Here is a 139,172-nt window from a genome sequence, read left to right as displayed (position 1 = left end):
CTGGGGAGGTCCTGTTGTCTGTTGCCAGGGGCAGTCATCCTTCCCTCACCGAGCATCATCTCTTGGCGTGTGTGGGCGGCACATTTCGGTCTGTGTCGCTCGTCAGCCACCCTGCGTTGGAGGCAGAGGCATCTCCTCACAGCCAGCGAGAAGCCCGAGGGAGCTGAAGCGAGGACTAACAGGCGGAGAAGTGCGTGAGTCAGGCGCCTGAGATACACCTGGGATGCATTTATTGAGCGTGATTTTGTAACGTGTCATCAACAGATCTCATCATCATCATCATCATCATGAGGAAGATCACCGGCAAACACTTGTTGTTCTTCCTTCTGCTTGTCTTCCCGCTGTCCTGGGCAGAGGACGCGAAGAAAGACGTGAGGAAGAGTGAGAATCGCACAGGTGAGGATTCAGCCTTTTTAAGTGATGCTGATGGACGCATTCACGGTGACGTTATTTGCTGTTTGTTGTGCCTCTAAAAAGACGTTTAAAGGCTACGTCGTGAGCGACAATTGTCCTGTTTATAAAGGAACGAAAAGACTACATGTAAGATATGGCTTAGCATAGACTGATGTGGCTTCTCCATATTACATCGTGCACTTAGAAAGATGTATTTAGTCTGTGATAAACCAGAGTATCAATGAGCTTGTTTTACAAAGTAGTAAATAAATATCTATATATTTAAAAGGAGGACAGATAATTTCTTTTAGGCAAACCTGCATGGCTTATTTCCATCAATATGTATTTAAAATGACTTTTATTAAAAAAAACAGGCAAATCATAAAATAAAACCCCTCATTCATTGTTAATCTGTCCACAGGAGGTTTTTACAATTCACCCGCTAATGCAAACATCTATGAATCAGCTCAAACTCAATTTAACACCTATGATCTTAAATTGCATGAATATGTTGAAATGTATTTGGTTTCCAGCTTCTAGTCTATATCATTATAAGGGTTTGATTGCAGCAGGAGTTAACAGAGCCTTACTGTAATAAAGAGCATTTATTCATAGCAAACGTTTCAAAATGTCCCTAATTTAAAATATTATCTTTAACCACCCTTCATTGTATTAAACCACTGCTCGTACATCTGGTGTGATTTTGCGGTTTGTGAAGCAAAAAAGATTTGAAGTAAATCATTGGGCAGTTGACAGACCATCGCAGTGTTCTGATTTATGACGGGTGTAACAAATTTGTCAGCAAACTGTTGCCACACATCCAGTAGACACAGAGCAAGATTAGCTTGGACTTGTGTGTCTGACCACGTGGCTATGATAAGTTTCATATTCACACTCCTTCTAGATCTGTTTTCAATCTCCACCAACTCCCGAGAGAAGTATAACTGTTAGATGCTCCACTACAGGAGTGAGTCTGAACCAAAAGTGCAGCTGCAAAAACTAAAACAACGAGCTGAAAGAAACTAAAACGCTCCATAGAGCCGGATAATGCAACTGAACTGCAGAGTCTGATGGTGACAAGCCCGGAGGCACGAGGTTTCTGGGCGTAACATCATGTTCGTCATTTTACATACTGTGTGCAGTTTCAGGCACAAATAAAGGAATTATTACAGCTCTACTTATTGAACGTTTGAGGCTGTGTGATTTAACTTGTGTAGCTAGTGTTTAATTTCACTTTGTTGAGAGGGTGGTTCCCCAGGAAATCTGTATTTGAAGTCAAGTAGAAATACCTAAAAGGCAAAGTTCAAAGTATGAATGAGGGCCCCAGCATAAGCAGGAGGAGAGATATGAAACACCACCAAGCTAAACAGAGGTATAGGCAACATAACTAATGTCTTAACATCTGGCCAAAGACTTTTGCAAAGGTGTTGATCTGGATTTGAAGGGAAGGTGTAGCAGCCATCACTCATGAGGCAGAGGGAAAGAAGTCAGAGCCAAGAAGGAGAATTTTTGAGAAGTTTCCTGTGTACAATGGTGAGGGTGCAGAAGGTGCCAGTGTCTGAAGCCTGGAGGGTGGAGGTGTGGAGCCAAATCACTGCCATTGGAACACCTACAATCGTAGTAGCTGTTTCAATCTGTAAACAATATAAAACCACTGAAACACCTTGAACATTGATCAAGTACTGATCCGAGTACCGAGTTAATGGGAACACGCTTCAAGGCAAACATTCTAACAAATTCGGTCCATCTACACAGATGATTGAATTTAAATTGGTGAAATCGTTGAGAGAGACAAAGAAACACTCCCCACTTACTGGATTGCACATACGGTTCTCAGTGCTGTTTGGCACAGTTAGATGTACAAAACCAAACCATTTATTTACATTGATTTCAAATGTATGCAGTGGTCCTCAGTTCAAGCTGCAGACCCATGACACTGTGAAGGCTCCAGAAAAAGCTAGTAAGTGGGCCTTGAGTCAAGTTTTTTGTTTTGTCAAAGGACAAAAGTCAAGGTCAAGAACTGTCATCCTTAATCCTCCTTTGAGTTGCTGGAAAACTGAGGATGCTGTAGCATGTCCCCCTCCATCTCCTGCTACACCACCTTAGGATCACCGTGAAGCTTTGTCAGAATCCTCTTCATCGGCTTCAGTTCTGGATTCAACACAATCCAGCGTCATCACATGATAAAGAAGCTTGAGAACATCAACATCACCCCACCTCTCACCCACTTCCTCAGTGACAGACTGTAAGGGTTGGCTCGGCAACATCTCCAACCATCACCACCAACAGTGGAGCCCTCAGGCCCTTTCTCACCACCGTACACAGGAATGACTGTACTAGCTCGTCTCCCATCGCCACATACTTTATGTACTTTGACGACAATGCCATACTAACACTTCTTAATGACAATGACTCTGTGACTTATCAACACTCCATCACTCATTTCATTCAGTGGCGTAACAGTAACTATCTCCAGCTGTTAGTAAGACAAAGGAACTGGTTCAGCACTCACTGCACTTCCCTGAACCCCATTTTCACCAATGGTGAGAAAGTGGAGCACGTTGGCAGTTTTAAATACATTGGGATCACAGTGGACAATGAACCCACTTTTGACCCACACACCACTGATGTCAAATGCTGCCAGCAAGGGCTCTCTGCCATCTGCAGACTCAAAGCACTCTTTGTTGACCCCCACCTTCTGTCACCGCTTCACAAAAGCATAATCCAGTCCATAATACTCTGCTGCTCCCCATTTTCTCATTGTGCTGTCTGTCTCCAACAAGAACAAATTGCTTCCAAAATCATTGGAAGCTCCCAACCTCTAACCTCTCTCATCTCAATAACACATCCATCCCCCACACATAGACCCTAACATGGCCTCAATTCATTTTATATTCTACTGTCACATGGTCGCAGATACTAGACAAGATGGAAAAAGGCACATTTTAGGAGATGTTTTGTTCCCTTTGTCATAGTGATGCTAAATTATATAGCTAAGATGACACCACGTGTTCCGTATAAAATAATTAATGTTGTATGTAAATGTAAAAAAGAATCAAACTAGACTAACAGTGCGCAGCCACGCCATCAGCTCCGTGAGGCTGTACACAAAGGTGCTTTGAGCAAAATACGGCCATCAGCATGTCGACATGCTCACAGTTAGAATGCTAACATGCTGATGTTTAGCAGGTATAATTACTTTAGTGTGTTAACATGCCAACAGAATGCACAGCTGAGGCTGCTGGGAATGTTGCTGCATTTGCAGGTCAAGTCACAAAAGAAACAAAATACATTTTGACCTGATGATGAGCCAGAGGATCACCAAAATCACTGAATGCCTGTACAAACTTTTATTTCAGTCTGGACCAAAGTGGTCAGTCGGCAGACTGACTGACTGACTGACTGATGTTACCATCCATAGAGCCACTTGTTATATCAGTACAAAGTTGTACAGATAGACTTGACCAGCATCACAAATCATCCTACGAAAAAAAAACGGAAACAGACAATGGAATTTTAACCCTTTAAACATACCGAAAAACCTATTTCTAACCTATGTAATGACCCCTTTAAATGACCCAAAACTTTTGAGATTTAAGAAAACACAGACTGTTACTGACTCTGTTTCCAGGTGTCATCTACAAGAATGAGACGGAGGAGGTTTACGCTTCCAGTTGCACAGTAATAAATCCTCCTGCCGACAGGCTGGCAAATAGTGCAGAAAAGGAGTGCTCACAAAGAAGCCAGTAAACACATTTTCTACACATTTTCTACGCTACTAATATTTGATGGTGTTGATAACTCTTCCCAGCAGTCACACAAGGATGGAGATAACCAAAACATTTGCAAACATCTTTTTCACAGAAGCAAAGAAAGTGCAACTCAGATTACTCAAATGAGGCCTCACAAAGGTCAGCCCACCTCCTGACGGAGCAACTGATCTCTCTGAAGATTCCTCTACCTGGAGGGAAACATGTCAGGTCACCAAGGCTGTGCTTTACTTGCCCTGTTTATCTATGCATTCCTCTTACCAAAACCCATCCCTTGTAAAGGGGGTCAGCAAGTTCTTCACCATCAACCACTAATGAGCTTGTAATGGACCACAGCTTTACCCCCGTCCTTGTGGGTGGTGAGCCCATATAGCGATGACTCCACATTGGGCTTAACTCAACCTGGTGGATGCTCTCTCAGACACTGTCTCCAGCAGTGGTTAGTTCATAGGGATTCTAGGAGCTGCTGCACCTGGGAACATAGCCTTCAGGGTCACGAAAACCTGCTCGCCACAGTGAGGTGCAGATTCCCTGAGGAAGGAGTGAGCAGAAGCTTCAGTTCACATGTCCAAATCCCTGTTCCTCCACATTGAAAGTAGCCAGATGATGTTGAGGTGTGTTGAGGTGTTCCAGGCACATCTGACTGGAAGACAAGCCAGGAGCAGACCCTTCTGAGGTAAATCCTGCATCCAGTCAAGTGTTGACCTGACAGGACAAAGAGGGTAAAATAAACAATAGGCAGCCGTGTTGTTGCTAAGTCAAGGACATAATAGGTCTCACAAGAATGTGGTGAGGTTTTTGCTTTTCTTGGCCAGGGAAGCTGAACTGACATCCAATAAAGAAAAGCACAGAGATCATTATAATAGCAATATTTATTGAGTGTCTTTATAAACAGTGATTCTTCCATTATGTCCAATCCTAGTTTGGAGCCAAGTGAAGACCAGACGACTGTTTGCGAGGCGAAAGATCTCCCCATCACAGGAAGTCACAAGTCACATTTCTGTAAGCTTTTCTTTCTTTCTCCTTTTCAGCACAGCATGCTTATGATTGCCTGAAATTAGAAGTTCTCGATTAAATGATTTATTTAAATGAACAATATGTGTATGAATGGGTCTGAATTGGTGAGTTTTAATCCAAATGTTCCTCTTAGATTTCCTTAAAGGGAGCGTCAAAGTTAGAAAAACACATGCATTTAACTTCAGTACATTCTGTGCACTCTTGTTCCTGCATTTCATTGAAACTTCAGCACAAAACTGTATGCTGAGTGAAACATTTAAACTTCCACACTGAAAAAATTGTAAATAGCAGGTCTTTGAATTTACAAAAATGAAGTTAATAAATGCAACACGATTCATTTATATTCCTTTGGTGAACATAGTTTAATCACATAGACTTCACTTGTTTATAGAAAATGTTGAATATACATGTTTCTCTCGTGTTGATTGAAAGTGATTTAATTGAAAATTTTGAATTAATGCAATTGATTTTTGTCATCGCCGGAAATGGAATATATTCAAAAGGCGCCAGGAAGTGTCATTGGGCGATCCGGAGCAGAAGGTGCGGAAATGAGCCAATAAGCTGAATGCCAACCGTCGCGATACAATAAGAAGAAGTGTTGACCGCGGTAATTTTGGAAGATTCTCCGGCCATTTGATTCCTCCAACAGCGACCTAATTACTGGACACGTAAGTTAATACGTTAATTAAAAGTTAATTAGTAAGTTCCTGTTCAAGTAGGCGACATTTTCACTTGATTGCTGTTTTCGTAACGTTACACAAAGTATGAATTCCAACAGTCTGTCGACTTGTTTGTATATATATATATTTGCTTTTTAGCTAGCTAGCTAAAAACCAACAGTATCAATCGCTAGTCCCGTTAGTAATGGCGCTGCTTCAATGTACAGCCAGTCGAGCGCAGTCAGCCGACCTTTTGAGGGGATTTCCCCGAGCTTCGCCCCTCCGCTCCAGACAGTGTGACTGTGGCGGGTGCGGGCGGAGCAGTTGGCGAATACAGCGGGGGACCGGGGGTTGCATAAATTAATAAGAGGTTTAGAACGGCGCGTGTCTGTGACAGAGAGCTTTTGTGTGCAGGCAAACGTGAGCGATTGATTCTCAATTGATTATATGCGTGTGTTTGTCATGTCAGGTTCCTTATACACTCTCTCCTCACGTACATCGACTAAGTGTTCAAATGAATGAAGCAACGTTCTTAAAGTTGGACTCAAAGTGGATTTAAAACTATTTTCATCTTGCCACTGTGTCATTGCGCCATATTACAGAAAATACTTAAAAGTTGATGACTGTCGGATCTTTGCACTGTGCTTTTATTATATTTTTTTGTGGTCTTTTAGTAATTGAGGCAATCCACTGAGTTCACCTCACTGATTCTAAATATTTTCTTTCATAGGTCCATTATCCTATTTGCACAGCATACACACTCAAAGGCTTTATAGTGGTAAGTGCTGTCATACTTCTTTTATTTTGTGTTGCTGTTTAAACCCAAAATCTGCATTTTTGAGACTTTCTGAGGTACATTTCCAAAAATAATCGAAGAGTTTGAGGTATAGATGGAAAATGGCAATTAATTTTGTTTATTTTTCAATTGAGTATAATTAAAAATATAGATTTGCTCTACTCACGGCAAACATTGCCATTCTGAGCAACATCAGAAAACACTGAAAACACATTTGCTTGTTGTTTAGTGTTAGTTCTTGTCTTTAAAGATCTATCAATTCATTTGGATGTGATGGCAGATTTCCAAATGTTTTCAATTTTGGTAGTGCAGCGGACCTTTTAGTTTATATTTGAATTGCAGATTGAAGCTCTTATTGTGTGACTTATGATGATCTTGATGTATGTTGCAGGCTTAGGTGGTGCAAATGTGGAGTTGTAAGGGGTGCACAGAAACTGTGTCAAGTAGGTCCAAGCTTTTGCATCACTACAAATTAAAGCATCCACATTTTGGACGTAGTTCTCGCTTTCCATGTACATACCTGCACTGTCCATGCACATTTAAGACTTGGAATGCCCTTATTGTCCACCAAAGTAAAATCCACTCCACAGGGGTCATTCGCAAAGAGGAAGCAATATTCAGTTGCCACTTTTGTGCTTGTAGTGATTTAACCTCAGAGAGGGATTATTTTGCTCATATAAATGCACATCTCAAAAGAAATGAGACGGTCATTTGTATGTTTTTAGGCTGTGACTTTAAAACAAACATTTATTGTACATTTAAATCTCACAAAAACCGAAAACACTGCCATCACAGATTGGTTGATTTTAAACCTGGAGTGGTTATAACTAGGATACCATCTGTGAATGAATTGGAGGCAAATAGTCAGGAGTGTGTAGAGGAGTCCGATACAGCCATTCCTTCAAGTAGTCATTCTCATACTGAGGACTTGCAAAAGGTCATAGAGCAAAGATTTGCAGCTGCGTTGTTGAAGTTGGAGCATTTGGTCCATGTGCCTAGCACAGCTGTTGATGTGTTTTTAGGGGAACTCCATCATTTGATTTGTTCTGCACCTGTTCCGTTATCTTGTGATATTGTGAGTGACATCTTTCATCAGAGAAACCTCCCTGTTGATGAACTTATAATTAGAGAAACTGTTAATGCAATTTGTTCTGGTAATCCTGTGCAAAGGTCCATACAAAAAGGTGGCCCTCTAAGTACTGCATATCTGCGTAAGCAGTATTACAAGGAGAACTTCAGTGTTATAGAGCCAGTTGAATACATTCTTGATAGTAAAAACAAACGCAGTTTCCAGTATGTCCCAGTATTGAAGTCCTTACATCAGCTGTTAAGTAGAAGGGACATCGTTGATAAAGTTGTTGAGGGCCATCAAAGACAGGAGGAAACACATTCTGGAGTGTCATATCAGTACAGGTCCTTAAGAGATGGTTCCTTATTTAAGGAAAATCGTTTCCTTGCTGGAGATAAGCCAAGGCTCATCCTAAATTTTTATGTAGATGACTTTGAAACCTGTAACCCCCTTGGCACCTCGCGAAAGAAACACAAGCTTTGTGCTGTTTATTGGGTGTTAGCAAACTTGCCTCCAGGCTCTCATTCCTCGTTGTCATCTATCTACTTGTCAGTTTTGTGCAAAACCGATGATGTTAAAACTTATGGTTATGATAAAATCTTTGAACCTCTTCTACAAGATCTGAAAACTTTGGAGGAATTGGGTGTTTATGTCCCGCTGTTAGGTGAGTCAGTTAAGGGTACAGTACTCAGTGTAGTGGCCGACAACCTGGGAGCACACAGCATCGCAGGATTTCTGCAGAGTTTTTCGGTGGAATACTATTGCAGGTTTTGCACAGGAAAGAGCAGTGATATTCAGCTGCATTCTGTTGCATCTGGTGCTTTCAGTCTGAGAACCAAGGAGCTTTATCAGGCCCATGTCAAACAAGCCCAAGATACAGGTACAGGTTGTTACGGATTGAAAAAGGAATGCGTCTTCACAAAAAATCTGTCTCATTTTCATGTCATCTTTGGCTATCCACCGGATCTTGCCCATGATGTTTTTGAGGGTATAATCCCAGTAGAGCTAGCTCATTGCTTAACAGTACTTATATCCAGAAAGCTTTTCACATTAGATGACCTGAACAATGCTATTCTGAAGTTTCCCTACAAATGGGCTGACAGGACAAATAAACCTCATGTAGTGTCACAAACTTTCTCCAGCAGAAAAACTGTGGGGGGAAACGCTCATGAAAACTGGAGCTTGCTCCGGTTCTTGCCTTTTTTGGTTGGATCATATGTACCTGAAGATGAGGCTGCGTGGCTTGTTCTCATGGATCTGAAGGACATAACAGAGCTTGTTGTTGCCCCTGTGCATAGTGATGACTCGCTGGCTTTTTTAGAAAGTAAAATCGTAGAGCACAGGCAGAGATACAAAGAGCTGTTCCCTGACATCAAGCTGCTACCAAAACACCATTATTTGGAACACTATCCCCAGATGATTAGGCTGTTTGGTCCAGTTGTTGGGCTGTGGACAATGCGCTTTGAGGCTAAGCATAGCTTTTTTAAGCAGGTTATCAGACACACAAGCTGCTTCAAGAATGTGCCCCTCTCATTAGCCTCAAAGCATCAGATGATGATTGCTTACCATCTGAGCTCTCCATGTCTGAGCAAATCTGACCTAGAGGTCTCGGCTGTATCCACTCTACCAGTAGACTTGCTCAAAGAGGAGATAGCACAAGTCATCAGGCAACAGTTCTCTGACACACATGAGGTTCACCTTGCACAGTGTGTGACAACCAAGGGCATAACCTATAGGAAGGGAATGATACTGGCCCACAGAGCAGCAGGTGGATTGCCTGAATTTAGTGAAATTGACCAAATCTGTATTTTACATGAGAGTATATTCTACATTGTCAAAGAGCTCTGTGGCTGGTACAGAGAGCATTATAGAGCCTTTGAACTCAGCCCAGCACCCACAAGAACATTCACGCTCATTGCACTCAGTGAACTCCTTGATGCTTATCCACTAGTTGACTACAGGATTGGGTCAGCCCGCATGGTGACTTTGAAAAGGCATATTGAAATAAAAGGTGCGCTAGCAACTTGGGGGGTTGTTTATGACAATGTGCTTTTGTCTACTTTATTAAATATGGTTACAGGAAGGTGCAGCACCACCTTCATCTCCCTGCATCTATCACTTATTTGGTATTTTTGTTTATATTTGTTAAATTTTATAGTATTAGGCCTTTAAAATTCATTAAAAATGCTTAAATATGAATTCATGAGGTATTCATTTCAACAAACTTTTTTAAAGTTTATTTTTGTCCACATCTGACATGGACCAGATATACAATACTGACCTGCAGTGATGGTTTGAATTGGAAAAAGGTGATTTGGCCAAATATCAGCCTAAAATGTAGTTAAAATTTGTCTTTTAAAAGGTATCTAAGTAAGTATAATTAAGTATAAAATTTAACTCCTTTTCTTCTCCTATCCTACTCTATTTTAAATATTTAAGAAATTTGCATACCAGTTGAACTCTAATTGAAAAGTAGGTTTTTACCACTGAATTTGAAATCTAAAATGTAAACATGTCTGACATCTAATCATTTTTGTGTGTGTGTCTGTGCAGAGTAAACAGCTTTGAAGATGGGGACTCCTGTGATCCTGAAGATCGTCTTGACTGATGGCAGCTCTCAGAGGTTGACTCTCTCCCATGGACTCCCTGCATCCGTTGATGACCTCATCATTGAAGTGAAGAAACAGTGTGGCCTTCAGGGCAACTTTAAACTTCAATTTATGGATTCTTTGTTTGGAAATGAGTTCCTTAACCTTACCTCAATTTCAGAAGTTGAAGATAAAGGTACTCTTAAAGTCATTGATATGTCAAGGCCCTCTACTATGCAGCATGATGAAGAAAGGTCTTCTGTTTTCATTCCAGTCTTAAGACCCCAAGCATTCACTTCTTCCCCTGTAAATGACTCTTCGTCCCTGTCAGGTGGCTCTGTGGATACAGATATACTCTCATCGAGTGAGTCTACAAGCTCACGGTCCTCTTGGCCTCCTGTTTTTCATGTGCCTAAGTTTTCCTACGATGCTGAATTAAAACTTCAGCAGGCAAGTTTGGCCTATATTCAAAATGGCACTGTACTTATTCCAGATCCCAAGTTGAAGTCATCCATCCTTGATGGTTTAGTGCAGGAAATTGTGCAGCATAAAGTCTATGCCAGTGATAAGGAGATGGAACAGGTAGCCCAGAGTCTTATTAAGACACATCCATGTTTAACTGAGAAAGGGTCCTGTACTGGATATGGTGGATGGAAGACCAGTTTAAAGTACAAACTGTCTAACTACCGCACACACCTGAGAAAACTGGGCTGCCCAGAGGTGACAGTGAACTCTTTAAAAAACAAACCCGCAGGACAGCGCAGCGCAGCCTTTGGTGTCAAAAAGGCAAAGAGGGCAGAGGTGAACTTTTGCCCGACATACCCATCATCAGAAACTGAGGAGAGTCTGGAGGCCATGCAGAAAGCTCTACTCTTAGATGTAAAGAAGAGGAATAACAGAGAGGTTGTGAAACTCAAGATGGAAAAGACTTTCGCACACAGAAGACATGAAGTCGTTCGTGATGTTCCAATGGTGGAGGATTTCATGGCAAGGTGGCCTGCCCTGTTTGAAGTTAGTGAGGTAAGGCTCGGAATTTCTTAGGTACACTTGCAAACTGGCACACTGGCAAACTGCTAATATGTCTTACCTTTTTCTGTTTCCTTCGTGCTTTTTACCTGTTTTCAGATCAATGCTGAATTCAAGAGAATCACCACTATCCCACTTCAGTCCAAGTTCCTGTCTCAGCTGGACCTCTACTCTGACAACCTGACAAGGCTGTTCCAAAAGAGAGGAGGACAGCTCGGAGCAAGGCTCAAAACAATCATTGCACAAATTGCTGATGTAAGTTATACAGGAGTCCCACAGTCATGAAAAACCCACAAATGTTAACAATTTTGACATTTTTTAGAAATTCTTTTTTTTGAATTGTGGAAAGGTAATGTAAAATTGAACAATGTTTTAGTTGCCACATAATTTATTGGCAAGAAGGGCATACAGATTGTACAGAGAGCCAGGGAGACCATGAGTGCATTCATTTGTATCTTTTTCCTTCCACTATTTGTGCATCTTTTTGACTGTTTTAACTTTTCCTCTATTTACTTATTTATCATTATAATGATCTGGAGCTTACATCAAAGCTTGTACCATTGTAGGAACCCTGGTGTTATATTCTCAGAAATATGTACCCATATGACAGTTTGCACCAGTAGTTGACTTTAAATTAAAGCACATGGGCTGAATTAAGACACTAATCAAGAAAATCTCCTTTCAGTGTAATGATGTAGACACTGGACGAGAGTGTATCATCAAGGGAGTCTGTATCTACATGGGTGAAGATCCAGAAAACCTTGTGCGGGAATATGTGGTATGTACACGAATCTGTGCTTACTTTTTCCCCTTATCTTCCATCCTTCCCTTGTTCTCGTACTTGATCACTTGGTCTGAAATAATTCATTGATTAATATAAAATGTACGGATTATAATTTTGCTAATCTGTTTCGTACCATTGTAAAATCAATACAATGTTTCTTGGTTGTTAGTTAAACTAACATAGCAAATTTGAGACTTGGTGGTGGGTGTTTTTCATTATTTTCAATATTTTTTTTAAACTAAATCATTGATTATTTAAAAGGAAAACAATCTGATGATTGATCAGTTTAAATTAATCATAGTTTCAATAGCTGTTCTGTCACCATTCTTTTTGTCTCTGTCTTGGCCATTGCTGTTCTATTACAATCCAACATTTTTTAAACTACTCACCTGATCTTATCTTTTATTTTATTCTTTAATGTGTCATTCTTTCATGTTTCATCCTTTTCATTTTGTTAAACAGCTACACAGTTCTCTGACATGAGTAAAGCAATTGAAAGATAATAAAACAAAAGTCAGTTGCCAATATGATAATGAAAATTTGACTGGCGGTATGGTGGCCACAACAGGGTTCATGTGATTTAAACATCAGCTGAAATTTGTTTTAATGTTCAACTGTAGTTACTTGTTCTTTTATTTAAATTTACCCTCATTCTCACTTTTACCTTACCTTGTCTATATCCTGTCACTATGCCTAGCCAATTTCATATTTATTTATTCTTTTATTGATAGGGGCTTGGTTAAATAGCTTTTATTTACCTTCCTTTATTTGCCCACTTTTGTCTGTTTTGTACAGGGCATGGATGAAAACGCCATCAACGAGGCCATTGAGGACACCACTGTTGGGATTTATGTTCTTAAAGAACATGCTTCAAGTGATGAACCTAAGGATATTGGAATTGTCCTTGAAGGCATCAAGGTGTTGCAAGATCTAGACAATGTAGCATTAGCTGTTGCTATGCTGTTCGGACTCATGTATGCGCTGAACCTCAGCTACCCTGCTGACCTCCGCTTTACCTTTGAGGTAGTCCAGAAGATTTTCATGGAACTGGATGGAGATAAACTTTCTAACAAAGCACTCACTCTAAAAAACAGGCTCTTTCAGTGTTAGGGGTCAGAGACACTGTGTTCCCAGCGATAAACAAACAAAAAAAGGACATTTGAATTGTCCTCAACAGCATCTTTGGTATTGCTGTTCTATTTTGATTGCTTTTTCATTTTCTTTTGTAAATCCACTGTTGTAAGTTGCCACTATTTTCTATTATAAAACCATTATGAAAACAGTTTAAAGAGGGTTTGTAGCCATTTTAGTTTGCTGCTCTGAGTCAACTAACCAAATAAAGCAGCTGTTTTTAATTTGTTACTTTGAATCCTCTGACAATGGCTTGTACAAGGTTTACATATCTGTGTTTATTCCTCAAGGAAAACAGGGTTGATATTTGTTCTTTCAATTGTAAATCCACTTTGAAAATACTGTTGTCCATACTGTGAAAATAGTGAGTGCAGGGATAACCTTGGGAGTACACTTATTAACAAAGCACTAGCTGTAATTTGCCTTCTTCACTTTCTGACATGTTTAGTTTACTTCAGTGAGATAGTGTTATTCAGTTTTGCATTTGCTCCTGAAAATGTAGTGTTGGTCATAACAGTTGACAGTATTTTGTTTTTGCACTTTTAAATATACTGTGACAACAGTTTACGCAGGGTTTATAACTCTTTGCTTTTCTTAATCCACTCTGAAGATATGTTTGTATTTGCTTCTATCGATATAATGTGAAAACAGTTAATGCAAGGTCATGTTATATGTTTTGTGTATCCATTGCACATCATGCAAAATTTGCATTTCTTTCTGTTGTAAATCCACTGTTCTGTGGAACTACAAACAGTTGTGTGGCTTGTATTGTTGTGTACTTGTGTTTGAATCAACTGCTGTTGATGCAGGGCTCAATACATCAAATTTGGGTACAGAACTGACTGTCTTTTTTTTTGTCAATGCATATCAGCTTTTTTACATTTATGATTTTGTATTTGCACACATTTAACTAGTACATGGAACCAATGTCTACAATATGTTTGGATAGAGTTAACTTGAACAAATCAAGTTAGATTTACAGACCTAACTCAGGTAGCAGGAACATAATGGAATTGTTTAAAAGTTATGCAATACCTTTGAATAATATTAGCATTAAGAAATCAAGTAGGAGTTACAGTTGAAATTCAGGTATCATGGACATGATAAAATTGCTTTAACATTACACAATAAATTGGTATTACAGTAACTGAAAAATAATGTGTTGAATCAACACGATTCTTTCAAACAGGCTAACGTGAATGCAATATTTTGGTTTGACGAGCAATAATTAATTGAGAAAAAGAGAAAAACTATTGTCAGTTGGCCACATTCTGATCATGTGGGACCGATGTACACATTTAAATCAAGTAAATTCAAAGGACTTTTTTTTTCAGTGCACTTTTGATGGGCAATGGATTGTTTTGTGTAAATCATTTGAGCAGATTTTTCCTGTAATTCATTTGTGGATCATCAGAGGCCTGAGATGGTGAGCCATATTTAAAGCCACTATGTGAAGAAATAAAAACATTTCAGCTCTGGCAGTAGCAGTATAATGACAGACGGCAGTGTACATCCTACAGGTCTGCCACACACAGACTGCACTAGTTTCCTCTGGCTCTGTCTTATGTCTCCAAAATTAATAAAGAAATGAATACAGCAAAGGTAATCATGTATTCCAGCAACATTAGCAGTCATTTGAATTTGTGTTTCTGACCCCAGTGGATGTAATTTCAATACTCACATTCCTTTGACTTCTTTCTTGGTCCCCACTCCTCTTAGCATAGTCACTGAAAACAGCTGCCTGCTGTCTAAACATGGAACTAGTGAGAGTGAATAAAAACAGACCGCAAAAAAAGCTGAGGGGAACTGGAGAGCTGGGTGTAAATTGTCTGTGAGTTCGACACTACGAAAAAGTGTAATTCTCTGTGTTTAAAGTATAGTTTTCCACACAACACAAGTCGTGAGGCAAAGGATCAATGTGGATTTTAACTATTGTGCTCTTTAAGTAAATTTTCTCTCTGCTGGTGCTGTTTCAGAGACACAAGTTAAATTTGATGACCCCAGCACGTCGCTGCAGCCGCCTGATGGAGAACTGCTCCTCCTATGTGCCATGCTGTGACCCCTGCGCCTCCTGCCGCTGTCGACTTTTCAACACTATCTGTCACTGCTGGAGAATGAACCCCCTGTGCTTAAAGAAGACGTAGATGAGGCAGAAACACACACATGCGCCTGCACAGACACTGTCCGGCACCTGGCCATATATAGTAAAAAGACATGTTTAAAGAGAGAAATGCATACACCGGCACTGCTTTCTGATCTGTGGGTTTTTGTATTTTACAGCACAGGTGCAGTTCAAAGAATATTATTCCTCTTCAGCATAAAGTAGAAACATTTGGAAAATCCTGAAGGAGACTGAGGTCAAAGGTGAAAGTGCTTTCTGCTGTCTGTGTCTTTAACACTTCAGTGATGGAAAGAAAGATGGGAGGGAAAGAGTGAAGCCTGTATTTATCTAAGGCTATATAAGAAAATACTTATAGAAATGTTTACAGAATATATCCAACATAGAGTATGTAGATGTAATGGAGATTGAATAATGCGCTTGTTCATATACAGTATGTAGACATTCACGTAGAAATGTGTGTTGTGCCTTTGGTATTTCGTGCACTGCAGCTGCTTTTCTGTCTTTATCATTTATGCTCTCTTGCTATAAACATATAAACACGTGGGCATCCATAATAGCCTAACTTCCATCAGAACATACATTTCTTAATTATAAACTCACCCCCCTACAGACTAAATATAGAGAGAATAAAACAAAATCATGTGCTTTGAGTCATGAGAGTCTTAAGAACCGATTTTTCCATTCCAGTGTCAAATCATAGCTAAGGGAACAGATATTGCCATTACGTGTGGATTTACAAGTAAAAATTTGTTATATTTTTGCTATTCAATAAATGCATTGTTAAGCCTATTTTGTCTTTGTGTTTTTGTTCTTTCCCTCATTTTTTTTTTTTTTTTGTGGAAATGTCCTGAAATGCTTAAATCTGTAACAGTAACTTACTGTGACTGTTTGTGGATTTAATGCCAGTTGCAATTGAACTTAATGAGCTTTATTGGCATGAAAAGACAGTGTTTATATTGCCAAAGCAAACAGGGGTTAACAGTAATTTTAGAGATTTATGGGATTCGAGGTTTTGTGGGAGGAAACAACGCCTTTTTTAGGAAAGATCAAAACAAAGCAACAAAAGTAGTTATGTTGCAAATGTTTGCCGGCAGCTGTCTTGTGGGACGCTTAGTATTCTTCCACGAGATGATTAAATGGAGAGCAGAAAGATCAAGAACATTAACCCTACCTGTAGGAGGCCAAGTGTGGATCCAGGAAGTGCGTGCCTGAACACATTCCAGTCAGTGTAAATTCCAAGGTAAAGCAGTTTTGCGTCTATTAAATTCTACCCAGGGAAACTGTTTTTCACACGCTGTATTAACTCGTCTTGTACTCTGTGTGCTCCTCTTGTGATGGAAAGTGAACAAACTGATATGTTCATAATAATCTATGTCTTGCAGGTCATCATAGGTTCAGTATATCCTCAAAAGCCATGAACATAAGAGAATTGAAGACAGTGAAGAAGAAGCCTAAAGTACATTTCATTAATAATGGAGCATCTAATTTAAGTCAGGCTAAGTTCTCAAAGGAAAAACAGATGATTATTTGCAACATAGATTTGACTTCAAGGAACATTATAAATGTAAAACATGTTATCTGCTTACGTCATAAACCATAATAATTTAGCACAGATTCATTCTCATAAATGTAAAAAACTTATAAGGTAACACTGATGTAATGTTTTCCCCTGCATGATGTCCAGCCAACAAGCACCATTTGATTTATATACTTACACTGATATATTGCATTCTCTGGGTACAGAATACACCAAAAAATAGAGAATAAAAATGAGCAGTTAATCTGTATAGACAGAGCAGGAACTGAGACAGCAAGCATGTTCAGGGCAGCTATGGAATTTCTTTGTGTCAAAGAGGAAGGGAAAATAAATGCATGGATGTTAGTCAGAGAGGGAAAAATGCAGAAGTTGCTGCAAAAGAAACAAAGAGAGACAGAGAGAGACATCACTTTAACGGCAGTCTGGCTTGTTGAGAGCTCATTTGGTATCATGGCAGAGCTCACCTTCAATGTGGATCATGGCTATCTGGAGGGTCTGGTTAGAGGAATGAAGGCCGGGATTCTGACTCGCACTGACTATCACAATCTGGCCCAGTGCGACACACTTGAGGGTAAGAATACTGGATCAAATTACCACTTTTGGACCGTATCATACCTGCAGCTACACCCTTTGGTTTTTTAATTCTTGTGTGTGTAGGTGTCTCAAAGGTAGCTGCAGTGGAGTGCTGACAGGGGTTATTTTATCTGTTTCTTCACCTGGACCCCACTTTTCAAGGAGATCAACTTAATTCTCTTTCCAAGAACAAGGCATTCCTCTCTGAGAGTCAGGAAGTCAGTGAGGATGAAGACCAGTGAGGTTTAGAAATAGACATGTGTGAGTTATGTACTGCATTATGATTAACCTCTTCCTGGATTCCTGTAACAGCAACCTAACAGGAAGTGGCTGTGGAAAAAACTGAGACACCTGTGATGTACTGGAGTTAGGATGAAACAAAAAGAGGAACTGAGCATAAAACCTTTAGATAATGTCTTTCCTGTCCTTAGACATGAAGCTGCACCTGCAGAGTACAGATTATGGTAAGATGCTGTCCTCTGCTGAAGAGGACCTGACTGTGTCGCTGGTGGACAGCAAGCTGAGGGAGAACCTGGTGACTGAATTCAGCTGCCTTCGCTCCAACGCCCTGCCTCCACTATCTACCTTCCTTGACTATATAACGTACGATGAATTATAAATTACACAAAGGTCACAGGATGATAATGTATTTGTTTCTGGTAGTTTTCTATCCACATTTTGTCTTGGCTATCTTTGACAGAAGCTGTAGTGCTCTTTCTCACATCATTCTGTGTGGGATGGGAATCGTCTCTTTGTGACCAGCTACAAAGGCTCAAATGACACCACGTCTGTCAGTGGCAGGCAGGTGGAACTCTGCTCGGCCCCTCAAATTGCCATAGATGATCAAACTCTCCCATATCATTCTCGCTTTGTCCCCATAAAGAAACTATACTAAGTCCCTGTTTACACCTGTCATTAACATGTGTGCCACTAACCAATCTGTAGCTGGTGACGTGGTGTGATTGGACCTCCCATAGTTGGTCATGCAGAGGTAGTTCCCATAGTGACACTCACTCTGTTATCAAAGAACCAGGGAATGTATTAAATAAAGCGTTTCTAGACATAAAGGCATATTTGCCATATGTTATGCCATATCAGCTCAATGCCATCAGATTCACAAAGCTCCTCATTTCAAATATTTAACAGGATGCTTTCATAAATCACTAGTTGCTAGTGAGCCAGAAGGACAGAGGGATGCTCACTTCAGATGGTACTAGTCCACCATCTTACAAAGCAAACTATGTCTACATTTCAGATGCAATTAAGTGTGTATGACTAACTGCAGTTTGAAAAAGGGATTGATGCCCTAGTAACCACTTCAGCACCACATTATTAAGGTGTAGCCTATATGTCCTCCTGCATTTACGAACAACTGAGTGTGGGTTTGAGGTATGATCTATTTGACTCGTAATAGAAAATGATCATAACTACAAAAAAAAAAAAAAAACAGGAATAAAATTTTACATAAAATAAAATAAACAAATATTTTTGGGCACAGCCCTGAAACCCATCCAGTTTGAATAAGCATGATATCTCTGTTTACCGGGATGTAACATAAAATGCCATCAGTACAAATCTATGCACATCTATTTACCCTGTTCTGTGTCGCCATAGCTACAGCTACATGATCGACAATGTGGTGATGCTGATCACCGGGGCCCTGAAACAGAGAGACGTGGCGGAGCTTCTCCCGCGGTGTCACCCGCTGGGAGCCTTCGACCAAATGGCAGCAGTGGGCATCGCTCGCACCCCCACGGAGCTCTACTCAGCCATCCTTGTGGACACACCACTGGGTAGATCCACAAAATAATATCTGTGTTTAATCCCCAAAAATGATAAGATTACAGTCACAGAGTTGTTGCAAGTCACCAGAGGTAATTAACCATCACCAGTTTACAGAGGAAGTGGGTGGAAGGATTTTAAATGGTGAGGACGAAACGTTAATGAAAAGTCTGAAGCATTGAGGCCCACCTCTGCTTGGAAAGACGGATGAAAATAAAAAATACTCAGTGTCAACTTATTAATCAACATTTTTGACTTATTATCTTAGAGTTTTACTTTTATGTCAAAATTTTGAAGCTCACCGGCATGTTTTTTTTAAATTATGAAATATGAGGTTCTTGAAGCTTGGTGATGACTTGAACAGCTAATTTGTAAGCTATCAAAAAAATAGGTGACTTGCTAACCGCTAAACACGCTAGCCAGTTGGTTTAGCACTAACTGGTCACAGTAGCTCTCCTGGCTGCTTTCTACTTTCTTTACTCCCCTCCTCACGTTTAGTTTCCAGGTTGTACCCCATGTCAGTCTGTACAGGTACTCAGAAGGCAAAACACTGTTGCTAATTGATAACAACACAGCTAATGAGCTATGATAGCTACAATAGTCCCCAGCTCTCCATTACCTCAAGACTTTTTCTGTTGGTCCACAGTGCAAATTTGTGGGTCAAAGTTCACCAAAGTTGAACTGTCAGTCCGCCGGTCGCAGCTATTCCCTCAGGATACTTAGATTTTGTGGGGAAATCTTTTATGAGCTGGTGTGACTTCAGTAAGTCAGAATTTCGATTCATCGTACATGTTTTTACTTTGGAAATTTCAGCCTCCATGTTTATCTCTATCATCCATATTGAAGATGAAAGCGTCAATCAAACTGTTGCCCATTGTGTCATAGCTCAGTTTTTCCAGGATGCTGTGTCTGAGTCCAACCTGGACGAGATGGAGGCTGAGGTCCTCCGGAACAAACTCTACAAGGTGACTACAGGGTGACACTAGACTTGCATGACTGCGGTAATTTACCTTGATGCCTGTGTGTGTGTGTATGTGTGTGCGTGTTCATGTTCATTGCATCCAAGATTATGCAGGCCTAAAAGTTATGCTATGGTGATCTTAAATCTGATGTTTGCACTCATGTCAAAGTCAGCAGGCACTTCTGATCTTTATGGTTTTGCTTTTTCAGGCATATTTAGAGTCTTTCCATTCTTTCTGCAAGAACATTGGTGGCTCCACAAAAGATATAATGTGTCCTGTCCTGGAGGTATGTGACTTTTTCCACTGCATGGGCTGGATATGATGATATACAGTATGTTAGATGTTTTGCTGAAAATGCCATCTGTGTGTGTGTGTGTGTGTGCTGCAGTTTGAGGCAGACAGGCGGGCCTTCATCATCACGGTGAACTCCTTTGGAACAGATCTCAGCGGTGCAGACAGGAGTGAGCTGTATGCATCTTGTGGCAAACTTTACCCCGAAGGGCTGCGACTGCTGGCCAAGGCTGAGGACCACGAGCAGGTCAAAGCTGTGGCCGACTGTTATCCAGTGAGTCTGATCTCATCTCCAGTGAGAGCTGCTGTGTTGTTGCTGCAGTTAATTTAAAATCAGATGCATGGTTAACTTTAACCTAAACCTCCCTGCAGGAGTATAAACTCATTTTTGAAGACCCTGAGCCAGGATCAGATTTTAAGACTCTGGAGGACAGATTCTTTGAACAAGAGGTAACACCTTTAATGTTCCTCAGTAAGAGTGGACTGACCCATGCAGCTCCCATAGAGATTTTTTTTACATTTCTGCAGAGCTGAAACAGCAAACAGTAAATGTATCTATGCACATGTAAACTGCCTTTCTTTCTCTCTGTGTGGCATCTGCCCCCGTCCTTAATCTTTTCACAGGTGAAGCTGAACACACTTGCTTTCCTGCAGCAGTTCCACTTTGGAGTATTTTACTCCTACATCAAACTGAAGGAGCAGGAGAGTCGCAACATCGTCTGGATCTCTGAGTGTGTCACACAGAGACAGAAGTCCAAGATACACAACTACATACCCATCTTCCCGGGAACAAATTAACCGAGCAATAACAAGAAAGACATACATATATTTAACATACAGTTGTAAGATAGCATACAACAAGGTAATAAATGCACTATATGAAAAAGTATTTGTTGAACTCTTTATGATTTAATTTTGGTTGTGAGGGTTAGTTACTGTGGTTGCACTAAAGTCAGTCACAGACATATTCAGTGTTTGTACTACACACACAAAAATAAGGCGACTACCTGCTGCAGTATGTTCACATTCACATTACCGGCACAATATCTGCATGTCTAAACAGGACAAAAGTGTACATTACAGGAGGTATAATATTGTGTACAATGGAATACAAAATTTCGTACAAAATAAAAGTATAATAGTAATGTAGCACAAACAGTGGTATAAAAGTGTAAATTTAGTTTTAGCAGCTAACAGAGGTCATAATATCATCCATCTTTGCTTTTCTTGCGTTCGTCCTTCCTTCATACTTTAACTGAAACAAAAAGACAAAAGCAGAAGGCAGAATGTAAAATCTAGTTTTTGCATGGATACATTTGAAACACACTAAGATCGGATTGAAGCACGTCTTGGTTGTGCAGTCTAACTTACAGCACTGGGCAGGGACCTCCAGAGGTATGTAGCTCTGCTGGCAGAGAAGAACAAAAGCAGATGCTAGTCTGCAGGGGGCCCTGGAGGAGCTCAGCTCACACACTGACAAGAACTGACCGGGACCCACCTTACGACAGAAAATATGTAAAAACAAAGCAAGAAGCAAACATTTCGATTCTCGTGCCGATGTCAAGCCCTGAGTTCAGTTTCTTCCATCTCACTTAAAGCTGGAGCTGGTAACTTTTTAGAAAAATAGGCAAGATTAAAAATCCCATAACCTCCCTTTAGGCCTCCATCCAAAGCCACGCCCCCCAAACACATGAAGGCACGAGAGAGAGCGCGAGGGGAATGGAGAAGTGTGAAGACCTGCACTTTCAATAAATACAGAAACAACTCCCTTAAATGCCACAGTCATATAAACTCTATTCTACTCACCACCCTGAAGCAGGAACTCAGCGGTGAATCCGGAGAGGAGAACAGGAAGTCGCAGCTCACGGGGCTTTTGGCCGCTTTAGGAAAGTGCTGTATCATGCGTGGAGGTTTAATACAGTCTGGTTTCATCTAGAGACACACAGAATCAAACTCCAGGTGAGAACTGTTGCTGTCAGCAAAGCTCCACCTGCATGTCATTATAGACACAAGGATGTAAGATGTGCTTCTCCCTTGTCCCACCTGCCAACTGTAGAAAAAGCTGTCCAGGTTTTCAGCTTGAGACCCATCAGGTAAAGGAGAGTCGTTGCCTGCCTCATTGTCGTTGGTCCCTAACAGACCAGTGGACGTGCCTGTGCGGAGGAAAACAGGCTCAAATATCTGTACAGCTGCCAATTTGTTAACCCTAAGTCTGCAATACTGTATGTTTAGTTTTCCTACCATGCAACCATCCATCCAGAGTGAAGCTGCACACCTCAAGCAACAGGTCACATGACACTGACGCTCCGTTCCGATTAGACACGTGCACGACATTCGACCCACTTCTAACAGCCACTCCGCTGCCACTGTGAAATGTTTGCGTTACAGCGTTGCTGCAGTTGGCCTTCACCTGTGAGACAAACATTCCCTTTTATTTTTACAGACGTGGTGAAGGAAGCTGCACTGTTCATCCTGTTTACCGACCAGGAAATCTCCACACTCCACCATCTTTATTCATGTTTCTGTTTTTTTGTCACAGGTGTTAACACTTGCCTGTCCATTGCGCTGAATGTGGATGGTGTTGTTATTCATTCTTATGAGGAGGAGGTTATGTGTGTCTGGATTGAGCAGCAGTGTGAATGAAGGGTCGACGCTGACATCTTGGGCCAGGAGCAGCGGACAGGAGCCCGGGAGCTCATACAGGTGACCGTCAAATGTCACTACAAACTGATCTGCCACCAACAGAGCTTGGTCTTATGGAGAGAGACAGAATAAGACAGATGTCATACGATTTGATTAAATCCTTCATTAGAATAATACAACTGAAAAATGTCAAGCTAGTCTTACGTCTAAATGGGCTGTCCATGATCTTCCTTTTGAGGCGGTATAGTTCAGCTATGGGTCTGACAGAGGCGAGTGTCTGCAGGGGCATCAGGAGCCACTCCTCCAGAAGGATCTCCACCAGCCCAGCTTCGGCCACCCTGGACCAGGGGAGCGGTGGCAGCGGCACTGACATAACCACTGAACACTCGCTGGAGAGACCAAGCACACTGTATTCAAAATCTCTCACTCAGACCATTTGCTCACATCTGTTGTGGTCTAGATTGGCAGAGCAAGTCAATGACTAGATGCTTTAGGGTAATCAATCGTTCGCAACTGGACCTCGTCAGTTTGTCTTGGAAGACGTTTTGCTTCTCATTTTCAGAGGCTAAATCTTTGAATCTCTTTGAGAGAGATGAAAGGACAGCATTGCATGTGGGAGATAGGTGGTGTCTCGGACCTCCCCCTCTGTTCAGAGACGGTTTTTCAACCTTGACATAGATGGCTTCTCTCACTCCTCTTTCAAACCATCTGTCTTCTCTCTCCAGAATATGCACATTTTTATCCTCAAAGGAGTGTGCTTCCTCCTTGAGGTTTGAGGTGCAGGTAAACAGCTGAGTCTAGACCTGAAGAGTTAGCCCTTCTGTGTTGTGCCATGCGTCTACTCAGTGGCTCTTTGGTTTCCCCAATATACAAGTCTGTGCTTCACAGGGTAGTTCTGTTGTGCAAAGTGTTGTCTTGTAACAACTTGCCACAGCATCCTGAGTTGGAATGCATGTGAACAATGATGTGACATTGAAGGAAACCATTGTTTCTGATGGGTCTAGTTTCAAGTCCTGAACCTTATTTACAAAGTCCATTGAGTTCTGGATGTGGTGTGGCATTTTGCCAACCAGTGGTGCTAAGATGTTGGCCACAAACTTAGCAATGTTGTATGTCACAGAGTTGATGCTGCTGACAATAGGTCTGAGAGGCGCTCCTTCTTTGTGTATTTTCGGGAGACCATAGATGCCCGGGATGGACTCTTGTTGGTATAACTGGTGATATTGCAAACGGTCAATGGCTCCTTCTTTCTGCAAACTTTGCAGATATTCTGTGATTGTTCTCTTGTACCCGCTGGTTGGGTCTCTTTTCAGGCATTCATATGTGTTACTGTTATTGAGTAGTGAAAGAATCTTGTCATGGTAATCGTTAGTGTTTAGGATTACCGTGCATCTCCCTTTGTCTGCTGGCAAGATTGTGATGTTTTCGTCCTTGCTCACTGTTGTCAACAGCTTTTCTTTCCTAATTGGTGAGGTTAGAAGGGGGAGGTTTAGCATCGGAGAGAGCTGCCGACACTTTCAACCTGAGCTGTTCGCCTTCTGTTTCCGTTAGGTTGTTTTTCTTTATAGCTGATTCTGTTGCCGTGATCAGATCAACTATTGGGACTTGTTTTGGTGTCATGGCAAAATTCAATCCTTGAGCTAAAACCTCCTTCTCCGGCTGGGTAAGTACTCTGTCAGACAAATTCTTAACCCATCTATTCTGTAACTCATTTTGTGTTTAGTCTCCAATTTTTTGCCTCTAGGGGAGACATTGCATCTTGGAAGTGGTATGTCTTGACTGCAAGTTCTAAAATTACTTTGTTTGGTTATCCCAGCTTTTGTGAAAAGTTCAGCTGTTTCCAGAAAGAACAGGGTGACAGAGGAAGAAAAGAGGGACAGACGACATAACATCGTCATTCCATATGTGTCTGGTGTATCAGAGAAGCTCAGGCGAATCAAATGCAACATCCCTGTTTTCGTTGGGAAATCTTGGTCCTCCGAGCCACACTGATTATGTCTTTATTTTTTGTTTCAGACTGGAGCAGGAGAGGGGCGAAGCTGATCACCTGGCAGAGAGTGCTGAGATGCAGATGCAGATCTTCTGGTGATACTTTGCCCCCCGTGGCCACTTTTAGTTGTACTTTACCTTCTGGACTGAAAAGTTGCTACTTGTTTTTTTGTCTATTTTGGCTTCAAATAAATTTCTTTCTCGTCTCTGTATCTGGGTCCTGGCCTCACTCCTTGTGAACACAACAATCCCGGTACATTTCAAACCTGGGAACACTCTCAGACAAAGGCTGGTGCACCCCAAAGACACCTCAAACAGAACAATCTGGTGTATGCAGTCCAGTGCATTGAGGAATGCACAGACTTGTATATTGGGGAAACCAAACAGCCACTGAGCAGACACATGGCACAACACAGAAGGGCTAACTCTTCAGGTCTAGACTCAGCTGTTTACCTGCACCTCAAACCTCAAGGAGGAAGCACACTCCTTTGAGGATAAAAATGTGCATATTCTGGAGAGAGAAGACAGATGGTTTGAAAGAGGAGTACGAGAAAGCCATCTATGTCAAGGTTGAAAAACCGTCTCTGAACAGAGGGGGAGGTCTGAGACACCACTTATCTCCCACATGCAAAGCTGTCCTTTCATCTCTCTCAAAGAGATTCAAAGATTTAGCCTCTGAAAATTAACAACAAAGCCATTCACACATGGCTCAAGGACACCCAAGGGTTACACCCTGCCCCGCCTTAATGGGGGATCGTTTGCCTCACAATAGAGTGATACCATCTTTGGTTTTGGGGGTTGGCCTCACTCAGAGGATACTTGAACCTAACACCATTTCATTGGACTAGAGCTGTCCTATCTAGTCTGGTGCGCATGAACTGATAAAGCGAGAGGCGAAACATCTTCCAAGACAAACTGACGAGGTCCAGTTGCGAACATTTGATTGCCCTAAAGCTTACAATGACCTGGATGAATGAGAATATGTCAATGACTAGATCTCAACCAAATTTAGTCCAGTTTTTACCTGGACATCTTCTGAACTTAGTTCTTACTGGGTGGGGTGTGCATCCTATCACATAAGGAACAATATGTCCCTTGTCTGAGCTCTTAAAATCATTTCATGAAAAGAAGGCATGGAGAGTTTTTCTTCATGTAGGTCTCAGACATGAGCAGTACCTGGGGGAGAATTTGTAGACAGAGGCCAGTCGTTTCCGGACTCCAGACAGAGCCATTGCCAACCTGGTCTCCACCCAGTGGTAAGTATGCTGACCTGCCTAATATACACACAACATCAACCATTAACACACATTAATGAGTGCATTTACATGCATTTTGGTATGCTGTCTGAAAATTTGATAATGTCCCTCCCTGCATACATAATTCTATAACCCTGATTCCAAATTCCATTGGGACGCTGTGTAAAACATGAATCAAACAGAATGTGATGACTTGCTCGTCCATTTTGACATATAGTCAAAGACAATGATCCGTGTCATGATCCGTGCTTGCCACATCTGTTTTATGTTGAAGGTTTTCTTTTGTTCTGTCATGATCCGTGGTTGTCACACCTGTTTTATGTTGAAGATTCTTCCCTTGTGTTATCAGTCTGTTTTTGTCAAGTCCTGTTTTATTTGAAGGTTCATGTTATGTTTCTTCTTTTGCTTTACTTCCTGTGTTTTCCCGCCTTTGTGATTGTCTGATCTGTGTATTTAAGATCCCTTGTGTATTTAAGTCTGTGTTTTCCCCTCAGTCTTTGTCAGGTCGTTGTCTGCTTTATCCTCCATTGCCTGAGAACCCTTGCCTTTGCCCGCCCATGCCATTAGTAAGTAAGTAAGTGTTTATCTTTAATGTTGTTTGTGCCAAGTTCCCTGTCAGTGTTTGTCCACCATGCTCTTGTGTTTCCTAGCCTTGCCACAGTCCATTTAAGTGTGTCTTTGTCTTTAGCCATGCCACAGCCTAAGTGTGTTTCTAGTATTGTCTTTGTCTGTAGCCACACCACGTTCTTTGTCAGTGTTATGTGTTGCCTTTCTTCTTTGTCTTATGCCCCTCTACCCCTGTAAGTGTTTCTCTTAATTCCCTTAGTTTTTGGATTTGGTTTCCTTTTTACTTTGGACTCTAGTTTGATTCAAAACCTGCCTGCCTTTTCATTTTTCTTTGATTAAATAAATGTGATTATTTGAACCAGCTTCCCATAGTGTTTGCATCTGGGTTCAACCATAGTTCTCCTGAAACCCCACATTCCTGACACAATATATTTAATGTTTCACCTCATCAACTTTTTTTTTCTTTTTTGCAAAGATCTGCTTATTCTGAATTTGGGACAGGAGCAAGAAAAGACTGGGGAAAGTTGTGGAACGCTCCAAAAACACCTGTTTGAAACATTCCACAGGTTAACAGGTGGAACACGTGATTGTACAAAGGATGTTCCTACATGGACTCAGGAAGACTTCAGACTCTCCATTTACTCTGGATTCCCAGAGTCAGACTTTCACTTTTGTCCCAGCATGTAGATCAGTCATATTTTACAAGTTTATCATTATATTATGTTTTACAGAATAATTACTACCTAGCTTGAGTTGAGGATGCATCTGCACAATGAGCTGGAAAAGGTATTTACATACCTCAGTATCATATCCAGGTTTATCAAAACCAGAGTAAGTGCTCATCTACGTTTTTGAAACCAGGATATTTATGGTACATGCACAAAACATAACCAGGTTAATCCAAAAACCCAATTATAACTGGAAACCAGTCTGCATGTAAACACACTCACTACTCACTACACATACTAAAAATACTGTATCTACAGAATGCTCCAAAGTAATATTAATATGTTCTAGTGCAAAACTAGAAAAGGTACCAGTGTGCAGATTTCTCACCACATCCAGGGTGATGCTGAGCATGGCGACACTGGCCTGAGCCAGCGGCCTCAGCTGAGGGTTCCCCAGCAAAGCCGGTAGGACCTCCACCAGCCCGTCAGTCCACAAGGAAACAGCCTCCCTCCACAACGCCTCCGGCCTCTGGCCCTTTACATCCTGGTATACACCTGCCAGAGTGGCCAGAGGCCCTGAGGACGGAGCACATCACAGTGTCAGGGTTTGCCTTTTCACACTTCATCACACTTCATCACACTTCATGCATTAAGGTGGCTCTTTTATAGCGCAGCAGCAGATAAGCTTCATTTCTCAGATTGCAGCAAAGAGAATTTTGGGGGGCTGACTGAGTATCCTGACAACAGAAACTATGATCCTATGAGTCAGGATCTTTCTCATACTTCAGATAAGGATGTGTTCATGATTTAGAGATTAGGTGAGGCAGGGATGGACGGCACCATCTTGTCTCAAGAACCAAAGGGCATGTCTATATTTATAGCAACCACACTGACTGTGTTAACATAACCACAGGATGACATCCTGCCATAATAGATCATGTTCCTGAATCTCATCTGGAGACAATTACAATTCAAGCAAAAGTAACACAACACTTTTCACTAAATGAGAAGTGGAGGTGTTGGCTGGTTTCAGTGACATTTCAAGGTTTTTGATCGCTTTGCCAGTCAGGGCAGCGACTGACAGGACTGGTTCGTATCATCTCTCTGAACTCACTCCTCAGCTCCTGCTGTCCCAGCAGAGAGGCGTGCTGCAGCAGGCCGAGGAAGCGGGGCAGGCTGTCGGTCACGATGCGACGCAGGAGGCCATTCTGCCACAGAGCCAACAAACCTCCGTCCCTGTGCGCCAGCAGAGCCTCGGCCCGCTGGGACACATGAAGGGGCACGGCGCTCAGCTCCTGGAGCAACATGCTGCCTCTGGACTGCAGAGAAAGTTGTGAGGAGAAGCAGTCACCACATTAAAACCGCACCTGTAAGCCTGAGTGTTGCTGGAGCATTTGTTTACGTTAAGTATCCTGAAGCAGTTTGTGGTTACCTGGCGCCTGAATTCCACGAGGAGATTCTGTAAAGTCTTTATTCTCTCCAGCAACTTATTCTGGATCTGAGAGCTCAAATGTTGAATCCGTGCCTGTGAACACAACAACATGCAGTATTTCAAAGTGTCACACTGCGTACAGTAAAGATGTGGCTACTTTTATGCACTTGGCGATACCTCCACTGCGGTCAGACTTCCCAAGCAGCCGCTTGCTCTCAGCATCAGCCTGTGATTGGCTGATCCCACAGACATGCTGCCCAGAGTCTCAGGTTTGCTGCTGCCACCGTCTCCTTTCTGCACATCCAGCATCAGACTGCCATTTGTTCCCACACATGCCATCACAGTGACGTCCTCATCCAGCCCTGGACGGGGACATTACCAGATTCTTCATAATCATAGTTGCAATGTTTTTGTCATTTTTGCAAATATTGCACAGATAAGATATTTTTTAATAGAAACTCTAAAGAACAATTACAATTACAGTCAATAGCAGTGCATATATATAGCAACTACTGTTGTACTTGAACTAATAGTGTAACACCATGTCAAGCAAAGTGACATAACGATGCAAGAAGTAGCAGAAAGTCAGAAAAGCACAGTGGCATGTATGATACCACCAGACATAACAGTGTGCACCAGAATATTATGTAGTATGATTATGTAATTATTCTTGTAGTAGTGTACTACTACTTGTACTTCAGCAATATACCACAGAGGATGAAGTATAGTATGAGTGTAGTTTACAATTGTGCAACTAGATTTTACAACATAGTATAATATAATATGAAACACAATTTGTCATGTAACATATAATAATGATAATATGCACTATATGTCATAATATATAGTAACAAACAATAGATACTACATGAAGTTCTGGCTGGTCAGTGTGAGTTACCGTTCATATAGCCTGCTGTGGTCTGAAGACATCTGCCCTCAATCGTCCCGTTCAGCCAGACCTTCTCGCTGCTATCTAATCTGGCCTGCACCTGGAGGCCAGACCCCCAAGGCCAAGACAGGGCACTGCCCCCCACCTCCAAACTCCAATTACCCAACCTAGACTGTGAAGTGCACACACACACACATACAGTGCCTATCATAAGTATTCACCCCCTTTGATGTTTTACCCTTTTATTGCTTTCATAAATCAATCATGGTCAATAAAATTTAGCTTTTTCAACACAAAAATTTATTGGAAAAAACTCTTTAACGTCAAAGTGAAAACAGATTTCTATAAAGTAATGTTAATAAAAGAAAATTATAGAAATGAAAATAATAGTTTGCATAATTATTCACCCCCCTTAAGTCAGTATTTAGTAGATGCACCTTTGGCTGAAATCACAGCAGTGAGTCTGTGGATAGGTTTCAATCAATCTTGCACATCTGCCCACTGCAATTTTGCTCCATTCTTCTTTGCAAAACTGCTCAAGCTCTGTCAGGTTGCGTGGGTATCGGGCATGAACAGCCCTTTTCAAGTCCAGCCACAAATTCTCTATAGGATTGAGGTCTGGGCTTTGACTCGGCCACTCCAGAACATTTACCTGGTTCTTTTTTAACCATTCCTGTGTAGCTTTTGCAGTATGTTTTGGATCATTGTCTTGCTGGAAAATAAATCTTCTCCCAAGTCGTAGTTCTCTTGCAGACTGAAAAAGATTGTCCCCTAGGATTTCAGTGTATTTTGCAGCATTCATTCTGCCCTCTATCTTTACAAGCCTTCCAGGTCCGGCTGCTGAGAAACATCCCCACAGCATGATGCTGCCACCACCATGCTTCACAGTGGGGATGGTGTGTTTTTGGTGATGTGCAGTGTTTGGTTTCCGCCAAATATGACGTCTTGTCTGATGGCCAAAAAGCTCAATTTTGGTCCCATCAGACCAAAGAATCTTCTTCCACTTGACCATGGAGTCCTGCACGTGCTTTTTGGCAAACTCTAGTCGAGAAGTGAGTGGGCATAAGTGAGCTTTAGATGGATGTTTCCTCTGGAGACAGCCAGGCTAGCTGTCTCCCCCTGTTTCCAGACTCTTTGATAAGATAACTGGCTGCACCTAATACATCCTAGTAAACATGAGAGCGATATCAACCCAATAAACATAACCCAAATCCTTATCCTTTGAAGAAAGGAGGAGCTACTGAAATGTCTTTACTTTACAAAAAAGTCCTCACTTTCCAGGTGTGAAACTTAAATTTTTCTCACAAAGACAGAAGTAGAAAAGCACACACACAGAGTAGTAGCCACTGTGTAGATTCTGCTATTTAACCCAATCCTGATAATGCAATATCACAATAAAGTCCCAGCAGCAGAGAAATAAAGCTTTTGCACCAAATAGTAAAAAATTAGTTGCCCTCTTCATAGTTACGATTCTTAACTGCAACACGTTATTATTAATCAGTCACCAGAGGGTTGTTGTAGCTGTTTACCTCAGAGAACAGAGACATGTTGGAGCCCTGAGCAGTAGAGGAGTTGGTCAGGGTGAAGGTGAGGCTGCACTGGTGGGGCTGTCCTGTCACCGATAAGCGAGAGTGAGTGTAAAACAGCTCCTCTCCTGAGTTCACCCTGTGGGATCCGGACCACGACAAAGTCTGAGAGACACAGAGAGGGAAAACACAGCAGCTGAAGAAAAGGTAAATGGATAAGAACATTTAAGTTACAAGAGAAATGTACATGGTGTAAAATACGCCTTTAAAAAGGAATCATCAAGTCATCAAATATAAGGAACAGATGAAGTTCAGAGACTGTGTACGCTAATCACAGCTCAACCACTGACAGGCAAGCCATTACTCACTCACCAACAGAGCATCTACAATCTCTCCACTTCATCAAAATGTCTTCAGATGTAGGAGAAATTCAAAACAGTCATCAGTGCATGAGAAGGAAAGCGGTAAGAAATGCAGATGTGCGGACTCACAGGCTGTGGGGGGCAGAGGCCCAGCAGCACTGTGTGCTCCAGGCGATCCCTGAGGTTGGTCTGCACCTTAGTCAGGAGCGTGTGTGAAGGACAAGGTGCAGGAGACACTCTGTCAAGGCCGACATTAACCTGAAGGCTGTGCATTCCCCGTGGACCCTTCTAGACACAATGCAGACACACAAACTGACATTTTTTCGAAACACCAGCCATCTGCAAGCGCATGAAGAGAGATTGAGTAGACATAAGGAGTGTTTTCTGTCAGTGTGGAGCAGAGTACCTGGTACTTCATGCCTTGCTTGATGCTCCTGTTGTCCCATCTAAGCTCTGCATTTTGGGAAAATGAGTTTCCTTCCTGAGCCACTGACACACAGCCTTTAACAGAAGACACTACCATCTACACAGACACACACACACACAAACACACACACACACGCACACACACATCAAGTAACTGGACACTAATCAAAGACTTATCATACACAAGTAGATGTCCATGAGTAGTTTTAAACTATAAGAGGGTCCACTAACCTGTTGAGTTGAGAACACAGCACACGCCTGCCCCCTGCTGGAGTTATTCTGCCACTGTTTGTTCAGGTTCAGGGAGATGTTGACAGGGACTGTGCTGTCCCACGACAGATGAGTCTGCATGCACAATGAAAAATAAAATAAAATAGTAATGAGATATAATAATAAAACTCCATACAAAACACCCTGCCCAAATATATAAGTTAAATTTAAGAGATACTTTAAGTGAGATTGTGCTTAAATGCCACATTGCAGTATGTGTAATTATCACAATGATTAATAATGGAGATTAGTCTAAGTAAACTACCATTATGCAGACAGTAGTTACATGTGTAATACATGTTAAAAGTTGAAGATTTATGCATGAAAAGGTTTTAATGTTAGAATCAGATGAAACACAGACCTGCTCTAATCTAGCAAACAACAGACTCAGAGTTATAATTGGTGAAGAATATAGTTTCAAATGTTTTGAACATGGTAAGACTCGTGTCATATATTCTGTAAAAGGAACAGGTAAAAGTGTGGCGGCCTACTTCCAGGCTGCTGCGTCGCTCCCTCTGCGAGCTGTGTGACAGCGTGTGAAGCGACATCTGGCTGAGAGTGGAGGAGAACGGCTGCCTCAGCTCCAGCTTGGTCTCATTCATCTCCTCCGATCGGCTCCACCAGCTAAGAGCTCTGACCTTCAGAGGAAGAAACCACAGTTTGTGACCACAGGAAACAGAGCAGAGATCCAAGCAGATGCTCTCATGACTCATTATGTATTTGCCATGTCACATTCAAAGAGACATAAAAAAGGAGACAAAAAGATTTGAATGACGGCCTTTATATTTTCAGGGTCATGGCACACTTTGTACAGTCTGACCTGCTCCGCTCGGCCATGCCTCATCCAGCCCAGGGAAACACTGTCTAGTCGGCCCTGTAAAGAACGCTCCAATGTTGCCTCCAAACGAGTCCAACGGGGAACACAACTGATCTGAACTGAAGTCAAGGACAAGAGAAGAATCTGTAGCCAGCCAAAATCTTAGATGGTCACTCATCACTCATGTTTTCTTTATTCGTAGTCCTGATGCAGGCAGCCTGTAAGATGTGAAATGGACACACATCGTCACTGTGACGGCTGTAATGCTCTGCAGAGTCGGCCTGCGGTGGTTTACCCTTCAGTGTCTGGTTCCCCATCTCTAGTGCTGGAGGTGCAGAGTAGAGACCAGACAAGCTGAACTCTTGACTGCCCCACACAGCTCCATGTTGAACTTGGTAGCTCCAGTTCCTGGCCTCATACACCGTCCTCACTGCCACAGTCCTGGGGAGTGGCTTCAACTACAGGAAAAAAACAATCGCTCAGCAATTCGGATGTGGGCGTTGGAAGACAAAAATGTCTCTTTTAGATTGATCAAGATGTTTTTACTCGGGCATACCTGTGGGTACGAGTGTTTGAGCTCTGCAGCCTGCCTGTATCCGCTCTCTATAGCTGCCAGTTCCCCAACAGCCCACAGCCGCCTCCTGCCTGATGACACCTCCACCAAACCTGCCACACTGGACTGAGACTGGTTCAGCTGGAGAGAGGGAAGAGAGATGGAGACACGCATGGTGACCAGTACAAATGCATATAAAAGAAAAACTCTACAACAGCATAACAAGTGTCGAGGTTCTGCAGAGTATGTCGCTTCCTTCTCGTTTAAATAAGATTTCTAAAGAGTGGCTTTGAAAAACGCACCTGAGAGCGGACATTGAGCTGAGAGGGCAGGTAAACCAACATCCTGGGAATATTCTGAACCACCTTCACCATCAGGTCCTTGCTGGACAAAAGACCATCTGTCACGTTACACGTGTGAGTTTTTGACTTTTAGATTTTCTGCACGTGAAGCCAGTGTTTTGATTCTACGCTATGAGGCAGTGTGGCTGACGTGGTTTCTGTACGTCTGTGTTTACTGTACCTATGAAGCAAATGGTGTCCCTGGAGGATGAGTGCCAGTGAGGAACTGAGTTCAGGGTTTACAGCTATGGAGCACCTCAGCTGTGACTCAGTAAGTCTTCCCCAGGCCTCCACCTACATCAACAATCACAGACACAGTTAACACAGAAGAGCAGCATTGTGGGAATTTTGAGTGTTTGTGATTCTCACCTGTAAGGCAGGACTAGTATGTCCCTGTACGGTGTGTTTTAGTGTGACTCTGGCTTCCTTGGACCCTGCACCTGCCCCCCAGCCTCCTACGTCCCCTACCGCTTGGACTCTCCAGCCGTGACAGTGAAGGTCTACTGAGGCGCTCCGCAGAGGACCTGCAGAGAGTCCAGAATAATCCATTCTGAGGATAAACATTGTCGAAAACATGACTTTTGTTTTTTGCAAGACAAAACATAGAACTGTCTGCAAGATGAAAATCAAATGTTCTTGACTTTTATTATATGATAAGGAAAGTAACGTTGACTACTCTTTATAAAGTCAATGGTGACATCTGCTGGTCAGTCTTTGATACTGCAGCTGAAAATATAAATCTAAAGTCGCATGTGGCATGAAGGTTTCATACCTGAATGAAAAAGTAAAAACAGACCTGAAATAAAATTATGTGAAGAGAAAAAAGACATCCTCCTTCACCTTCAAAGGTAGTGGGAAACAACAAATATTTAGAAATTTCAAACTTCAGGAAACAACAATAAAACGGAGCAGCACAAATAAAACCTAAAACCCAAATATTAAACCTAGCTGTTAAAACAATCTGACCTTTAAACTGAGCCGTCAGGGTAGTGCCCAGGCTGGGCCGTGTCCCTGTTTGATTAGAAGCTGGTGGAGAGTAGGAGAGCAGCAGGGCCAGACGTCCATCAGCCACACTGACATTCAAGCCGGAGGCGAGCAGCTTGTGTCCGTCCACAGTGAGCTGAGCCCTGGACTGAAGCTGAGATAAGACTCCCTGGATGGAACACAGGGCCTTGGAGAAGAATGCCATAGGAGGGGTGTTAGTTTAGTTTAATCCACCAGATCAATAAACCAATATCATGTGAGGATCAAAAGCCTACGTTACCTCCATATTACGTGGAAGTCCTCTGTGCTGTAGCCAAGACCAGCTGTGCCACAAGTTTCCTCTTATCTCTTTGGTCATTGGGAGACATTTCATCTTAAGCACCACTCCCGCCTGCTGACCTCCAAACTGGGACTGCAGAGTCATGGTCTTCCCCTCAGCAGAACCAAGGTCGACCTACACACACAGCCCACGGTGATATTAATCCTCTGAGAGACTGTAAACCTTCATTTCGTCAGTCCTGATTGGTTAAATCCAAGTTTCTAACCTGGATGCTGTTGTTTGCATGTACTCCCAGTTTCTTCAGCGAGTTCACTGTGTGCCTGAAATTACTCCTCACTCTGACTGTTTCAGACACCTTTGTCACTGTCATCTCTTGACTTATCTGCGAGACATTCGGAACATCAGCTGCAGCAGCTGTGATATGAAAGCCATGAACGTAAACGTGCACACGTTATGAACCCTCTGCCATCTGAGGCAGCACAGCACCACACAGACAGACACAGATTTCTTCTTTGTGCATCTGTTTGAGTGTCAGCTGGGTTATAGTTCTAAGTGCATGTGCAGTATACACTCCTTCATAGAGTGCTACTGCTGCCTCTTACCTTTTGATTTCCTGCGCTGCAGTGTAACAGGTAGTAGCACGAGCCATCGCCATGACTCCCAGAATTCACTGTTAGTGCGGCATCAGCAGGGAGACCCAGCTTCTTCAGCAGGGGCACAGAGTGGTTTAGATTGAGCAACGCTTCAGTTTTATCCTGTAAAAACAACAGCACTGAATTATGAAACACGTTGCCTCATACTCAGTCTCTGAAAACAGATCAATTAAGGCTAAACTTTTTCTATGTTGACAAGTTTACAAGTGAAATGTGAACCATTGAAGGCAAATAGTTGACAATTGATAACAACTGATAATTGAAATGCAACCAATGTAAAATCACAAATGTTTTTATGTTTTTCCACACCTTAGTTTTCTTAAGAGCCACTGATGCCTGTAGCTCTGTATCATCTACCGTAATGGAGACCTGAGACTCAGCAAGAGTTGAGGAGACAGACAGCAACCCAGAGGACTGTATCCTGTCCGGACTGCCCCACTCCTACAAGCAAGATAATGAAGTTGTCAGTGAGTCGTTTCATTGATGATGAAATAAATCATTCAGAATCAGTGGTGTATTTCCTCTACCTGAACGACTGTACAGTTGTTGTGATACACCAGCGACCCCTGCAGGCTGCTCTGTGACATCACCACTCCACTGGCTCTGACTGCACACTCCTCCACCTGAATGAGGGCTTCAGTTTCATATCGTTGCTTTCTGGCCCTGCTGGTTACTCTCAGTCTGCTCTGCTGTGGCACATTTTTGAGAACAGCAAGGTTGTGACTGAGCTCGCCCTCCACGCTCAGCTCAGGCCAGGGCCTTGTCCTCAGCCTCAGGAAACCCCTTTTGCCACCCAGATCGGCGTCCAGCGTGGCTGTACAGATACCCTGAGGGTTCTTCCACACTGAGCCATTCAAATGAGCCTAGAATGGACAGCGTCATTGTGACTGTTAGCAAATTAAACAAAACTTCCACAAACAGTGAGCGGCTCAAACTCCCTCTCTGAAACGTCTTCTGTTTACGTTTGTTTGCTCAGCTTTTGTCCTTGTTCTTAGCTGGATGTCTTTTCCTGTGTACTTTGAAAGCAATGAAAACCGGAGTTAAATTCTTTACATGTAGACACATATTCGGCCTCCTGAATTGAGCAGAGATGAATTTTTAGCTTTAACAGCCTCACAAATGGTGGACTCCTATGAGTACATTTTAATTGCTTTTTTTTTGGGTTGTTTATCAAAACAATCTCAGATATCAAATAAAGCCAATGGCAAATAATGCAAACACTTTTGGCACCATTTAGTATCTGACTAATGATGTATTATCCCATCATCTAAATGGTCTCTTTAAGGCTCTGTTTTGACCTATAGAGCGTGGGTCGCTTAGGTTTAGGTGTGGGTTTGATGAGGTTCAGGTCAGGATTAATGATCTAATAGAACGATAATCCATTTGGACTTCATCATTGCAGGTAAATCACGGGTGTAACTTTTGTTATTAATTACATATGTGCTTTTCCTGACATGTCTACATGTCTGCAGGTCAGACAAAGGTCAATCGGCAAAACCTTAATAAGGTTTGTGAGTGTTTTGAGCTACAAAATCTCCAAATTATTGACGTGATGGCCATATGGACAGATTAAAGGTTTAATACAACTTTCAACTGTGTCAAAGCTTTAGTAATCATCCACAAAACATACAGTACCTGGAACACTGGGCACTTTGACTCCAGAGCCCAGAGCCACTCAGTCCCTCCTTTGGCTTCTATGAACCTACTGGCTCTGATGGAACATGTCCCAGCTTTAATGATCAGGGCTCCAGCCTGCTCAGAGCCTCCAGGAGCAGTGGCCTCGACGGTGATCATCTGTGGTACACCCTGGCTCCTCAGCCCATGGAAGGAGTGTGTGAGGATCCCGGAGAGATGGGGAGGCCTGCAGGACTGACTCAGCTCCAGGGACAGGTCCTGGTTGTCTGCCCTCAGAGAGGAGGTCATGGTAAGCTGGCAGGGGACGACTGACAGGAGGGCCTGCAGAGCCAAGGACACTGGGAGGACGGTCCCCTAAGGCACAGACATGAAATTGCCTATTTGTAATTTACTAGCTACATTTATTTTTCCCCAGGTGTTTGGTCTGTTAACACATTCATACATACATTCATTCTATATGGAGAACCTCATTCCAACTCCATGTGTTTTTTTTTTCTGGGGTTAAAACTAGAGTTAGAAACTCTTTCTTTATTTTGGAAATTGCTGACTTGTTTAATGACGTCACACCTTACTTTTCAAAATGTTTATGCTCACAATTGGTGGAAGGAGAAACCGTGTCTCTCTCCATGGTGGCAGCAAATAGGGGTGATAGTAATCTGGCCTAGCAGCGGCATCATCTTTTGTGTCGCTACGCTCTGCTGCTATGATAAATGAGGCGTAGCTTGACCTATACTGGGCTGAAAAGTGCAATGCAAAGGAGGCTGTGCTAACATGGACAGGGGTGAATCATGAAGGAGATCCAGTGATGAAAGAAATGGCAATGTGTTGCCACAGCTAGTGGCAACGGTAATATTTACAACTCAAGCATACTTGGTTTCTACACACAATACTACACAGTACTAATTTTCTTACCTGTAGAGCAGGACAATGGTTGGTCACATTCACAGTGTAAGAAGACTGCTCCTCCTCTGTGTGTGAAGCCTTGGTTTTCCCCAAATTACCCCTGAAATAACAACGTCCCAGCTCCAGGCCAACCTCCACACCAGGCAGATGTGCAGTTGAAACATTCAGGATTAATGCTCCGTGGACAGGAAGTCCCAGCACATGTATCGCCTCTAGAGAGTGCTGTACAGATGCTTTCAGACTAAGGTGGGGGTGACAAGTTAAATGCAGACTAAGGCTGCCTTTCTGTTCCCCCTCAGCCTGCATAACCGCACTGAGATTTGTGGAGCAGCCAGAACGGGTGATGGAGACGTTGGCTGAAGTCTGTGACGGCAGGAGAGACTACATAGGAAAAATGAAAAAAGAAAGATTAATACCATTTCTACATTTCTCTGTTGCTACAGGTATATCACTATCAGTACATCTATTGGATAGAAGTATACTGACATACACAAACAAGACCATCGCTGAAAGGATTAACAGTCTCATTACACTACATTTTACATTAAACGCAAAAAGGTTTCATATTGTTGATTGGATTCTAACTAAATCAGAGAAAAAAATCTGTTTGGTTGCTTTATTGAATCAAGATAATTTACTCTACGGCACAACACATGAACAGTAAAGGTTCTCAGGGTTTAAGGCATTGCCACATGGAAGAAGGGAAAGGTTGGTGGAAGCAACAAAATGTCATGGTAATGTCTTTGGTCATAAACAAATGTACTGGACAAATGAAAATGTTGATGGTGCTACATAAAAAGTTAAGGGATCAAAGTCATTACAATTCATCCCGAGGGGAGCGTGAATGGTGGTGCCGAAATTCATTCGATAGTTGTTGGAATGTTTTAGTCTGTGCCAAAGTGGTGGACATACCAACGGACAGCCCAGCAATACCAGCCATAAGCTAAAATCATTTATGTTCTTTTCAACCATGGTCTTGATGATACTTTTCCAATGCAGCATTGCTGTCATTGCACCTTGGACTGTAATAGAAAGACAAGAGTCATCTTCATGGTGAAGATGCTTCTTTTGCTTTCCTTCTGTGGGAAACAAGTTTCCTGGTGCTTTTTCTTGTTTCCTCTCTAACCTTCAATAAGGTACACCGCTGATGGACAAAAAACTTCCAGCTGGTCCTCCTGTCCTCTCCTCTCCTGTGTTGATTTGCCAGGAGAAGCATGGAGCACACGTCGCTTTCCACCTCCAACTCAGCTTGACGAGATGTGGTCGACATGCTAACAGTTAGCTCTTGCGGTACAGCAGCGGTGGCCAGGTTTTGCTGAAGCTCGACCCTCAGGGAGGTGGAGGGCTCCCACACAGCAGTAATGTTGATCTGAGCAGAGTGGGTGTTGAAAGAGACTATAGCACTTCCAGAGAGGGAGGTATCACTGAGCTGACCTGACCCCTGGAGGTCTGCTCTGTTTGGAATGATGGAGGCAAGAGAGGCCCAGTGATGCTGGAGGGTCCAGCCAAATTCAGCCTTTTGGTCCTTAAGCAGTACAGACAAGAGGCACTGAAAGGAATCATGCTCACTTTGTAAATCCAAAGAACCTCTGAGTCCGTCTTTCCCTGCTTGACCATGTATGGTTAAAGAGGTTTTATGTGGTACTCCCCCTTCAACTCTCCCAACCTGCACCCATACCAGCCTCCCCACCCCGTTACACCTCGCAGACACCAACAGACTTGAAGTGATGGAGTCCCATCCTACACTGACATCTGCCCAGATGTGACACCAGCTCTCCGTCCTCATCCGACCGGTCATCTCTGCCTTGTGTGTAACACTGTGGGTCCCAAACTCCAGCAGCCCGTGCCAGCCATATAGCCCAGGCCCCTCCAACCTCAGCCCCACATTCAAGTCCATTCTCCAAGAGCCAACAAACAACCCGATCCCTAGGGCCCACCGCTGAGGCCCTGGCCGGAGCAGCAGCCTGAGGCTAGATTTAGTGGGCACACCCAGATACGTCATCAGGAGCACAGAAGAATGAGTGAGGTTGGCTCTTAGCTCCTTCTGGCCATTGGAACTGTAACAGCCTTTAGCTTGAGCACTGAGGCTAAAATGAGTGAGCAACAGGCCATAACAGAGCCTGTTGTGTGGTCTATAGGAGCGGAAGACTCGTACCTCCACTGGGCGACCTGCCACATTTCCATAGCACTGGGCTGAGAGTCTGTCTGCGGTGGCGTCCCCTGTGCAGTTCATCTGTGAAAACAAAACCCCCTGTTGGCAAAGTTTGTTTTTCAAAGACAAAACTGAAGGATGAGACAGAAGAATTTCCCAGGAATTACCGAACTTTAGACCAGGCACATAAAATTCTGTGGTACACCAACATGCTAAACTGAGCCCTTATTATGAAACAACACGTTTAATGTTCAAACTGTATTTCTGTTTTACTCTTAGTGCTTCAACTGATACTACTGACCATGATGTGATGTTGGACATGCTGGAATTGTGGGTCAATTGCTTTAAAGAATGTTTTGACATTTTGGGAAATGAGCTTAATCTCTTTCTTGCTGCGCGTTACATGACAAGATTGATACCACTCTCATGTCTGTATGGTGGATATGAAGCTACAGCCAACAGCCAGCCATCTTGGCTTACCATAAAGACTGGAAATGAAATACGTTGTATAAAAAGTGAAAAATAAAAAATACAGGGGCAGGGGCAGTAGATCAGATCTGTTTTATGGTCTGAGGATAAAAAACTGTTCCTCAGCCCAGAGGTCCTGCATTTCACACTTCTGTCTGAACATAACAGCAAAAGTGTGAAAAACCTGTGTTAGAAATGGGTCTTTGATGATGCTGGTGATGCTCCAGTGGTGGATTGTAGGGGTGACAATCGTCTCAGCAGTCTCCACCACTTGCTGCAGGCTTTGCAGTCCATGACGGTGCTATCCTCATACCACGCAGTAATGTAGCTGGTTGAGATGCTCTCTACGATGCAACTGTGGAAGCTGCTGAGAATCCTCTGTGACAGATTTAAAGCTCACTAATTAGTGGTATTTCCCAAAATGCAGAACTATTCCTTTACTGGTATAAGGCCTTCATGTCGGGATGGAACAGTGGTGATCTTAAGTGTGGTGTCCCTCAGGGATCAATCCTTGGGCTCTCTTTATCTAAAATGTATATTCCTTCATTTGGATTTTATTTCAGAAAGTGATTGTTATCATAGCTATACTGGTGCCACATGGCTTTGCAGATTTTCTCAGCAGTGATGTAGGTCCTATGGATTAACTGATAACTACAAAAGTCTGAAAAGCGATGTTGCACAACTTTGCACAGATCAGGTTAAAGTAGAATAAAGACACAGTCAGTGTTCTTATTTACAGTCAAAGGCAGAAATCAGCATATGAATGGAAACTATGTAAAATGTACCTGCAAACAGGTGGGTATGAGTCCCTGGAACAGCTTCATCTGTTGCCATAGAGACACTACCAATATAGCTGTGCTGTTTTTTGATCCTACAGTAAAAAGCGTGTCAATCATTCTCTCGTCTTCCATGTGAAGGATGAAGCCTGTGTTCAGTCCCTCTGTTTCTAACTAAAGTGGAAAGAAAAACAGAAATACACAGGAAAGACATCTGCATATATTCTGAGAATGAAAACACGTTGATGCATTTGAGGTTGTTAATAAAATATGAACTTGCGAGAGATAGAAAACTAGATGATAGTGCTGTACCTGGTAGTGTGCTTTGGCTTGAATGGAGCTCAATATGCCTCTTTTCAGCAGGGCTTTGACCTGATGCTGCAGTCTGGAGAAGCACTCCCAACGTGGGATAGCTTGGTCTGTCTTGCCTACATTAAACTCAGCTTTTAGCTGTTCAGGTCCAGCCTGCAGGTCAGCCAGGACTGAGAGTCGACCGCCATCCTGGACCCACCTCACCTGGGCACTACTGTTGGCAGGCATACCTGCATCCAGAAGACAATGAGACCGAGTGACCAGGAGAGATTACAGTGTATAAAATATAACATATGTATAAAGTAATCATTACCTGTGAGGTTTAGCAGGTGGAAGGAGTGAGATAGTCTGGTGTGGACCTCACCAGTCCCCAAATCTCCCAGTCGGCGGCTCACATTCATACACAAATTCTCCGCCCCCAACCAAACACACAGCCAATCACAAGCCAAATGGAATTTCTCTCCCATCATGCCCTCTTCATCTTCTCTGTCTGAGGAATCTTCAGGATCCTCGTGATGTCTCAACTCCACACTGTACAAGGTCTTCATCACTCTCACTCTCACCTGTCCTACAATTACATCAAGAAAAAATGACTCCCACAACTCAGGATGTTTTTCAGGGAAAGATGACCTAATGTCCAAACATGTCAATCGTGTAATATTAAATTACTATAATTTGTATATTCAAGTGAACCTCTACCTTCAGTGAGTGTGTCAGACTGTCCCAGCACCCCATCCAACCCCAGGACTGGAGGCAAAATAGCGAGGTTGGCCATGGAGTGCCTCAGGTCCCCGGACACGGCCAGCTGGAGACTCTGGGCATTTTTTAGAGATCCTTTGACCTGGGCCAGCAGAGTCTCATGCCCCTGTTTATAGGAGCAATGTAGAGACACACTAGAGGAAACAGAATGAACACTGTAATACAATGGTTGAGACAGTCATCATTGTTTATTGGAAATGTAATGGTCACTGTATATCTGATAAACTCAAAATGATAAACTTACACCTCTTAGCCGGTGTTGGATGTACACACCTGTCTGAGGACATGTTGGCGGCCATGTTTGCATGCAGGTCAGCGACAGAAGGCAGCAGGCTCTGGGATATATTCACCGTCAGTCCCATGGCCCTGTCTCCCCTCTGGAGGGAGTGGGACACCTGGGCGTCCAGCTTCACCCTGTCCTTCCCATCAGCCCTCACATGTACTGAGCTACTTCCTGTACCAGCCACTGGAGAAATGTCTGCAGTGGCCTTTACCTTAGCATGACAAAAACAGCAGATCGACACTGTGAGACAGCTCAGATGCTAAAAGACAGTGAGCTTTATTATTTGCACCAAGTTTGAACCACTGAATGAAATAACTTGGCAAACACAGAAGTGGCCCACCTCTAAAGTTTTGGGGATCTTTGATTTGAAGGGATGACTGAGAGAGGAATAAAGACCGACTCTGCCTGCGGTTCCATTGAGCTGCACAGAAAGCTAAAAAGAAAAAAAGATTCATCAGAAATGCTGCCGATTAAACAAGCAATAATTAAAATGCTGAGCTGGCGTCACTCACTTGGCACACCTGTCGCTCCACTCTCAGTTTCCCTCTGGCCTCATAATCAAAGTCACTGTTGTTTTTGGGGTTCCAACATACATTTCCCTCCACCACAGCGGAGGAGGGGAGCTGCAGCTGTAACAGTAACAACAGTTAACTGGTCACAAGTTTGGCCTTTTCTACTGTAAACTATACTGTACACTGCTGGAGGTGGACTTACATTACTTCCTACACTGCTGACTGCATCAAACAAATCAACACTTTGTACCACAGAAGTGTGGAAATATTCAACCATTTGGCTGTTGTTGGAAAAACTAATAATAAATAATAAAATGTTGTTTTCCTGAGTGGAGAGGTCTGTTTACCTCGAGCTGATGGCTGAAGTTGGCTCTGACTTTTATTGCTTGGTGACTTGAGTGCAAAGAGTTCAACTGAACTTGTCCGAAGAAAGTCAGTCTCTCCTTGCTCCCGACACGTAACCTCCCTTGGATGTCTTTCTGGGTCTGAAAAGTATAAAAAAAGTGTAAAATATGAACACAAATGTTCCCAATATTTCTCAAGATTATTCACCTTCAGTATATAAATTAGAATATGCATTTTCCACATATTTTGACATCAACATCAAGTATTTCAGTGATGCTAAGTGACACCTGCACTGAATTAATCCAGCATCATTTTATAGATGATTCATTTATGTTTGATCTATGTAGAAACACAGGGCCATGGGACAGAATTTAATAAAAAAATAAGTTTGGAAAGTGTTTGTTTGTGCAACATGAGTTTGCAATGATGGACCCACTCAGATGTGTGGAGTTAAAGGTGTTGAATTCAATTCGGTTTTCACTAACTCTTTGAAATTAACTGCCTCTTTTAAGTCAGCGTTTTGAGCTTTGAAGGATGGCAGTTTACCTGGTTGCTGGTTACGGTCACACAGATTTCTGAGTCTGATGGAACAGCGTCAGAGCTGAAAGGATGGATCAGCGCAGAACAAACCTGAACATGATGTGAGTCACAAAAATTAAAAACACATGAATGCAGTAATTAAATCCTCTCTCACTTTCTGTTTAAATTAACTTGAGCACTGAACTTACAAAAGGGCTTGGCGGTTGGTAGCCAAGGGTGAGGGTGTGGATGACCTCTCTGTTGCCATGGAAACCAGCTTTTGACTCCAGGATGTAGAGGCCCCTGAGGAGGTCGATGGTGAAAGTCTCCCGCAGGAGGAGAGTCTGGGGAAAGGTCTGGAAGGGCTGTCTGTGCGATATGGTGTCGCTGTTAAAGTCAGCATTGTTCCCACTGCCATTGTGTTTTTTGTTATAAAATCAGAACCGTAATAAAAATAAGATGCATCAACAGACTGCTGACAAGTCAGACTGAGTCACAGACCTGAGCTGGAGCATTGCTGTTTTCTGATACATCTTCTTGTCCCTCCTCAGCTCCTCTATGACTCCCTCGAGCTCCAGCTCTGTAGACGGGCTCCTCCCCTCCGAGATGGTCATCTTCAGCATCGCTTGCCTCTTTTTCAAACTCTTGAAGAAGTGAGCAGACAGTCATTCTATGATGTGTTGAATGCATTGAACTGAACATGCCCATCCCACAGACGCGCCCCACCCACCTTCTCCGCAGTGTTCAGGGCAGCAGAGAGGCTGACGTTGTGCTTGCCGTAGGTGGAGGCCATCTGGAGGGTGTGGCTGAATTTAGAGGCCTCCAGAGAGATGCCTCCCCTCAAGGGTGGAGTCCACAGCGAGCCCAAGGAGGCGGAGGCCTTCACACTTCGCTTGCCCACAACCCCCCACCCTTCTGCCTGGGAAGGGATGGAGGAGTTGAGGGGCAGGGGGCACAAATCAAAACGTTGTAGAACAATTTTCATTTTTCAAAATATCATAAATTATGATATTATCTTGATGATTAACAAACTTCAAGGAACTTTTAACTGCAACAGCCTCAATTTAATACTTGATGTCTCAATCGGACCTACTTAAGCAAACAACATCGTCATTGAGAAGCTTATTTCTATTAAGTTTTCCTTCATGCTTGTCACTGGGTCCGATTCCAAGTAGAATAAAACAAAAACGATTTATGGGACGCAAAGCGGAAGAGTATGCTTACATGTTCCCAGGCAAAGTTTCACAGTGTGTAACATGTTTGACTAGTTAAGAGGAAGCAGCATGAGGAGGAGGATTTTTTTTTCTGACGTTATATTTTGTGGTTATGGTTGACACTTGGGCAGGATCAGCAAAAAGAAAAAGAGAAGAATTGACAGAACAAAAAAAAACCCTGAAGATCTTTATGACACGAGGAGGTGGAAACACTCCAGCTTTTGTCCACAAGAGCCAATGAACACAACAGTTCCTTGCATTTGCTTTAATTATAACATGGAATCTAGCCTTTCAATGATTTTGCCGATCAGATATTAAAAACCAGTACTGTGTATGTTCAGATGGAGCAGTCTCTCTGCTTACCTGGACGTAGGTGACAGATGGTGTGTAGAGCTTTAGCCGGGCCTCCTTCTCCCTGCCCCTGTCCCTGTAGAGACCCTCCAGGAGGAGGTTGCGGATGGTCAACCACTTGCTGGCCGTCAGCTCGGAGGTGAGCTGGAGTGTGTGGCGCTGGTGCTGGCTCAGTTTGTGCGCAGTGTAGAGGTAGAGCCATGGTGTGTCCATGTTAAATGTGCCTGGAGGACAATAGGAGAGACATGATGCTGACCACTACCTCACTGCAGGTACAGACTCCAGTAACACCGGAAAAACTTGCTATGAGTAATGCAAACAGAGATTACTGGGCATTAAAACTCATTTTACCTTCCCATTTTTTCTGCAGGGTGTCTTTGGGAGGGCTTTTCCAGTGTAATCCAGCCACCAGTGGCATCAGGTTGTTGTAGTGGATTTTGAGGTGAGTGCTACTCTCAGACCCGGGCTGTCTCAGGTGAGAGTGCAGAAGCTGAGTCCTGTAGTTCAAATTCTTCTCTGGCACCTGGAGACTGAACTGCAATAACATGAGTGGAAATATTTTATTTTAGTTTGGACAAAGACAAGATGCATTTAATACTTAGAAAATGTAAATACGAGGATTATGCCACAGCAGGCAGTTTGTAAGTGCCTGTGTGTCAGTTTGGAATAAAAAGCTTCTTTTTTTCTAAAAAGAATAACAGATGTAAGCGAGGAAAGACCACCCGTTTACCTCCAGGGTGTAGCTGGTGTGATTTTGTGTGGATTGGTTTTTGAAGGACTGGCTCAGAAGAAGTGTGCGTTTGTTGTTGATCTCATCCCAGTGTTTGCCGTAGCTCATGTCCATGGCTGATTTAATGTGGCTGGGACTTTCCTCGTGTCTGAGGTGGATCTGCAGAAACACAGAGAAACAACAGAGCTCTTAGAACACAAGAAGAACCTCTAGAACCTCCAGCCTCAAAAATTGGAACTCAGCAACATAAGCATGCATGGAAGATAGAACCAAATAGCTGAATCTAATAAGTATTAAATTTACATTCCTATTAAAGGACCAATGTGTGGGATTTAGTGGCATCTAGAGGTGAGGTTGCATATTACAGCTGAACACCCCTTGCCTCACCCTGCCTTCGGTGGCCACAAAAAACACAAAAAAGCAAAGGAAAAAGTGCTTGGTTTGTCTGTTCTGGGCCACTGTAGAAACATGGCAGTGCAACATGGCGGACTCCTTGGAACAGGACCCGCTCCCTCAGTAGATATAAAGAGCTCATTCTAAGAAAAGGAAAACACAATCATTCTCAATTTCAGGTGATTATACACCAATGAAAACACAATTCTGAATATTATACTCCATTTCTGCCAATAGATCGCCCTGAATCCAACACACCGGACCTTAAACAGCTTGTGTGACACAACATAAATTTGTGAGTCATCCTGGGGGCTCAGGTCACCTTGTGGTTGATTGGAGCTGTGTTGGAGCAGTAGAATTCATGATCCGCTCTCATGACGTATGTGAGGTTTGAGTCCCTCTCGCTCCTTAGTCTCTGAGACGTGTAGCACTCCTGACGCAGGTGTCGGGCATCGCCTGTGTGAGGGACAAAGGTCAGGAGAGAGTGATGTCGGGGAAATATTTGTGAACTGCATGTTCTCCCAGACATTAAAACAGAAACATAAACAGGAGACCTTTTAAAACATACTGAAATCCATGAAATGTGACGTCAGCAGCACTACCAGTCAGAGTAGTGTGTTTGTGTTTTTGGGTGAACTGCTCTTTTATTTATGTTTTTCAGTCACTCACCTCCTAGACCATATTTGAGCCTGAGCACGGAGCTCCACAGTGAGCCCTTCTGCTCCATCAGTCCCAGCATCCTGGTGCCGACTACACCGGGCAACAGGAGCTCCGCCTCCACAGAGTACTGCCTGCTGCTGCCATCCCGCCTGCGCTCCAGGACCACTGATGTGGGAAAGTTGAAACGCTGAATATAAAACAAGTGCTTCTAGAGAAAATGAGTGCATGTTATTTGGTTGTGTCTGTTTAATACCTGACAGTGACGCAGTTTCTCTGAACACGTTCTTCACAGTGGCAGAGAAGCTGGTCTTCCTGCCCAGTCCGCGAGAAACGTTAGCAGAGAAGATCATGGGATGTCCGTCGGCGGCCAATTTGGCTTCAAGGTGATAGCGCGTCCTCTGCTCGGACAGGAGGGTCTGAGTGTCGACCAAGCCCTGCAGACGACAAACTGATTAATGTCTTTTATGAGTGGAAATTCATTTTCAGATTCAACCTGTTCTACAGAAAAATCACAGTAAAGATCTTCTCAATACTTACCAGAATATAATAATGAACGCCATCAATCAACAGCTCCAGCTTTCCTGATTTTATATTCCTCTCATGTTCGAGTTGCCCTGAGAAAACAGCACATTTTCAGCATTAAACCCTGACAGAAGCTGGGGGTTCGTGATATAGTGTTCCTCTGTGACCAACCTTGTATGTGGATGGTTTTCAGAGGATGGGTGATCCTCAGCAGCAGTCTGCGGGGATTGAAGCTCAGGTCCAGGGACATGTCCCTGGGAATGGATGACTGAGGTGTGGCCAGGAGGAGGTGGATGGAGGCCTCTCTGGGGAGCCAGAAGCCTCTCTGAAACACAGCTTTGGCTGTTAGCCAGTGTGAGGCTACATGAAAAGACCACACACAGATGTTTACTGTTCTACTAAAGCCTTTGCAATCATTTATACTATATCCTACAACATGTTGTTTGCACCTGAGCGAGAAGTGAGTAGGCGGCCTCCAGCAGGTAGTAATGAAGGCCTCTGTCCAGCTTCAGCAGCCTCAGGGAGAGGTGGGCTGGACCTGGAGGGGGAAGTAAAATACCTGCAGCAGGAAGTGGGTAAGAAGCATTGGAGCACAGCTGCCAGCCGACCATCTTGGACCCTGCGAGGAAGCAGAGATCAGTGTGATCAGTAAAGCATCTAACTGTTATAATGTGACCGCCACAGAAAGTCAGCCAATCAATCAAACAATTACAGCTGACTTTGACTTTTAGAGATAAATGTTTCAATGTGTATGTACGTGATTTTATGACAAATCAGGGAATAAAACCTGACTTTTACACTCACACAAAAACCAAACAGTGGCCAATAGTGGGCTGGAAATACTGGCTGCCAGCATCAGCTCATCATAACAACACAGCAAAATATTGTTCAAAACAAAGTATAAAGAAACATGAACTATACAAAAACACGGGTACATTGTGGTGTTGTAATGGGGTCTCACATGTCTTTGGTGTGCAGGTGGTCTTCTGGACTCGACTCTTTGGTCCCTTTATCTCCTCTCTGTGGTCTCCACTGAGCTGAAACACCCTGGAACTGAACACAAATGACACTCTCACTCTGTAGGAAACCATTATTCCAAACTGCAACAAACATACGTTTCGGATATATAAATATATATATATATATATTTTTCATTTAATTCAACTTTATTGTCACTGTACTTGTCTACAGTACAGCTACAGGATAATTGAAATGTACACTGTGAACAGGCAAAATAATTAAAGTGTACATACTGTGAGCATATGTACATACTTTTTGAATGGTGTTGCATTTGATGAGCTTATGTTATCCAACAAAGTTTTTCTCCCACATAACACATTTAAACCCTCACTAAACTGAAAATAATTTCTAAACACAAACATTCACCAATACAGACGACTTATTTAGGGATGTTCTCTGATGATGTAATTAACTGCTTACCTGACAGAGATGATGTCCATGACGTCCTCCGGTGTGTTCAGGGTGACCCTGAGATCTCGGCCCTCCTGCAGCTCAACGCTGCCATCCAGACTGGTGGAGCTCCTCAGCTCGGACACCCAGTCCACTGCGGCCTGACCCAGAGCGCCGTCAACCCCCATCCTGGCAGACAGTCCAACATGGACACTGAGAAGAAAGACACCGGTTACACTCTGCTGGGCACAGTTTGTACGCAGATGTTTAAGATGTGGCCCCTGTTGCTAGTAATGTGGATGTACTTGGGTTTGATGTATCCAGTCAGGGAGAAGTGGGACGCATCCCTGTAGTTGACGTTGCCCTTCAGGCGCAGCGACAGGAGGGAGGTCATGTTGATGCCCAGTTTGACGGGCAAACCAGACAGAGAGGGCAAAACCAGCTCCTCTGTCATCAGCACGGCCCTGTGGTTCAGCTGAACCTCGTGGCCCTGGAGAACAAAGAGGAAGGAAGGCAGGCTGAACACATGAGCGTGCATGAAGATGTGGGGGGTGGGGGGCGTGAGATGACAGCCAGACAAAGCTTGTGACTGTGAGAACCATCTACCGTGTACCTTGAGCAGTTTGACAGCCAGCCCTGCCGCGCTCAGCGACAGCTGGTCGATCTGATTGTAGAGATCTTCACACGTAAACACGCTCAGCTCGTTGCCGAACACCTTCACACCAACCCAACACCTGAGCCTGTTCTCCTCAGTTCTCCTGCTCCCAAACAGCTGGACAAGACAGAGCACAAACATGTGAGGATCACTGCATGAACAGAAATCTGAAGATCTAAAACTGCCTCTGTTAGCATATGATACTGTACGTTCTCCCACATTAACTCTTCCAGAACATTTCCAGGATATTAAGAGTTTTAAAATTCTTTTAATCTTCTCTAAATTTGAATGGACAGTAATTCTTGTATTTTATCAGCCACTGTATTTCTTTTTTCTTCATTTACTCTTTGTTGCTTCAAATATTGGTTATCAGTTATTAGACCTTGAATGATTAGTTCATTAATTGATTCGTTGATGAGCAGAAAATCAAACTATTTTGATTTTGATTAATTGTTTAAGCCATTTTTCAAGCAAAAACACCAACCATTTGAGGATTCCAGTTCGTCAGATGTGAGAATTTGCTGCTTTTCTATGTCTTTCAATTGTTTTAAAATGAACATTTTTGGGTTTTAGACTGCCAGACATCAAAAAAGAAAAAAAAAAGACATTTGAAGTTCAGTTTGGGCTCTGACACTTTGCGATGGGCATTCTTTTTTTGCTTCTTAATGAGCTTTTTGTTCAATTAATCAATTAATTGAGAAACTAATCAATAAAAAAAAGCTGCAGCCCTAATCTGAACACTTAATTTGACTGTGTCAGTAATTTACAAATGCATTGATGGTAAGTTCATCAAAACAACAGCATGGACCAAAAGTCTAAAATTCTCAAATGCAATGCACAGCGGCTACTAGTCCACCTTTTACACAACAGTGCTGGTCTTTGTCTGGTCTTACCCCACATGACCAGGCTTACATGTTGAATCCTCTACCCTGACTATTCCCCCATGACACCCGCCCAGTGGAGATGACTGTCCTCACCATGGCCCGGGCCTGGTCCAGATAACTGCTGGTGCTGGATAAACACATCTCTTTGTCTCCTCTGTGGCCATCATCTGTTTTTCTTCTCGTCCTCCTGGCATCTTTGGACTGCACATGTTTTTGACTGTGAGCGACAGACTCTTCATCAGACTTGTGGGTCTGGTGCCCGAAATAGCTCTTCAAAAGCATGTCAGCGTTTTCAATGTGAAGGTCCACCTTAGTCGGAAAAAACGCATGAATGCAACATAATCCTGTAAGACAATTATTATGCTTTAAGGAATAAAAAATGAAATGATATCAAACTCACTTCCAGAAGGTTGTGGGCTCTACCATGAAAATATACTGTCAGGTTGGTGGTGACAGATCTCGGTAGAAATGATTTGGGAGCGAAAACCAGAGATGTTTCCACATTTGTAAATCCCATGCCTGAAACAAACAAAAAAACAGAAACATAGACAGAGCTGTGTACACACACTGCACCTTTAAATGCAAGATGAAGTGAACCCATCTTTACCTGATGAAATAGTGTAGTCTGAATAGGAGGAGTATTTCAGAAACTCAGCTTCAAAGTCCCTGCTGATAATATCGTCAGGCAGTGACTCAATTAGGGCCTGCTTCATGGGGTCCTCGCTCCTCAGGACATTAGTCAGGTGACTCCACACAAACGAGCCCACTAGAGAGGCAGAAGAGTGAAAACTTAGACTGTCAAACAGACCTCTTACATAACTCAGTCATTATTACCAACACTGCCACATACAGTAGGTGAGTCATAGCAGGCTTAATACCAGTTAGCACATGTCAGATAGTAACCAAGAATATGGTACTTACAATATATATGGGGCAGAGATATATTGTAAATTTAAGTTTGCAACCTAAATAACCTGGGACTTTGTAACCTCATGAAGTGTTTTCTTTTTTTGTCTGCCAACTGGAGTATCAATTTGTTGTCAGTCCTTCCTTGAACTGCATCTTATATTTAAAAGTACATATGTGGAGAATGTTAATATCATTTATTGTAAGAAGTTGAGTTGATTTTTGAGTGGGCAGCAATCCTGACAACACAGTTTTGAAGATTTTGTGAAGAGCTGTGATAAATGTATTTGTCCAGACTAGGACAGATTAAAGCATAATAATAACTTACTAATTATACTTACTAATGGATAAAACTATAAACCAGCACAAAAATGACAACCACCATCATAAACCACCATATTCTGAACAGACACATACAAACTAATTAAAGAAAAAAAAACATAAAACAGCAAACCACTCTGTTCAGCGCTAGGCATGATGGGAAATTAGAGCTCTTGGTACATAGTGTAATAATGCAGCGCAATGTATGCATGTATGTCCTGGAGATGCTGACCGTCTTTCTCCATCCCTGCTGTCTCCTTCGGGAACTTGCTCCTGTTGTTGTCAGCTGTGTTTAAATCCCCCCAGTGCTAACACCAAGGTAGCAGCAGAGCTGGTAGCCAAATATCTGTTACTATTCCAGAGCTCCAGTGTGCAAATTGGTGGATTATAATAGTTGCAGACTGAACCATCTCCTGCTTTCATTTCAACAGTTTGTGGACATTCCCAACACAATGGAAAAGATCTTGGATTTGTGCTACGGTAACATTACTAACACATTTCGTGCCCATTCACACCCACAGCTCTGACTCATTGGCATGCTCTGACTCATTGGCATGCTACAAGTGCAACATTTTCAAAGGAGACCTGAATAATAGGGTCGCTGTCATTATGGACTAGATCAATGACAGTATAATTAAACAACAATAATAAGAAATAATTTGCTGTTAATAAGAAAGATCAGAACTTAATTTTGGCCAATACCCAAGATCAGGTATCAGTAGAAGTAACAGGACTGAAAAAGTCGGATCAGTGCATTCCTACTTTTTGCCCCTGAAAAATAGTGGAATTAGATTTTGCAATATTTAGAGTGTGTTTGCTTTGAACTATTCTGCATGAACAGATAAGCCAGAGTTAGCTTCTTCAATTCATTAATGAAAATTAGAGTGAAAAAGAACCAATGTTGTGTTACCTTCATACACTATCAATGTTGGACATATTTGACAAATTATTTGTAGAAATGAGGAATAATAGTGGTCCAAGAATGGACCCCTGGGGCACACCACAGGTCTGTTCTGAGAACAGCAACCCAACATCGTAACAAACTCTTCTCTAAAACAAATATAGTTTTTCAGCCATGTAATAGCTGTGTCAAAAAAGCATATTTCGGCAGTTTATGTAATATTTGTTTTTAATAGATCCAGAAATGTGGTATGAATAAATGCATTAGTATAGTGCTGCTGAGATTTTTTTTCTGAGAGATAAAGCAAAGCCACGTAAGCATCGCGGTCCTTATGAAAGCCGTACTGATGCCTATAAAGAACAGAGTCAGACTTTCAGTGAATGAGAATCATTTGAAGCACTTTGGAGAAAAAAGCTAGAAATTAAACTGGTCTATAATTATAGATAACAAACAAACTATTTATAAATGACTCTAGCTAATTTGAAGTCTTCTTACGTAGTTCATCAGTGATGTCAATTGTTAAACATTTCCACTATGAGAAGCTGCTATGAGCCCCCCTTTATAAACCACAATCAGATCAATTTCAATCAGACCTTGGCTGGAGGTCTCGCTCCTCAGTGTCGTCTTCACCACTTCAAACACGTCCTGATTGGGGCAGCGCATGAGCTGCTGGTATGCAGCAATTCTGACCTCGGGATCCTCCTGGGAGGAGCGGTACAGCTGCAACAGCACAGATCTCTAAAGGAAGGAAACTGCTGTCAGTAACTGATGTTAGACTGCCGCTAACCTCTTCACCTCCACCTCAACTCATCATGAACCAATTACACTGTCATTTTGAAAGTTAGGTTCTGCTGTATGGAGGCTGTTGGCTTCAGTGTTAGTTCCAGAATCGACTCACGTCAGCTGAGCAGTTAAAGCGTCTGAAGGCTTGGATGGCAGCAAGTCTCAGCTCCAGTGGAGTTGAGAGGCCGAGCATGAAGCGGTTTAGGAGAGGAATGAAGACTGGAGCCGACAGACCAATGTTTCCAACCGATTTCAGTGCATAAAAAACCTGTGGGATGACAAAAAAAAAGATGCATAATTGACATTGTTCACGTAAAATTGTCAGTTAGATTGATCACCACATTCAGTGTCAGCACATAATGTGAAGTGCACCTACTGTACAGCTCTGAGTGGGATGTTGTCCCTCGCAGCCCTCCTTCAGGTTTTCTTCAAGCATTTGTATGAATGTCTGCACCTGAGGAAGTTTCCTGCAGGAGGCTTGTGACCTTTGGCACAACTGATAGACCAAAGATGATCCAGCTAACAGCACCTTGGACCGCACTGCTGGGACCTCCAGTAAGCTCTAACACAGACAGCAGAGATGCATTACACACTGAGTCTATAGGCCAATAAGAGATGGATGTGTGTGGATTGATGCAGGAATTCTTACACATTTCTACACAAAATCTCTGCTGACATCAGAAATGAACACAGAAAATAGCTTTGATGAGACATTTAGGTCTTCATTAATGCCACCCGGAGGTTCCTACATTGATGGAGTCGAGGATTTTTGGCGATGGATGAGAGATGAGGGCTATGGTGTTGAGAAAAGAGTGAGCTTGCTCCTCCTCCAGCTCACTGTTCCTTATTAGGTCAGTCAGTAGTACCATGCAGTTTTCAGATCCACAGGCTGGTAATGCATCCAGCAAAGGCTGCCTGTTCAAACAGTTAATAACATCAATATCAGCCTCTGCTCTCTGTATGTAAGCTGTATTACATGCTATAATGTGGTATAAGATTATTAAAAGTTTGGCTTTTTGCAAGATACGCTTTCTTGCCAAAACTTAGATGAGATAAATACCACTGCCATGCGTTTATGGTAAATTTGAAGCTACATCCAGGGTATGATTATCTTAGCTTAGCATAAAAACTGGAAACTGTGGGGAACAGCTAGCCTGCATCTGTCCAAAGATAACCAACCAAGGGTGGCAGGCTGTGCAGGGCAAACAAACAAACAAAGCCATATATAATAATATGAGTGACTGTCACACATAATTGGAATGAGGCCATTGTTGACTGTGTCACACCTGTGTTTTACAAGTGAAGTGAAGAATGTCCACCATGATAAAGGTGTATCTGCTGTTTTCTATGGTTGCTAATGCTAAGGACTAAGGAGAAGATCCTGTCCTGCTCTACCATATTGGGCCATCTGTGTCTCAGAGCGGTGTCTGATTAAGTTGGCCACTGTCCCACACAGACCGTTCTTTGTTTACTTGTTGACTTGGCCAGAGGCTGTGTGTGTTTTTCTCATTATGACCCATAAGCAAGAGTCCTTTCAGCTTGACTCCAATTTACTGGTAGCTAGGCACAAGACATTTTATGAGCTAAAATGCACGAATTTAGAAATATACCACTTCAATGGTCGTGTGGAGACATTGATATAGAGGTGGAGGACAAACCAAAAGACACTCTATTATTAAACACCAAGAACATACTGACCAGTCATTGCGGCACTTGAAAGACGCTTCATGCCAAAGTGTCTTGAGTTGAGAGAGAGTCAGATCTCTCAGCTGGAAAGCCAGTTGGAGGAACTCTTGTGATACCTAAGATGCAAAAATCAAAACACATGCATGGACTTTTTTTTTCAACTATTGCTACACAACCAGAGCAGAGCTGTGAACACACTTTTTCATTCCATCAATCACCAGATCCCCACACAGTAATTATTTCACAGTGTGTCAGGCTCTGGGTCTATCGGCTTCTTTTAAACACTTCCCATGTAAACAGACTATGAAGAAGGTTGCCAGATTAGGTCTGACTGACCTCCTGTGTGTGGGAGACATTAACATGATTGGCTCATACACAGCAAAGTCTCAGGGGAAGTCAAGCCACGACTTCCAAACGAGCCAACAGTGGTTTGGCAGGGTACGGGCTACTTAAAAGTGATTCATATTTGTTACTAAAAAAGACCACAGTGTAAGAATAAAGTAAGGTAAGGTAAGACTAAGGTAAACTGAAACATACAATAAGTGTTCCTTACAGATAAAAGATGTTACCGATAAAATACAGTTTAAAGATGAACGAAACCTGTGGAGACCTACCAGTTGTGGGTCTGAGGTGAGGCTACATAACATCCTGACAGTTTGGCTGGCTTGCTGAGGTGCTGATGCTGTGGCTTTTCCTGGCCTTGCAGCCCCCTCATCCTCGAACTGCAGGTTAGTTAGCACACCAACACCTAAGGAATCTGCATGAGCATTGGGGAGAGCAGGCATCAGGGTCCATGTCTGTAAACGAGTTGCTAAGAGTATCTGCAGAAGTGTTAATACTACTCCTGACCTGCACCTGAAGGAGTCCCTGGCTGGGCTCTGAGCAGGAGGAGGGTAGACACTGTTTGGGTCTTCACCAGCCCTGCAGTCCTGGACCACGTTGCCATGGAAACTGTTTCAGTACAGTTGACCTCTTGCATCACAGTAGATTGGTGCCTCTGAACGCAGTGCAGCTCTGACTGCACCGACTAGCAAAAAGAAAAGAAACAATCCTCCTGTGATAAAAGCAGGAATCAAATGCTGTTGAACCAAAGTGCTGACTCAGTGGTGTGGACATCTCAAGTGACAACCAGTGTCATCGCCCATTTTCAGCTTCTACTGTTGGGGAACTCACATACCAGAGTACTGAAAAAAGTATCTACAAGTGCAGTGTACCACCAGGGTCATAGCTCGGATTTTAGAAATACTGAGGTCAGGGGTCCAACAGTCCAACACGCCTTTTTTGTGTTTAATTATTTGGATTTTTCTATTTATTTATCAAAATTAGGTTTCAATGGTGGAATGATGGTAATTAAACTCAGTTGAAGAAGCGTTGAATCAACTGTAGATTTATTTATTTTAAACATGCTGATTCCAAAAATGAATCTGGAATCAGCCTATAGCATGCATATGATTGTAAATGTAGAATTTAAACTCTCCTCAAGTTGTTAAAAACACCCAAATTCCCAAGAAAAAGCACATGACCTCAGTTTCCTCAGCAGTCGCCATGTTTTCTTCCATTTTTTAAAAATGGAGAGAAGAGAGTTAAACTCACTGTATCTTCAGTTAAAGATACTGAATGGGGCCAGAAGTCTGCCAGCCTGGACTGCTGGCACTCTTTTAGATCCCTCCACTTCAGCAGTACAGGTCCTCGCCTCTCATACCTGCTGGTGCACGTCCCGTACACATCCATCTGAGAAAGAGGCATTGAAGAAAAGTTGGATAATCACCCTTTAAATGCACTGTGTTGTGGCAAGATGATGTCAATGATGGTTATTGTTTGTAGTAGGAACAGAGGTGGTATTTGTCACACTAGAAGAAGCAGTTGCTGCACTTATTTTATTTTGAAGTCTCCATAAAGACAGGAGCTGCTGCATGTATAGATTTTGCAAACTGGGTATTATTACATTGAAGACAGCCCTCATCAACCCTCACCTCTTTTTCTAATTCCTGTTTGGAGGCGGTGCGGGAGGTCTGGAGCATGCTCAGTAGAGCCCTTTTAATGTTGAGGGCCCACACCTGCTCCCCCTCCTGGAGACAGAGGGCCGTGACCTTTCCCCCCCGGAGGGAGAACTTGAGGCGCGTTCTCTCCAGTGACTCCCTGAGAAACAAAAACACCAGATGAGCCCCCCGAGACCCGAGAACACAGACAAGTGGGGCATCTGAACAGAGTATCACATTCATAGGAAAAACAGTTTAGCATTCCAAAATGATGTGAACTTACAATTTGAATGCAGCACAATGACAAAGACAGACCCACATGCATGTATGCAAAATAACAAAGCATTCATTCATTCACTATCCTTTCAAAAGACACATCAAATTGTATGAAATTACCTCAAGCTCTTTAGACGCTGCACAGAGTGCTCCTTCTGGGGGGAAAGCCGCTTTATCTGAGGATTCCTAATCTGTTGGACAGGTGTGGGCCAAATTATTGATTTTTTGCAATGTTTCTTTCTTTCTTTTTTTCACATACATTTAATTAAAGCTGACCTGCATCATTAGGTGACACTTGGAAACCACATCGATGTCAACCACACAGTCCAAAGCCAGTCCATTCCTGCCTGCGTTGGAGCCATGAAGGGTTGTGGTAATTGTCGTGCTATACCTGTAAGTATACCTCACCCCTCTCTGATAGGACAAGTCAGAGGTAGAAAACCCTGTGGGCATGAAGTAACAATCATAAGATGTAAAGAAATTAAGTGTTTCACTGAGGCGAATTTTGTACACAAATAATTTAATGTTTTTCATAAGAAGAATTCTCATTATTAAAGTATTTATCATCATACTTGACAGAAGCAACAAATTGCATTCTCACCAGCACAACTTGAATCACAGAGACTTGGTTCCGTCTGAAAGCAATCACCTACTGAAGAGAACATCAGGTCAAAAGTAGCAGACATAATGACAAAAAAAGAACAATTTTTCTCAAATAAACCATAATCGAGCGATGCTGAACAATCAAAGTCATGGCATCTTGACCCGCAGTCAATTCACTTTTGCTTTCACTGGAAAATGAACAAGAATGACTACAAAAGCCATAAAACTCACCATGTAGTAGGAGAAAAATGAGCGTAACATGCAGATAATTGAGCAGTAGCAAGGACATAGCCATAGCAACCCCAAGTCACCGCAGGTCTGGCTGCCTCTGAGCCTCCACATGTAAGCGAGATGAAAACCAAGCAGTGTTCACAGCCACTGAATGACCACGCTTGTGCGTGGGCTTCCACACTGACCCATAGTGCTCACAGCAGCCAATCAGGAAATACCTTCCAAGCTGGAGCTACAAACATTCACTGAGCCAATCACTTGACACAGCGCCGGGCCTCATACAAAAAAATGAGGTTTTCTTACACTCCCATGAACTTGGACAGACATAAGACATGAGCTACATATGGAGAGAAAATCCAGTTTATTGCAGGAAAGTTAAACAGTTTGAAAGCTGGCAGTCTGGCAGCATAATATCTAATCTGAGACATAGTTTTCTGTCAGGTTCCCTACAGGGACAGCATAGGTGCATTATGAAGGCACGGCAACAGAAGTTGCCATAAAATAGCACTACAAAACAGAGCCTGTCATAATTGCTTTTATAATTTTAATTACAAGTATTTATGCTACTATAGCCCTTCTTAAACCATAAAACACATTTGCTTTGAGATTATTTGAGGATATACACGCCTACACAGACCGTCTTTATGACCATAAATCAATAAGCCACACAACCAGCGTGGACTCTAATCTATTGAAAGCTGATTCATAACCCTCTCTGAAGAGAAACAACTACAGCTAAGAGAAGTAAGCATAAGAGAGACATCTAGTGTCTGCGTGTTATGGATAAAAACACAAAAGTGGTCATTTGGGGCGCTATGATTGCTCTTCGTTGAAATACATTTGTCAGAAATGCGAATTAAAAAGCCGTCCAGCACTCAGCCACGTTTTCCAGCCTCCTCCAGAGCTCAAACTAATACACCCAACACGCCCTCTATCCCCATCTCCTTCCCCCATCATTACCCAAGCTGCCTGCCACCTACTTTCCGCGATGCACCCGCCGCCGCGGTCCACGCCCGTGCTGCGACGTCAGTCACTGCGTGCTGCTGGTTGACGCTGCATTCAAGTACATAGAGAAAATGGTATTTAAGAACGTATTTTCAAAAATATCATTAACGCGCTTTCACCCCAACTTTTAGGTCATGAAATAGTACTTGTAAAGTAGTCTGGTATATTACTTATGACTTTGTATGCTTTAGTGTGCAAAATTACAAATCAACTACATTTACTATTTAGAGGAGATATAAAAAATCGACTCGAAGAACACAACACGACGCTAGATTTTAGGTTTGTACTTGGTATCATAACTGGTATTTAATTTGTAACCTGTTGCATCACAGTAAGTTTAATTTATCGCATTATAAGTAGATATTGGGGTAACTGTAAGTGGAAAAAATGAACGTGCTGGCGCGGTCTTTGTAGAACTGTAACCACATCAACACCACGCTCTAATTTTTAACCGACGTGACATGAACGCATCTTCAGTCCGGACCAGGGGGCGTAGGTTTGACCGGCTTCTCAGAGGCTCAGACACAATGAACCGTTGACGGTGAGAGGCACGCATGTTGGCCCGGAGGCATTGGCACGGTTTTAGCACATTATTATTCTCAATTGTGCCTTTTTTTATTCACGGAGACATTTTGAAAGCACTGCTACACTGTATGGCGGTAACAAGGCTCAGCTGGAAACGGTTGGTTCGTCGAGTTTGATGAAAACGAGGTCGGGATCAGACCGTTACCGTTAGCCCCTCCTGGCGGATTTTTGTAGTTATTTTTTTCTAAAGCTAACAAAACAAGGCAAATAACAATGTCGTTGACTGCTTCGTCTGATTATTTCGCTGCCGAGTGTCTGGTGTCGATATCCAGCGGTCCTGTCCTGCACAGACCCACCCCGGTCGTCCCGGCCAGCCAGCCGGCCACCGTGGGCCTGCTCCCCGGGGAGCCCGACGGGTCGAGCGAGGACAGGGAGGTGCGGGACACGCTGAGGCTGGAGGGGGCGAACATGATGGCGGTGGCCGGTATCCTCACCGACCTGCACGGTAAGTTCCGCCCCATGTCGGCCTACTCGGAGAGTAGCAACTCCTCGTGCGGTGGAGAGAGCGGTTACACCACGTTGTCCGACCCGACCACCCCTACCATGACCCCCTCCGCCACCCCGGTCCCCGGACAGCAGCAGCTGAGGGGGGGAGGAGGAGGAGGAGGCGTGGGGGCCCCGCGCTCCCCGGTGAAGCGACATCAGTGCACTTTTGACGGATGCGACAGAGTTTACGGGAAATCGTCCCACCTGAAGGCACATATCCGGACACACACAGGTATGTTGACAAGTTTGGCTACACTAGCAGCTCACATGTTTTGTACATGCTTACTTATGGCTAAATCCTGAGCATAAAGTTTCTAACTTCTGCTTGATCGATGACATGCACGCCCATATCGTTATTACCAGTAAATCAGATAAATATGGGAAGCGTTGTGTTCCTTAGTACTGCATGGGATTAGCTAATAGTACCGTGGCGGCAGTGTTGTTCACAATTACCCCCGACTTGGTACAATAACGTGGTCAAACAAAGAGGGGAAGACAGGAAAAACTCCCCTTCAGAGACTCTGACAAAGAAGTAAACTAACAAAAGAACTGGGCTGGACGTTAAAACCGGTGACGACGGTCTTCCTCCCGACTGGATTTGCATATGAAATGAACGTAAGACGAAACCTTTAACGTCGAGGCCAGATAGTTCATTGTCGGTCCTGTTGATGGCAGCAGCAAGTGTGCTTGATGTTTGGACTGTTCATGTATGTTTTTCTCCGGGCTTCACCCCCCCCCCCCCTCTTTCTCTGCTGACGAGATGAAATCTGCAATGTGCTCAAATCATCGACAGACGTTTGCAGAGCAGTTTAAGAAGGAGTTAATGGAGGCGTCACCCAACCCCTGATAATCGGCACATATTCAGGACTTTTTGTGTGTTTGCAGAGGAAATATCTCTGAATATTGTGTCGCGTTTTATAACCGAAGTTATAAACGTGTGACGTGTGGGTGTAGCTGGAAGTACACCCACACGTCAGAACGATAGCAGAGCTCTACCGCTGGGCTGAAGTGTTCATGTGATTTTTCGCGAAATGAGGGGAATTGGTGCGTTCAGGGTCACTGAGCAGGCGCAAACGGATTAAGGGCAGGAAGCGGCGCAGAGAAACTCTGGTGGGAACGCCCACACAGAGTAGTGCAACAACAACGTGGCCTGGCTTTGTGATCTTGAAAATGGCACCGGGCATCCCACTCGCTTATCCTGGTTTTACTCATGTTGCCTGCAAAGGATTAAGGCTAGTAATAGCTTAGGAAGACTAATCTGGAGAATCTAAATCCTAGATATGTTTTGTCACGCATTAAACTCTGCAGAGATGAATATTTTTTTTTTGTCGAAACCATCTTTCATGAAAGCAATGCAGGCAGTGGATTTAGATTCCTACCAGTGTTTTATTTATTAACACATTTTTGCATTGAAAAGTTGTAAGCATTAAAACCTACTTTGCCCTGTATTGTTAATTTGAATGTAGATGATTATATTAGCTTCAAGAAAACAAACTGAACCTAAAATGCTTGCACAGTGCCAATGCGAATGTGCAAATTGAATTGCCTCAATGTAGGAACAGTTAAGTGCTGTGCTTGGCTGCTATTTAAAGTATGATGTATGACAGATGAAACACAAACAGCCACACAGCTGTTACACACACAAAAATTGAGTTGAAACAGATTGTCGATCAATTGATTAACCAGCCGATTTAAAATAAATGAACAACTACTTCTAGTAAAAATGCCAAATGTTCCCTTGTTTCAGTCTCTGGATTGTGACGATGTGTGGCTTTTCCTTGTCTTGTGTGATGGTGAATTTAATGTTTTGAACTGTTGGTCGGACATACCAGCTGTTTAAAGATGTCACCTTGGGTATTTTACGCCATCTTCTGACAAATCCAAACGATTAATCAATTAATCATGCAGACTGTGGCCTTTGACTTTAAGACAACAGATGTTAAAATGGTCAAAAATATGGTTGTAAATGGTTCTCCCCTCTTTTTTCTGCCTTCCTGCTGCAGGTGAGAGGCCCTTCCCGTGCACCTGGCCCAACTGCGAGAAGAAGTTTGCCCGCTCCGATGAGCTCGCCCGCCACACCCGCACCCACACGGGAGAAAAACGCTTCCTGTGTCCACTGTGTGATAAGCGCTTCATGCGCAGCGACCACCTGATCAAGCATGCCCGCCGTCATCCTGACTTCCAGCCTTCCATGTTGGGACGCAACAAGGGCATGTCCTCCTCTTCCAGCCCAGTCATGCACCATTAGGATGGTGTGGGTGGGGGTTTCATGGAAGGAGCACAGAAAGGTCACAGTGGTTTCAATTAACCAGCAGCAATCGGATCCACTGATTAGAATTTAGCGTTGCTGTGTTCTACTCAAAAATGTGCACATAACACATGTATACAAGCTGACACACACACACAGCTGGATGTGAGGTGGAAGTAGCCTCATCTCTCCATCCATACAAATGAGTCATGTGACCACTATCCACCTGCTCAGCATAACTAGGGTTGGGTGTAGAGAATTATCCAAATCGATGAGAACTGGAGAATAAGAAATGTGCTTTTCGATTCCACTTATCGTTTCCTGAAAGCAAAGTTTGGACCTACGGACCTCGTTTCCATTGCAGGTTATGCGAGCGTCAAAGCACGTGTGCTGTGTTGACCGTACGACAGCAGTGAAATGTAATCACTGCATGAAAATAAATACATGCACAGGAAAAAAGGCCGTCTAATCTGACGACACATTGACTACAGAATGGTGGAAGAATGCAGCATTTTGGATGTCCTGAATCATGACACAGTGAAATTACATATGTAACCTTTTTATAAATGAAATAGCCAGACTGGAATGTCTGTTTTTGGTTAATCCATTGAACTGAATACAGTATAAATCAAGGTACTTCATCACATTGATGCAAACGTTCTGTAAAACCAGTAATGCCAGTTATTGCAAATCAACACAGTCCTGCTTGTTGCTTTGCAACATCATTGCCTAATACGACCATAATGCAATGCCTCAGAAAGTAAAGACTAATCATTTGCTTTAAGCATGGAACCACAAAGAGTATTTATATTTGTTTTTCTTTTATAGCCAAAAACAAATCACAAAATACGTCATTTATTACATGTTTATGGCAGCCTACACATCATGAAAATAAACATGGTTTTTGCTTTCAGCATACTTTGGTTTCTTTTCTCACTCAGGATTCGATTAGAAGGGGAATCATGAAGCAGATTGGAATCGATAAAATGTACCCAACCCTAAAATTAACCTCATTATCTTAAACTGAAACACTTTCACAAATTGCAGGGATTTTTCACATTTCTGTACAAATCTGCACATTCATCATCAGCCAAAACTCCTCTGTTGTGATTAATTTTGTAGATTGTTGTTGTGCTCTTCAGTACCATTTCTTTACCAGCACAATATTGTGATGTTAGATAGCGAGGCAGTGACTAGAAGTCTTTAGGCGTTTTTTTTCCTTTTAACTTTGCTGATTCCATATAAAAGTTTTAGTGGTGACACATTCCTTCATTTTTTTATTGCATTAGTAAACATCATTGAGGCAATTTGTCATTTTTTGTATATCCAATTTAATTATAGAATCAAATATTCATTTTGCCAGAAAGTGGATTAAACTCCACTGTAGAAGAGTTGTTTGTATGCCATCCTTAAGCCTAGATCAGTATCATCCATGAAATGCTGACACATAATACACAGTCGTATTATGTCTAATATTGATGCAAATGTATATAAGCTTCAAGCTTTTAATGTAGAAAATGCTACTAGCAGCAGAATTAATACATGTGATGAATCGTAGTCCTTATATTAGGGGTGACAGTATACGCTTGATAGGATGGCAATGCCTGTGAGTGTCGGTGTGTATGTGTTTTTATTTACATTTTTGTTAGCGACAGAACTGGGAAAAGTGTATGCAATGGTATCAAAATATTTTGGGGAGGATGACATGAGTTGAGTTTGACTTTCTGCCTGCTGCCTTCAAAGTAAGAGCGTTCACCACACTCCTCAGGGTTGTGGAGCCACACGGCAGAACGCATTTCAGGATCAGGTGTGGCAGGTGTTGCTTTACACAGTTTGAGTTTCAGCTGCAGATAGAACTGAGTCTCACATGTAGCGTTGAAAAAAAAATCCTATTAATGTTTGTATGGGAATCAAAAATTGGTATGAAAGTAATTGAACATCACCATTTTCCTTGGATGGGTCAGTCTGCTCCCATTTAGAAAAGCTTATACCACTAAGACTAAGACCTTTTATTGTGGAGGACATTTTGACTTGTCAGCAGCAAAAGCTCAGGTGCAACTTCTAAAGTTAATGATGGCTCTGTTCTGTGTAGGTGTGTCATTGAACCAGCATGTAATAGCAGGGAGCAGGCACTTGTAAACAGGATACAGCCATTCATGTTATTGGTCACATCTGCGTTTGACAAGTCAAAATGTCCTACGTGATGAAGAAATGTTACTATGTTGAAAACATGAAGATCTGATAAGAACCCGTTCAGTACATTTGAGAAAACTGGCACCTAAATATGCCAGAAAATTCAGTAATCCTCCTATTTCAGGAATAATCACTCGAAAACACATTGTTTTTTTGTTTGTTTGTTTTTTCCTCTATGTTTCCACACTGTTTGTCCAGCTCATGGACGTATTCCTTTATCTCAGAGAACAACACTTCTTCAGGAAAATCTGAAAGCCTTAAACTATGTCATAACTACTTTGCACCATGTTTACAGTTGAATCAATGTGTAGGTATATATGCCCTCTTGTGGGCTCATTACAGATACTCAATATGCAATATGGCACTTTTTTTCTTGCAGGTGTATTTGGCTGAATAGTGTAATGGCTTGCACTGTTACTATGCTTCTACAAGCAAGCACTGTGGAACTTTGCTCGGGTGTTGATAGCCAATGGTTTGTAAAACTGCCTTTTTGTCCAAGTGCTTTAGATCGCGTGATAAACGAACTGGGTAGTTATTTTTATCTTTTGTGTGTTTGCTTAGTCATCCAGGCCATCTCTCGTTATGGAATTTGTGGTTTGTTTGTTTTGTTTTGTTTCTTCTTGAATGGAACACGCTTAATTTATGTTTCCAGATCTGATGACTGTCTCCTCTACACTAAAATCAAAGAGGAAGACTACAGATGTCTTCCTCATTTATCTGTCAAACCACCTACACAAACCAATTCACTGTCAATCACATTGTAATGGGAGCTGTACAACGCTTTGAAATTTTGTACACATTTCTTCTTCAGAGGTTCAATCTGTTGACGGTTTTTGGTTGCTGCTGGCAGTAACCTTGAACACATGGACTGTTTAACAAAGGAACACACACGGTATACCTGTTTTTTATGCCTTCCAATGGACATATTCCCTCACATCTCCCCTCACAGATGGGAGGGTCTCCTCACACAGACTGTCTGGGTCTCAAAGCTATAAAATCACAAGAAGAACATACCTCAGATGTTTTTTCGGTGTCTGTACAATATCCATCCAACCCGTCGTTCAGAAATTCCTATAAAGCCGCAGAGCCTCGGATTTCAGAAATATGTTCATATCAGCTAGATTGTCTGTTGTGTACCTTTGTCTTTATATGCAACATCACTACTACCTGTGTAGCAGTAGAATTTCCTTTTCCCTGCCTCAATGAACTTCTGCTGTTAAATGGACAATAGCAATTGAATCTACTGGCTAAAGCCTGCACCAACAGCCCCAGTCATTAGAGCCCAGCAGGAGTTTTAGTCACCAAGGGAAAGACTCACTGCTGGCTCGGGCCGAGGCTTTAAAGGGGTATTAAAATGTCAAAAAAAGAATAAAACTATCATGTTGACGGTCACTTCACTGCAGATTTCAATTGAAAAAGCTCAGTCCAAATCTATTTGTTCATATCACTGAATGTGGCTTGATGACAGATGAGCATTATCCACTCTTGAGTTTTTGCTGCACAGCCTCGCTGTTAAAAAAAGTTGTAATGCGATAATTTCTCGTCACCACACTAATTCAGATATGCACATTGTACAGAAACGGATGTTTTTTAAATTGATGCCTAATTTTTACATTAATGTAATTTTTTAAAAATCCTCTTATCAAAGCTTTAGTTAAGGAGGAACTGTGGAACTAAATAATTGCTGCAACAAGCTGTTTTGATATTTATATTCTCAGGTGTCTTCAATTTTGAGCATTGGAGTTTCAATATTTCCTGTTCAACACCTAAGTACAAGCATGTTTTATTTCTTTTATTATGCCGATTAATTTATTCCAAAAACTTGTATCATTTGTGTGGTTTAATTATTCTTTTCATAACTCATTTTGTGATATGGAACAGTACTAATATTAAATGGTTCCATTGTTTGCTTGACATGAGAATACCAGTGCTTTTTTAAAAATAAAAAACCTTAAGTTGATTGCTGTGTTCGTCTTTCTCTGTTTGTCTCTTCTGCTCAATTACTTTTTCTGTTGGAACTATTTTTTTTTTTACTTCTTATCACCATTATTGGAATTATCCTGTGTAAACAAGATGTTTCAAAATGCCTCACAGACTAAGAGGCTAGCATGATAATTTGGTATATCATGCAACAAGAAATTTCCATATGTTGTTGTTAGTTAGTTATAACAGGAAAACATGTCACAATCACAAAAGACCTTGTTCAAATGAGAAACTTCATGTTTTTACTGGAAATTGAACAAATTGTTTTTGTCATGGCTTCCCTGTAGATGCTATACACAATACCATTAAAAAACAGGTGTTTTCTGGACTTTGGTGTCTTAAACTTAGTTCGATTTTGAACAGTTGTCACATGGAATCCACTAATCCTGAAGAAATCTGACTTTTGGACAGACACATGTACTGTGATTTGCCGGCCTTGGTCTCAACAGGGGGTCTTGCTGCGTGAAAAGCTGACTCGCCACCAAAACAAGGTGACTCCAGGGGCCACAAGAGCTTCCAACTTACTGTATCAAGTGGTTTGTGCTAATTTAACTGGACATTTGTTTGGAAATACACACCCATGAGTGTGTAACAGACACAAGCCCCTTCAGAGTTCATCTCTGTTTGCAGTGGCAGAGAGGCGGGGTACGCCACCACGAGCAGAATGATGGGCCACAGGCTGGAACTCGGCATCCTCAGCCTCCCGCTCGCGCCGGCGTTTGGCTCCGTCTCTGTCCCAGTCCGTGTCCACGGCCTCGTCGTCCCAGATGGTTGAGGTCTCTGTGTCGCTGAAGTAGCCCGGCTCGCCGGTGTAGTGCGTGGGGAAGAGCAGCAGAGGCGCCGCTGAGAACGCTCTCAGGTCCCTCTGCTCGAAATACTGCATGTACTCGTCTCTGAAGGGGCAGGGGGGCAGATGGAAGGACTTTAGCCTGAATACAAAAGGCTCTAACTGGTAACCAAAACATCACACTTCCATGTACGTCAGTTGTGGAATGTTACAAATAGATTTACTCAAGTAGTGGACTTCAATACAAATATGAGGCACTTTACTTGAGTATTTTTTTTTCATGCCACATTCTACCTCTACTGCACTACAGCTCAGAGGATAACATCGTACTTTTTACTCCACTGCTTCTGACAGCTTTAGTTCCTGTATAAACTAAAAACTTTGCATCAAAAACACATGAAGATCTTGTAAAATATGATTTGTTATGAACTATTCAGCAGTATACACAAAAAGAGCTGAAACAATTAGCTGGTTAATCAGACAAGTCAAAAAATTAATTGGCAATTATTTTGGTAAACATTTTGTCATCAGTCTGAGAATTTCCTTTTAAATATTTGAATAATTTTCAGGTTTGAACTGTTGGTTGTGAAGGTGTCATTTCTCTCTTTTTTCTCAATTTTTACACAGCAAACAATCAGAAAATATTAGTAATAAGCAGATTAGTCGATAATGATTGTTGGTCACAGTCCTATACACACATAATAGTTGTTACAGCAGTAAACTCCTGCCTGCACATTAATGCATGAGTAATAATAATCTAATGTTATGATTAATAGCATAACAGTCACAGTGGCCATTTTCTGCATTAGTACTTTTCCCCTTAATACTTGCACTTACATATTTTTACTTAACTGCAGGACTTTTACTAGGAATGGAATAGTTGAACATTGTGGTATTTGTACTTTTACTGAAGTAAAAGATCTGAATGCTTCCTCCACGAGTGATACATAGACAGTAGCTGAGACTCACTTGGGGTGCTTGTTGAACATGACAGGCAGGAACTCATCAACAGGCAGCATTTTGTTCAGGGGTTTGGCCTGCAGGAGCTTCCTGGCCCCATTCAGTGACAGGACATAACCCAGAGTCCAGTAGGAGTAGTCTGGGTGCACGAGGTTGCTGACTCCCTTCACCCAGCACTCCGGCTCCTTCACCTGCAGCCGCTTACGGCCTACATAACTTTACGAGGGCAGAGAGGTGAGTGATGGGTCTGTGGTGCTTTGAATAAAACAACAAGTATTCAAGTGATGACGAATTAGACAAACACTACAGTAATTCACTAACATGAGGTCCCATTCAAGTCCCACCCTCTGCACATTCTCCATGATGGTGACCAGCCTGCGGCAAAATCCGGGCTCAAATCTCACATCATCCTCCAGCACGAGCACCTGCTGCAGTTCCTGCTGCACCACCTTAGGGGGCGACACGTAACAGCAATACAGTGGACAGCTGTTTTAAACAGCTGCATCAGCTTCACTGCACTTAAATACAGTAGTTTTTGTGGAGGGCAGTCACAGAGCAAGGCTGTACCTGTTTCCAGATGTTGTAGTGGCTGAGGAAGCAGCCGATCTCCCCTCTAGTCAGCACGCGGTCTGAATATGGGTCTTTGTACCCAGGCAGCATGTCTATACCCATGGCCTGCAGCTGAGAGGAGTTCAAGGCTCTGTGGACAACACAAGCAAACACATTTCTTCACAATCACAGTTAGCTATAAGACATTTAAAGTATTTCTGAGAGGTGGAGGCACCGTCAATTTCTGCAGCAATGATGATGCTAAATACACTAAAAATAAATTGTCCACCTGAAGCTTTAAAGGCACTTAAATATCCTGTTTGTGTGTTTTCTAGCATTAGGCTACCAATAAATCCTTACATCAACAGGCAATAGCAGGTATTTTATCATATGGAAAGAGTATAATGTGAGTGGTAGGACATAACTACATTTACTTCACTACTGTACTGACGGCCAATTTTGAGGTGCTGTACTCCTCCACAACATTACCTCCACATATCTTTCTATAGGTGCTTTGCAGATCAACATTTGACATAAAAAACACTAGATGATCTTACAGTTTAAAATGTGATGCACTGTCATAGTTACTACTTTTACTCAAGTAAAGTATCTGAGCACTTCTACAGTGTAATGAGAACTGTCACTGTGTGCCATACTTGCCATCCACGGCTTCTGCCAGCATAGTGTTGATGCCGAGGACAGCCAGAGTCCTTAGCATCCTGTCCCGCCTGTCTGAGCGGCACTTCAGATTGATTAGGAAGATCTAAAAGTGGAGACGAATAAAGTAACTATTAACTCAACCAGCACTCCATAACTGGATAATATCTCTTTAGCTTATAAATGTATGTGTACCTCATCAAAGCCCATCTTTCCTGGTTCTTTAGGCACCGTGTTCACATATTGTGAAGGCTCCACAGAGGAGGCAACTGGAAAATAAGGCCATACATTCACATTTCACATGAAGTATAGTAAATTTCCATTTCCTAGCACAGTCGTTTGGTTTCAAGGGAATCTCTTACATCAGTTAAGCATCTGACTGATGCGAAATTGTCAAATACGAGTGGGAGAAATGGAAATGGGAGGCAGTGGGCTTTAACAGAGGAGTGAGACATGTGGCAGGACTGTGAGAGCAAAAAAGACCAAATATGCTCATGCGGAACGAGGAAACAGTGAGCAGAGACTGAAGCTAGAGAGCCTTAAAACCGTCAGTTATAGAGTTGTATAATTAGAGGAAGTGCTTACTGAGTGCCTCTGTCAATGTGTGTGTAAAACTCTCCTCTTCTTCCTCCAGAGTCTGGCCTTGCTTAAGTGGCACTGGTAAATATCCATAATGGTCCTCGTTGCACACATACATCTGAACTCCTGCAGTGGAGCAGACTGATCAGGTCTCAGAGCAAACGCCTTTTCAGTATTTGAAATGCAGTGACCTGTGATTCAAGTTTAGTAAAGCTCTTATATTACTTGCTCTTTAACTCACCTGCTTGCTGTGCAGAGAACGCGAAGGCCATGATGTCGTCTATGTGGTGGGGGTAGTCGGGGTGGGGAGGGTGGAAGGCCAACGCTTGGCTGGCTGTGCGCCTCAGGTCCAGCAGGTAGGTGGAGTGCACCATGGGGACCGCAAAGCAGCCCTGCCGCTTCCATTTGCGGATAGGAATATACTCTGGAGTTCGTCTGTAGTAGCCCTACGTGCATTAGAACAATCACTTTCCTGCAGTCTTCAGTAAATAATCCGCTCAGGAAATACCCTACATTCTGTTTGACCTCTAATGAACCTTACCTGGGGAGTGACGCCACACCAGAAGTTGGAATAAAGGTTTTTTGATTCCAGCATGGGTGCTGCAAGTGTCAGATTGTGTGCCATCATGTCAGACAGCACCTGGCGATTAGTCAGCAAGTTGTCACTGTCCACAAACTGAGGGACAAAGAAGAAGCATTAATAGACGAGCGAGTGGTGAGATTCATTCCCACATTCTTTGTGCTTTGAGGTGTTTTACTGTCTCACCAGTATGTACTCAGTCCAAAGTCGTCTGGCGGCTCTGAGTGCTGCCTGCTTTAACTTCATCACATGAGTGAAGCGGGAGTCAGGCCAGTGTTTGGGACCCTGCTCATCTGCATAAGAGCTGGAAGAAAGAGAGAGACCCTGGGTCAGAATATCAGAACATAGCAGGTTTACTACAAGCAAATGGAGCTGCTGCCTCAGAGACATTGTTTTTTCTGTTTTTTTAATCACCTCGGTTGCTCCATGGGCCTCCACTCTACTGAGTGATACAAGTGCTGAACTCCTCTGAGCCACTCCTGAAGCATGGCTGTACTGTTGTCCACACTGTGGTCAGAGGCTGCCCTGAGATCACAAGGAACAGCACCGAACACTGACTTCACCGCTTTGTCACTTCTCTGTGCCATCTTTCTTTCTTCCATACATATATACACATCAATTATATGTATGAAATATGTAATGTTTTGTGTTCATTCTCTCAACACATTTTTAAACTCTGATTATTCCAGAAAAACATAAATCTTCTTTAAAACAAAACTTAAGTGAACTTATTCCTACTCTTTTCCAGATATGTGAAGACATTTTTGAATCAGATGATGAATGCAATGAATAAAGGTCATTTTACCAGATGATAATGCGGTCCTTTGGATAGTCCAGTCTGTCAATGCATCCCAAGAAGTAAGGGAGGCTGTGTTGTGCGTTGCGTGCGAGGATGGTGATCAGCACTCTGGGCTTCAGCAGAGGGGACTCCCGCTGGGCTGGCTGGAGGAGATGATCAGATGGCAGCTCCTCTGCACTGCTGTGCAAGAAGAGCTTTCCTGCTAAAATCACAAAATATAATCTGAATCCAGTGAATCCAGGAGGCATATTTACAGCAGGGCACTTCAATGTCTCTCACAGTCAGTGCAGTGCAGCTGCAGGAGAGAACCACTCTCACACATGAAAACACACACACACACACACACACACACACACACACACACACACACAAGGAGAAAGGAAGAAAGTCAGAGAGAGACTGAAGGAAGCCTACACAGATATGAGATGATTATTCTCAATAAAAATGTAATGTAATAAATGCAATGTAAAAAATAATAACTTCATGAAAAGGTATTGTGAGTAATGTGTTTAGTGTATGATTAAGGATTATTTGTCCTCAATTTAAAGCTTGATCATCTTGCTTTTGTTTCCTAAATTCATTGGAAAATATTACATATTTAATTTGATAAATTTATATATCAATAAATATGTACATGTTTTCATATATAAATATATTACATAAAGAGAGAGGACATTAGGACTTTGGGAAACAAATTTACTAGAAATATTTCAGGAAATTCAGGGGACTTTTGTGCCCTGAGGTGTGTCTGTAAGGCAGCTTCAGTTCTCCAGTCCAGTAGTTCAATGTGCCGACACACAGTATATACACGACACGTCTACTGCATGACCTCGAAACGGTTAAGTTTAGTCTGTCAGACTGCTTGGTTCGCTGGAGGAAGCGCTCTCAGGGGGCGTGTCAGGCCGTGTCGTGCAGTGGGCGTGTCATGTAGTAAAGTGGGTGTGTCGATAGGCAGGCCGCGCGGAAAAACAAAATTCTATATCTGTTTCCACCCGGACGACTCACACTGTGGCACGCTGGTGAGCGACGGCTCCTCCATGCCGTGACAGCAGCGGCAGTGTGTCCTGACATTAGCCAGTGCTTATTACTGACATAATTCTACATACACAGACCGATAATTAAAATGTCGGAAGCGTCAGACGTGCTGGAGAAACCTCCGCCTCCGAACTGGATCCTTCAGCACCCAGCGGTGAGTGTGAGAGGACCGCTGTGCTGCATTCAGGGCTCTGATGATAAACAAAAAGGCAGTTAAGAGTGTTTTTTTTCTCTCTCTCTGTCTCTCTCTCTCGTTTTAGTATCAGCTAATGAAGAACCTGGAGGTTGAGGACAGTGAACAAATACACGCAGCTTTCCTTGTGTACATGGATCTTTGTGAGGGTGAGTATGACAGGATTTTAGATGGGTTTAGCAGGAGTCATTCTTTTGTTTGAGGTGCGAGAGAGGAGGGTCATCTGACAGGGTCAAGATTCATTTCTATTTTGTTGTTGTTTATCTTCCCATTCATCAGTTGTGCTTTGACAATCATTTGTGTTCTCAGTTAAATTTGATCGCCCAACATTATGTTTCCAAGCTTTGACCACACTTAATGAACAATTTTGATGAAGAAATTCAGTCACTTCATTTTAATTACATTTATTTCATTTGTCTTTAAACTTTCGTTAGAAAACATGTTTTGTATAAAACCCTGTATCACCCATGTCATCAGTGCACACAAATCTGACTTATCAACGCACATACGTCACATACTAGATATACCTGTAATCCTCTAACTGGTGTCTACTGCATGGAGAGTGATACGCAAAAACAGACCAGCTAGAGAAACGTGATCATAAACATGTTCTAAACAAATGGAGAAAAGATGAATCAGTGATCTGTGGTGACAGAGGACAAGGCTATCTTATCAGCAAAGTACACATCACTGTATTAGCCTTTGGAGGAGCCACTACAGTTGGCCATCGATTAAGTTAGGCCGCCACTCTCACATCGTGTTTCTTGTTTTCTGCAGTGCGTCGGTGGAAAGAGGTGTCTTGTGTCAAGAGCCCTGAGCTGCAGGTGGTTTTGCTGGAAGTGAGGGAGAAGGAAGGAGCACCCGTCCAGACCGTTCTTCCACTGCCTGTTCGCCGACCTCTGAACCACAAAAGGTCTCAAACTCAGTGCTTCTTCTGGCTCAAAGACTTTCTGCTGTCATGAGTTGTCCTCCCAATATTCCCAAACTTACAGCTTCCTCCTCTCTTCTGTACAGCATACGCCACGTGCTGGACAGAGGCTTCCCCATGCTGTTGTGTGCCGTAGCTTCTGACTCCACCCTGGTCTACCAGAGGATGACTGATGGGTTGGTGACACCTGATCCCCCTGTAGGACCCTTCCAGGACGTGGGACGCCGACAGCACCGGAAGAGGCGGCAGCAGCGCTGAGCAGCTCGAGGGAAAAGACACTTTGGTGTTGATGTTGAACCAGAGAAGGGCAGAATAGGCCAGGCAGTGTGTTGGTTGGTCTGTCTGTGTAAGATGCTCCTAAAAAGCAGGTGCAAACCAAAGTGCCCTTCTGGGTGCCCTTTGTAAGAAACAACTGGTGACATCCAACCAGTGAAGATTCCCAAACTTTTTGACTTTTGACCACTTAAAACTTCTGTTTTATTTGTGTCTGAAAGCATGACTTTCTTTTCTGCTGTCCTAACTTGTGCTCATCTCGTGACTCCTGAGATTGGAGGGTCCTGACCTCAGTCTGGAAAGCAGTAGTTTGGAGAAACTGCTTACTGACTGTGACAGAATGCAAGCTTGTTCCCCTGAGCCTTCCCTGTTCGGGAAATTAGTGGTTCGTGTGTAGTCAGGGATGTGTTCACACAACATTATACTTTACAGTATGTGGTCACATGCCTTTCTCAAAGCCGTTATATGGGACCTGATGAGTTGGATCATAGTGCATCCACAAAGCATTTTGATTACATTACCACTAGAGCCTGACTGATACTAGATTTTTGACACTGATGAAGATGTTAATATTTGAAATTTAAAAACAATTGAACTGATTATAAATATAATAATAATAATAAATATTACTTTTTATCATAAAGACATAACATGAACAAACATTTTTGACAAGGATCCCTCAAATTGTGACTGTAAACGACTCCCATACTTTGTTAGTTGTGCCTAATAAATGTAAAGTTTTTGCCATAAATCACTCAATGTTCTTGCCTTTTATTTTGTTATTTCCTTAACAACAGAAGTATCTTATTTTGAAAGGACCGATGTGACAAACGGAAATTGGGCGGTGTGAAAAGGTAACGGCTGCACCTCACCCCGAGAAAGTAAACGGAACGGTAACTCGCGGACGTTAGTTTATAAAGCTAACAGGGGGACTGTGATGTAAATTATCTCCAGTCAAAAGTGACTACAAAGTATGTGTAATAAATATGTGTTTATAAGCATTTGTGTTAAGGTAGCTAACTTGTTTTTGCTATTAACTAACGTTAGCTAGCAAAGTAATGAGATGCGGCACTGTCATCTGTTGTTGTCCACTATTTTCCTGCTTCTCTTTATTTTTCTATTCTGTCCGCTCGTAGTTTAACTCATAAAAAAATGAGAACATCATCCTGTCAAGCTGGGACGGTACAGTGACTCGATGTGCTGAACATTTTGCATCAGTGCTCTCTGGTGGACAAACTAATGGCGACACTGTTTTCAAATGTACTCAGGCATTTTTCTAGCAATTCTGTGCTGTAGCTAACTGCCAACATGTAACTGTTCAGCTGATATTGAGATCTCAATAAGCGAATATTGCCTGATAATATCAGCTGCACCAGTGAGCTGTAATTGCTAACTGCATTGAGCTGCTCACTACTGATCGTCAGTGTGTTCATGAGCTCCAGTCGTGTCAGCAGCACTTCTGCTTGTGGGGCCAGTTGTTTTTTAACATAATACAACTTGTCAGCTGTGTGGGTAAGTTACTGAAAACACTTTTTATTTTTCTAGAAAAACAAAACAAAATCAACATAGAAACTGAACACAACAACATTAACACTGGTGAGCGAGATACATAGTCAGACTTGATGTGAATTTGCAGTGTCCACCCTGTAGGGTCAGCATGGAACAGATACTGAAGCAGGGGACATCAATAACCCTGCTGTGCGAGTGAATGAGTGTTTTTAATGGTGTGACAGTGTCTTAATGAGGGGAGGGACTCGAGTACATGAGACAAAGATTACAACACTTCAACCCTGAGCCTTATTCAACATAAATACTCTACATCATAGCAGAAACAGACATGGACAGACAAACACACTGGACTGGCCGACGTACTGTAGAAAAGAGGTTCATACTGTGTTTTGGAATGCAGAAAGTTTCCAACCCCTTGACTTTTCAGGGAGGCATTCAAGGATGAAATACTGAAAATGATGCAGATAGAGACATCAGTGTCCACTGGTTGCTTCTGCTGCTGGAAATTTATATTTGCAACAGTCTGATGGTTTCAAATGTCTCCAGGAGGTCTTAGTGACAGCCATGTGTATTGGCCTTCCAGGACTTACTCAAGCAGGGATAGGAAAGCAAGTACAAATCCCAAGATCTCTGTCATCCTGTAATGGCTTCATTAAGTAAGTAAACCTAAATGTTCTCTTCCTTCGTAGAGTCTTGGAAATGTATAAATACTGAACCATCTTTGATTTTGCTGGTCATTTCTCTCTTGGTTGAGCGGGAACCAGGGTTGTGAGCAGGAGGGCAAAAAAGGTGCTTGATTCAAGTCAGTTATCCGTTTTTCTCAGGCGTGTACATACAAGGGACAGAGTTCAACCCCACACACGGTAACACATGGTACGGTCCACCCGGAACACTGGAGTGACAGTTCATTCATGTTGGGACTGACGGACACACGACCACAGTGCTATGTCATATCTTCCTCCTCTGAGCAGTAGTCCCGGCCCTGAAAACAAAGCACACAGATGTTAATGTACACTGCATTTTACACAACACCATTCCAATATTGACATATGTAATGCTACAGCAAAAGTACTCAGGGCGGCATTCAATCACACACACCCACAAAATGTCAACGATGAAACAATGGCAAATCTAAGGCTTATTTTCATTGTGCTCCTTGTAAAGAGCAGGACCTTCTTTCTCGACTCACCACATTACAGATGTTGAACAATCATATGAGAGCAGGTTCATTTGATAAGAGACCAATTAGTCACCATTGGCAGCCTCAAAGAACAAAATGCAGCCACATAACACAATGCATTTTAACTTAGTTCTATCTCAATGAGAGAAATGTGGCTCTGTCATCCTTATCATTGCTTTCTTCACTTGCAGACCCACACACTCCCACACACACACACACACACACATATATGTAGCCAATACTGTTTGTCAATGTATTAGTGTGTTTCTCAGTGCTTTCTGACTTGCCTACTCTGTCTGTGGCACTCAACCCCCGAAAAGTTTGTTCCCTCCACAGATATAAATCTTTAAAAACAAGTCTAAATAATGTCCCTAAACATCTGGCTACCATAGTTTTTAGCAAACATTACTAAAACAGGAATAAATAGTGCATTTGTTGGGGACTATTTTTATCCGATAAAAATACACATGTGAAGCACTAGTGAGAATTTCTGCCAGCAAAACGGCATACGTGGCTTCGACTCAAAATAAACTACCGCGCCTGACCTCAATGTAATGAAGGGACATGTCACCCAGTGCAATAGTGTGGCTCACAGATGTGTTTTTGAAAGTTTATAGACAACGATAGAGCTGTATGTCACACAGATATGAGCTCCATTGAGCTTTAGATGCATTGATTGGTAACAGGTGATAGTATCATGATTGGGTATGAAAGGAGCATCCTCTAGTCAGCAGGCTCAGTCGCTCACAAGCAAGGATGGAGCGAGGTTCACACATGATTGTATAAGGATGTCACTACATGAGCTCAGGAACACTTTGTAAAACTGCTGTCATTTGTTTGCGAATGCTTGCATTCTGTTTTTATGTTTCACACAGCGTCCCAACTTTTTTGGGATCAGGCTGTGCTTTAAACAACCACACGAGTGGAACACACTGGACGTGACAGATTGAGGCTGTTTTGAGGTATCATTATGTCATCTGCTGTGTCCTCACTTGCTGCAGATTTGCTGCAGTGATAGGATTAACCTCCATTATGTCATTTAGCAGGAGCTTTTTGGACAAACATAAAAACGTAGCGATGCTCCAGTGATGGGTTGTTATTCCTTACTTTCTCAATTTTCTCATCCAGCATCCTGAAGAATTCTTGCTGGCTCTCCGAGGAGTGAATGCTCCTGTGAGGGCAAAAGATACAGCAGGTTAGAGCCTTGCGGTATAACTTGAGACATGATGAAGAGTTTTGATGATGACTGAACAAAATACACAGCAAGAAATAGATTAATGAAATAAAAATAGATTAATAAAAACAGAACCGTCGGTCAGCGTCACTTACAGAATCTTTCCATTTCCATTTGACCCTGTTTCATCCATGTGTTGACCTTTACCAAGGAGAGCACTTTTCTCCTGCATGACATCCAAGCAAGCACACACAAACAACCATCTGATTAGAAACAGCAGAAAGGAAAACTCAGCAGATAAAAACACACAATTAACTTAGCTTTATATTGTTTTGTAATCATGATATCTTAATCATTGCTGCTCAAATTAACTTTTTAATCTAAAAATATGATTTGCAAACTTCATTATCCTGTAGCATTGTTGTGGTAAATTAATATGCAGATGTATGCAGCACGGTGCTGCATGCAGGAGCCCCGTATCCCACAAACAGAACACAGGGAGTACAATAGAGTCACGCACTGTGCTGTCCTGGCCGTCCACTCCTCCCTCTTCTCCACTGATGTACTTGACTTTCTCCACTCCTTTCATCTTGTACTCATCTGTGACAGAGTGGGAGACAGAGAGGAGCACATCTCCTCTTATTAATACACGACAGCGTACGCCGGCGGCCGGCTCACAGAGGACGACCCACTCGCCGCCGCTCTGATGAGCACAATCCTCCGGGTTAATAGTTGTCACAGTTCAGCCTTGGCAAAGTAATTATGTGCTTGAATTCTCACGCTACAGACTAAATCCTCTCGTAACAATGGTTGGCAAGCGGCGAACGCATGAGCTGTTGGCCTGATTCTCCTCTTTACTCTCCATCTTTTCTCTCACACATGCGCCCCCCCCCCATCTCACTCCCACGCATGTAGAGAAATGAAAATACAGTTGCAACGCATAGTAGTGATGCTCTGGTGGACACATGGAGTCATAACACATCAGATTCAAGCTATGCAAGTAGCTCACAGGTAGTTTCAGTTTATTATTAATCTCTAGCAGCTTTAATGACTATGACAAGTTAAACAATCAGTCCACATTTGTGCTGTGAGGCGCCTCTACTCCACACATGTCTTACAGATGATGGCAGCACCGTGTACACGTGTAGCTGTTCCTGTGCACCTGCGATCAATAAAGCACTTATTACGGGTCCCATTAGGATCTGACAGCTTGCCAGTTTACAGATGTTTAAAGATCCATCCCAGCACTTTCAGCCACTGCTAACCATTCTCAAAACTCTTAATTAAGGTCGCATTTACAAAATGTATTTTATTATTTTTTAATCATTACTTTAAAGCACTGCGCCAGTGAATTATGAAAATACTCTTACTGCAGAGCAAGTTTGTTTTACAACCCAGCGGTGACAAATGTTTAAAATGTATGTATGTATATATAAATATATTTATAATGAGAGCTGAAATTATTTAAATTGAGTAATCAACTAAAATTGACAGAAATTAATTAACAATTTTAACAGTGATTTTTCAAGCATAAATGCCAAAAATAACTGATTCCAGCATCTCTTTTTTTGTTACATTAGTGTAAATTGAATATCTTGGGGTCTGGAAAATCATGACACGCATTTTTCACAATTTTCTAACATTTTGTAGACCAAACAGTCGCCATAATGCTACTGCTGCATTGAATGAAAGTGAAATTAACTGTTTCACCTTTCACCTGCCTTTAATAAAACCACGATCGCATTAGAGATCTTAACAAGTCCATCCCAGCACCAGTCAACACTGCTAACAATGATCATAAATTTAGGAAACTTTGATCATTTTCATAGTGGATTATATTATGTTTTTCTTAAATACCCATATCTGTTTCAATCAATGTGAACTTATCTTTAAAAATACAGAGATCCAGGCAGTGTGTCACACTTGATGAATGGTGACCAATAATTAAATTTGAGGATATGAAGGAAGTAGTACACCACCTGAACACAGAGGTACATGGGAAAATCAGACATCAGTGTACTCAGTGAACAAACTGACCAGAGAGGAGGTCCCCGTTGCTGTAGGCTTTACTCTGGCCCTCCTCACCGTTGGGCACGGCAGACACCTGCTTAGCAGAGGTGCAGCCCATCTCCTCCTCCTCAGCAGCTGTCCTCCTCACCCCTGAGCATTACAGGCACACCTGGAGACAGGTACAAGAGAAGTGACGAAGTGTACACCAGGAACCCCGAAGAGAACAGCCATCAGATCACAGACGGGCCTCTTGATGAATGTTTTGTCTCTGGGGAAATCATCTGAGGAGCGTCTGTCCTTAGCAGAGACATCCAGAGGAGGAGTGTGCTCCCACTAATCATCAAGACCAAACGGGCTGACTTCTCTGAGGAAAAGAACTAAACTAGTCTTCGTTTCGCAGGAGAGGAAATCCCCTGAACTCCTGCCTGGGAATCACAAAATTTTCATAATCAATTAGTCATGAAGCGCCCCACCCTGAAATTTAAACATAGTCCTGAAAAGACAGTAAAAGAGACGGTTTCACCGGGGTGTGAGGCACGCACACGACGGTCTGGGAAAAGACCAATGGGAACGTGCGCGCGGCGGTGCCAGCTGCACCGCAACAATAAGGCCTTTCAAGCTGTTGAGGATGCCACTGTGCCAAGCCGCCGGGTCATCGCTGTTCGTGAAGGGGGGGTTTCTGTGGCGCTCTGAGGATTAATCTGTGGCTGCGCACACACTGCTCCCATCTCCACCGTCATATGGGCATGTAGCACCCGCAGCAACATGGCTAACATTACGGTGAAGTGACTCCGTCGTGTTTGGCGTTGGGCTCTGGGAGACGCATAGTGATTGATCTCCATATGGTATGGTTTGACCTAAACACACAGGCTGCACAGCTGCACAGTCAGCTGCTTCGCACACATCATATCCTCCAAACGGCTTTAATTTGTATTTATATAGATAACAGCTGCAAATGCAGCCCATGGACGGTGCATCACTGCGTGATTTAATGCAATTTTGCAAGCAAATGAAGACACAAGACAGGAGAAAGGAAAATACATTCTCGTCAAAGCTGCAAAATTTCAACCATCGTCTCATTATACAACATGTGAGAGGAGGATTAGATATCAGGGTTCCTTAAACAAATAATAACAAAAGATGAGAAAAGAGCAGCCATTCCACGGCCAGCAGGAAACGTCGAGACGATACCGAATACACGGAACCGAATTTAAAAAAACTGCAAATTAAAGGCACAGCAATGACACAAAATTACCTTTCTGGATTGTCCATGGTTAGAGGGTCCTTCCTCTGGCTTTAGTTCAGAGAGGCTTCACTCCAGACGGAGGACCCAGACAGACCGCATCCGCACCTCTCAGCTCGATACAGGCATCAGCAGTCGAGATGCAGTCAGTCCGTCTGCCAGCTGTCTGGTCGGACTGCTGGAGCTCATGGCCGGATACTCTGTTAAAATGGAATAATAGTGCCCACTAATTGGAAAAATAAACACTCGAGTCAAACGACATCTAATGCGAATTTTGAAAATAGCAGTCTTCTCCCTAGAAATTAGTTATAATAAGCGCAAAACACCCCAAATCCACTTCATTTGCCATGCAATTTTGGAAGCGTCATACCTCTTTATACCCTGGCAATTTTATGTTGCCACTCGGGCCCAATTCACCGGCGCACCGCGAACTTCCGTCCAGCTCATTGCCTCTGAATCGTCAAAGTTGACAGTAGTAACGCACAAAGTTTGTGAAGTTTGCTGTCTGTGACAAAAGCGACAGCTGACTCGGCCGATCACTGACCTCCATCGAGATGACTTCACTAACACTGATCGCTCGTGTGGCGGACGGACTGCCGCTGGCTGCGTCCATACAGGAGGATGAACAGGTATGAATGAAAGCTAACCTCCGAGGGTGGCGTCCCTGTTTGAAGAGAACTACACGCCAAACTCCATTCAAAAAATTGTGATGTTTAATGACAGCTAGCGTATCCGAAGAGTAGACCTCCCAAAACCAAAAAGAAGACCTTTATCTTTTATCGGTACTATGTTGGAAAACACCGTATTTAACTCCATAATCCATGGAGTAGCAGTTTATTTTAAAAGTATAACTTAGTTTTGAAATGTAAAGGACGGTTAACTGTTGTCTGTTACAGTGAGTAAATTGTTATTGTTCATAGCTGTTGGAATAAAAGAAGACCCTACACAAAGTTTAGCTAAACATTAAAAAAAATCTAGATGTTGTTGTACAGTTTCCTGTCGAAATGTTGATCAAGTATCTGTAAAGGGCTTTAGACTTTAACGAAAAAAAAAGAAACCGCGATTTGTGACATTTTATTAAGTCCTGATATGACATGATTTGCGCATGGCAGTTCTGACTCCAAACTGTTTATATACTGTCTGTCAGTCCGGAAGAGACCTCCAGCAGTACCAGAGCCAGGCCAAGCAGCTGTGCCGTAAACTGAACGCTCAGAGTCCGGAGCGCTGTACCCTGGAGGCCGGGGACATGAACTTTCAGTAAGTTACCACAAGCGCCAGGTTCACTTAGTGTTCTCAAAGGGGAAATTCAGCCTAAAACACAATTCATGTTACTTCTGCAATGTTGTACAGGTGAGGTTTTGTTGACAAAGTCATTAATAATAATCACTGCTTTGGACTGCACTTGTGCTTCTTGTTTTCAGCTATGTAATAGCACAAGGTATCTGCTACCTGTTCCTCTGCGAGGCTTCATTTCCCAAAAAGATGGCTTTCGCATACCTAGAAGACCTCCACAGCGAGTTCTATGACCAGTATGGAAGAAGAGTTCACACAGTGACCAGGCCGTACTCTTTCATCGAGTTCGGTAAGACTGTTACTTACGAGAAACACTGTCTTTCACATTAAGCAGGAAGAACAAAATCATTGACCACAGCTTGTTTCATGCATGCATTGTTTCAGACACATACATCCAGAAGACAAAGAAGTCGTACGCTGATAGCAGGGCCAGGAGGAACATGGGCAGTATTAACACAGAGCTACAGGATGTCCAGAGAATCATGGTGGCAAATATCGAGGAAGTTCTGCAGAGAGGAGAGGCTCTTTCAGGTAAGCAGTAATAGAAAATAAAGAACAACATCTGATGATCTAATGTAGCCAACCACATTTTGCTGTTACTGCCTTTGAGAAAAGATACATCTTTTGTTTGTGTGTCAGACGTGTTGATTTTATTCACAGGAACTTTTGTGATCGATGTATTTGTTTTGTAAGCTGTCCCTGCTGACCTAAATATTTGCAACACTTAATGCACATTTAGTGCTAAGAAAATGTCCCATTCATCTCGATACTTCCTTCCTACAGCTCTCGATACAAAAGCCAGCAATCTGTCCACAATGTCGAAGAAGTACCGCAGCGATGCCAAATATCTCAACACCCGCTCCACGTATGCCAAGGTGGCCGCTGTGGCAGTGTTCTTCATCACACTCCTCATCTATGTGCGTTTCTGGTGGCTCTGAGACTCTCAAAGACTTTGACATAAGGGAGAAGCTTTTTTTCTCAGCATTTAAACTGATCCTGTTGACATTTCCGTTATATATCAGGGTGCCTTTAAGAGGTCATATACAGTCTGTCTCCTACTTTGTCCAGCTTTGACTTACATTATGTATTCAGTATAAACTGAGCCACTGGTCAGTAATGGGGCTTTTCTATGTACATTATAAAAGCAAATGCTTCATGCTGAGTTCATGTACCTGTTTACTGGAATAATAAGAGCAGGGTGTTGATAAATTAGCATTTACACACTGGTCCAGGGGTTTCTTTAAGAGTTTCAACATTAAGGAGAAAGAGGTTTTGTAAAAATTCTTAATTACTGTGATAAAAGAATGTTTATTGTTCACAAAGTTTACATTGTAACAAAGTCTTATTAAAAATATTAAATATTTATCAAAAAATTCTATTTTGCAGGTGTATTTATGAAAAGTATGTTAATTTGAACAGACTGACAGTTCTTCTATCTATGGTATATACACACATGAACCAGCATTTCCATGCTCCCGTACATATGAACCCTGGAGGCCAGCTGATGTTCACACAAATATTATACACATGCAGAGAAAACTTGGTGTTGCAGGAGAAGGAACAGTCACACCTACATGACTCTAGAAGCTGCTCTGTACAACCAGTGACGCTGTGGCCAATGCTGGAGTGGCTCTGCTGGAAAAATGAGGAGGAAACAACTGAGACTCTGTGCTCTTGAGCAGGTTTAGAGTATAGAGCCAAATGGTTATAATGATGACTACAGACTCTAATGAATCACTGGACCTCCAAATTCTGATATTTTGGATGATCTGTAATTAGATCCGATTTTTAGGCATCTAGAGACATGTTCAGCAAACGAGTCTGGAAGTGCGCTCCTTCTGTTGTGTTGAGAGCACTTATTTTCTTCCCACAGTTTCCAAGTTTATCAGAGATTCAAACTGTTGACTCCTGGCAGTTATTCACTCAAGTTGTAGGAGCAGATTTCTTGTCCCTCTCCTGTCCTCCATGGTGATTGACAAATGTCTGACAATAGATTTATGCCAGCAGATCAAAGTCGTCCCTCTGTAAAAGAGAAAGCGGTCATTTGCAAACATTGACATTTTTTTTTTGGTCCAGCAAAATGATCAGTGATACTTGGTTCAAATGACCCTGAAAGCTCAGCTCACCTCATCATTGTAGTTCATAACATGCTGCTTGATCTTGGAGGAGTCCACCCAAGTGACAAAATCTTCCATATTTCTGAAAAAGTCACAGTAGTTGGATCAGTATTCGATCACTGGAGACGCTTTTCACATGCACCTTTGTTGTTAATTTATTCAGTTTTTTCCAGAATGGCCAGTTTGCATAAAGTGGTGCAAAACAAATTAGGAGAAGACAAAACAAGATGTGGGCACTAACCTTGTGACTAGAAATGCTGGATCTGTGATGATCTCTGGGCCAACACGCACATCTGACACGGAGTGAAGGACACTACTGCAAAACCATTTTGACGTAGCCAAAACTAAGTGAAAGACTACACATTACAAAATAATACATTTTGTTGACATAAACTCCTGTAATAACGAAGGATACGTCCTTGCTCAATGAAGGTGATGGCTGTTTTCAGGTTCTGAGCCATACGAAGGTTAAGCATGATGCTGGGCAGCCTCCTCCTGCAGGAGTCACACAGGTGATGAGCGGCACAATAACCAAGATGAGTGATATACAATCGCATTCAAGTACTCAATCAGAGTATAATGTGTTTGTAGGATGATTTACCTGCAGAATGAAGAGGCTGTGACTTTCTCTGTGAGGGACAGATTCTGTTTGGTGGGGAGGAGACCGATACTGTACCTTATATGAAGACACAATAAAACTGTCAGTGTGATATTGTGATTTTAAAACAGATAAACCAAGACTGTCCAAAGCAACAAATACCAACTGGCTCTGTAAACTCTGGGTTTTCCAGTCCAACTACCAGTGAGTTCATGCAAAAGATTACAATTAATTACAAGTGATGCCATCAAGACCATGAGTGGACTACTTAGTATGGTAGGAGACAGTGATACCCGTGGGGAAATTTGCTTATAACAATAGCAAAAAAAAAAAGTGATATCCAGTGAGGTGAAATGTAAAGAATATCATGTCATAACTAGAATAGAATGAGAATTTGCAGAAACACTAGAAATAATTTCCAACATTAAAAGTGAGGATAGAGCTGTTACTTTTTTGTGTCAGGTGGAAAACAAACTAGCACGACTATGTGACATTATTAAAGTTAAAAGTAATGTGCAAATGTTTCTGCTGCCAGACGACAGAGGAAGAGAAAAGTAGTTCACACTGATATGATCTATCTGACCAAATTGTGGGATTTATAATAATGTTTAACAATGTAATGATTATTTTTCTAATAAACGACAATAGAGGGTAGAGTTTATATTTCCAATTATCATTACAAAGTCGCCTCATGTTACTCTGAGCTGCAGTGATGGAATAAGAGTGATCCTCCAAACAGAGCAGGATAACCTGCTGATCTCCCTCCCAGGCCAAAGGTGTTGACTGAGTGTTATTAGAAAGAAGACTGTGTCAATGCAAATAACGTCCCGCAGAAAAACTCACAGTTTTTCCAGCAGGCGATGTGAGCTCTGAGCTCTGAAGCCATCTTTCTCATCCAGGTCTCTGATTTTCTGGGCCAAGTCTCTGATATTGCGACTCAGCTTGTTGTACCTGGTACACAGAAGAACCAACATTACTATTACTGGAACAACGAATTTGATTGTCTATGTCTATACTATTCACTGGTCAGCCAACACTCTTGAAATAAGTAGAATAAGACAACAAAATATCACAACATGTGTTCATATTGTATTTAAATGACTAGTTCACCAAATTATACAATTAAACCAAAGCTTGTAAAATGATGATAGTTTAAAACTTCATACGCTCTGATGTTTAGTATATGGTCAATTTAAATGGCCAAGCTAATAATTTTAAATAAGCAGAGAAATATTTTTTGTTTTGAGTTGCAACTATTTCAGAGGTAAACTTCACAGTCGACTACATTTTTTTAACTTTCTCTCAAAATATAAACGCTGAACACATTTTTCATCTTGGCCAACTTGTTCAGGTTAAAACACTGTCTTAAACAGAGCAGAGCAATGAGGTTTCTGATAGCAGCTAGCTAGCTGGCGCTGTTGCTTACTTGGTGTAGTCCTCCCTCTTTTCGATGCGATACCTCCGCAACACTTTGACCTCGTGCAGGTTGTTGTCTACCTCCCAATTAATGAAGTCTACCTTCTTCAAGAGCTTCTGTTCATGGTACTTCAATTTGCGAACCATTTTTACGCCTTATATATTTAATAATGTATTTACAAGACAGCCTCCTTCCTCTGCTGCATAACGTAGAAACACAGGAAACACGTGTACTTCTTCTTCGGTGACAAATTAAGGCCGAACTTCGAGTCAACACGGGTTACAGCGTCATCTACTGTTAGCACTAAACTTCCCTACCCCCTGCAGCCAAATGAATATATTAAAGTCCTCCAAACATTCTTTTATTAATCAAAAATGTGCCTTTTCCCATGCCTTTTTTCTTTTTTTCTGTTGGAGTTACACAATAAACCAGGAACTGTAGCCTGTCCATTTAGATTAATGAATGTGATATTTACCTAGAATTATCTGCATCTGAATCACTTACAAGGAAATCTATCATATGACATCAATCCTCACACTATTGTGCCCAGTATAGCCTGCAAAGTCCTGCAGCCCTCTCACAGAACCCTTTTAGCTGTGCTGAAGAGGTTCTGCTTCTTGAGTTTCTTTGTCTTTTTATCTTGAATCCCAACAGAATTCAATTTCAAAAGTTTTGGGAAAAAGTGGGCAAGGAAAGCTTAGCTTTTTGGTTAGTTTATTTTTATTAGTAGTAATATAAGTTTTCATTTTGGGTGACTGCATTTCTCTATATTATTATATTGTTTCTTATTTTGTGTGTTTTCGGAGTGCTCTCTAGTCTTGACTGATAATCAGTACCGTTGCGACGTTCTTGTGGAAAATAGTGCAACATCTTTCTTTCTCCAGCAGGCGTCACCAAACAGTTGAAGTATGTGGTCCGTTCATTCATCCAGTAAATAGAGGGAGAGACTCCGTCCCCTGATGTAGGTGGACTCAGAGTACACCGCAACAGTTGGTGTGAACTGTCTGTGTGTCGCTCATAGTTTGGCTATAAGCGACGGCCACGTTATGAGTGTTATAATGAGCGCATAGACGAGCAAAGAGGAGGAGACTACCCAGCGCATGAGTGTCCGGACTCCTCCATCCACGTCCTCAGCCTGCATCCAGTCCGACAGGTAAGTTTCTGCGTGATGTGGAGGGTTTGAGAAGCGGTTCTTCCTCGCACGGAAGGGAGAGGTGGCACCATCAGTGCGTTTACATGTAGCAGATGAGGTAAATAAGCGTACAGTTTGTTATAGCTATAGCTTTGATAATCTGTACCTCCCACTGCTTCCTTTTTCACTCTGTCAAGACCCCTTCAGGGACAGTTTGATCACATGCTTTTTTTTTTAATAATCCGCACGAGAAGCAACTAATAACCATCGCGGGAGCAAATAATGTGCTCTTGTAGAAAAAAACGGATCTTTCACTCCCTCCCGTCACTCCCACTTTCTGACGGATCCACATCCTGATGTTGTGAAGTCCAGTATTTGTTCAAGTCGACACCCATTAAAACAAATGAATCAAGGTTTCCTGGTCATGGAAGCACAGGTCCACGTCAAGAGCTGGTGACTAGTTAGATTCAGGTTGTGACCCATTCTGGTTTCATTTCCAATTATCACCAGAGTGATCAGTCTAAACCTGAAACATTGATGTAGTTTGGCTTTGTCCGGAGTGCTGAATTTTCAGAATGAAGGCTATGCTTGTTTTTAAACAAATGTCCCAAGGGCGGAGCAGAGCGCGGTGAGCACCCCACCCTCACCAGGGCCACAGACACTGCTTTCTTTGACCTGAGCCAAGTCTTTGTTATCTGATGCTACACCTGCGTTGCAAAAGTAAACAAAAAAGTAGTATACTGGCACATCTGAACTCTGGCTTGGGTGCCTATTGTCCTACAGAGAATCTGGTTTGTCAAGATATTGAGATACAAAGGAACCGGTTTTGATATAGAGCTAAAATCACACATGCCACGCTCTGCATTCGTGGTGGGAGGCACACCTGTGTCAGAATCTGTCTTTAGACCATTAGTGAATGGCTTCAGTCTTATAGAGCAGCGGTTGTATCAGGTCTCAGAAAGGAAACGCTGTAATCATGCGCAGTGACAGCATGATGATGCTCAGCTGCTCACAATAATTGACAAGCCCGAGGCTGCCAGAGGTCCCATTGATAAAAGCTCAAATCAAAAACTCAGTAAAGAAGATAAGCAATTTCATGCAGGAAGTTACAGTTCTCAGCATTCACAAGAAAGCAGACAGTTTTTATTCCTGGTAAAACACGTTGCCAGTGTTTCCGTTTCAGTCATTTCATAGCCTCAGACTGTTAGTCATCTGGTCTGTTATCTGATCTGAGGTGAGCAGGCTGTGTCAGACTGAGACACTTGGTGGAGACGTTTGCTGCGAGGCAGGAGCTCAGTCCTCCAGTCTGCTGCACAGGTTAGTGGAGGAGCTTCAGAGCCTCAGAGAGAGTTTGCTCGGAACCGTATCGCACAGTGGACGTGTTGTAGCGGACGGAGGAAAGAGCCTTTAAACAAAGCCGGTTGAGTTTGACACATCTGAAGGGAAGATCCGTGTTAAAATGTCACACTTGTCATCTGTGACAGGTTTAAGGGTGTGGAGTACTGGGCACTTCTGGTTTATGTGAAAGGTTGCGGGTGGGCTGTGTGTGGCGTTTCGACTTCCCACAGGTGCCAGACACAAATCCAAGTGTCTGGATCCCTGTTGGATTCAAGGTGAGGCAGTTTTTCATGTTTGTGCACAGCGTGCCTCATGTTGATAGGATTGTTTGACCGTCTCAGATTTCCACTGTTTGCCACCGGGGATAAACTCACCAACCCACAAGTACCAGTGCCTCCAGAAATTACTTCTAGACAGTCGCGTAATGACTTTGCTTCCCTGTTTCACAGAAAAAAAATCAAAAGATTAGACAGTGCTTCCTCCCTTAAGATAAATAACACACCTCAGCAGTTAGATTAGTTTATTCTATTATCTTATTTATTTTATTATCTTTCTTATCTTTCTTATTATCTTGTTTCTAACACAGGGGTTGCAATGCAAATTTCGTCGACATGTCCATGCACAATGACAATTAAGGCAATCTTGAATAATAAACCTTATTTGCATAGCACCTTTCAAATAAGAAATGCCACACAAAGTGCTTTATAGCAAAGAATTATCAGTCTGCCCTTGATAGTAAACATGAAGCGAGAATCCTGGATTCAGAGATACTTTCTGATGTCCTGACCCAGTATGAACCTTGCAGACCTCTCAGCTCAGCTGGTTCTGGGTTACTGGCTGTTCCCAAAGTCAAAACTAAACATGGGGAAGATGCCTTTAGCTGCTGTGCTGGAACAAATTGCCAGAGACGATTAAGACTTGAGACTTGAAATCCAAGCTAATGACTATTGCTTTTAATTAATTTTCTTTTAAATCTGAAGCATTTGTTCTGATTTGTTCTTTGTGCTTTTCGCTGTGCACTTTGGGTATGAAATGTGCTCTGTGAATAGAGTTGCCTTGCCTTGGCTTACCCAAGATCAGTATGGAAGACAAAGAATTAAGTGAGGATCGGGGCTCTGGGCTTGAAGTTATTGCTGCTTGCTGCCCTCATCAGGGTGAATTTATTTATAAACTCACTGATAACTTTTAGGGTCAGGTGGTGTAACTACAGCTGTCAAAAGTACATTTCCAACTGAAATGTAGTGGAGTAGAAATAAAAAGCAGCAGAAAATGAAAATACTCAAGTACTAGTACCTTCAAACTGTACTTAAGCACAATAACTGAATAAATGTACTTAGTTACTTTCCACTTTGGGAACTCTTCTAGAACCTGAAGTTCTGTAGGTTTGAGCAATGTTTGGAGATCAGTTGTGGAGATCCTTGCATGGCTGGCAGGCCAGCTGAAAATAAAAGTCAATAGTGTTCTGAAAAAGTGGCCACAGAGAGTGAGAGGAGAGTTTGTCGGGTGTGTAGAAGGGCACACACACACACCCACACACACACATATACACATGCACACACAGAGAGGGATTGTGCAGCCATGGCCGTCTGCTAAGCAGAGCTGCTACATAAGGAAGTCAGTGTGTGGAGCACGCCACACCTTTTTGGCCTGCGTGGCTTGTTGTATACATCCTCTTTTGGATTTGAATGGGATACTTCCTGCAGTAGAAATTATATGACCACTCCGTGTCGTGGCTCAGTGGACTTTGTGTCTCGCCTTGTCAGTAAAAAATGAAACTCAACTCATTTTCCACCAATAGACTAGTTTGAGGGCTTTAAGTCAGAAAGTAATGATTTAACAGCAGGATGGAAATGCAGACTGGAAAAACCTGTGTCACGGTCAGTCAGATCTGAGAACACGATTGTCTAAAGGTGGGATTGATTCCGTGGAGGTTAGCGGGGTTAGAAGGAGCTAGTTAATAACTGTAAGATGTAGACCATCCACCTGAGCCACTGGCACTCCTCAGGTTTACTTTGTAAAAACCAGAGAGGGTCCCTCAGTTCCTCCCTCCATGTGAAGGGGGGGGGGGGGGGGGGGGGGGGTGTAGCAGACTCTGTAGTGACATTACTGCAGAACTTCAGCATGGTTTGCCTCTTTGAATATCGTGCCTTCTGCACACAAGGATTTTTTGAATTACGGGCCATTTGGAAGAGGTAGCGAAGTGGCAGCAGCGGCGTTGCGAGACTGGTAATAATGATCTCGTTACTGTTAACGTAACCATTCGTGTATGATTGATTATGAGTGACTCTAAACCCTCGACAGTGGTCTTTCATGTTGGTGTTTGAGGGCTGATCGATTAAGATAAAAACTGTTTTAGTATAAATGGCGTCAAACTTATTGGCTACAGATGTAGTCAAACCTTGACATATCATAGAAGCACTCAGAGCCTTTACTTAAGTTAAAGTACAGATACAACAGTGTAAAAATACTGCATTACAAGTAAATGGATTGTATGTATAATTACATTATTGGACTGTTAATGCTGATGCAACAATGTGTTCTGCTACAAACTGCATATTCATATTATAAATATTATATATATTATAAATATATGTTTGCTTGAAATATTGGGTTGGGTTTACCTATGTGGGCCTCAGACAGTTATTTAAATGACACCATTTGAGAAGCTTAGAGAGTTTGTTCAACAACTCAGTATGTAACAGGACAAGGAAAACAAATGTCAGATAAATGTAGTGGAGTAGAAGTACAAAGGAGCATACAAGGGAAACAGTCAAGTAGGATTAGTTGTATAAGTAGTATAAGTACCTAAAATTGTGTTCAAGCACATTATTTGAGTGAATGTACTTCTACTTAGATGAGATTTTAAATGCAAGACTTTTCCTTGTATTTTTCACACGACAGTATTGATACCTTGAGTACTTCCTCCCCCCGACGTTACAGCAGTGTTAGCCATAATCAAATGCCTGAGAGGCAATAAATCCATTTGTGAATTCACCTCGTAAGATGTTAAAGCAATATCAACAGGGCTAAATCACCGAAGACATATCGTTAAAGTGTCATATAAGACTGATAATAATATGACTGCTTTGTACAAAGGCAAAGGCTGTGGCTTTGCCAACAGGCTGCTATTCACTTGCAGTTTCATCTTCACCAATGATTTGCCAGTCCCTCCTTCCTGAATCAGTGCCTTGTTTCTGTGGAGGACTGACTTCCATGCGCCCAGAGAAGGTGACAGCTGTTTTGAATGTTGAGTTGCCCTCTGAAATACATGCCCCTCCCGTCCCCATTATTAGGGACACGGGGCAACGTCCCGAGTCACTGGCTCCTACAGCTATGAAATAGCTGCAGGAGCTACGCCCCGAGTCACTTATTACTATCCCGCGCGTTTCTTCTTCTTCTTCTTATTATTATTAGGGACACGGGGCACGCTCCGAGGCACTGGCTCCTGCAGCTCTGCTGCAGGAGCCAGTGACTCGGGGCATAGCCCCGAGTCACTTATTACTATCCCGCGCGTTTCTTCTTCTTCTTCTTCTTCTTCTTATTATTTTTCATCTTCCTCCAAGTTTTCGTCCTCAAACTCGTCCCACAGCTTTGAGAAAACCCTCGCAAATTATATATCAAAACGTGCGTATTGTTCGGGATCGGTGTGCTATTACTTTTCTCAAATTTATCGCAGTTTTTAAAAAAAACTGCGATAAATTTCCCATAAGAAATGAATGGGACGGGCGAAAAAAACAAGATTGAAATTGGAGTTTTTCAAACATCTGTAGCTCAGGCATACATTCACCGAGAGACTTCATTTCAACTTTAAAATGTAGACCCAAGTCTGGTCTATTGGTGTGTTCATCCACATTTTGATTGGTCCTATAGTTTTTGATCAGTCACTGTTCAATGACAGTGATCGTTTGGCGGGAAATTTTGAGATTATAATGGGTGTGTATTGCGCGGAATGTTCGTGCTAGAGTGCGTGCTAGAGTGGCACAGAGTCTAAAAACGATCTGAAAATCTTCTCTTTTTCTCGTCGCTACGGCCACAAATTACACTCTACATGCATAATTTTGGGATCAGTTTGTAGACAAACTTGTCCTCTTTCGTGTGATGTCCTCGAAAAAGCCGAGAGACTTACTGAATTTAAATAGTGAGACGTTTTGTGCAGCCAGCGCCCTCCTGTTCTCCCATTAAGTCCCATGTTAAAATTCAGAGCTGTTTTGTGAGCAAAGCAGAAATGCCTCCTGTCTTTAGATCGCCATAAAACGAAAAGTTGTTGTGTCAGGAATAAAACGAGGAGATGGTCGGACTCAGGAAGTTCTCGGGAGTCCGATGATCTATAGTACACTCTGATACGAGGTACGGTTCTCTCACCAGAGGATTTAGTTCAGGAGGTTCGCCGAACCCAAATCTCACTGCATACAATACAAACTCCTGTTCTCTGAGTCGCAGAGTCTTTTTAAGTCGACCATTTTGTCATTTTTCTAAAGAATATCTGGACATAAAACACACGTACATCTGGCCCAGACTTGTCCGCATCTCACAGTGTAATCGGTTTTTTGATAGCAGCTACGGTTTTGACACAATCGCAAGTTGTTCGGAAGAAACCGAAGAAGAAGCCGCTTTTCAAGGGAGGAGTTTAACAGGTGCAACTGTCATTTACACACACACCGGTCAATAACCCACGCACACACATCTGCAGGACAACAAGCCTGAGAATGATTATCTTAACGAGCTCAGTCAAAACAAGGGCATTGTTTGAAAACAATCTCCATCTCCATCCAACAGTTAAACTCAACTTCACCAAGCGCTTTGCCAAAAAGGTTGAGAAAGTAGTCACACAAACACACACACAAGCAGGGCTAACCAACAGCTAAAAAGTGATTAAAAACAAGCACGTCAAAACTGAACAGGAACAGGTAAAAAGTGGGAGAGGTAGAGAGGTAATTATCAGCAGGTGGGGCAGAAGTTACACACGCACACAAACAAACACACACACACACACACATTCAGACACACATATACCAGACACATCTCCATGTAGGAGCAGGTTGGGCTGCTTGTGTAGTTCAAGCAGACACACACACACAAACAGACGAAGACACACACATACGCAGTCACACACAATGACAGATACATAAACACACACACACAGACAAATGCATAATGAAAACCCCATCCCCCCGCCCCCTTGTTAACGCCGTTATTAGCTCTGTTAGCACAGTTAGCTCTGTTAGCGTTAGCGCCGTTAGCTCTATTCGCACCGCTAGCTGTTAGCTCCGTTAGTGTTAGCTCTGTTAGCTCCGTCAGCATTAGCTCCATTCATGTTTATTGATTCAGTTCATTAATTCATGTTAACAGAGACATGAAGCAGAGGAGAGAAGCAGACACAGACAGCTGAGGTGATCAACAGAGACAGACAAGGAGAAAGCCACAGAAACACAGCTGAGAGCAATTCATTAATCAGGGACTGACTACCTCTGATATCTGCAGTTTTCTCACATTGCAGCCTTTTTCAATTGTCCGCTGCTTCGCCATAGTTTCTCCTAGAGACTTCATTCAAACTTTAAAACGTAGATAATTTTGTCGGCTCGAACACACCCCGTGTCCCTTTCAAAATTTCCCAGGGGGAATTTTCTAGTTCTAATTGCAGCTCTGACCTTTGTCACAGGTGTTCCCCCCACGCTGCCTCAGGCTGGACTTATTAGCTTTCTGTTTAACTACCCTTTAATTGCTGCCTGGCATTCCTGATCGCTCGGCGCTCACTCTCTCCTCTCTCTGACTCTTCACGCTCTCCAATGCCTGTTGAGTTCACCCGCTCTCTCTATTCTGCTCTATTTCATTTTGTGATGTGACATTGGTTGGCCAAAGCAGAGGCTGGTTTCTTGCTCGAGGACACCTCAGCAGCTTTGCTCTTACGTTGCCTCCCGGCAGCTCTATTACTCCCTGACATTGGTAGGAACTGTGTGCCTTCTCTGCCTGAATTGTCTCACCCGTTCTGCCTCTTTCTCTTCCTGTCCGTCCAGAAGACTCCCTCTGCGTCTGCTGACTCAGACGCAGAGTCCTCCACGATGGTCCTGTCCCCGCCACACTCCTCACGGCTGAAGTATGTGTCTCTGGGGGTGCTGGTGTTGCAGACCACCTCGCTGGTGCTCACAATGCGCTACTCCCGCACCCTGAAGGAAGACGGCCCCCGCTACCTGGCCTCGTCCGCCGTGGTGTCGGCCGAGGTGCTCAAGATCCTCGCCTGCACCCTCCTCGTCTTCATTGAGAACAGTGAGTAGCGAGGGCCGGGGGAGGGTGAGAGTAAGAGCCGAGGTCTTCCTCTCTGCTGTTCTTTCTCTCCTTAGTCTATTTTCAGGTGTAGACTTTGCACTACTGGGTACAAGATCTCATATAAGTGCTCTCAAGGTGTCTGACTGTCAGGTCCTGTCTGCCTCTCCTCTGTGTCACTTCACTCCATGGGTGGTCCCCAGGTTGAGTTACTTACAACACACTCTCTGTCACCGCCAGAATTCAGTGTGCGCTCAATGAACCAGCTGCTGAAGGAGGAGATTGTGAACAATCCCGTGGGGACCATGAAGCTGGCCATTCCTGCAGGGATCTACACACTGCAGAACAATCTGCTCTATGTTGCCCTGTCCAACCTGGACGCAGCCACCTATCAGGTGACATGAATGTGCTGCTTCAGCTTCCCTGTATGTGTGTGTGTGTGTGTTGCGCACCCATGAACTTAGAGAGCTGAGTGTGTGTCAAGGGATTTTTTTTTAAATAAATCATTTCTTAAACAGTAATTGCCCTCAAGTTACAAAATATTTTCTCAACTGACTTGTTTCATTATATTGTTTTTGTTCCATCAGTTTGTGCATTCAAATTCCATTAAGACATACATCCATCATCTTTATTTTGAATATCATGTACTGGCCCCATGTAGACTGGAAAATGTTGCTTTATTACATCTGTATGAAGGTGGACTGGTAGCTGGATAGCCAGGTTTCTTTCTTTGTGTGAGTGTGTGTGTGTGTTGTGTCTTATCATTCACCCTGTTTGAGCTCTGAGCATGACACTGAAACACAGCACAGGGGGGAACACGTTCTTCAGGCACGTAGCTGATGTTGTTGTGTCCTCAACTTCCCATTTCAAAAATACAACCTCATGATTTCCATTTGAAAGCAGCGAAACAAGTCCTGACGCGTTGTTAACCACACATGTTTCAACGACTGAGCAGAGCATCTGAGGGCTGCAAGATTTTAACAAAGATACTAAGGTGCCAAGATAATATTCGGTATTCGACAACTGCAGGATGCATCAAGTGCTAATAGTGTGCCAGTGGGGAAGAATGATGGAACATGTCTGATTTGCTTCCTACCAGCAGCAGACAGCCATTAAAGAGAGGCAGGGCAGGCTGGTGCTGGGGGTCTCTGGTGACCTTTCTGTGCATGCTGAGGATCACGTTTGACGTAAATCATGTTCTCCTGCCGTATTCACACACACGGCGGCCTTGCTTTCTGCCTCAGCGGTGTGTTCGTGTCGTGCTCCACACACAGGTCACGTACCAGCTGAAGATCCTCACCACAGCGCTGTTTTCGGTCTCCATGCTGGGGAAGAGGTTGGGCTTCTACCAGTGGCTCTCGCTGCTCCTGCTCATGGCCGGAGTCACTCTAGTGCAGGTACCACACTGCAGAGTCCCTGAACAATTCACAAACACACAGGCGGCTTGTTTCTGTGGGGTGAATCTGATTTTATGCACTCATCAGATGTTTTAACCTCCACAGTGGCCCACAGAGACTGAAGGGGACACTGAGCAGAAGGTCCTGTCCGCGGGCTCCCAGTTCGTGGGCCTGATGGCCGTGCTGATGGCCTGCGTGTCCAGTGGCTTTGCCGGAGTTTACTTTGAGAAAATCCTCAAGGAGACTAAACAGAGCGTGTGGGTCCGAAACATACAGCTGGGTGAGTGACTACACCCTCTGTTTGTTTGCTAGGTGGAGACCACATGTGTCGAGAGGCTTTTGTTAACCTGAGTTTGACAGGTACCGCAGATATTTTCCCTCTCACAGACTCATTCATGCTCTGTGTGACACAAACACAAACTGATTTAATCGTTTTCCAAATGATATATATTAATTGTAGCTCATTGTGTTAGCAAAATAGTGGGGGAGGTGATGAGTTACTGACCTACTAAGCTTAATTAATGATTTATTAAGATTAAAAAGCCCTTTGTCACAATTTTTTAAAACTTGAAAGCCATGATTCAATAGAAAGTTGTACCAGCAAAATAAACGGTTGCATTTCCTTAGTTTGGACCGCTTAAGATTTGAGTAGCGTTTAGAGTTTAGAGTTTAAAATTGAGCAGAAAGTTCAGTTCATCACGAGGAGAACTACTGAGAAAAAAATAACGTCTTCTCTGGCTCTGGAGGGAAGTTTCTAAAGTCTCAGAAATGTATCCTGATGATGTCAAGCAGCCTCAAAAACCACAACTGGGTCACGTTTGCAACATGTCTCTTCTTATCTCTCGCTGCAGACCTCTTTTTTGCGTTCCCTTTTGTCCTTCCACCTCAACGTGCTGAAACTATACTCTACACTTTACTTACAGTTGTTTGTAATATGTCATACGGCCGACTCTCATTCTGATATTAGGCTGCTTTTCTACTTGTTGTTTCATAATGCACCTTCTGAGTAACAACAGAAGATGCAACTTTCACATGGTTAATATTAAATTGCTCACTACTCAAGCTTTTGATGGTCAAGAATTACTCACTCATCCCTCGAAGATTTTGAAATGTGCAAAACAAAGCAAATACAACAACTAACCAACTAATAGATAAGCCTGAAGTTGTTTTTGCAAGATAATGACAGTTTCCTCAGATCAGGAAGGGAATCTGATGAAATTTTAAGTGACAAAATCATCCTTTGTCTTGAAAAGATGACCTGTCATTTGACCCTCATGGTTAAATGCTTTGCAACACCTTCACATATACTTAAAAAGAGGACTGTGGTCACAGAATGAAGGGACAGGACAGCAGAAGTTTGCTTAAACAACATTCTCACTCAGTCATGAGAAGTTTGTCTAAGTGTTTTTTTATGGCTGGGCAGAGCAGAGGGTGGGGGCTCAGGGATTGCAGAGGGACTCTCTTTGTCACTCCTTCTCTCCTTCGGTTGTTAAGTGAGTGTAAATCTTGTCTTTTTTTTTTTTTTTTTTTACATTTTTACACTCCACTGAAGCAGCTTTAGCTCAAACACAGTGACCTCTAGTGGCAGTTGGGTGCAGTTTAACAGCTTTTGAACACACTTTCCTGTCCTTTCATCAAGAACAGTTAAACCACAGTTATACTATACTGTCCTATTTGCTCAACAAAACCATTTACCGCTCCTTGTCTGTTTCAGGTTTCTTTGGCTTTGTGTCTGGCTTCGTAGGAATGATAGTGTATGACGGCCAGAGCGTGAGACAGTCTGGAATGTTTCAGGGCTACAACGCCGTCACCTGCACAGTCGTCGTCCTACAGGTGTGATCATTATGTCTGTCTTCATTCTCACTTTGTCATTTGTGTCCCATTTGTTTACAGCTGCATTTGCCAACGTGTGATTGAAATGCTTGGTGTGTATGTTGTCATTCCAACACTGTCCATCTGTGCCTGCAGGCTGTGGGCGGGTTGGTCATAGCAGTGGTCATTAAATATGCAGACAACATCCTCAAAGGATTCGCCACGTCTCTGTCCATCATCATGTCTGCAGTCATTTCATATTTCCTGTTGGAGGACTTTAATCCGACTAGGTAAGCACATACATGCTCATGCATGGTTCCCAGGAGATGTATCCTACTGACTGTGATGATCCACTGACGCCACCATGACCTTCACAGCGGTTTTAAACATATATCTTGATAATTAATGGATATGGCCATAAAGTTTTGTAAAGACTCTGAGGTTCCCTACAGAATGAACTGCAAAAAGTTTGGTGATGCTTTGATTTTTCATCCAGCACCATCGTCAGGTCAAAATTTAAATAGTCCAGTCCTTCTGGTCCGAATTACCTGCAAAACTCAGCTGTACTCTGTGTTTAGTGCTAATCACAACTGTTAGCATGCTGACATGCTCAGCTAAGAAGAATTGCAATGCAGCTTTTGATGGTCATCTGTTGCATGCTGCACCAGTGTGCTGAGTGGACGCAAAACAAAACATGGTCAGTCAACTTCTGTGTTGTAGTGATGAGAGTCTGTACAGAAATAGGTAGTATGGTGGCTGATCTTATTTATCACATTTGGTGAGTGGTGGGTGCCGAATGTGGCCCCTGACTGTGCCTCACAGAGCTGCTAGGAGGGCTGCAGACTCTTTGCCTTGTTTACGTGACATGAACTAAGTTTAATTGTTTCCTTGTTGAATTCATTGTTAGTGCGTTCTTAATTTCTCTCTTCTATTTCCTGTTCCTGTCTTTCTGTCAGTGTATTTTTTCTAGGGTCACTGCTGGTTATTGCTGCCACTTTCCTTTACGGCTACGAGCGCAAACCTGCCAGTAGTAGCACCATCAAAGTATGAACGGAGAACTGCTACCTGTCAGAAGTGACGACCTGCACCCAGCACAGACTACTGCCAAACTACTGCAGCTGGAGACTGTTGAGACTGAGTGTGGCCCATCACTCCTCTGAAAAAATGCTGTTTTGCACAACAGACGGGGGTCAATAATATGACTATGTGAATGTATTTTTTTCAGGTTTTTCTTATGAAATACTAACAGGAGTATATTGGAGCTAACTTGCCGTCAGTCGAATGTTACAGCAAAGCTAATAGACTGTATGATGAAACTATCCCATGGAAACTTTCTGTGTGTGCAATTAAAAAGGGACCGAGGGGAGAATGTGATGAAAGCATGACCTCACAGATATTTGTAAATCTATGTTTTATAGCTGAATACTGTACTTGTGTATTTACGTGTTGGGGGGATATGAGGGGAAAGGGCTGTATTTACAAAACAAAAAGGGTATTCATGGTGCTGAGAGCGCCCGTCTCAAAGAGAGGAAAATCCCTGTCGGAGCTTCCATCTAGTGGTGGAATGAGGAGCAAACTTGCTGCAAGGAGGAGGGGTTACCTCTGTTCAAAGATGCTGAATGTCCTTTTTCATATGAGATGAGATGAGCTGGGATATGACTGCTTTGACCTTGCTGCTCACAGTCTGGGTATTCATATCAAAGCACTTGTTCTACTGTTCTTTAAATGCAGAATACAGTTCTTTATGTACGAACAAATGAATAAATTAAGGCATCTTTCATGCTGAAACAACAAGCTCTGCCTCTGATCTTTTTTCTTACTTCAAAGTGAAATGAATGGATATATTAGAGCTGGATGTGTGAGTGAGTGTGTGTGTGCGTGCTCTCTCTCACACATACTAATGCATACACACAGAGCAGGGCACACCCATGAATATTTTGAACTGTTTTTTTCTGTTCCAGTTGCAGTGCACTCTGAAACAGCAAATCAGTCTCTATAGCAACAGATGGCTGAATGAGCCGTGGTGCCGCGACAAATGTAGACCCGCTGAATTATTCTAACCTATTTTAACCTCTTTGAGTATTTTACGTGGTGGTAGCAGCCATTTTTATTCAACAACGTCCCTGACAGATGAACAAAAACAACACATCTTTCCCATTTTTGCCCGTTTTTCTCCCTCTGCTTTTTTAGTTTACACAGTCGCAGATAATCTTTGCATCGCTATCAGAGCATATTAGAACATTTGGATGGAGATGGTGTGTGTGTGTGCGTGTGGTGAGGTGGACAGAAAGGGGAAAAATGAGCAGGCAGATGGGAAGGTGAGGCGTGAACCTGGAGAGAGGCGCAGATGGAGGATGAGTCATGTGACTTGTGCGTGGAGTGGCAGGCAGGGACTTGGACCGGGCCCAGTGTGAGCCACTTGACAGACCATACCCATGACACAGGAGGGCCTTCATCTGTGATTATCTGCAGAAAACTACTGCTAAACCATTTACATATGAGGAAAAAGTGTGACGTGACAAAAATGGCACTAATTCCAATGAAACATTTTCAGACTGTAGTCCGGTTTAATTCCACAACAAGGAAACTATTGAGAGTACATTTAGATTCCCTGATTGCAGGAAGATTTATGTAACTTGGTAGTGTAACATGGCCTGATTAGTGCCACATCAAATCCACCTTAGATCTGAGTACAGTCGGGCTCCATTCCAGCTCTGATATCTGTGGCCTGGACTGCCGTCACCCTCTTGTTTTAAATTTGTTGTATGGCACCGCTCCAAGTCATTCAGTGTGCACTTATTAAAAGCATGGCTGACATAATTTATTTAACGTGCTAACAGGTCCAGCTCATCTCTCCGATAGTTCGTCACTTCAGCTGCTCTACGGCAGCAAGTTGAAAATATGTTGGTGTGTTAGCGAAACTCAAGTGAAAACTACAGCAGAACTGTTTTTCTTCCAGACTTTTATGCAAGGTGGGTGCTCTTAATACAATCTGACTGATGCATGAGTTAATCTTAAACTAAAACGATTCATATAATACTTTGTCTCTTTTAAATCTTCTGAATACATCCTTTAACTCTGGTACTGAGTGTGCTGATAAAGGCCTTTGTTGGCACTGACGAGGTTTAACCAGCCCGCAGGTTTGTTTGCTGTTTTTTTTTTTTTTTTTTTTTTTTTGGCTGACTTTTCAATCAAAATGTCTTCAGGTATCAAGTTATACAAAACAAATGCTATTCTTAAACTTCTCAAGGACAGTTTTTGCGTCTCTCTCACTCTCTCATGCAATAAGATCTACATAAGGATGCAGGATGCAGTTCTCGTTGTGGTCTAATACCTCTGTGGTACGCCTAAAAAAACCAAACAAACAAACAAACAAAAAAAGAAACAGCGTTCCTTCTTCGCTAAATAGCAAGCAGAACTCTTTAATGCAGTCCAAAACTTGTCGGGAAGCCGAACGAGCCTCGGTGCAAACTGAGGCCCTTGACACTAGTTCGTCGTAGACTTCCATTCTGACACTGTCCTGTGTCAGATCCGAGATGTAACGTCCAGTCTGGCTTGTTAAAATAGTCCACTTAAATTTTTCAGGGATAATGAGCCACTGGCATCTTGGGCGCATGGAAACCATCAGTCCTCTCTTCTCTGATAGGCTTCGTGACTTCATCCCCTCTTTTTTTGCAAGAGGGAACAATTCATACTTTTGTCCGTGCGGCCACTTGACCCCCTTACTTTGGCGGTATGACCACTAGTGGCGCACCTCTCCGCGGCCTCCACATTAGCACTTGGGCATCGTTGGCATTCGGCCTCCCCAGCGCGTTGGGAGGAATGGGCTCCTGGTAGTTAAGGATGTGCGGCTGCTCCTGGTAGGGACGACCCACCAGTGAGGCCCGAGAGCCCAGAGGCATGTCTGGGTCCACGGCGATGTCCACCCGCATCCGCCATCGCACCGTCTGCAGCACGATACGCTCCTGGAGGGAGAAGAGCGGCAGGATGTTGATGTGTTTGTAAATTATGTCCTCTACTGCTACTAGATGTGTAGCTAATGTGCAGCCTATTAAATGGTGCATCACTGGACTTTATAACATGTTAACTTTATCGAAACTGTCACAGGAGAAAGCTTGGCTAACGTACAGAATTTTAACGCCAGTTTTTCTGTCCCTGGATGCTCTTCTTCTGCTCTCAACTTGCAAACCAACAAGGAAGAAAACAAGCCTGACAACCCTCTCTATAACAGCCTGTCTTCCACAAAGACAACACATGAATACTGCAATGACGCCTGATGGCCGTACTTTGCAACTTTACACCAGAAAGGAAAAGTGCAGGGGGAGAAGATTACATCACAGTCCGTCTGTGTGCGTAATGAAACAGCAGGTCTGAAAGATTAATTGTGTTCTTCAAACTGAGCATATATGAACATATCTGTGGCACGATGGTGCAAAACACCGGCAAAAATGACACTGTGATTTATTAAGATATGAGTTTGATGCATGTTAGGACAAGCTGTTTCATCTCCAGTGCCCTCTCCGTTATTGCCCTACCTTGGTGACGGAGTTCATGGCCACCAGCCAGGTGATGAAGCTCTGGTCCCTGGTGATGTGGGTCAACATGGGCGTGTTGCTGTTGCTGATGGGCACCGCCCAGGTCACGCTGGGGTAGAAGTTGTCGTTCATGCTGACCGTCAGACGGGACGGTTTGGACGTGGGTCCGGTCAGGGTGACTGTCTCGGTGGTGTTGCCGTACCAGGGGTAGCTGACGCCGTCCGAGTCGCTGATGGCCTTGACCCGACCCTCTCGCAGCTCTGGTAACTCCCAGCTGGACCTGCGGCAGTGGACAGATGGGGACAGAATGAGAGGGTGAGAGGCTGGCAGTGCAGTGGCAGGTGCAGATGTCCTGCACATCCAAACACTAACACACATGCTGAAGCACATTCAGTGGCGAAAAAAAGTCCTGATGGGGGTCTGCTACACACTTACATGCCAATATCACCATAGGTGTTGTAGAATTCCATCTGGGTACAAGCCTGGATCCAGCCCACCACCCAGGTTTCATTACGGGGCACTGGTGGCATCACAACCCCTGCTGAGGCCCTGAAGTAAGGCGTCTTGTAACGGAGCACAATCGGCGAGTTCTCCTCAATTATGGTGGGACACTGGTCAATAGAGGCCGACACCTCATACACCACAATGTTCTCCCGTCTGATGCGGGGCTTGCATGCGATGCTCTGAATACAGCCCATAGTGCAGGCCACAAGCAGAATGAGCAAAACCAGAGAAGAAGGGAGCAAATGATACCTGGCCAGTATGCACATCAGTCCCCTCCGGGTTCCACCCTTGCCTGAAGAGCAGATCTAATCTTTTAATTGCCCATCATCACTGATTGGTTGGGAAGAGGGGGGGAGAGAAAACGATGGGGAGTTTCACAGTCACCATTGATCAAACATAAAAACATCCACCATCATATTTTCGGGATGGTGTGGAGGTGAGAGCGCAGAGGGGCCTGGGGGGGAAGTATCACAGATCTCCGCAGCCTCCTCCCCCCGGTCTGCCTGCTGACTGCCGCACTGCCCTTGGCGCTCGTCCCCAGAAACTGCAATCCGGCCTCCCCTGGGCTGCTGCTGCTTCTCCGCCGTGCGTCCGGAGGCACCCCTGCTCCTTGTCGAGTCCACACGTCCGGCTGCACGTCGGTGCCCCTTGATCCTGCTGCTCTGCTCGCGGCTCTGCGCTGTCATGTCAAGTGGCGACAGGGCAGCCAGGTGCGTCAGAGGAGGGGGCTGGATGCCTTTTGTTTGCTTGCCTTTCCTGTTATTAGCACTACATTCGCGCGGCGCCCTCAAAAGACAAAATCGGGCTCTTCATCACCTTGACCTACATGAAAAAAAAGCTTCATCAAATGAGCGTGAGCGTGTCTTCTGGAGGCGAGACAACACGGCTGTAACGGGCTATTTTAACGTCTTTCTCGCGGTGTGCTTCCATTCTTGGGGATGCATGAATGGTGCATCATGAATGGAGGCAGCGAGGCAGCATAAACGTGCAGAAAACAGAGGCTATACCCAGCGGCTCGAGCGTCTCTCGCTTCGTCGTCTCATCGTTACGTTTCCTCGAGCTGGTGAGCATCGCGGACCGCAGAGCATCCTTCCCAGAGCCGCGGGTCGCCTCTTTCGCTTTGGAGGTACTGATGCTGGAGAGGCAGGGGAGGGGCGTCACCCGACCTCTGCATTGAAAAAAAAAATAACAAGTGGACGCGGGCGTGGCCACAAGGCTGCGTCACTCCTACGTGAAACACCATTGGTCGCTGAGGTCAACAGCGGAAGTGGTGTCGTTCGGCTCATCGACTTCCCAGCCACCGACGCTGACACGCACTCACCGGTCGGCTCGGCTTATTATATTCGTCCCCACCCCGCCGGTTCACGTCTGCGGCCGCCAGTGCTGGTTTATGATCGGCCGTTTGTTCAGTAACGTTTCTCAGTGGGTGCCGAGCTTGTTGGACCGGGTGTCGCTGATGATGAAGCCGCAGGTTGTGTTCGTGCTGGGCGGGCCTGGCGCCGGCAAAGGGACCCAGTGCTCCAAAATCGCAGAGGTACGATAGATGGCGAGAGAAAAGACAATGAAAACTATCACCTTTGGTGGTTAAGGTACAGCATGTCGTGAGGAAAATAGTGTTTAGTGGATTTTGGTATGGCTGTGCCTTTTAATAGCGCGATATTTATAAAGAAATACTAAAATTACTTTGACTTCCGGTTGTCCTCTAAAATGAACCTGTGTTAGCCAGCTAGCTAGTTAGCCACACAGGGTATACAGTTTATGTGCTGATATATAAGCATGTGCTGGCATACTGGAGCTAAAAAGTGCCATTGTAATATTCTTAATTCTTCATACAATATGATACAAAACAGTAAGAAAAAATATAACAAATTTTAACCCAGTGGTTAGTGCTGTGCTGTTAAACGCCTGAATGAATGGGCTAAATTTAATGTATTCTTGTTAGCTTTACACAGAACATACAGAGCCATCAGGAGATAGCCTACTGACATTTGCGCCATGATATAACTACCATAGACTTTTGTACACAGTGAAGGTTGTGTAATGATGAGTGGAGGTCTGGACTGAACTTGGCCACTCCTCCACTAGCCTTGAACAAACAAAGCCAGATGTTGACGTAGACATCAGCTGAGGAACATTTACACGTCTTACCATCATGGCACTTTTATTTTCTCTAGTCTGTATCGAAGTTTCTGCAGGTATAGTCACTCAGACAGCTTTTCTGTGACTGTCTGCAGATACCCATCATGTTGTTACTAATAATAGAACATAAAGCAAGCCGAGATTGGCTGAGCGAAACAGTCAGATGGTAAAGATTTACATTTCTTTCATTCCCTCACTGCATCACACACCATCCCGAAGAAGCAGCATGAGTTTGACAAAAAGTTGCTTCTAACAAGCCAACAACAAAGTTTGAAAAGCCAGACCTCTACTGAAGGGTGCAGCTTTGATGTCTGAAAGTCAAACTCATGAAAGCTCATGAAGCTGCAGCTCTATTGGGGGCCAGTGGGGATCCTTTGATAAGTGTGTGTGTTTGACTGAGAGAGAGCTTCTGTAGGAGAGACTTTATAACTCCTTCTGTTCGTGGATGTTACTGGGTGTTGGCTGCCATGCTTCAAGTACAGCGGTTAGGCTTGAATGGCAGCTGTGCATAGAGGCTCCTTTCATTCAGTACACAAGCAGCGACTTCTTCCTGGCCTGTGAGTGAGAAGAATTTAGCCTTTAGTCTGTCAAGGCTGCCTTCTCAAACGCTTTAGCAATAGTTGTAGTGATAATAAGATTTTTTTTAACTTGACTGTCACTTTCTCCTCACCAGAAATGGACTCTTAATGACTAACTTGTCTTTGAGATACCCTTTTCGACCCTTTTATCACAAAATAATGTCTGTCTGTTTTTTTTGTCTCTCAGGGCTACAACTACACCCATCTGTCAGCGGGGGACTTGCTGAGGGACGAGCGAGCTAGAGAGGGCTCAGAGTTCGGGCAGCTCATTGACAACTACATCAAGGAGGGCAAAATTGTCCCCGTGCAGATCACCATCAACTTACTCAGAAAGGTATGCACCAAAAGCAGGCCGTAAATCAGGTTTGTGTTTGCCTAGCAGGCGGTATCAGTTCACCAGGAGTCAGACACTTTCAGTCAGCACCTTTTTGCAAACTGACTTTTCTGCAAAAAGTGAAAATTAAACCAAAAAATGAATTTGATTCTACCGTCTTGGCTATTTGTGCCAATGTCTGGGCACAGCGGTGTCACAGCCAATCGATAAGTCAAATTAGTGGATGTGTAACAGTGACATCAATACACTTCATACATAATGTATTAAGTGGATACACAAAGCATTTGCCTCTCCTAGTCTTGTAAGTGTGAGGAGTTAGTGTTTCTTCCTGTTTTATATAAGTTTGATTAAAATGTTTTGCTTTTTGGCCTGTTGTTCAGACAGCATATATGATTAAAAGACTTTTAGGCTCTGGTAACTTGTGATTGGCAGTTTTCAGCATTTTTATGAAAGACTAAACAAAAAATAGAAAACAAATTAATGGCAATCAGTAGTTGGAGCTCTAATGCTGTTTTGGGGGGGTTTATTGGTAGCAATCCAAGACCATGTCTGACATGGATAATTGCTAGTATTTGAATGTCTAAATTTGTTTTGATTCAGCAAACTCACAGCTGATCTGTGAGACTGTACAGTTTTCTTACTTGGCACCATTATATAGGTTGTTTTTATGCAGATCTATACAGAGCTCACTCAGCAAAACATGTGTCATTGTCAGGTTTGAATATTATGTGTGGAACCAGGTTCTGATTTCCATCTGAATAAGCAGCTTTTTCAGTGAATTCACACTAGGAGAAAATATGTCAGGTTTGTTGTTGTTTCCTGTTTGTAAGGCAATGGAAGAGACCATGCAGAAAGACGAGAAAAAGTTCCGTTTCCTCATAGACGGTTTCCCTCGCAATGAGGACAACCTTCAGGGGTGGAACACCGACATGGATGGCAAGGCAGATGTCAAATTTGTGCTTTTCTTTGACTGCAGCAATGAGGTATGTCCTGGAAACTATGAAGCTTGCTGTTTTTAGATACACACAGAGAACTGAGCGGATACCCTGCGAGCCATTTTTCACTGACCATGTGATCTGTTTTTTTTTTGTCTGCAGGTTTGCATCAAAAGATGTCTAGAAAGAGGGAAGAGCAGTGGTCGCACAGACGACAACAGAGAAAGCTTGGAGAAAAGGTACAGTCCTGCAGCACAAACAAAACACTTTGGATGTTGACGGTATCAGTAGAAACACAGATTTTCAAATGTGCTTCCTTTTTTGATGAATGTTTTTCCTGCAAGTGTGTATGGCAGCCTTTTACCATTGATTGATTTCATCTACTGATTTCCGTCTGTCTGTAACAAAGTACAACAAGCATATCTGATCAGTATGGATTTGTCTGACCCATTTAGCTGACTGTTGGATACCTGCCTGTGTGTTTTTGACCTAATTTGTGTCTCCTTTGAATCCCCTGTGTCGTCTGACCCCAATAACCAAGCATGTTTTTCTTTGATGCAGAATCCAAACCTACTTGCAGTCTACACGACCAGTTGTTGAACAGTATGAGAAACATGGCAAGGTGCGCACTGTAGACGCCTCTCGTTCTGTGGATGAGGTGAGTAAATGGCATCAACCACAGGAAAACGTCTATCAACACTAGGGCACTCACCACTGCTGCACTTCAGCAGTCATCAGCTACCCAAAAAGTTGAGTAGTGAATTAATTGTATGAGATCCATCTTTCTCAACCAATAACAATGATAAATTCTTGTCAAAAAGGTCTCAAATACCGCCAGTAAAGGGTTAACTGATGTAGGCGGGACCACCCAGGGGGTAGGTGAAATAGCAGAGTCCTCCATTGGCTCTGAGAGGCTGTTTACAAATGGACCTAAACTCCCAGCGAGCTTGTCTTAGCTGGAGATGCTGTTTGACTGCAGAAACAATGCGACTGCTTTCTTGCAGGGAGTCTCTTCTTCTCTAAAAACCTTAAATTTTGTTTAACAGCATAACGTAGCAAATGATTGTCCAGACAGATCTGCATCTGCTCTGGTGAAGCAGTCGACACTGTCCATAGTAGTCGGGCATTGGGACGTACAGCCAGGTTATTTCTCTGCCGCTTTATTCCAGCACCGTGCTAAAACCCCAGATGAGCAGCTAGTCTCATAGCTGGCTTTTCTGTGAAACCGTAATGAACACCAGCCATGCATTGCTCTAGGGCCATTCTGGGGGGTGGTAGCATGAGAAACCTGCCAACCAGAGCAAACTAGCCCTCAAGGAGACATGAGGAGTTTCCCACCACAGTCCACGGTCAGTTGTTTTTGGTCTCCAGCTTCTAGTAGCAATTGGAAGAACTGCAGCTTGAGGCAGTCCCATATTGGCTGGAACACTGGGGTGTGACAGACCAAATAATGAAAAACAAAAAGCAAACTAGGGAAGGGAAAACTTCCCCAGCTGTTGTTGTGTGTTGAAGCCAAAGTGGAAATACCCTAAGACGGAGCTCATCAGATGGCCAGTAGATGTGATTTAGAAAAAAATAAACCCAAGAGGGAATCAACAGGAAACCAAAAGGCTCCGCCAACAGTCATGACAGGACGTATTTAAAAACTTTTAATTAACATCACTTCAGAAACAAGTGTGAAGTTCAAGATGTTGCACCACCTCTGTTAGGCACGGGCGTAACCGTTTGACAGTCTTTTACAACAAATGTTATGTAGTGGTTTTGGCCGTTACTGCTTTCAGCTATAACCTTTTACTCGCCATTAATTCAATGAGATGTGGGGAATGAGTGACTCTGCCTATTAGGAAAAACAGAAACAAGACAGATTTTAAAGTCCCCCTCAATTCAAAAATGGATTTTGTTTATTGTTACTTCACCTGGATGCTTAACCTGCGCAGAATGCTGCATGTGCAGTTTGACACGAGAAGACTATTTTCGCATTCAGCTGCTCAATGGGGACAGTTTCTCTGTGCTCACCTTAAATCTGAGTCTAAGACAAGTATGAACCAGCTGAATCTGTAACATCACAGCTAATTTTGAAGCCAGTCCTGGTCCAATATGCAGCTTATACACGTGTGATGTGGAAACTTGAAGCCTCCAGTGCACAAACACTGAGAATGGACCTGAAGTGAAGTACGGGACATCTTGTGTCTAATATATAACGCTGAAATGAACAAGGAGTTGTTTTTGATTTGGTAATCAAACTTTTTTTCCTGGAAAAGAAAAATAATGATTTCAAATTGAATTTATATCTGTGAGGATTTGATTCACACCTGTCTGCTGAGCTGACTGCTGGTGTGTTCGCCCTGTAAAGCTGGTCGTGGCAGCGTGAAGTTGATGAGTACATTTTCTATCTAATAAGACCGATGCCCAAAATGAAATGTGTGAAATACAGTCTTTGTTCCTGACCTGACAAGTCAAAGTACCACCAACTATTTTTCTCTTTCAGGTGTTCGCTGATGTGAAAGCCATCCTAGACAAAGAGGGTTGAGTTTCCCCAGCTGCCAACAACATTCATTTACTTTTATAGTAGTTTTCTTTTTATCAACTGCAAGAACACTTATCACACGTTCATGTCCATCCATATGACTTTTTAAGTTTGTTTTTGTTGTTGTTGTTGTTGTTTTCCATCTCTTTTGTAAAGCTGCATCGTTTGTGAGTGTGTGTGTACAATATGTATTGGTATGAATGAGAAGTAGAGGTGCCCAGTTCACGTTCTGGAGAACTCACCGCTGCACTGTCTTTCATCATAGTTTGAGGCCTTTGCATAGGAACAAAATGGATCATTAGCTTAGATGGGGGACACTTTCTTGACACTTCTAGTATCGGAGGTCTCTATAAAAATGGTATATATCACTAACGTCTTCAGAGTATCCTGTCATTGGAAGCAGCCATAATGCTTCAGACCAAATAGTTGTTTGTCTTGATGATGACGAACTTGACAAAACAGCCAATAGCCTCCAAATAAACTGCATAAAACCTTTGTCTCATGTTTAATGGACATCACTACATGGGCATGACCAGTCGCTTTTGTGCCACATAGAGTTATCAGCTATGTTTCTGTGGTAGACGGCCCAGTCTTTGATGAATATTTAATTCTGTGCCAGAACACCTCGGTGTACTTCATCGCAGCTGTAAGATTGGGGAGTAGTCAACACGAATACGCAGTAAAAAGGAACATTTTGTTAAAGTTGTAGTGGATTTGCGTGTTTTTCTTTGGTCTGTTTAGTTAACCTTATACACTATGTGCATATTTAACTATATAAGTATTGTGCTGTTGCCCATTACTAAAAGATTGTGGTCTCATTAACTACTATGAAATATTTTACAAAACCCATGTGCCTATAACCGAATCAGCCAGTAGAGGGCGCCTCACCTCATTGTGTCATTTGAGTGGGTTAACCTGGGTTGTTTAACAATTAGATATTTCATAAAGAGTGAAAATGACTCATCAGTAAATAATTACTGAAATAAGTTTTTTGCTGATACGCTAAATATATAAAATACAACAAAAATAATATATGGGTACATATTGATAATTCATGGGGAAATGCCTTTCAACAGATCTACATTTTATTCTTGTATTTCTGTCTACATATATTTCAGTATTTAATATTTAAAATTTCCATATTTCAGCATTATCTTATATTTAGAACTTGTCAGTTTTTTTTTCAATTCAATTCATATACTTACTGATATAATGAATAATGGTCATTTCTTGTCCTCCATTGACTTCGACTTGCTAAACACAAATAGAGGCTAACTGACTGGCAAACTAAAACCTAAATATTTATACATCTGGTTACCTTAAGTTTGTTTTTGTTTTATTTTTAAAGTCATATTGGTTTTTAACTTGTCGGAGAACAAATGATGGTCTAGAAGGGTAAACACCATGGAGAGCCATCTTTCATGAAAATAGTTATTGCACAAGTGCTGCATAATGTACATTTTATTTTCATGTCATATATACAGTATATTTCAGACACACACACACCCACCCACATACACACACATGTGTGTGTGCTGTTACAATTACATTTGCGTACATATTAATATTCCTGAGCATTTTTTAGCTTGAGGCCTGGTGTATCTGTATTTTAAGCACTACACACATCAGATTATCAGCTTCCAAAACAAAAGTACCTGACATGCATACACATGACAATAGGGCAACGTACCATATGTGAAACGCATCACAAAAGCAGTTTCTAACTACCACGGTTTTCATATTCTCAAACTTCTAAGGTATGAATAGTCTGGGAAGGTAGCCAATAGTAATGTGTGACTGTAAGGCACTATGAATATACTGGTTCATATGAGTGCACTATAATACGTAAGGTTAGATACAATCTGTTCAAATTTAAATGATCCCGCTGGGAAAAATGGATCATTGCAGCACCAAAATGTAATACAATACAGCAAAGAAACGTTAGACTATAAATAAGAATAGAGCAAGTGCAGGGCACGGGGTCTAATGAACAATTTCAACATGTCAACAACATGAAGTAGAAATATTTGAATGAAAAGTATGAAAATATATGAATTACAGCATAATGGGTATGTGCAAAATATCAATAGGAGCCTAGATACGATAAAAAAAACAACCAATATGTACATAACAAATTTTAAAGGAATTACAATCTGTACATATTACAATACGTACCATAAACTATGAAATGGCAAAATAACAAGCCCTTGTGTTATTGACAGTCAGTTAAGCTCACTGCACGTAAGGAAAACAAACTTTACGTAAATATATTCGTACTCTGCCAGCAGACGGCAATCTGAAAATATATATTATCTTATTTACAAATACAACCAAATGAAAAATAACTGCATAAACTGTGACCGCGTTACTGGACATACCAGTATCTATAGCAAAACCGTAACAGTGATTCTCAATCTGAACAAGAAAGAGGACTGTCCTTCAATGCTGACATTCAGTTCAGTAATTTGCAAAACAGAGAAACACTTGCTCAAATATTCACATTCAAAATGTACATTCTGTTGTTAGACATTCACAACGAAAGCATAAACTTCTACAATCTTTGAAATATCAAAGAGCTGACGTAAAGTACTGTGCATCACGTACAAATGCATAATGGGCATATATATATAATATTTATGTATCTGTTTGAAAAAATAAAAATCTTTTGACAACATGGCAGCCGATGCAAAGGGAAAATTAAAAAATGCCGCTCAGCAGGGCTGCAGCAGGCTCAGCAGGAGCTCGCCAGGCCTGTGACGACATTGCTGGGTGTCCTGCGATACTGAGCCTTGGTGTTAGTGACCGCGCCGTGCTTCTGCCGGAGGTGGAGCCTCAGCTGACTCTTGTGTCTGAAGTGCAGGTCACATTTTTCACACTGAGGACAAGGAAACGATAATTTAGAATCACTTCTTAAATGCACAGTTTCATCCCCCAGCCCCCACAGCTTTACTTCATAGCTCTCCAGGATTACCACTTGGGACTTATAACTATTGATAGGCACATGGATCATGTGGGAGAAGGGATTATTCTCTTTTTAGCCAGAAGGCACAGTGGATAAAGAGGTGGGGGCAGACTCGGAAGCTTACATGATAAGGCTTCTCTCCGGTATGAATACGCATGTGGCTCTTGAGCGTCTGAAGGTGGCGGAAGTGCGTTCCACAGATCTCACAAGGGTACGGCTTCTCTCCCGTGTGAATTAGCACATGGGCGCGAAGATGGGCCACCTGGAGGAAAATGACAACATGAATTGAAATACGTACACTAAGAGGCAGCGGTTTGACATCTGCAAAGCTTTCCTGAAGATGTGCCAAATTGCTCTCTCACCTGGACAAATCTGGAGCCGCATGTCTCGCACTTGTATGGCTTTTCCCCAGAGTGTATGCGGGTGTGCGTCTTGAGGTTGGCTGGTCTGTTGAACTGAGCACCGCAGATGTTGCAGTGGTAGGGCTTCGCACCTGGAAGGTAAAATCAGCAGGTGGTGAATGAACAGTCACATCCATGAAGCCACCTTGATGGTACTTAAAGGGATGATTAATCTTACCTGTGTGAACGGTCTTGTGGCTGGCCAGGTTGCCCTTGTAGCGGAAGGCAGCCTGGCAGCAGTCACACTTGTATGGCTTGTCACTGTGGACCTGGACCATGTGGTCTTTCAGGGAATCTTCCTCTATGAACTTTGAGTCACACCCGTTGCAGAAATAGGTGTTGTTTTCTGAAGAAAGAAGCAATTAAATCAGTGTGAATTTAATACAACTCTGCAGTTTTGTTTAGAGTAATCCTGGTTCTAATTCACATACAGGCAACAGCACGACACGTGTGTGAATCCACCTACCACAGCTGGAGGAGGAGTACTCTGAGTGTAGTTTGGTGGGGTCATCTCTGCTGTATGAGTCAGGAGAAAGGTGACCCATTTCCATGCACCGAGGGCTGTCGCAGCCACAGGAGGAGCAGCTGCGGTGGCTGTGCACAAAAAACGAGCACAGAGTTAATATAAATATAATATAACTTCTTCTCTTTATATAAGGTTTACAGTTTCCACGGTGAGATGGTTTTACCTGCTGCCGCTGCAGGTGCTGCTGCTGCAGCTGTCCACACTCTGAGACATGAGGATTTCTTCTCTGTGGTCACTGGCTCCCTCCTCCTGGACCTCACTGTGTCCCCCTGCTGCACCGCTCCTGCAGGGGCTCAGTGCGGGGGACATGGCCGTAGTCTCAGCGCTGCCTCCCTGAGCCTCCTTGTTCTCCTCATCAGGAGCTTGGTTCATAATGATCAACTTGTACTTCTTCCAGTTTCGGGCCTTGGTGTCTTTGGGACAGTCTGAGGGCTGTTTGAGGCTCAGTGTGGCGTTTCTGCTGCTGTTGGACTCTGTGGGCGAGTTGGGATGGCAGTCAGATCTGAGGGGGCTTTGAGGGCTACAAATCACACCTTTGACAAAACCTGGAGACAATCTTGGGCAGCTGGTCTGTGGATGTTGAATACTGTCTTCCTCTATGGGTGTATCAGGCCTTTGAAGGCTCCTGTGGGCTCCTGCCGGTCGTATGATAGTGGTGGGGAAGCTGGGGTGGCATGGCACAGGGTGGGAGATAATGGTAGTGGACTCATTGTGAGCCATGTTTGTGCTGGGTACCTGCAAGCATCGTTTCTGGGACAAGGCCCCTCCTCTGGGAAGGTCGCACGCCTTGTGGGACCCCTCCAGCTTCCCCGCAGGGACATGGAGGTCACCATAGACATGATAGGAGCCAGAAGTGTTGATCCCCCTGAAAACATTGGGGATGTAGCCCCTGCACTCCTGGAGAGGGGATGAGGTTGATGTGTGGTTGTTCTGAAAGTTCAGCCCCTTTTCATCGACAAGCTTCAAAGCAGGGATCTCCTCGGCCAGATGCAATGAGTTGATGTGTACCTCTTCAATATTCATAGACAGATGCCTGCAGAAACATAATCAATGACAATTTATTAAATCCATCTCAGATCTCTTCCATCTTTACCATTAGAGTGTGTCTTGTCCCTTTTTTTAATTTTTAATTTGCCTTTACCTGGACTTGATGAACCTGTGGCAGGTGTCAACCACATGTTCCATCTGGAGGTAGATGGCTGTGTTCATGGTGGCCAGGACCAGACTTTCCTTAAGGTTCAAACAGGACGTGTACATAAAGTCCAGCAGGATGGAGAAACCCTTGGGGTCCACTTTGGGGTCTAAGCTGATGGCACTAAGGTTTGCATTCTCAGGGTCCATGAACACAGAATAAAAGAAGCCACTGTAAGAGAACAGGACAGAGGATACAGTGTTGAGTGTGTGCAGATGAGAGTCATTAACTACTGAAAATTAATTTATTTGGGATGATTCATGAAACTAGATAGCATGGCTGTGTCAGGGGCAGTGATTCACTACACTAAAAAATATGAAATATGGTCCCAAAAATAGCATCCCTTCATTAGGCACAAAGAGAGTCCCTAGGTGCGGCATGAGACCTCACAATGGCGCGTACCTGCAGGCCACCAGGATGGCCTTGTGAGCATGAAAATGCTGCCCGTCCACCTGTATGGTGACATCAGTCAGGATGTTCCTGCTGCGGAGGCGGTTGAAGTTGAGCAGGACGTCGCCTGCATGGCGTGTGAACTGAATGCAGCCATCTGCAGCCGTGGCCATGCTGTCAAAATCTGAGAAAGGGCAGAGATTGTGAGTTTGCTGATTATTCGCGACCCTTAAAGTGATCCACTGCTTCATAAAAGACACTCAAGAGAGGTACACATACCGTAGGCTGAGTAGAAAAACAACGTGAGGAATCAAATCAGATCATCAGAGAGATTAGCCAACTATGAGTTACATTATTTAATTACATAATAACATATGCACTAGACAAGCATTAGACATACATTTTATGTTGCAGCTCAGTTGCGCTACATTCTGTTACACAGAGGAAATCCTGTTAAAGCGCAAAATTCAAACATTAATCACTCTACACGCCAAAATAAACACAAGTGCAATAAATTAAAAGTAGGAAATTATACATAAATGAGCAATTAGACTAGATAATAAACGCTCTTATTATATTTCATCACCTCCGGCTCTTTCTCATACTGTGAGCCAACACAGGCCACCTGCCCTCAGGGCTCATGGTGAAAACAAGCTTTGAGCCTCACAAGTGTCCTGCCTGCGTTTCATCAAGAGGCGGCGTCATTGCAGAGAGAAAAGCAAAAGGTGGGTTCACTGCACCTCTCCGACCCGCGAATTACTTCTCACTGGGCCGTCAGAGCGGCGTCACCACACAGGACATGATCGATATTCTGACACGTCACTGTCGAAAACAATGATTTTTTTTTTTTTTCAGTGGCTCAACATCTGCGCGACTTAGAGTGAGAGTTTTGTGACGACCGCAAATCTTTAGCACAGACAATAAGCGCACATGCAGGGAGACTGGTGCGCTGCTGGCCCCTGAAGTCACAACGTGAGTATGCCTGTGTTTGAGCCTCGTCTCTCGCACCTCCAGGCGCGTCAGCGGCGGATAAGCGCCGGCCGCCCGCAGCCTGCGCGCTGCAAACGTGTTTGACGTTGAGCACATTCCGTCCTGGCTGCTAAGATTAGGCTGCCAGCGCACGGGGAGGTTTCCTGTTCCCCGACATAAGTAGAACTCATCTCATTTAACCCATTAACGTGTGCTGCCCCTCCTTCTAAACCGACCTCCTCAAGTTATTTCTAAACCGCGAAATATTAGCCTAAACCGAGACGGCGCGGGTTTCGCAGGATGTGATTTCAAGGAGTGGTTAGTTGTTGCTGCGTAACTTGGGCTGCGAGCCACCGAGCAGGCCAGCGCAAGTCCGCTCAAGTTCAGATAGAGCGTTAACTTGTCGTGTCTGGGGACTGTCGTGCAGTTTCTCGAGTGTTTGCTCGGCTCAAAACTCATGGTGGGAAGTCGTCGGCTCCGCGCTGGAGACTTTCGCTCAAGGGGAAATGTTGGTTGTCGACAAAAGAAATGTGCGCAGAGAGAAAATAAGATGACTTAACCAGACCGACCGATCCTGTTGCGCCACTTTCGCACGTCTGATAGGTCTGGGAGCCACTAACTTGGCCGAAAGGTGTATCAAATACAACTACACGAGTAAAATAAAAAGCTTTAACTAAAACGCTGCCGTGGCTAAAAGGTTAACGTCGGACAGCTGTAGTTTGTTTTCAGTCTAACAGCAGCAAGTCGAGCCTTCCTAAAGCACGAGCGATGACATGAAATCCGCACGCAGCCTAAAGTCGCACTTCCGTCTAAAACGCAGTCAAAGACGGCGCAACTGTCAAAATCAGCCCTCATAGTTTCAAATCTCTGAGTTCACTTCTGGCTTAAAAACTGCGAAAGAATCCAGCCCGGGAGCAGCCACATGCACCTCCGCTACTTCGCTACACTTCTGACCCAATGCTGAGAAAATAGGAAGGGAAAAAAAGTCACCTTGTAAAAGTTTCCTCGAAACTCTGAGCATCACCAGTTCTGAGAATCCAGTTCTAAGAAACACAGCGGCTCAATTCTCGGAATTTCAACACCGGGCCGTACCATTATCTGCGAGGCGGGGGAGCGCGCCGCCGCCGTCTGCGTCATTTCAACCATGCAGCGTTAACGTTGTACAGTACGACACGTGGTTGCTGCTGGGTTAAAGCTATTACTTGAAACGCGCTTTCAGGATTGGTGTGGAGTGTGTTTGACAGTTTATCAGTTAATTAGTTTGTTTGGTAATAAGTTAATGACCCTGTGTAGTGGGTGGGTCCAAGTGCGAGATCAGCTGACCGAGTTATAAATACCGTGGGGAATATGAGAACATGTTGTCGCCGTGAACTTGCCTGAGGTGCTGCGAAGAGTTGAGAAAAGTCAGTCATCTTATTTTCTAATAATTCAAATATTGCACCCCCTATTTAGTTTATTTTTTTTTACGTTTTCCACCGCATGTTTGACTCAATTGTTTGGTTTCACGTGTCACTCCCTCTGAACAGCTGCATTTTAGCAGCCTGTTAAAGTTGCAATGTTGATTCAATTGAAAATGTGAACATGTGATTCATGTGAATTCTTCATCTACGTCTTTAAGCACATTTTTTAATATATAAAAATGTTGAATAAATATTCAGCTGGCCTCCTGGGAAATTCAGCATAATTGATAATTCATTGTGTGACACTTGATTTCACATCTGGGAGTGTGTGTCTGCTCTTTCTTGCATACACTAGCTGTTGTGAAGCCCTGTTTTTAATGCCAATGGCTATAGAAAGTGTGTGAGTGTGTGTGAAGTCCTCAACCCTCCAAAAGGCTCACTTACACTGATCTGTGTTCCCACCACTTCCTGTCTTGCCATCACAGCTGTAAATTCATCAAGGTGACACAAAATCTTGAGTACTTACCAATAAATGACTCAATAAATCAAGAACTACCTGCTCTTTCATGAACAACTACCAAGAAGTTCCCGAATAACCCTGTATCAAGAGCTACAGTATATAGTACATGCTGTATAGTGTGTTATGTTAATGAAGCAGTGTGTAATGACATGTTAGTTATCTGACCATTTTGTTAATGACTCGCTCTGGATTAATTCCAAATCAGCAGCAAAATGGCACAAAAACAGTACTAATAATGGCCTCCTTTTTATACATTTGGTACTATTTGTGTGTCCCCTCAAGAGAAACAGTGCGTTGCTCTCTAGTTCCTTTGTAACCACGTAGGATCATGTGTGCCATGATTGTAAATGCTACCTTAATCTATTCTGCGACTACTTCCCCCCTTTGAACATGTTGGGCAGGCTTTTTCTGTGCATGTGATCAAACTGTAGCTAACAAATTACGAAGAATTGCTGATTGCATTTATGTTTTAAAAGCCTTTTTTGAATGAAAACATTAAATTCTGTAAATGAAATTCCCATTGTGTTGAATTATGGCACACTATGATCAATAATTTTTACTTATCTGACGAACTTTGTTCAGTCTGATATTGAAAGACAAAAGGGTTTTCTATGTTTTCAGGTTGTTTTTGAATAGATAGTATTGCCATCTGTTGGCATTAGCTTTCACTTTCACCATTGAGCTGCAAGAAAGCTTTGCTAAACAAACATTTGGGCAGGTTAGACCAGTCAACCAGACCAGTGGGAGAGAAAAACAGAGCCACAGTGATTGAGAGCTCGAGCTAGCAACTGAGACTACACGGAACGTGTCCATTACTGGAATGAAACGTTTACACTTCATCATAGACTGTGGACTTGATCCATGTTTATTTAACATGCATTTAGTCAATATGTCACGAGGCACATTACAATACATCTTTGTTTTTAAGCATTAACAAAGCCCAATAAATCTCAATGGGCACCATTATACACAAGTAAGAGTAGAAATTCTGTTAAATTGCTAGCACAAATTGTCAACAAATATTTTATTACTGCTAACATTATCACCCTTCCTCCCACCCACGCATAAAACAGTGTAAAATAAGCATTTAGGAGAAAAACAGCAAAGTTTCCTGTCATTATTATGTATGTGTTGCAGAAAAGATGAACTCTCAAGCAGAATCTTTCCACATAAAATCCATGTGCAGAGCAGCTCAATGGGTCTAAATTACAGCTGTGCAGGTGGCTATGGCAACAAAGAGGTCTATTTCTAGTTAATATTTTCACTCTAGGTGTTTTTCCCCTGAGGTTATCTTTAGTGGCCCAAGTTTCTGTGCGTTAATCTCCACATCCTTTGAAAGAAGCAACATTTTCTGGTCCGAATAAGAAGAGACAAAACTAGTTCAGTCTGTCGTATACCCTTGGCAGAAAATAAACGTCTGATTTCCTGGTTTAGTTGTTTGTTCGCCGGCAAGAGGATGCATAGATTTGATCAGTCAGCCTTTTCCTTGTTTATATCAGTGCAGCATCTTTAACGTCACATTAGGGGTTTGCTGCAGTGCAATAGTAGATAAGCTAGAGCAGATGTGGAAGGCATAAACTGCTGCGTGTGGTAAATATCGTACATTTAAGAGTCTAATCAGCATAATCAAACAAACATGGTGCTTCTGGTTGCTTTTGGAGAATAACCGTCTGCCAGTCTGTTTTGATTTTATTGCAAGGAAGGCCTGATTTTGCTGCACCACATAAAAATACGTCAGCTCAATCTGCTGAAAGCAAAAAAATATTTCTGTTATTGCTGTTAGTGAACACCATTCTGTAAACTGTGTTGGAGGGTTCATTTGAAAGCAATTAAAGGACCCCCCCCCCCAGCAATTTATTATTGCCCTTCCACAATGTTGTGGGGCTTTCAAGAGACAGATTCAAAAGCAATGCTCACAATCAGAGCGAAAGAGGTTGAGATATCCAGACTTTTATTCTCTACAATAATACTGGATCCTACATTTCCCAACTTGACAGTTTTTGTCTTGAGGCCTTCTTTGCAAGGTAAATCCCCACCTCTTAGAGTGCAGTCTTCAAGTTTTTTATGAATTTGTAGTCTCCAAAATAACCCCAATGACATCACTATGACATCACCAGGGTTGTTTTTGAAATATTGAAGAAAGCTCCTCCAACCCAACAAAAGATATTTTCACTGACAGGAGCAACAGCCACGAGAAAACCGGTGCTGGAATGCCCCTTCAAAAAGATTTTTAAAAACCCACAAAAGTTACAGAAGGAAGAAGAAAAGCTTCCGATCGTGTGTGCCTGTTTCCCATACATCAAACAGACGACCTTTTCCATTTTCAGCGGGGCCCATCTGAAGAATGAAAAACAACACAGCCTGGGATTTTGCCAGCCAACCCTGGAACAAATTTCTTGCTGTTCCACCCTCCTTCTCCCCACCCCCCTCTCATGAACTCAGCTGACCTGGGGGCCTAGACGCAGACGGATATCAACGTGCCCGTCCCAAAACAAGACCCAGGCACGTGGTTGCCTGACAGGGATCAAAGGTCACGTCAGTAAAATATGAGTCCAAAACTAGTTCATTCTTCACCGACATGTAGCCTTAGGGGGAAAGAGTAAGAGTAAGTATTCATTTCTGTCCACCCTGGAGCATGCACTTGAATTTGGGGAGCAGTACAACTGAGAGGCAAACATTTTGCAACGTCTGAATTGCAAGATATTGAGACTGTGGTTTCACATTTTGCAAAATTGCCACAGAAAGGCAAAAAGTGAATAATATGAAGTATAAGTAGTATAGCGACGCATGAAAATACGTGACTCGTTTATTTATAGCACAAAGTTCAGTGTCATTTTTCAGCAGCTGCTGATGAAGTATATACTGCACAACCCGTGAAACACTGAATATGGAAAGTGCATGTGAGCTAAACATAGTGAACTTTGAACTGCTTTCATGCAGTCTGTGTGGGCTTACTGAGAAGTATATATTTAAACTGCAGGTGGTATGCAGTCTTTGTGTAATAATTGTTGGCCTTTACATGACCCTGATGCACATTGGTGATCTTTCATATGTTTCAAATGGGAAAAAATAATATAATAAAAAAAAATACACAAATGTACACACACAACAAAGAGTATGATATGCTCTGAGATCATGAGACGTGACCACGACAGTGAGATTTGAGATTCATGGTGGCGCCCGCCTGCTAGATCCGACTCTACACTTCTGTTAAACTTCACCCCAAAGAACTTTTTCGGACCCCAGTGAAGTTTTTCACACAAACACACAACAGCACAATGTCATTTCAGAGTGGACTTGGAGAATTTATTGATCCTTTTGGGTACAAGTGCGCAATGGAGGAGGACAGCAAATAAATGGACAATCAGACTAGAAACTCGGCAAAAAGGAAAGAAAACATACTCGTCCATTGACACTGACAACCTTATCACCACCAACATGCAGCTCGGTGTACTTGAATCTATCAGTGAAAAACTGGGTGTTCTTAATCTCCACCAGGAGATTAGATACTGGAGGACAATCTTAGAATTTAACCAATAGTCGACCTCCAGAGAGACAATGCAGAGCTCAGACTCTCCTCAGATGGACAAAACAAAAGAGTGAAAGAGACAGTCCTCGAAAGACAAACCGAAACCATCTGTGACAATCTCGCTGTCTCTGGAATCTCTGGAAGCACTACTGCCAATCCAGAAGCCGTGGTCAAAAGCGTCATGCATGTCCCATAATCACTCAACTCTAACATTAGCAGAAAGCGCTTGTAAAGTGCTGAAAGGAATAACACTCAGCATAAATGATCAGTTTCCCAGAGAAAGAAATGTGGGGGGTGGGGGGGTGGCTCTTGAAATGGACCCCCAGATGCTTAAGGCCACCACTGCTGATGCACCAAATACACTGTGGTGTCAAACTGCTAATAACATGTTGCCCTGCGCAGCCTGACTGACTTGAAGTGTGTGTGGTTGTCTGACTATACATTTTTTTTGTTCACACATCATCATCTCAGTGACAGTGTGAATAACCTGACATGAAACACAACACCAGCCTCTGTCTCGGGTGAACATACCAAACATTCCCTAAAAACGTAAATCAATATGTGTGGTGTTTTTCTTTTACATTGATCAGGCAAAAGATATCATTTATTAACACAAACTTCAGGAAATTGTAAATGGGATTTGAACTACGCTCTTACATTTTATAAACCAAAAAACTCTTGCATGATTGAGAGTATCAGTGGCAGATTGACCGACTGTTAAAGAGAGTTGGCTCAAACATTATGAAACTCAGTCACACTACAGTCACATGTGGCAGCATTAAAACACGTTTTAAAGTTGACTCAGATCAGCTCATTGTGAAGTGAAACGTGGTGAACTGCCTCTCAGTCTTTCAGAACATGTTTTATCTGCGTATCTTCTGATGTGGTGTTTTGAGATAAGTCTCGTGTTAGAGTAAAGAAAAGGGCAGTTCGACATCGACATCAAACAGGAACCCTGCTCTTCATTACTTTCATATCTGTGGTTTCCACAGCCTGGCTCGGCACCAGCGAAGGGGACGTGCTTCTGCTAAGTTTCAGAGAGCTTCGCAGTTTCCTCTCAGCGCTTCTGATATGAATCTTATAAATCCTGTGCCTGGTATTACTATTTTGTATTGGTGTGGTTTTTTTTTTGTTTTTTTTTGTTTTGCTCAAAGGATCCACCTCATTTTATTTTTGTCTAAGCTGGAGCTTTTGTTGTTACAGGTGCACAGAGAATTTTAGCATTGGAAGGAATTCAGAGCATTGCAGTTACATCCTGATTCATGGGAGCATAAAATCAGAACAGCAATTGATTAACAAGCGCAAAAGTTAGTGAAATATGTGACAGGCAAGTTAAGAAACAGCAACAGTTCATTACAGGTTCATTTAGATTCAACATTTCCTCTTAACAATGATTTCCTGAGAGTGTTTGCTGAAGCGAAAACAGGCCAGTGTGCTTTAACATCGACCAAAGTATAAATCACAATATTTGGATTATCTCCATTGGTTTCAGGTCATTAGAGGACAACAACTCATGTCCTCGTGGTCCAACCTTGAATAAAATGCTTAGAGGGAATACATGAATGGTGGCTTTGTTGCACCAAAGCAGAGAATGCATCCTCAGTTGTAAGTAGCTAAATGGATTGTACATGCGGAGGAAAGGTCACGTCAGAGGACTCTGTGCATCAAGACATTTGAAAAGCGATGTGTCACTGTCTGGGGCTTGTGTGGACAGCACGCCTTTCTCAGTGGGAGTTTATAAAAAATATATTAGTGGACAAAGAGGCTTGTCTGACAGACTGACAAGATCCATATTTTTTCTTTTAAAAGTTCATTTTTTTTGCTCTTGTTTGACTTAATCCTGTTTTGTAACAGTCTACTACTAGTCTCTATAAATGAAGACCATGACACCAAAAGTGGAAAAGTTCCTTAAGTTCATCAGCAGCCAATTCACACTCAAAGAACAAAGCAACTTCACTGAAGGAGGAATTTAGCGAAGTCTACCTTGCCTATATGGAATGTGAGGAAATAAATGTGCCAGGTCAATGTAAACACATATTGCAACACTCTACCTCTCACTACATGTTATCTGTGGAAAAGTACCAGGGTACACGGTGTCACCATGGCGGATTCCCCTGTTGTTTTATGGCAAAGCCTCGGGGAGGAGGATGGGGGAGGGAGCAGGGCTGCACAGTAACAAGAGGTTTGTGTGTGTGAGAGAGAGTATGTTTGTGTGTGTATGCATGTGAGAGAATGAGGAAAGTTATTAATGTAATCCAGGGTGCCTCTCTGACGGTTTAGCTTTGGAAATTTACCTTCACAATAGGGCAGCTGGGAAAGTTTGGATGAGGGAAATGAATAATGTCCCTCACCTCAACGTCTGCCTTCACGGTTCCTGACAGCAGCGCAGCTACTCACAGGGAAACAGAAGAAGACTGTTGTTGCGCTGGGCAGCTCCCAGAGGTCAATGTGGAAGTGTATGGACGTGGCACGTTCCTGAAAAAGTGTGTCTTCTCATATAAACCTGCAGGTTGTCCTGTTGAAGGAGTCGCCATTCAATTTGTCGTGAAAAAGTTGTAATCTGTATTTGTTGTTCTGATATTTAAAAGGTTTCCTTTAATAAATGTGCACACGTTTTAAATGAGTAACATCAACAGTGTCAGCAGTGCATGTTTGTCTGTGTGTGTTTCTGTGTTTAGTGTCAGCAGTCATTCAGTGCACGGCATCTTGCATTTTGCATCTCGCTCGATTTCAGGACATATGTTACTGTGAAGAGAAGGATGTCAACAATTTGACAAGCAGAATCTCACTTTATGAATATTATCTGTTATTTGTGTCTCGTCTCATTGCAGTCAGTTGTTTCTCTATTTCTTTGTTTCGTCAACAGTATGCTGTTTTGCCCATTGACATGGCAAAAACCTGTTTGGTTTGTCCTCTTCTTCCCAGAGACACTGAAAAAAACCACAACACAAACCGAAGAGGGCAGCTGTGTGAACGTCCCTGAAATATAAACAATGGCTCAGGATGATGTTGGAAGGCAGCCTGCAGGTTGTTGTGCATGCATACAAAGATGCACACTCCTGTCTACAAGAGTGGAGCTGAGGTGAAGCAGGTGAACACTTTTGGTTTCCTGGGAATCAGTGTCACAGAGAACCTGTCATGGCCGTCTCATATGTCCACTCTGGTAAAGAAAGCTCAGAAACAACGTTGTTTCTCAAGGAAACCTGAGAAAGCAGAAATTCCCTGCCAAATTCCTGTTAACTTTTACAGAGGAGCAATAAAAAGCATCCTGACTGGAAACAGCACAGACTGGCATTGGATGTGCACAGCCCAGGACAGGAGGGTGATTAAAACTGTCCAGAACATCAGTAGTATTCAACTACCGAGCATCAGCGATGTCAGTGAGGTGTCTGTGATGAGCTCAAACGATACTAAAAGACAATAACCACCTCAGCCACAGTGTGTTCGCCCTGCTGCCCACCGACAAGCAATACAGAAGTATCCACTGCTGTATGAAAATCCAAGGCTCACTTAGTTCATTAGCTGATGGGCTTCCAAAGCATTTTGTTGACATATTGTAGCTACTGTACACTTGTACTACATATTTTTTTGTACATTATGTTACAAAAAAGCTGCATTACAAGTATTAGCAGGCTTTAAAGTAACTGTGCTGCAATCTTATGTTCAGCATCAGTAAATGATAATAATGCCATTTAGACAAACGTACTGAATACGGTGTTTGCCACAGAGTAAAATATGAGACCATGTCACTGATGGTTAAAAAAAAGCTCACATGTCAGAAGGAGAGCTTAAACATGATGGATTGTATTTGGCTATATTGTAAGTGTAAGCCAGAATGCCATAAATAATATAAAATGATCCAGAACAAGCAACAACCCACCAATGTCATCAAAAATCATCATGAATCAGCTCCACTCTCACAGAACAAAAAAGCAGATGTTTCATAAAGGAAGGACTGTATTCCCTGCCTCATATTGTTGAGATATTTTTAATGTGCCTGCTTCCCAAGCAGTTTACCGGAGGGCAAATGAACATGCCCTTTGTGTGTGTGTAGTTGGTACCTCCATGGAGACATACTGTAATTGCAGTGATTTATTCCTATGAAATATTTACACCCATTGACTTTGAAAACTTCCCCCCCGAGAGATTTTGATTTCATGGATTAAGTGCATGTAATAGAATCATAATTTTGACATAATTTTTCATTATTATCCATTATCATGTTATTTTTACATAACTGGAGTTATGATTGGTCAGTTCAGATGGCTCCACTGTATGAAAAGTGAGTGCACTCAATCCTGCTGAGGGCAGATAAGACAGTGATTATACCTTTGAGGTTAAGAGATAAGGCTAAGGAGAGCAGGGAGCTAATGCTATTAGTTGTAGCCTTGCCACTGACTGCAGCCTCTGAGGGAAATGTCATATGACCAACAGACTGATTAGGAGCTAATTCAGATGTCATGTGTGAATTACATATCCTCTGTGAACTCGAAAGACTCTGGCAGTTCATCTCATCCCATGCCGGTAAAAACCACTGTCAGCAGACAATCTGAAAGGGGCTGGCAGCAGGAGGATTCGACTGAAGATGCCAGAGGTCTGCATACCAAAGGAGAGTGAAACGGGAACAGGGAGCTCCGAGGAGAGGCAAACACTGCTGCTTGATTTGCTAATGATATAAAACAGATATGGCAAAATCTACTTTTGCTTTTGTAGTCAGTCAAAGACCAGTGTTACTGCAGGTATTTTCAGCTAACGCACTGTTAATGTACAATTCATTCTGTATTAATAACTAAATCTGTGCAAAATATTTAAGATGTTGCATATAAAATTTTAATGGCATAATCATTTTCACCTGGCAAGCAAAGCACACGCTAGAAGGGAATCAGCAAATGGCAAAATTAAAGCAAACATAGCAAAACTGAATACTTTCCTTTATTTGTGTCACTTAATATGATACTTTTGACTTTTTAAAAACATATTTGTACTTATTACATATTTTTCTATCTTCATGTTCTGCTTCCTGTTAAGATGCACAATAAACAGAAACAAACAGCCCCACCCCCCCATCTTAATGCTTTTCATAGAGTCCCTCACATAAAGCTTGCTCTGCTTTTGGAAAAGGTAACATGTTGCAGGAAACTGTTGCACCAATGATAAATGTAAGATCCTAGTGACTGCAGCCTCTGACAAGGAAGAGAAAATTACAACCATAATCACCAAGTAATGATGCGCTTTTCTTTTGAAATCCTGAGAAGAGGAGAAAAAAAATAAAATTACATTGTAACCATAGTAATCGTTCCCTCAGTGCTTCCTCTGTATGATGCCTGACATTTACACTTTTAATCTTTTGTCTTGCTGACAACATCTCCCCTGTTCTTGCTGTCTGTGCAAACCGCGGCCGGGTTCAGCTGCCTGCTGGGATGCAGAAGGACAGCATTCCACGTATGTTCAAGCCCCAGATCTGCCCTCGACCTGAAGCTGGGCTTTGCATTTGAAGCGTGAGCCATGCTGCATTGCTGCATGCTGTTTATACGCATGCTATCTAGTGGCTGTCATTGGATGTCTCCAGATCAGACCAGCAGCATGCTAATGGTGGGCAAGTGCATCGTAGGGTCGTCTCTTAGTTACCCCTGTTGATGTCTATCACTGTGTAACCTGAGCGTTGGGTACAGATGTGATTCATTGAGGCCAGCTGGTGCAAAATGGCCCACTGCTATTGTGAAGGGGTGAAATAGTCTCTTTTCTAAAATATAAATCTTCATGGCAGCTTTAGTCCCAGCAAAGATGTCCATAGGTTTTGACCATGAGTTTCTAGAGTCCCTGTTTCTCCCTGACTGTTTGCAGTGAGCGAACAAACGAGACGGTGCATGAGCCTCTCACTAAAGCATGTTTGGAATATGAGTGCTGTTTGGTCTTCAACCTTTTCGGTTGCTCCAACAACTTATGATTTACAGCACGTTCTAAAAGGGAAACATCTGCCCTCGAAAAACAGGTGAGGGAACAGGCAGAGTGCCACGCTGGTTGTGCACTGGAGGCATTTGAAAACTGGGTTAATGTATAACCTGCGTTAATGTCACACAGATGCATATTTTTATGTTTTAAACTGCCCCTCAGAAAATCCGATATCGCCCTGCAGCAGATGTCTGCCGCTCTCTGCAGGGTTGTGTGGGAGATTTTTTTGTCTGACAGTCATAATATATGTGCTTTTAGTTTCAGGAATGCTGGTGCAACATGGAAAAAAGGGAGTGTCACTCAGAGCAGATGTTATGTGTTTAATCATCCATATTGCACTGAGGCTTTTGATGTTTCAGTACTTAGATTTTTCCTCACACACCATGTGCCATTGTGCTCTCAATGTCCAGCTTGTTCTGAGGAAACAGCAGGAAGCTGAGTGCAGTTTGCTCTGCATAGATGCACTTGATTTATCAGTGAAAAGTTAGCCTACTATAGTCGTAAAGGTGAATCCAATCTGGCCAAATCTGGCATTTGGCTTTATGTATATTTATCTTGATTTGTTTGTACAAACAAGCTTGTTTTTTTTCATGCTCATTTTCTTTGTAACATCTCAAATCAAATATTTGAATACAAGTATTTTTTTCTTTCTTGCTATTTGTTCAGCATTTGTTTAATTTGTTGTACTTTCTGTTGCTTGATGGAATATTTTGACAAATATTTTGAGAAATGTGCTTATCTGCTTTTTTTTCTTTTTTGCCATGTCTGTCTGGTCTGTACGATTAATATGAAGCAGCCAGCAGCTTGTTAGCTTAGCTTAGCATAAAGACTGGAAACTGGGGAAACAGCCAGCCTGGCTTTATACAAAGGCTAATGGTGAATTGTTGTTTTTATACTTTGGTTTTGTTTGCCATTAAACAAAAGTCATATAATGTGTGAATGATTGAGCAACATTAGGCATATTTTGTTACTTTCGTGCCTGACTAGCTGTGTCCTGTTTCCAGTCTTTACGCTAAGCTAAGCTAAGCTAAGCTAACTGTCTGCTGGCTGTAGCTTCATATTGAAGAGACAAAGATGAGAGTGACATCAGTCTTCTCATCTAAACCTCATCAAGAAAGCGGGCAGGCATATTTCCCGACATGTCAAGCTGTTCCTTTAAACATGTTGTATTTTGAGGTGCACTTGAACTCAATACTCAGCAGTTTCTATATTTCAGTGTTTCTTTTAACGCCATCATCAACACATTAATTTTCAGCAAACTATCATCAGAGCTCCGGGCTTGACGTTGTTTTGCAGTGATGTGGTGACTCCGCTGTTTCTGAAAGCCAAAATAACAATCATGTCAGCATGAAGAAAGTCTCGGTGAGGTCCATAAGATCTATGGAAATGTGAAAAGAGTGAAGCCATGGATAACAACATAGCACTTTGAGGAACTGGATCCCAGGGACCAAAAACCTCAACGAAGCAAAACCTGACCAAAAAAATTCAACTTGTGCAGCATGCAGGCTGCGGTCCCATGTTGTGGATTAGCAGGCATGGCCCATTAAGTTATCGTTTAGTGTGACATGAAATTTACATCTGCAACAGATTGCTTTGAAAATCAATAATAAACTTGCTGCATTTGTGTCACATTAGCAAATATTTATTATTGTATCAATGCTGTTTGGCAGTGAGGTAGCTTGGCCTCGTGTCCTTTAACATTTTGTTCTGGTCACTCTGTCCAGAGTGGCTTCTGCACATATTGACATATAAACAAAGCGACAAGTCTATTTGTATTACTCTGTGAAGTAACTGGGAGGTGCTGTTGTTGTCACTTTTATTGTGCGGGTCATAAGAATTGAGAGCAGAATCTGTTGCTCTGTTATCTGCCGAGCGCTCTCTTTATGCGGCAGATTGTTTATTGTGCTGTAAACAAGCTTTTTATGTAACTGTAAAAACCCTTTGCTCTGTTCCTGAATGATACGCACTCTGTTTGCCTTGTGTCCACCGTGGCTCACATTCCCACCATTCAAGGTCAGTCTATACACTGAGATGGTAAGTCCAGTTTGAGGACTATGACCTGAAATATGACACTGTGTGTGACTTGCAGCAGTGTTTAGTCCTGGAGCATATCATGGAAGATTTCTCTTTTAATTACAGAGATATTTATGCTATTGAATATTTTTTCTATTTTTGACAGGCTGTGCTGATTTTGCGTGTTTCTCTTGCCCATAAATGCTTTAGAAAAAAATATTTCAATAGCAGTTGGGAAATTACACAAAAGAAAGAAAGAGTAAAAGAAAGAGCTCAATCATGTGCGTGCAGCCTCGTCACAAGCGTACCTTTCACACAGGGGTCAAAGGATAGAATTCCAGGTCATCTCTTTGGTTTCACAAGACTAGCCAAGGCACAACCACAAGTGTAACCCGAGCTAGAGGTAAACAACTGCTCCACACAGGAGTGACGGGGAGGTGTGAAAGAGGGCGGCGCTGCGCATGAGACAAATCATCGGGGCTTATTTGGGTACCAGCCATAGTGAGGGACGGCCCGCTGTCTCGGCTCCTGCATGTGACACCTGCAGGTGACAGATTTCCAGGACTGGCCGGTGTCCGCTGCCTGGATCAGTTTGCTCCGAGGTGCAGCAACACAGGCAAGAAACAAGAGGGAGGAAACATAATAACATCACACTTCTGCCGGCTGTAATCCACACTGTCCACTACTGTATCCACAGCTCGGGTACGAAATGAAGGAAGGCGTCACTGACATTTTCCAGAGTTAATGCATCATTTCTGAACACTGCTTTAAAACGTAGAAATGTGTTAGAAAAGCATTACTTTCCCTCAGGTATTAATGCAACACATTCATCGCAGCAGTCTCATCGTAGCTGAACTTTTGCCGGGAGCGAGAGCCTTTATTTGTGGGTCCAGTCTGTGAGAGTCCTGTAAGACCTGTGAGAGCTCATCCAGGTCAAACAGTTCACACACAGTTCACAGTCTGCACACAGGAGATCCGGGTGGATTGAGAGATCACATTCCTCTGCCAGGACCCAGGAGAGGATGGAGGCCATCACATATAGTCCTGCTTTGTTTGACCGATGGGTTGAAAACACGCTGTAGGCTTTTTATGTAATGTGAAACTACATCACAGGTGCAGGTGAATTATTTCAATATCACTCCCTACTTCGCAATATGGAGAGCTAGACAGAGAGAGAAGGAATGATGTGTTTAGGGAGCCAGAACCGCTCACAAGACCTCCTTAAAGACTATCTGGAGTCAAAATGTAATATACATGCAGATCCAGACAAATCATTTTTTTCTCACAACAGAGATGGGTTCACAGGGCCATTACCAACTCAACGTGGGTGTGAGCTTTGGAGAAAACATCCCTGACCTCATAACATCATGCATGGCCTGGTTCAGCACATTTACAGCACAGATCAGAACTCAGAAGTGAAAGTAAATAGGACAAGGTTATTCAGACAGATGATCACGACTATAGGAACAATAGCTACCTGTGTACATTTTGATGACATATTCTGTGGTCACCACTGGCACAGTCTGTGATGTGGACGGAAGGTGCAAAGATACTGTGCAGACATCAGTTAGGTGCACACTAAAAACACCCTGAAATCTATTCATTTCGTTCACTTTTCATCTCCAGACATGTGACCCTTTACACCCACCTGAACATCTCAACTATCAGAGAAAATGCAATTGACAGCAGTGTGAGATTACACTGAAGTAATTGCTGCAACGCTAGAGATTCATTTTGATGGTTGATGCACTCCATTAAATCCACGCCCCCTTTGGTGACTTTCATATGAGCAGAGAAACTGTTTTTTCTCCTTTAGATAGTTCTCATTCCTCAGACCAGCAAGAGGTTTACCTGACTGCAAACTGAGGCTCCTAATCTGCCTTTAGAGAGCAAATGAAAAAATACAAAGGCAAAATTCATTACCTTTTTACAATATGTGACAAGTGAACAAACACCACTTCTGGAGAGGGGAACACAAAGTAATGATGTCAATTTTATCTCTGTTGCTTGAGTTATTTGAATAACGTCAGGTTTCTGCTGCACCCATGCACTTCAGTTTGAATGTGTCACACGCTGGTCCTGAGAGACACAACAATTCATTCAGCTGTTTGTCAGCGTTGAAATGACTTAACAGCTTTACAAGCTCACTCACCCATTAGTAGATGCAATGCATTCCATATTTGCTGGCCATATCCGGACGTCAACAACACAGCATTAGGTCACGGACGTGTTTTTGTCTCTGTTAACTCAGTGAAGCTCCAGTGCAGCACAGTGACCTGGTTTCTGTTGGTTTTGGTGGTAAGATGGCTTGTGCCAACTTTGTCTTTCTCATCTCCTCAAGCAAACCTCTCTTTGTTGCATTTTCCAAACGCAAATGACAGTTTTAGATGCAAGTATAAAATCTTCAAAGAAAATCTGTTTCATGAAGGCTTGAACTTTGAACTATTAAGAAGACAGTGGTCCTGCAAAGCTTTCTGACCTTAACCAAGCAGTTTCAGCAAACCTCAAACCTGCAGTAACTGATTATTCTCAACTCGGCAGCAGCACATAAACACAACACTGACATATTATCATCTTGTCAAATGATATGGCAGCAAATGTCTCTGCAAACAATTACCAGTTTACACATCTGGCAGACACAGAGCAACATTAGATTACATGTGAAGTCACCTTTCTAGTCACCTGAAGTCCAATATTTATTAGCTCTGTTTTGGTCTCCACCAACTCCGCAAACAGCTGCCTGCTTTGGATGGAAATGATGCTGATGGGAGCATTAAGACTGAACCAATACAGTAAGGTTGTGACAACGAGCTGAAAGAAGCTAAAACATGCTCAGGTGAGCTGTAGATGATTACTACCTGTGTTCTTTACTGCGAGTGACTCCTTTTACGTGACACATTTGATCCATTGTTAATATAAAACTGAATAAAAATTACAACAGCTTTAACCATAGAGGCAGCAGATCAGAAAGCACTGAGAAAATTTGTTTTTGTAACAGTCATAAGGGTTATTTTGGAAGAGGACACTGACAGTGAGGTATGAGGACTTCTTCTGCCAAACATGCATCAGATTAAAATAACTAGCAACAGCCCAATATTTTATATAAACAGTCTATTTCTAAATACAAATCCTTGCTTATGTTGCCTCCTTACTGGGAATTATTGATATGCACGAAACATCTTGTGTCTTATGCTTAAAAATGAAAAATAAAATATTTTGGGAGAACATTTCAGCTTTCTTTAACCACAGAGGAGCTCCCTCATGAAAAGTTATTTAGTCTATTTCAGAATCCACAAACTGTGAGCGTTCATCAAAGAGGCCTTTTCGCATGTGTGTTCCCACAGAGAAATCCAGTCAGTGTTTGGATGTTAGAGGAACTGACGATGGATGGGAGCTGGAGATCGGAGTGTGGGAGTCGAGTCTGACACCATCACATCTCAACAGGCTCACTAATCACCCCTCCAAGTGAGCCGCTGGCTTTATATCCCCAAATGGTTGTGGTTTTGCTTTACACAAGTTCCATCCCCGACCAGTCAGCGTGTCATGCTGCGTGTGTGGTCTCTTAATGCGATATCTCCACTGGCTCTGCGAAACCAGCACGACAGACTGCCGGCGCAGCAGCAGCCGCTTTGATTTTTCCAATGAAGGGTGAATCACTCTCGAGTGAACACTTAGTGACCCATGGCTCGAAGGCCAAGATTAGCCCCAGCAATCGAAGCTCTCTGGGGTTCATAATTGATAATGGGGGATGGACATCCTGCTGTTTACCTGAGCTCTCTCCCCCCGGCAGAGAGCAACACGGGTAACCAACGCAAGAGTCAGATGAGCTCATGAAGAAGATGACTGTGCGTTAAAAGCATAATTCAACATTTCCGGCTTATTTACATTCTTGCTGAGAGTTACATGGGAAGATTGCGTGTTATCTTAGCTTAGCATAAAAATTGGGGAAAGAATATCTGCACCTGGCCTCATGCCCTAGATATCACCAGCATAAGAGAAGGCAAAACAAGGTCCTCACTCCCTGTGTCTTTAGCTGGTAGAATAAACTCAAGATGAACATCTTGCTTTGATTTTTTTTCATTTTCAAACTATTTGTTTTAAAAGATATTTTTCTAAAGAATTGGATAAATGCAATTCATCTTTTAACGGGAATAAAAACCATCCGCAGATTAAGGAAATTGTATCTGTAGAGACAGAAAGCAGATGGGAGATTGGCATTGCTGATTTTCCTGTACTGCTCTTCCAACAGTCACAAAGTTGTTTATTGGGTATCGTATTTTTACCGTGGTACTGCACCAGGCAGGATGAGATGGTGCAGCCAATGCTCTGTGCACCATTTTCTCTCAGCAAGAGAGTCTGGAAGCCTCTCTCTCCTAATTTCAACACAACTTTGTATGAAATCCTCAAACAGAGATTCCCTAAACCCCTTTCCTCACCTTGTTTTCTTGTGTTTTGTTTTTTCCTCTCTCTTATTGCATGTGAGTGTTTATTGAGTAAATAATTCTGCACATGGAGGCTATGATGTTGTAATTCGTGTCATGTTGGGATGTGAGCACATTCACATGGATCTTCTGATCCAAACCTCAGCAAGAAGGCAAATAAGCATATTTCTCAAAAATGTTGACTGTTTCCTTTAATTAGTTCATTTTATTTTTTTAAGGTGTCTCCTGTAGTCTGTGTCTGACTTACACGGTATATACCGAACAACTCCAAAAGGCATTCTGGGGCGGGTTAAATCAAAGCAATGGATACGGAGAGGACATTTGTCTACTTTCAGTCTGAAATAACCGCAGCTGTGCGCTCACGGCTTCCTGTTGTCATCTTCCTGTGCTTTTGTGTTTGTCCTCTAAGTGACACTCACATGTTCTTTGTAAATTGAATCAGACGGGAACACTGCGTACACACTGTGCCCAGCTGGAATCTCGATGCTATGAGCTTCACATGACTTCTGCGAACTAATTGTAACTGATGCTTTTGTCTACAGTGGCCTTTAGCAGCAGCCTCGTTAAACTGTATGTTTTCAAAGACCATAGGTTCTTTACTGTTGCGTGACTCTATGGGAAGAATTGATTTTGGCACATTTACATGCTACATTATGCATTTATGTAAGCTTCACCGTGTAATTTCTTCAATTTTCCTTGGAATGTAAGCAGAATTATATTATCCATATTGAGGCGACCTCTGTTTAGACTCTCGATGACCTGAACATAACCAGTTGTCCTATGAGTTTCTATGCAGAAATTCACTATTCTAGTTGCTGTCATTGACAAGATTTAAAAATGTTACCCTTCATGTGCTTGAACAACGGAAACTTGACCGACCACAGCTAGTACAGTGAAAGTGAATTGTCTTTGCCACAGATCTTGGACAGCACGGTGCAGATATCATCACATAGAGCTGGATAAAGTAGAGCTCGATAGTGGCACCGCTGATGATAAACTATGACCCTCATTTTTTTCTCTGAGGAGTCCCTTCATATTTTAGGAGAAAACACCAACGGAAGTTGCCAAAAGCTTAGCAAAACCACTTCATACACTAAAATATCTGTTAAATCTCAACAAGTGGTGGAAACACATCTCTATGACTGAATTCATTTAATTCAGACTCCTGAAACAAAGAAGTCCTTTATACCAGGATTATTATATAACACACTAATATAGTCGCTTTTTTTTTTTTTTAGCTGTGAGTGCTGCCGGGTGCCTGAGCACTACCCAGGGTGTCGTGGAGGATGAAGGGGGGCAGTGTCACATGCTTGTCAGATAGAAGGCAACGCTACAGTTCTGGCCCAGTCATTACACACACCATACACTCCACACTTTAGAAAGTAGTTTGTTCACAGTGCATAGGACGCAAAAGCAGGTCTTTATAGAACTGTCATCATTTAGCTCTCAGATTATGCGTTTAATATAATAATAAGAATCAGGACAGACATAAGCACAGCAATAAAATACTGAGAAATGTATGGATAAACAGGCCAATACAACAGATAAAGGTGGAATAAAACTTAAAACAATGGATGATTAAACCCATAAATAAAGCACCAAGGAGAAAATTTAAAAGCAATTTGTGTATTAAAATAGAGCAATGCAAGACGTAAGTTCAAGGTCAGAATAAAGTAACATATATATATTATATATATATATATATATATATAATATATATATAATATATATATATATATATATAGAGAGAGAGAGAAAATTAACCTGAATAAACCAGTTTTGACTAGTTTTCAATGAGATTTCTTTTCAAATTTCAAATCCAGAATTTAGGAGGGCTTTATATACGTTTTTATGAGTAAATGTCTCTGTAGTGCTTGTAAAAACTACACTTAATAGTCATAATGTATTTGTCATATATGTCATAATTCCAGCACTCAAATCTCACTGACAGCGCTCTCAAAAGGAAGAATTAGTGCTCTTATGAAAAGGGCTAATGTTTGAAATGCATACCTGTTTCAGTTAAATCATAAATACTTTATGTGCAGTTTTGAATAAATACAGTGAAGGGGAAGGAAGCGTGTTCTTAATAGAGAAGAATGGAAACTAAACTGATCCAAAAGTAGCCCTGCACTAATTCAGAGGCACACAGAGTTCATTTCCATCCTCACTGACCAAATGAATGAATTGGATGAATGAATTCATTTCAGATGACACAAACACAAGAAAAAAAAAGAAATGTAATTAGCTGCACCACCATCCATATCACTCCTATCTCCCTCTGTTGGCCTGGCAAGGCTGTAGACAGCCACGCTCCCTCCAATACAAACAATACCCAGGTACTTCACACTGAGTGCTTCAAGGTTTTCACTCTCTGAACACGTCCCCAATTTGTCAACAGTTACTTACTTTTGTTTTCAGTGGCCCCTGTCTTGTCCAGCTGAAGCTGGTCCCCACGTGATGCACAGCGGCTGCACACTGCTCCCCAAGAGATGGCTTAAAATGCACAAAACAAATTTCAATATGCTGAATCTTCTAAAATGTACTGAAAACTTGCTGCCTGCTGCCAAATAGAGAAAAATAGAGCAAATGAGCTGTAAAACCAGAACAAAGCACTGAATACGAACTAAAATGCTCCGTAGAGCTGAAGAGATTGCTCATCATTTTACAAATCATCATTTGATTCAGTGTAAACATAAAACATATTGATTATTAACATTTAAACAGTCATACGAGATTCGTTGTGTATTTACTGGAACCAAAATTGCAGCCTGTTGCCAAAAAAAACTAAAACTAGAATTACCTCCTTGCAGCTGTATGCCTCCACCAACCAGTCAGTCACATCCATGTCTTTCCAGACTCATATATGTAGCGAAGACTTGGAAGGAATCTAATTAAAGATATTAAGTGTACCTTTTGGTGAAATGGATATTTTTACTATGTTAACATGCATGATTCCTGTGCACGTTGGAAAACAACACTACACAGCTAAGAGTAAGAATGGGTCGGATAGAGCTACATCATGTGGTGCACTGACAGTCACCACAAGCTCAGTATCAGCAGAAGCAATGAGCTTGTGGTGGACTACAGCTTCAAATATGAATGTTGCTGCAAATTAGCTACAAACAGTTAAATGTGGATGCTTCACACACATTTTCCACCCTGCAGCACAGAAGATCTTTACAATCAGCACAGTTTCAACGTGGACGCCCAAGATTAGCATGTGAAATATGGTCACAATCTCCCCTTCTGTTCCTGAGTCGCAGTGAACTTGACCTTTGACCTTTTGGACATAAAATGTCCCCATGTCATCATTTTTGTTTCGTTTGTTAGGCATTTGTGTGAAATTTTGTAAAATTATCATTTGAATTCTTGAGTTATGGCCCAAAATGTTTTGTGTGTGGTCGCGGTCCCTTTAACCTTTGACCAGCGAAATCTAATCAGTTCATCCTTGAGGTCAAGTGGACGTTTGTGTCATATTTGATGAATATGAGAACATGAGAATGAGACGGACAGAAGGACGTACAGCCTGAAAACATAATGCCTCCTGTCAGGACTGTCATGGCGCAGAGGCGTAATAAACCTATAAGAGCAACAACCATGGAAGTAAGATTCATTTGGACTGACAGCATGGTGCTGCATGGTGGCACTGCTAGATTTGGTTTAGAGAAACTCTTCGTC

General features: G+C 42.7%; 14 protein-coding genes across 19 annotated transcripts; 8 read left to right on the top strand and 6 right to left on the bottom strand.

Moving 5' to 3' along the window:
• The first annotated feature begins 287 nt into the window (after window positions 1-287).
• Window positions 288-15,377, top strand: asip2b (agouti signaling protein, nonagouti homolog (mouse) 2b). Its single transcript, XM_041949774.1, has 3 exons — window positions 288-396; window positions 5,086-5,165; window positions 15,210-15,377. The coding sequence occupies exons 1-3, from the start codon at window positions 288-290 to the stop codon at window positions 15,375-15,377; spliced, it is 357 nt and encodes a 118-aa protein (XP_041805708.1).
• LOC121615419 lies at window positions 10,584-13,918 on the top strand. Its single transcript, XM_041949773.1, has 4 exons — window positions 10,584-11,312; window positions 11,418-11,573; window positions 12,004-12,096; window positions 12,898-13,918. Exons 1-4 carry the CDS (start codon window positions 10,866-10,868, stop codon window positions 13,210-13,212), a joined length of 1,011 nt encoding a protein of 336 aa, XP_041805707.1. The 5' UTR covers window positions 10,584-10,865; the 3' UTR covers window positions 13,213-13,918.
• Window positions 15,378-17,331: 1,954 nt separating the features above from the next.
• On the top strand, window positions 17,332-21,358 carry LOC121615243 (V-type proton ATPase subunit d 1-like). The gene is made up of 8 exons (XM_041949511.1): window positions 17,332-17,463; window positions 17,897-18,068; window positions 19,080-19,258; window positions 20,133-20,212; window positions 20,418-20,495; window positions 20,598-20,774; window positions 20,873-20,950; window positions 21,125-21,358. Exons 1-8 carry the CDS (start codon window positions 17,343-17,345, stop codon window positions 21,296-21,298), a joined length of 1,059 nt encoding a protein of 352 aa, XP_041805445.1. The 5' UTR covers window positions 17,332-17,342; the 3' UTR covers window positions 21,299-21,358.
• A 146-nt stretch (window positions 21,359-21,504) lies between these two features.
• On the bottom strand, window positions 21,505-34,072 carry LOC121614861. Its single transcript, XM_041948951.1, has 21 exons — window positions 33,902-34,072; window positions 33,641-33,803; window positions 33,349-33,464; window positions 33,020-33,166; window positions 32,490-32,603; window positions 32,239-32,355; window positions 31,962-32,120; window positions 31,474-31,635; window positions 29,954-30,044; window positions 29,233-29,417; window positions 29,056-29,148; window positions 28,738-28,942; window positions 28,012-28,199; window positions 26,309-26,406; window positions 23,348-23,532; window positions 23,054-23,253; window positions 22,742-22,910; window positions 22,544-22,653; window positions 22,307-22,432; window positions 21,872-21,998; window positions 21,505-21,755 (listed from the first exon to the last, which is right to left on the bottom strand). Exons 1-21 carry the CDS (start codon window positions 34,070-34,072, stop codon window positions 21,745-21,747), a joined length of 2,937 nt encoding a protein of 978 aa, XP_041804885.1. The 3' UTR covers window positions 21,505-21,744.
• A 26,800-nt stretch (window positions 34,073-60,872) lies between these two features.
• zgc:153115 (uncharacterized protein LOC768186 homolog) lies at window positions 60,873-67,802 on the top strand. The gene is made up of 2 exons (XM_041949956.1): window positions 60,873-61,633; window positions 63,405-67,802. Exons 1-2 carry the CDS (start codon window positions 61,129-61,131, stop codon window positions 63,647-63,649), a joined length of 750 nt encoding a protein of 249 aa, XP_041805890.1. The 5' UTR covers window positions 60,873-61,128; the 3' UTR covers window positions 63,650-67,802.
• A 630-nt stretch (window positions 67,803-68,432) lies between these two features.
• On the bottom strand, window positions 68,433-72,984 carry LOC121615313 (procollagen galactosyltransferase 2-like). Its single transcript, XM_041949621.1, has 12 exons — window positions 72,743-72,984; window positions 72,352-72,462; window positions 72,124-72,241; window positions 71,899-72,033; window positions 71,599-71,803; window positions 71,364-71,483; window positions 70,974-71,047; window positions 70,778-70,884; window positions 70,140-70,272; window positions 69,894-70,021; window positions 69,582-69,788; window positions 68,433-68,718 (listed from the first exon to the last, which is right to left on the bottom strand). Exons 1-12 carry the CDS (start codon window positions 72,982-72,984, stop codon window positions 68,433-68,435), a joined length of 1,866 nt encoding a protein of 621 aa, XP_041805555.1.
• A 772-nt stretch (window positions 72,985-73,756) lies between these two features.
• tsen15 (TSEN15 tRNA splicing endonuclease subunit) lies at window positions 73,757-75,904 on the top strand. Its single transcript, XM_041949829.1, has 4 exons — window positions 73,757-73,925; window positions 74,032-74,113; window positions 74,742-74,877; window positions 74,979-75,904. The coding sequence occupies exons 1-4, from the start codon at window positions 73,860-73,862 to the stop codon at window positions 75,148-75,150; spliced, it is 456 nt and encodes a 151-aa protein (XP_041805763.1). The 5' UTR covers window positions 73,757-73,859; the 3' UTR covers window positions 75,151-75,904.
• Window positions 75,905-76,678: 774 nt separating this feature from the next.
• On the bottom strand, window positions 76,679-82,647 carry zgc:55943 (uncharacterized protein LOC406337 homolog). Its single transcript, XM_041949273.1, has 6 exons — window positions 82,294-82,647; window positions 81,066-81,207; window positions 79,549-79,628; window positions 79,184-79,254; window positions 78,962-79,025; window positions 76,679-77,656 (listed from the first exon to the last, which is right to left on the bottom strand). The coding sequence occupies exons 2-6, from the start codon at window positions 81,154-81,156 to the stop codon at window positions 77,618-77,620; spliced, it is 345 nt and encodes a 114-aa protein (XP_041805207.1). The 5' UTR covers window positions 81,157-81,207; window positions 82,294-82,647; the 3' UTR covers window positions 76,679-77,617.
• Window positions 82,646-84,939, top strand: sec22ba (SEC22 homolog B, vesicle trafficking protein a). Its single transcript, XM_041949271.1, has 5 exons — window positions 82,646-82,910; window positions 83,429-83,538; window positions 83,703-83,863; window positions 83,959-84,105; window positions 84,358-84,939. The coding sequence occupies exons 1-5, from the start codon at window positions 82,836-82,838 to the stop codon at window positions 84,510-84,512; spliced, it is 648 nt and encodes a 215-aa protein (XP_041805205.1). The 5' UTR covers window positions 82,646-82,835; the 3' UTR covers window positions 84,513-84,939.
• imp3 (IMP U3 small nucleolar ribonucleoprotein 3) lies at window positions 84,029-88,022 on the bottom strand. The gene is made up of 7 exons (XM_041949272.1): window positions 87,716-88,022; window positions 87,133-87,240; window positions 86,293-86,367; window positions 86,107-86,186; window positions 85,933-85,984; window positions 85,701-85,773; window positions 84,029-85,596 (listed from the first exon to the last, which is right to left on the bottom strand). Exons 1-7 carry the CDS (start codon window positions 87,850-87,852, stop codon window positions 85,570-85,572), a joined length of 552 nt encoding a protein of 183 aa, XP_041805206.1. The 5' UTR covers window positions 87,853-88,022; the 3' UTR covers window positions 84,029-85,569.
• A 644-nt stretch (window positions 88,023-88,666) lies between these two features.
• Window positions 88,667-101,434, top strand: slc35a3b (solute carrier family 35 member A3b). 3 transcript variants are annotated; one of them, XM_041949574.1, is made up of 8 exons: window positions 88,667-88,859; window positions 96,191-96,440; window positions 96,678-96,832; window positions 97,712-97,834; window positions 97,940-98,114; window positions 99,549-99,667; window positions 99,803-99,936; window positions 100,603-101,434. In XM_041949574.1, the coding sequence occupies exons 2-8, from the start codon at window positions 96,236-96,238 to the stop codon at window positions 100,694-100,696; spliced, it is 1,005 nt and encodes a 334-aa protein (XP_041805508.1). In that variant the 5' UTR covers window positions 88,667-88,859; window positions 96,191-96,235; the 3' UTR covers window positions 100,697-101,434. The 3 variants fall into 3 exon arrangements, with proteins under 3 accessions (XP_041805508.1, XP_041805510.1, XP_041805509.1); XM_041949576.1 differs by lacking the exon at window positions 88,667-88,859 and adding an exon at window positions 90,126-90,155; XM_041949575.1 differs by lacking the exon at window positions 88,667-88,859 and adding an exon at window positions 90,178-90,451.
• Window positions 101,435-103,368: 1,934 nt separating this feature from the next.
• fam78ba (family with sequence similarity 78 member Ba) lies at window positions 103,369-104,951 on the bottom strand. Its single transcript, XM_041949840.1, has 3 exons — window positions 104,617-104,951; window positions 104,182-104,461; window positions 103,369-103,611 (listed from the first exon to the last, which is right to left on the bottom strand). The coding sequence occupies exons 1-3, from the start codon at window positions 104,949-104,951 to the stop codon at window positions 103,369-103,371; spliced, it is 858 nt and encodes a 285-aa protein (XP_041805774.1).
• A 1,011-nt stretch (window positions 104,952-105,962) lies between these two features.
• On the top strand, window positions 105,963-111,911 carry cmpk (cytidylate kinase). The gene is made up of 6 exons (XM_041949296.1): window positions 105,963-106,219; window positions 107,590-107,736; window positions 108,567-108,719; window positions 108,834-108,910; window positions 109,233-109,329; window positions 111,160-111,911. The coding sequence occupies exons 1-6, from the start codon at window positions 106,076-106,078 to the stop codon at window positions 111,199-111,201; spliced, it is 660 nt and encodes a 219-aa protein (XP_041805230.1). The 5' UTR covers window positions 105,963-106,075; the 3' UTR covers window positions 111,202-111,911.
• Window positions 111,912-112,648: 737 nt separating this feature from the next.
• Window positions 112,649-118,726, bottom strand: bcl6ab (BCL6A transcription repressor b). Of its 4 annotated transcripts, XM_041949376.1 has the most exons (11): window positions 117,256-118,586; window positions 117,070-117,119; window positions 116,949-116,954; window positions 116,682-116,853; window positions 116,229-116,450; window positions 115,251-116,120; window positions 115,028-115,155; window positions 114,740-114,907; window positions 114,523-114,653; window positions 114,285-114,422; window positions 112,649-114,073 (listed from the first exon to the last, which is right to left on the bottom strand). In XM_041949376.1, exons 4-11 carry the CDS (start codon window positions 116,840-116,842, stop codon window positions 113,930-113,932), a joined length of 1,962 nt encoding a protein of 653 aa, XP_041805310.1. In that variant the 5' UTR covers window positions 116,843-116,853; window positions 116,949-116,954; window positions 117,070-117,119; window positions 117,256-118,586; the 3' UTR covers window positions 112,649-113,929. The 4 variants fall into 4 exon arrangements, with proteins under 4 accessions (XP_041805310.1, XP_041805309.1, XP_041805307.1 ...); XM_041949375.1 differs by lacking the exons at window positions 116,949-116,954; window positions 117,070-117,119; window positions 117,256-118,586 and adding an exon at window positions 118,629-118,726; XM_041949373.1 differs by having other exon boundaries at window positions 116,682-117,119.
• Window positions 118,727-139,172: the final 20,446 nt, after the last annotated feature.

Source organism: Chelmon rostratus, chromosome 12, assembly GCF_017976325.1.
Source record: "Chelmon rostratus isolate fCheRos1 chromosome 12, fCheRos1.pri, whole genome shotgun sequence".
Lineage (NCBI taxonomy): Eukaryota > Metazoa > Chordata > Actinopteri > Chaetodontiformes > Chaetodontidae > Chelmon > Chelmon rostratus.
This window is presented reverse-complemented; position numbering and strand designations above follow the sequence as displayed.

Coding starts and splice junctions, on each gene's coding strand:
- fam78ba (XM_041949840.1), bottom strand. CDS start 104,951: ATGTGCATACTGGCCAGGTATCATTTGCTCCCTTCTTCTCTGGTTTTG. Junction 104,462..104,616: donor ACCTATGGTGATATTGGCAT/GTAAGTGTGTAG, acceptor CCACTGCCGCAG/GTCCAGCTGGGAGTTACCAG. Junction 103,612..104,181: donor CCATGAACTCCGTCACCAAG/GTAGGGCAATAA, acceptor TTCTCCCTCCAG/GAGCGTATCGTGCTGCAGAC.
- bcl6ab (XM_041949373.1), bottom strand. CDS start 116,920: ATGAAGCAGTGGATCACTTTAAGGGTCGCGAATAATCAGCAAACTCAC. Junction 116,121..116,228: donor CACAGGTTCATCAAGTCCAG/GTAAAGGCAAAT, acceptor ATGTTTCTGCAG/GCATCTGTCTATGAATATTG. Junction 114,074..114,284: donor CCGGAGAGAAGCCTTATCAT/GTAAGCTTCCGA, acceptor CCTTGTCCTCAG/TGTGAAAAATGTGACCTGCA.
- zgc:55943 (XM_041949273.1), bottom strand. CDS start 81,156: ATGGGCTGCACCTCTGCTAAGCAGGTGTCTGCCGTGCCCAACGGTGAG. Junction 79,629..81,065: donor CAACGGGGACCTCCTCTCTG/GTCAGTTTGTTC, acceptor ACTCTGTCACAG/ATGAGTACAAGATGAAAGGA. Junction 79,026..79,183: donor AATGGAAATGGAAAGATTCT/GTAAGTGACGCT, acceptor TTGCCCTCACAG/GAGCATTCACTCCTCGGAGA.
- slc35a3b (XM_041949574.1), top strand. CDS start 96,236: ATGGTCCTGTCCCCGCCACACTCCTCACGGCTGAAGTATGTGTCTCTG. Junction 96,441..96,677: donor CCTCGTCTTCATTGAGAACA/GTGAGTAGCGAG, acceptor TGTCACCGCCAG/AATTCAGTGTGCGCTCAATG. Junction 96,833..97,711: donor TGGACGCAGCCACCTATCAG/GTGACATGAATG, acceptor CTCCACACACAG/GTCACGTACCAGCTGAAGAT.
- tsen15 (XM_041949829.1), top strand. CDS start 73,860: ATGTCGGAAGCGTCAGACGTGCTGGAGAAACCTCCGCCTCCGAACTGG. Junction 73,926..74,031: donor GGATCCTTCAGCACCCAGCG/GTGAGTGTGAGA, acceptor CTCTCGTTTTAG/TATCAGCTAATGAAGAACCT. Junction 74,878..74,978: donor CGACCTCTGAACCACAAAAG/GTCTCAAACTCA, acceptor TCTTCTGTACAG/CATACGCCACGTGCTGGACA.
- imp3 (XM_041949272.1), bottom strand. CDS start 87,852: ATGGTTCGCAAATTGAAGTACCATGAACAGAAGCTCTTGAAGAAGGTA. Junction 85,774..85,932: donor CCAGCATTTCTAGTCACAAG/GTTAGTGCCCAC, acceptor TGACTTTTTCAG/AAATATGGAAGATTTTGTCA. Junction 85,597..85,700: donor TTATGAACTACAATGATGAG/GTGAGCTGAGCT, acceptor TCTCTTTTACAG/AGGGACGACTTTGATCTGCT.
- LOC121615313 (XM_041949621.1), bottom strand. CDS start 72,984: ATGCCTCCTGGATTCACTGGATTCAGATTATATTTTGTGATTTTAGCA. Junction 72,463..72,742: donor AAGGACCGCATTATCATCTG/GTAAAATGACCT, acceptor TTGTGATCTCAG/GGCAGCCTCTGACCACAGTG. Junction 70,022..70,139: donor ACTACAACATCTGGAAACAG/GTACAGCCTTGC, acceptor TCGCCCCCTAAG/GTGGTGCAGCAGGAACTGCA.
- LOC121614861 (XM_041948951.1), bottom strand. CDS start 34,072: ATGCGTGTCTCCATCTCTCTTCCCTCTCTCCAGCTGAACCAGTCTCAG. Junction 32,121..32,238: donor AGCAAGGCATGAAGTACCAG/GTACTCTGCTCC, acceptor CATTGTGTCTAG/AAGGGTCCACGGGGAATGCA. Junction 28,200..28,737: donor GGGACAGCAGGAGCTGAGGA/GTGAGTTCAGAG, acceptor CTCCGTCCTCAG/GGCCTCTGGCCACTCTGGCA.
- asip2b (XM_041949774.1), top strand. CDS start 288: ATGAGGAAGATCACCGGCAAACACTTGTTGTTCTTCCTTCTGCTTGTC. Junction 397..5,085: donor GAAGAGTGAGAATCGCACAG/GTGAGGATTCAG, acceptor GTCCAATCCTAG/TTTGGAGCCAAGTGAAGACC. Junction 5,166..15,209: donor AAGTCACAAGTCACATTTCT/GTAAGCTTTTCT, acceptor GTGCTGTTTCAG/AGACACAAGTTAAATTTGAT.
- cmpk (XM_041949296.1), top strand. CDS start 106,076: ATGATCGGCCGTTTGTTCAGTAACGTTTCTCAGTGGGTGCCGAGCTTG. Junction 108,720..108,833: donor TCTTTGACTGCAGCAATGAG/GTATGTCCTGGA, acceptor TTTTGTCTGCAG/GTTTGCATCAAAAGATGTCT. Junction 108,911..109,232: donor AGAGAAAGCTTGGAGAAAAG/GTACAGTCCTGC, acceptor TCTTTGATGCAG/AATCCAAACCTACTTGCAGT.
- sec22ba (XM_041949271.1), top strand. CDS start 82,836: ATGACTTCACTAACACTGATCGCTCGTGTGGCGGACGGACTGCCGCTG. Junction 83,864..83,958: donor GTACTCTTTCATCGAGTTCG/GTAAGACTGTTA, acceptor GCATTGTTTCAG/ACACATACATCCAGAAGACA. Junction 84,106..84,357: donor GAGAGGAGAGGCTCTTTCAG/GTAAGCAGTAAT, acceptor TCCTTCCTACAG/CTCTCGATACAAAAGCCAGC.
- LOC121615419 (XM_041949773.1), top strand. CDS start 10,866: ATGGAACAGGTAGCCCAGAGTCTTATTAAGACACATCCATGTTTAACT. Junction 11,313..11,417: donor CCCTGTTTGAAGTTAGTGAG/GTAAGGCTCGGA, acceptor ACCTGTTTTCAG/ATCAATGCTGAATTCAAGAG. Junction 12,097..12,897: donor ACCTTGTGCGGGAATATGTG/GTATGTACACGA, acceptor TGTTTTGTACAG/GGCATGGATGAAAACGCCAT.
- LOC121615243 (XM_041949511.1), top strand. CDS start 17,343: ATGGCAGAGCTCACCTTCAATGTGGATCATGGCTATCTGGAGGGTCTG. Junction 19,259..20,132: donor CCTTGTGGACACACCACTGG/GTAGATCCACAA, acceptor ATTGTGTCATAG/CTCAGTTTTTCCAGGATGCT. Junction 20,213..20,417: donor TCCGGAACAAACTCTACAAG/GTGACTACAGGG, acceptor TTGCTTTTTCAG/GCATATTTAGAGTCTTTCCA.
- zgc:153115 (XM_041949956.1), top strand. CDS start 61,129: ATGTCGTTGACTGCTTCGTCTGATTATTTCGCTGCCGAGTGTCTGGTG. Junction 61,634..63,404: donor ACATATCCGGACACACACAG/GTATGTTGACAA, acceptor TTCCTGCTGCAG/GTGAGAGGCCCTTCCCGTGC.